General features: G+C 43.4%; 3 protein-coding genes across 10 annotated transcripts; 2 read left to right on the top strand and 1 right to left on the bottom strand.

The window, feature by feature from the left end:
- The first annotated feature begins 7,692 nt into the window (after window positions 1–7,692).
- Window positions 7,693–51,179, top strand: GPCPD1 (glycerophosphocholine phosphodiesterase 1). 6 transcript variants are annotated; one of them, XM_039568684.1, is made up of 22 exons: window positions 7,693–7,879; window positions 16,251–16,336; window positions 20,050–20,134; window positions 21,078–21,171; window positions 21,808–21,870; window positions 27,547–27,622; window positions 29,436–29,477; window positions 30,705–30,828; window positions 33,330–33,573; window positions 34,615–34,777; window positions 34,869–35,001; window positions 35,214–35,268; window positions 36,836–36,928; window positions 38,010–38,087; window positions 38,926–38,965; window positions 39,706–39,767; window positions 40,642–40,707; window positions 41,544–41,680; window positions 42,471–42,606; window positions 42,930–43,090; window positions 45,899–45,999; window positions 49,392–49,471. In XM_039568684.1, the coding sequence occupies exons 2-21, from the start codon at window positions 16,288–16,290 to the stop codon at window positions 45,951–45,953; spliced, it is 1,956 nt and encodes a 651-aa protein (XP_039424618.1). In that variant the 5' UTR covers window positions 7,693–7,879; window positions 16,251–16,287; the 3' UTR covers window positions 45,954–45,999; window positions 49,392–49,471. The 6 variants fall into 6 exon arrangements, with proteins under 6 accessions (XP_039424618.1, XP_039424614.1, XP_039424617.1 ...); XM_039568680.1 differs by lacking the exon at window positions 45,899–45,999 and having other exon boundaries at window positions 7,694–7,879; window positions 49,392–51,179; XM_039568681.1 differs by lacking the exons at window positions 7,693–7,879; window positions 45,899–45,999 and adding an exon at window positions 8,439–8,543 and having other exon boundaries at window positions 49,392–51,179.
- An 8,350-nt stretch (window positions 51,180–59,529) lies between these two features.
- Window positions 59,530–64,601, top strand: MAL (mal, T cell differentiation protein). Its single transcript, XM_010411030.4, has 4 exons — window positions 59,530–59,765; window positions 63,112–63,282; window positions 63,434–63,562; window positions 63,783–64,601. Exons 1-4 carry the CDS (start codon window positions 59,679–59,681, stop codon window positions 63,855–63,857), a joined length of 462 nt encoding a protein of 153 aa, XP_010409332.1. The 5' UTR covers window positions 59,530–59,678; the 3' UTR covers window positions 63,858–64,601.
- Window positions 64,602–67,699: 3,098 nt separating this feature from the next.
- MRPS5 (mitochondrial ribosomal protein S5) lies at window positions 67,700–96,104 on the bottom strand. Of its 3 annotated transcripts, none has more exons than XM_039569551.1 (11): window positions 96,030–96,104; window positions 94,162–94,299; window positions 83,940–84,065; window positions 83,334–83,567; window positions 80,891–80,925; window positions 73,291–73,381; window positions 72,546–72,592; window positions 71,845–71,902; window positions 70,965–71,027; window positions 69,697–69,833; window positions 67,700–68,280 (listed from the first exon to the last, which is right to left on the bottom strand). In XM_039569551.1, the coding sequence occupies exons 1-11, from the start codon at window positions 96,094–96,096 to the stop codon at window positions 68,056–68,058; spliced, it is 1,221 nt and encodes a 406-aa protein (XP_039425485.1). In that variant the 5' UTR covers window positions 96,097–96,104; the 3' UTR covers window positions 67,700–68,055. The 3 variants fall into 3 exon arrangements, with proteins under 3 accessions (XP_039425485.1, XP_010409333.1, XP_039425486.1); XM_010411031.4 differs by lacking the exon at window positions 96,030–96,104 and adding an exon at window positions 95,446–95,600; XM_039569552.1 differs by lacking the exons at window positions 72,546–72,592; window positions 73,291–73,381.
- Between the last annotated feature and the right edge of the window lie 47,345 nt (window positions 96,105–143,449).

The following is a 143,449-nucleotide window of genomic DNA, read 5'->3' on the forward strand; positions in this document are numbered from 1 at the left end:
TGCTTCACATTCATCTGTACTTCAGAAATATGAAAGTTTTGTAATACAGTGCCTAACTGGCCATAATTCAATACTATCAGAATTTGAAGGCAAATACTTTTTCACCTTGGGAGTAAGTGGGTGCTGTTTCTGGAACAGCCTCTCTGCAACACAGTCTGAGCCCAAGGCAATTGCTAACAAAATTGGTGGGTGCCTCAGATCACCTCCCGGCAAATCAGAGGGGTTTTTTTGCAGCCCAGAGAAATGCAAGGTGCAACAAAGAGATACTTTCTGCCGCCTCAAAACTGTGCCCCCTTTCCTGCCAGTAGCACCCACAAGGAACCTGATGCGTTCTCTGGTGTGCTGGTGTGGGTTTAGGATGACCAGTGTCAGCTGGGGACTGCAGCACTGCTCTTCCTCCCTGGGAGCCTTCCCCATGGATTCTTGTAATCGTTCTTTCACCCGACTCCTCAGCAGGGTCAGGTCCCTGGAGGAGGAGCTCCAATGCAGCACGGAGGTTTTGCCCTTCTGCGGTTTTTCCAGCAAAAAGCAGTTTCCCTGGATTGTGAGCAGCAGCTGAGCTCCGCAGCTGCAATCTCGCTGGCAGAGCTGCCAGCAGCACCAGGACAGAGGCTCACACATTTTAGTTAATCAGTCATTTATCTGTCTGGGGCCTGTCTGTGCTTTATCTGTGCTGCCCATGCACACAGGCTTGGGACCAGGCCAGTACTCCAGCACACTTGGATGTCTTTTGCTCCCGTAGCTGAGAGCAGCTGGGCAGGATTTTCAGTGCTTTTCTGTGAGGTTTTTTTCCTACATAAAAGAGTGTTCACATCAACCAACAGGCTGGCTTTGAGTTCTCACTGCTGCACACCAGTTACAGCCTAGACTTTGCAGCTCTTATTTTGCTGCCTTTAGTCCTAGTACTCTTTTTTTTTTTTTCTGGTGAGAATATCCATCCAATATTCCAATAGATTTTGTAGTGTTTCAAGGGTTTATTTGTACTTGTCTGGGGTGAACCAGATAAACCAGTTTTTTGCTGTCACACAAATGCTATGCATTGTTCAGCTGTACAATGTGTCTTTTATCACTGGTCTTGCATTTTCATAGTGGTTGCTCTTACTTTTTAAAGCTTTGGCTAAAATGTAAATGGCAAACTTGTAACAGCTTCACATAGAGAACTGTCAGACTCAGCAAAGGATGTTGTCATCTTTAAAGTTATGTATACCTGTATCTATCCTCAGAAGTTTGAAAATGAGAGCCCTTTCTTCTTCCCAGCAAGGAGAATAAGAGTCAGAATTGCTCCAAAAGCTTTCTTGGTTTGTATCTTATTAACCTTACTAAAAATTCTTACAAATAATTCTTTTTTTTTTCATACTTCCAATGCTGTGGGTAGAATAGGAATGTTTTGTTCACAAGATTACTGTCTGAGCATGACACAGCTAAGAATACAGAGTAAGTGTAAAGTAAGTGACATCTTCTCACATTTTTCCTCAGAAGTCCACTGTGAGGTGGCTCACCCTCTGTTCTAAACATTAAGTGATAAATCTGCCTTAGCTGCTCTTTCTACAGATCCTTTGTCACAACAAGCAGTTCCTTAAAACTTAAGGACAACTCAGCTTCTGCCTGCTGACGTCCCCACTTGAGCCAAGACAGCTCCAACATTCATCCAACCTGAATTCTGATTGTTTCAGCCCACTGACCCAACACAGAACTAACCTCATTAAAAACAAACCAACCAACCAGCAGCAAAACAAAACCCAAAGCAAAACCCCCACACTTTCTGACAGAGAACTGTTCTAGGTCAGTGAAAGGTTATAGAAGGGCCAGAGAGAGCACAAAGGGCAGCTAGGAGTGCAGGAGCAGGTGTAGCAGAGCCAAAATGCTGCAGCCAGATGTTAGGCTGGCTTAAGGCAGGGACAACCTCAACTTCTCCTCAGGCTGACCTTTGCTCCCTAGAAAGAAACTGTCTCTGGGGTATGGCTGCATTTCCAGGAACAGCACCACAGTAAACCTACGGTGACCACATGGGAATTGATACCTATTTAATAACCATAAATAGGAAGAAATATCAGTCACAGAGTCTGTACTTCTAAAGACTTTCATGTCAATAACTGAAACTTAAAGCACATTTCTCTCCCATTGGGAGTTTGTGTGGCAGATGGAGGAGAAATGCAAGTGATAGAGAACAGGAAAGGCTAACATTTTCCCCTGATTAGATTTGTCCCACTTACTTTCTCCATATCGGTACATTCAGGAGAGGCACACTTCAAGAAATGTTGAGTCTGGAAGTACAGAGATCCAATGGACAATAAATAGCAAATTTCTGCCCCTGTTGGGCCCTTTGGTGTTCACACAGTCACTGGGAACATAATTTTCCTTCTCCTCTGCAAAACACTGGGCACCACCACATTGTAGCTACTCCTCACCTGCAGAATTCAAAAGAAGGACTTACATCACTATTACTGTTATCTGGCAGAGCATAAAATTCAGCCTCACATTTGATTTAAAACACAAACACAACCTTTGAAATGGGATTTAAAACCACACCAGAGACAAACCTTCCTGCTGCCATAGGAAGCTCTGTTTTTCCTTATCTTCAGGTGTTCCTCCCTGTTCTTGAGATTAAAAAAAACCAAACTGAACAAACAACAACAAAAACATTTTCTGTGGCATATTCCACAACTGCTGTTCTTCATTTTCTGACCATTTTCCTTGTCTCTTACACACAGAAATGGGTGCTTCTGGGAAAAGTAGCATCAGAGTACGATTCTGGGGATAACAAGATGGAGATAGTAACACAAGAAGATTTTGTGCAGGAATACAGGAGAATGGCTTGTAGTTGGCATGTAGACAGAGCTAGGAGTTCACAGAATACCACATATACATTCACCTATACAAAAACAAAACAAAGTTATGTATATAACCTAAGTTTTGTATATATATATACAGAAAACCTGAGAACAGAACATATTCTAGTTACATTAAATCCTAAAAAGTTTCCCATTTGCAATTGGCTTTGGCCAGTTCAAATGTGGTGCTTTGATCGTGTGGTACTTGAGTCCTTTAAGTGTTTCACAAACAAACAAACCCACCACCACGAAAACCCACCAAATACCCACCAAAATGACACCAAAAAAAGTCACAAAACCAAAAATCCCAAATTATATGTTTCATTTCAGAAACTATAAACCAGCTCAGATCAAGAAGCAAATCATGCTGACACCCTCATAGTATCATAGTATGTCTCATTTCAAATCAAAATCTAATGCCTGCAATATTCTATTGGCACTTGGGGTTTTTTTTGAAAACTTTCTGTTGTAACATTGTCTTACACTGATGCCAAACTATACATAATAAACAGTGTTTGAAAGTGACTGAATTGTTGACAGAAGGAAGTGAAACTCTTCTTTTTCCCATCATAAGTTTGATTATTGTTAATAGTAGCCGTAAGAGGGTTTCATTTTGTCTTTATGATACTTTATACTTCTTACTTTGTTACTTTATATTTAGTGATGCTCTCATCACCCACCTTGCAAAGCTTTAGAGAACGTGACAAAAGTATTCTCACTGAAGAGTGCCTTAATTTTCCCTTCCACATAAAAATTGGGACTGGGAGGATGAGAAGGAGGGCAGAGAAGAAGAATCAAAATTGGGACACCCCCCCAAACAATCCATAAATCAAGTGTGCCAGTCATAGAATGGTTTTGGCCGTGAGCCCTTCCAGGGACAGGGCATCCACAACTTTCCACAGCATGCAGTGTCTTGCTAACCTCCAGCTGAAGAATTTCCTCCTAACATCTAGTCTAAATCTCCCCTCTTTCAATTTCAAACCATTCCCCCATCACAAAATGCCCTTGTAGAAAGTCCCTCTCCAGCTACCCTTGTAGCCTCTTTTGAGACTCTAAAGTCCCTAAAGGACTGAAAGAGACTCCAAAGTCTCCTTGGAATCTTCTTTTCTCCAGGCTGAGTAACTCCAGCTCTCTCATCATGTCTCCACAGCAGAGGTGCTACAGCCCTCTGAGCATTTTCGTAGCCTTCTCTGGACTTGTTCCAACAAGAACTTCTTCCTTCTCCTGTTGGGGACACAACACTGCAGGTGGGGTCTCACCAAAGCAGAGGGGCAGAATCACCTCCCTCGACCTGCTGGTCATCCTGCTCTTGATGACAAACTGCTGACATGTCCACAGAGAAAAACATGTTATTGTGTATTACAGTAAACATTACAGAAAAAAATGCCATTGCACAATGGGCAATTTTTCTAATAATCCTTTCTCATCATTCTCTGTGAGACTGAGAAGCCTTAGCCATGCTGACGGTGTGGTTCTTTCTTGGTATTTTTCAGGTTCCTTAGCATCGCTTTTCTTTAGTGCCCATAAACTGTCCAGATTTCACATCAGGTTGTGATACAGCGATGTTCTGAATGCCAGAGAAAAAGTCAGAAGTGTATTTTCAACTGTAAGTGATTCTAGAAAAAGGTTAAAGAACATTAATTTGACACCGTATGCCTAACACTGTGCCTTCATTTGTACAGTTTTACCTGCTATTTTTATTCACAATTACCCACCAGACCCAGAACAACAGCAGAAAAATCAAGTGCAGTAGAATAAGGAGTGAAATTCATCTGAATATTCAGCTATCATCAGCACTAGTGTCAGTAAAACCAGATCACTGGAACTCATAATGCATGCTGTGAAAGAGGAAGCACAGCTGTAATTCAATGTTCACAATCTTTGTAGCTACTTGTAGTATCAATGAAGCTTGATTATAGGTTGAATTTATAATTCTGGCAGCTGAAGAAAATATTACATTGGCTACGGAAATAGACATAAAACCTTGCAGGCATTTCCTAGTGCTTTTTTAGTATAGGTTTGCTAGTGTATTGTATACATCAGCCTCAACCACTTATTTCCTGCACTTGGGTAAGTATTTTTGTCACTAGTTATAAAAATCATTGCAGTCCCATTGGACTTCACATCTCAGCTAGTCCAGCCTCAATGCTGCTTTGATATTCCACCTGTGGCACACAACACCCTTCATTCCATACTGTCATGGCAGGGAGCAAGATACAGTTACAAGGCAGATTCCTTTCAGCATCTTCTTTTGGCTCTGTCACTCCTGCTCAGAGACCTCATCACTACAGTGTCACCGCCAGAACAAAGACAAAACATTCTGCCCTCTGGTTAAGTACTGGCAATTCTCATTCACCTTATTAATTATTACTGAATAAGAAAACATGTTTTCCAACAGGTGCACACATGGTTATTAAATAGAGTTTGTGCTTGCCCACTGGAAATAGATCTTGTAACCTTTTCTCTCTGGATCTCTTTGGGACTTTTGCAAACAGCACCTCAATTCAATGCAGGTCTTATGATATAAAGCCCCATTTTCTTTTTTTTTGTTTGTTTGTTTGCTTGGGCTTTTTCCGATATAAACAAGCATAGCAAATCATCAACCTTAACTTTTTGGACAGACATTTAAGAAGAGTTCTATAAATTGATCCACATGCTCTAGCTACTGTAGAGTTTTATATCCTCTTAAGGAGTAGCTGAGACTTGTCTGCTGCTTCATGGCCAAGGTATGACCTTATCTGACCCAACCATATTGAAGCAACTCCTTAAGGAGGGGAAAAAAGTGTGCTGGCAAGCTTAATTAAATGTAGACTTTTCTTCAGGTTAAGCAAGTCAACATAAACCAGTATTTTCCATCCCACCCTTTTCCTACTTGTTCCACACTGATGTATATCTTTAACAAAATGAACACATGAGTGTTTCTTGAATCCATTTAGGGCCTAAATTGTAATTTTTTTGCTACAGTGAATTATTGAAGGGAATGCAATAATAGTTTGACAAAATAAAGGCCTTTTTTTGAAATTAACACTAGGGCTGAATGAGACCAAGTGTTACACCTCTAGTTTTTAACAGAAAAATAATGTTATGATTTTATAATATCTCTGGCATGACATCAAATTTCTGAAAAGTTTAACACACCAAACCATGTTTGAAAGTGTTCAATTCTATCTCAGCTTTACATCAGATTCCTTGAACTAATAAATCTTAAAACAGGGAAGAGAAAACAAGTAGACAATTGCTTTTCTAAATACGGTTTTCTCTAATATTTCTTCCTTCTCTTTTTTCACTCAGTAGTGAATACACCTGGAGAGGTGATGGCTCCTAATGTTTTCCTAAATGCCAAGGGTTTGTAACTAGAGTAGCTCACATCCGAGTTTAACAAGGGAATCACTTTCCAACAAGCACTTTCCACCAACCCTCCCTCCTCCTTACCCAGAGGAATTCCTCTTACCTTTTTCACTTCAAAATGAGCTGCTTTCAGCTACAATTTCCTTTTATTGCATGCTTCCCCCACCTTTCTTTCCTTGAAGTTTGCAACACTAACATGGAGACCTCAGCAGTTTAGAAGCATTACACACTTTTCTGATATACAGCATCAGGTATTGACATTACTTTTCCCTACAGCACCCCATGGAATGTCACAAATTGCTTATAAACACAGCTAGATCTGCAGGGCATGAATGAATGGAAAATAGTCCTCTATTTAAGTGACAGATGGAAGGACAACATAGAGCAGCACTCCTGTAACAGCACTAACTTCCAACAGAAGACAGGATAAATGGTTTCTCCGCACAGAGTGAGGAACTGGTGAAATTATCACAACTTCATGGCTCAGCTACAAAACAGAGCACAACAAAAACGCAGAGAAAACCAGTTCCCTTTACCTGCTAATATGTTGTTGGGTGAATTCCAGTGGGCTACCTTTGTTGTCATAAAATCAGGTGTTAGGAAGGCCACCAGGCTGGGGGTCCCAAATGCAATAATAACTTTGAGTGGAGCAAGTCTCCCCAGGGTCATCACACAATGGTCTCATCTATCCTGAAACAAATGTATCACACACTCTGCCTGCAGCTTCAAAACTCCAGCATGGGCATTGCCACTATGGTTTGCCTTGGCACCAGTGCCATAAGTTGTGTTTTTAGCTGTATCACAAATTACAGTCCTTTGGCTCATGTGACTGGGCATGGGGATAACCAGACAAAAAAAGAGACAGACCCTGCACAAGTGCAGAGATGTTCCTGGGACGCCCAAGACAGATGTTTTGGGAGCAGGGCAGGCTGGCTCCTGCCATCCCACATTTCAGTGGCTGATAGAGGCTGAAGGCTGGGGTCAGGGCTGGGACACCTACACAGGCAGGGCCTCAGGAAAGCACACACAGGGACAGATGGCCACCATCAAAACAAGTGAGATCAGAGCCCTTGAAGAAAGGGATAGCTCCTGCCCCCTTATACCACCAAAAAAAAAAAAAAAAAAAAAAAAAAAAAATATATATATATATCTCCATCGTGTCCTTGGTACAATAAGCTCACAGTCAGCTTAAACCATCACAAAGGGCAGGGCAAAAAGAAGGGCTCCCTGTCCTTAGGGCAGCCCTTACACTCCCAGGCTGGGTATAGAGGACACAGACTACGGTAGAGTGATCTCTGAGAGTACGAGGACGCTAGCAGAAGCCTCGGCAAAGCTACGCTGCCCTCACAACCGCAGCACCCAGCACCTCCCATCCCTGTGGGACAGCATTCCCCCAGCGCCACGGCTTTTAAGGGACGGCGCGGGCCCCTCCCGCCCTCCCCGCGCGGTTCTGATTGGCTGCGGCGGGAGGGGCGGGGCCAGGGCCGCGGCGAGTGACGCGTCAGCGGGGCGGGTCACGTGGCCGCCCCATCCCGGTGCGCCCGGGGGCAGCTGGATCCGGGTGCCGGCCACGCCGTCCCATCTTCTCTTCTCTCTCCCCCGCGCTGTCAGCGGCCCCGGGCAGCGCGAAGGAGAACCCGCCCAGCGCTGTTCGCAGCCCCGCACGAAGGGGTGGGCAGCCGGGTGCAGCGCTCGGCCAGGTCAGTGCATGCCGCCGGCTTAGGGGGCGCAGGCCAGCAGGGGTGCGGTAGAGCGGTGTGGTGGCGGCGGGGGCAAGGGGCGGTCGGTGCGCGCTCCTGAGGAGGTCTTGGAGCCTGTAGGAGGTCGGGTCGCGCTGCGGCGTCGGGAGAGCGCTGGGGGAGCGGCGCCGCGCTCTCTGAGGAAGGTACCGGGGGGATGGCGCGGGGAAGCGCTGGTGCTTGGCTCTCGGGAGAGGGGGGTAGGGTAGAGCTCCCCCGCCCTGCGCAGGCGGCCACAAGCCGCCCCCCAACCCCCGTACTCCTCGCAGCCCCCCTGCGCCTGCCCCCGCTCCGTGCACTCCCCGCGCCCCCCTCAGCCCCGCCCCGGGCCCGCCCTCTCTCCCCGGGCCCGCCCTCTCTCCCCGTTGCTGTCGAGGAACGGGCCCGACCCCGACCCGTCCCGTGCCCGGCTCTCCCCGCGCTCCCATTGGCCGCGGCGGTTGTGGGCGGGGCCGCAGGCGAGGTCACGTGGCCGGCGGGGGGCGGCTGGAACCGGTTGGGGCCGCGCCGCCCCCTCCCCACCCCCGGCGGCGGCCCCGGCAGGAGGGGCGGGGAGCCCGGGCTGCGCCGTCCGCAGCCCCGCACAGAGCGAGCGGGGACGGGGAGCGCCGCTCCGCTCCCCAAGGTTGGTCAGTGCTATCGGCCGCGTGTCGCGGTGGGGCTGCGCGGTGGCGGAGGGGGGACGTTCGGTGCGGCTGAACGCTGTCTGTTCGAGCCCTGCACGGAGAGGGCGCTGAGGGAGCGGTGCCGCACTCCCCACGGGGCCGGTGTGTTGTCGGAGAGGACGTGGGGGAGGAGCGCGTCGTGCGGGGACCGGGACGTCCCCCTCAGGTTCCCTGAGAGGCGGGAAGAGCGAGGCTCTGTGTGCCTTTGTGCGGCCCGCGGCGGGGCTGCTGTGATGGGAGGGAGGCGGGCGCATCGCGCTCCCGGCGCTGCCTGGCCGGGCCTCGGCTGTCACCCGCTGAGGTGGCTTGGTGGGCTGCGGGCCGGGGAGCGTGGGGCCAGCGGCTCTGTTTGTTTTCGTCCCCGCCTAAAGCGCTGGCCCGGGGCGGTCCCGCGGCTGCGGCATTATGCAAGCGGCCGGGCCGGGGCGGGCCCGGGGACGTGGCACGCCGCCTCCCGGCCGGGCTCCCGCTGCGGGCGGTGCTGTGCGGGCGGCGGGGAGCCCTCGGTCCGTGTCCGGCCGGGCAGCGAGGGGCGGCGGGGAGCCCTCGGTCCGTGTCCCGCCGGGCAGCGAGGGGCGGCGGGCTGGACGCACTGCGGCGCCGCTGGGCTCTGCCGGGCGTGGGGGGTGTGCGCTGCGCTGCTCTTTGTCTCGGCTCTGGACTGAAGGAACACAGCGATGATGCTGCCAGCTCGTGGTTTGATGTTATTGATCGCATAGGCGCTAGTGAGGCAGCTCTAGATTAATCTGAACTTTAAAAGTTAATCTCTTACCTACACCCTGACCAGGCACAGGAGGCACAGATTCGTTCTTCCATTTTTCTCTTTTTCCTTTTAAGTCAATAGCTTGTATTGTTAGTATTAGTGTTTTAATTTATCAAAGCACGCGATGTTAGATGGAGGTTAGCCTTCAATATATTTTAAGTGTTAATGGTAGGGTGAAATAGTTGATAAGTAGAATAATTTTTTATCATATATATTTCTATTCTAGCACGGCTTCCTGTAAAATAACTGTATAAAATATTAAAAAAATAGAAGAATGCTGTTGGTCTTGAATAGACACTGGTAGGCTGAGCTGCCACATAATTAATCTTTCAGTAAAGCACGTTGCTCCTCAACAGAATGGATCCAGGCTTTGGAAACCTGTTACAAAAGTGGTTTGTTGAGAGCTGTGGGGAGCATTATACATGTTATTTGTCCAAGTCGTTACTAAGTGAGGAATGCTGGTGTGATCACAGAGAGCTAAATTGCTCCCTGCCTAAGATCTTGTCAGCCATACGTTAATAATAAACAACACTTCAGAAAAGAGGAATCAGACTGATGCTGTTCTGTTTCACTTACAAACGTGCCCCAGCTATTTCCTGTCTGTTCCAAGAACTTTGCAAAACTGCTGTGACATAGCTGAGGTGGAAGAGTCTGTCACATGGGCAGGTATTTACCAAATGCTGAAAAGAATTAACTTATTGTTACTTAAAACAAAGTGGATACATTGTAGGTGAACAGATCTTGTGTTTGTTTAGGGGTCTTGTGTTTGGTTACCAGGGCTGACTTGGCCCTGCACATGGGGAGCTAAATTGATACTGAAAATAGAATCTTAAAGATATTTTTCTCAATTGTTGTGTATTAACGTGATGTAATTTCAGAAGTATCACTTGGGCTTTGCTGCTTTCTAAATGTCAGCATAAGCCTGTTGGTAAAATTTCAGCCTTTGAATCAGACCAGCACGTCCAGATCTTCTTGCAAGTTTGTTTGTTGTCCAGTGTTAGCACTGCAATGCAGGAGAGACCTGCTGACTTTCTGGTCGTCCTTGCTCCTGCAGTCAAGGTGCAGCGGGGGGGAATGAGGGGACAGGAAGAATGTTCTCGTTGTTTGGTTAAATATGAAGGAGTTGATGCTGTAATGCTGTTTCTAAAAATTCTCTCCCAGTTGTTAGAGGGAATGCCCTGACAAATATATCCTCTGACGCTGTTCTAAAATCCAAGTGTTGTCAACTATTGTTACGTAATTTTCTTACATACCCAATTTGTTGCTTTAGATGTATTCTGTAATATCTCATACCTTATTAGGACCTACCACATGCAACAAAATCTGTTCATCATACTACAAGATTAATCCAATATGACTCACTGTCTTTGGAATGTTACAGTCTGCATCTTAGGCTCGCATCTTTTCTTTGTTCAGCACAGCAGCAGATCTGATGCATGGTGGATTTTCTATTGCTGTGTGTTGCACAGCTTTTAAGAAGTTAAAATCTGAGCACAGGACCTTCTCCAGCAGTGCTTGGCAGTGTTCATATTCATGGTTCATGAAGGAGGCTGCAAGGGGTGCTCTGTGTCAGCCCCGGTGCTGCCAGTGTGCCCTCCCAGCTGTCAAATGACTTGGCTGGGACTGTGGCACCTTTTCCCTGCTTCAGCCTGATGCCTTAAGGAGTCGGCTTCTCCTAGGTGTTGATACATCTCATAAGTCTCTTTTCTTAAGGTGGAGAATGTCATCTTAAAATGACAAAAGGAAAAGCCAAAATACTCTAGCCTTCTAGTCCTTCCCCTTTTTATCTTAATATGCAGAAGGCGGAGAGATGTTTTGAAAAAATTGAGCATGTTTACTTTTTGGGTTGTGCACTTTCAGGACTGTGCACCATGATCTGTGATGAAACGTGTGCTAACATTATGAAAGAGCCTGTTCGTGCATAGACGGTGCTGCTGGGTTGACCTTGGCTGGGTGCCAGTTGCCCACCAAGCAACTCTGTCACTCCTCAGGGGGTTGGGCAGGGGGAGAAAGGTGGAAAAAGCCTCCGGGGTCCAGGCAGAGGCAGTTTAATAAAGCAAAAATCATGTATGCAGAAGCAAGGGGAAACAGAAGATTTTATTCTCTACTTCCCCTTTAGGGAAGCAGGGCTTCAGTATGTGTAGTGGTTGCTCTGGAAGACAGATGTCTTAAATAACAAGTGCCCTCCTTTCTTTTAGCTTTTTTTTTTTTCCCTTCTTTTTTCTTCCTCTTCAATTTTCTTTTTTTTTTTTTTAAATCTGTCCATCTCTGAGCAGATGTCGTGTGATAAGGAATGTCCCTTTGGTCAGTTTGGGTCACCTGTCCTGGCTGTGTCTCCTCCCAGGATCTTGCCCACCCCCAGCCTCCTGGTGATAGTGAGGAATGTTGGAGAGACAGCACTGATGCTGTGTGAGCACTACGGAAACTCCGCTGTGTTATCGACACCTTTCTAGCTGCCAGTACAAAGCACAGCACTGTGAGGGCTGTTGTAGGGAAAATTAACTCCCTCTCAGCCAGACCCAATACGATGGACTTCATTTTTCTGCAGCTAACTAAGCAAATTCAGTAATAGAGCAGTTAAAAGCATCCTTACACTAAAAATCAGGTGTTTGAAAGTACTAAAATGCATTCCAGATACTTCGTGGCACCTGTGTTCTACATTGTCTCATTTTAGTTGTCTAATTACCTTTGAAAAATCCCATTAAGTACCTATAAAATTTACTAGCTTAAAAAAAATCACTCATTAAAAAGGTATTTTGTAAGCTGTATTTTTGATCTCGTTAGAACAATCTGTGTTGTGTATTATCCTGTCATTTTAAAATATAATGTTACCTAGGACAGTTTCGGGTTGATAGCTTTGCATCAGGAATTTTTACTATTAGTTTATTATAGAGATTGGTGGCTTTTTGTGGGGAGAGAAGGGGAGAAATGGGACACATTGGTGTGAGTCTGATGCTTTCTTACCAGCACAAGTATCAGCCAAATGCTGATTATCTTCAATGGATATGCTAAGTGTAACCAGCCATTCTTCAGCCCTTGCAGTCAACTTAGAGTTGATAAAATCAGCTTTTCATTCAGATCTGTCGAGGTAGTTGCTTGAAGCTTTCCCTTCCTAATTAAGAAAGCCCTCTGTCCATGCAACAAAGTTCAAGGCCTTCAGGCTTGTAAGTCTCCACAGTTTAAAAAAAAAAAAATCCCATTGTACTTCCAGCCTGCCCTTGGACCACTAGAATCAAAACTTGTTCAAGTTGCTATTTAAAATATCACTCGTATTGAGTAGAGAGCAGGTAATCTGGCGTGGCTGCTATGAATTTTTATGACTGAAATTTGTTCAGTGTTTGTCATCTAGGCTATTATATTCCAGGATTGCCCCAAATTACTTGGTGTGTATTTAGCTAAGCCTGAAAAAACATGTGAGATATGGTACAGCAAGCAGCCAGCACCTCTTAAATCATATTGGAAAGGTTAGGGAAATTGAGGGTGGGGTAGAATAATCCACTAAAGCTGAAAGCTTGTGAAGGGTTTTAATATTTCACCAGCCCTGTAATCCAGAAGGTTCAAATGAAATTCAAGCTTTGAATGAATAAATTAAGTCCATGTCCTGATATATTTTTGAGTACAACCAAAATATATTTTGGTTTTCCCCATCTATGATGACCTTTACTACCTCATTTTAGAGGAAAACTGTGATAATTTGTGATACTTTAATAGTTGATTGTGTTATGCCATCTTTTCTTCCTTACCTGTATTTTCTAGAAACTCTCTTTTAGAATCAGGGAGGGGAGAGTTTGGATTTTCTATTATTTCCTTCCTATTAATGTTTTATGGTTTTGGTCGTTTTGGGTTTTTTTTGTTGTTGGTTTTTTTGTTTGTTTTGTTGTTGTTTTTTTGTTGGGTTTTTTTTGTAGTGAAGTGCTGATGAGTCTCTGCCTGGGTGATGTGTGGGTGATGTGTCTTCCCCGTGAGGAAAACTGAGATACAAGTATTCACTGCTTGCTTGCATGTGGTTGAAGTCTGTAAAAGCTGACTAAAGAGAGGGAGGAAGTGGGACACAGGAAGAGGAGCAATTGTTTGCATGCAGGTTACCATTTGGATCCCTGTAGCTGCAGCAGATGTGAATTCAGCTTTATTACTTTTGGGCTTAGTGGTTGTTTAAAGAGGATTGTTGCACAAGGATTTCTAGTTTGTATATCTGCTCAATTGATTTTATTAATATTTGCTGATCAGGAAGTGTTTATAATTTGCTTCAGTTCCCCACGGCAGTTACAACATGACCCCTCTGAGGGGCCCTGAGGAGCTGAGGATTTTTTGCATTCTCCTAAAAATCCATCTTTACAGGTGTGGGAAGCAAGACCTGGTTTTTCCTTGCTGTGTGTTTGCGTTCAGTGCTCTGCTAGAAAAGATATTTCTTCAGAATGAGGGGTGGTACTTTGACCTTAAATATAAGTGCAACTGTACCTGCAGTTCTGCTAGAAAAAAACGTGCCCTTGCTTGGTAAAGTGGAATTTTTCTTTTCCTCATACATCCCTTGGGTAGGTTGAGTAGGTTTTTGAGATAAAATGCATTTTGGGTAGAATTTTGGCAATTTTACAAAGCCAGTTTATCGAAACCTCCTTACAACTGGCTACTGCTATATAAGAAAGTAAAACGGTTTTACTAGGCAGTTTAGAAAAAGTCCACACCTGTCTTGCAGGTGGGTACATAGAATTTTTACAAGATTGGCTAAAAGCTTTATAGACTTAGGAGGATTTTGGATGTTTCTCTAGGAACAGTTGGGTAGTTAGTTAATTTGCAGTCGGACAGACATGCTGGTTTTTGTGAAGTTTAATTTTGAGCCGTTGCATTGGCTTTGGAAACAGCTTTTTTTTTTTTTTTTTTTTTTTTTTAAACAAGCCAAAGGCATGTTCTTGCTTTGTGGAGCTGGGTGTAGGCTTCAGCTTTCGCTTTCCTGCTTTGTAGACTTTTGCAAGGCATTTTTGCCTACTTCATTTCCCCTTTGGCTCCTCTGTCCTTTCAGTTAAAGGCTGTTGAAGCAAGGGCGGTGAACACTGCCAAGCCCCTGACTACTCAGCACCATCATAAATGCTCACTAGTAAGTTATATTCTCTGCATTACACTGAGAATTTTTTATCATACTGGACCAGTTTCATGAGTCCAGTCTCAGTTTCAGCACTGAAACTTGGCTGTAGTTCTCTGTCTGTAAATAACTGCTAAAAATAAATGCTAAAATGTGTCACTTAACACAGACACCAACTAATGACACACATGTGAGAAAGTTCCTCAAGGGAGTGCCCTTCATGGAATTCCTGTTTATCAACTGTGCTTATTTCTACCTTCAGTAGTCTGGGATTTTATCCTTTGCAGAAATGTGACTTGTGAAAGACAAGACAAGTGCAGAATTGGAGTATGTGACCAGAAACATGTATATTTCTACTATTTTCTTGCTCTCATTTTACCACTGAAAAGTCATCTTCCTTGACATGGAGAGGGAAAATAAAGGAGGAGAAAAAGGAACGTAAAGTAAAGGCAACTGTAGATATAATAGGAATAGAGGAGAGTTATAATTGAGAGGAGGAGGAGGAGAGGAAGACCCAGAAGAAACAGTTCTGAAGGTTAAACACCTGCAATGACATTCTAAATGCCCACAAGGAATGAGGTTTGGTGATGATCCTACCCCCTGCCCCATCTGGTATCTGACTATCTTTTGTTTTCAAGGCATGTTTAACTGTCCTGTGCCCTTTGAAGGCAAGGGCTTCCCCTTGTAGTAGTAGAGTTAATGAAAAGCAGATTTTTCTTTAGCGTTGTTAGTTCTTCTTGATGCTGTTATTAAAGCTGCTATTAAAGGATTGCTGACCAAGATTGTACTGAAATAAAGTGCTTTTTGTCCTGTTCTAAAATAGCAATAGTAACATTCTACTTGCTTGGTTAAACAAACAAACAAACAAAACACACACAGAACAAAAAGCCCCCCACAGTGATGTAAAGAAATGGATTAATTGAAACCATTGCAAAGTTTATTCTGCATATAATTAGTATAATTATTTTCTAGCCCATGTCCAGATGGCTATACTTGGGTGATGACAGTCTAGCAACATCTGTGTGTGGACTTTGCTTTGACTACTGCTTTTGTAAATAATACAGGAGGATATGATACATCAATAGTGTTTCTGCTGTAGTGGTGAGAGTGGGGTTCTGCCAGGTTTTTTCTGTCAAGGTCGTGTATATTGGAGGAGAAAATTGAGGCAGAGTCAGTCCTCCAGCTGCTGTCCTGGCTACAGGCAGTCCCTCCCTGCTGTGCTGTTTTGAAGGCTGTATGGTGCTTCCAGTTGCTGCTCGTGCTTCCTGTGAAAGGCTGGAAATACAGGGGCAGAGTCTGCAGTGGTGAACAAATGACAGCAGAGAGCTCTCATCTGTTATGGGTTGTTCCCCCTGTTCCTTCAAGGTGGTTGTGCTGCTCTGTGATAACTTCCTTGTGCTTTGAAGAGGATGCTGAAGAATAGCACAGATGAGACAGAAGTTACTGTTTGCCAAGGGTCGTAATCTTAAATGTGTTAAAACCTTTCAGTGGCCTCCTTGGAAGCAAAATTAGTCAAAAAGAGAGTTTTGAAAAATCTCAGCTGAAGACTGATAAATGCTGCAGGATACTGATTCTTGCAGATGATATTTGATTTAGTAGTATTTTTCTCGTGCCAGTGTTGCAGTAGTGCCTTCTGCAGCTGGATGCTGTTTCCTGGGTCTGCACCTGCTTTTAAAGAGCTTTCTACTGCTACTGCTGACTCAAACAGTAGTTATCACAAGTGGCTTGCTTCCTTGTAAGTGGTGGGATTTATGTTTCCTCTTACTTAGAACAGCAACAAATGTAGTGATTGTTCCTCAAATTACTATCTTTTTCCTCCCACTATAGGAGATTTCAACTACCGTGAGACAAAAGTTTTGCAAAAATGACCTCTTGTCAAGTCACTTTTGAAGTAAGAGGATCATCAGCAGCAGGTACTCAAATCATGCTTTTTCCATTTTGTATGGTTTACCTAGGAGAAAACTTACTAGAAGAGTGTTCAAAGGCTGTCTTGTCTGTTTTTCTCAGAGATAAAAGTATGTGTTAGTTCAAATACCAAAATTACAAATCATTGTAAAATATATTAAGACATTTCATGTATGAATATGAAAATGAGAATTGGGAAATAATTTTTACCTCTTTCTCCAAACAATTTCATCATGTGCTAGAGATTTTGATGCTAACTGACATGGCTATGATTGGTTTAAAATCTTCTCTCTCTAGTATCTTTTTATTCCCTGGAAACGAGCATTTGTATTCTGAACCATGATATTTAGGCACACATTGACATGTTTGTTCTGTTTTTTATTCTCTCTGCATCCCTGTTGAAAGTTCTCACAAGATGTGACCTCTGGCAGAAGTTCAGGACAGAAAAAATATGCAGCTTAATTCAGTATTCTGTCTATGCAAAAAAAGAGTAAAATAACTTCTGTAGTCCAAATGAGGAACACAAGGTATCACATCAGGTAGAACATGAAGATTTGGTGATAACTTGGTGATAAATTGTGCATATTACACTGATCTTCATCTTCAGGGACTTGGAAGGAAGGTGGTATGGTTTAACCACAGCTGGTAGCTAAGGTCCACACAGCTGCTCCCAGCTGTGCTCCTTCCCAACTTCTTATGTACCCTCAGCCCCCTCTCTGGTGGGGTGAGAACAGAAAAGGCCTTGATGCTGTGAGCACTGCCCAGCAGTAACTGAAATATCCCTCTGTTATCAGCACTGCTTCCAGGACAAATTCAAAACACAGCCCCTACTCACTAGTGTGAAGAAAGTTAACTCCACCCCAGCCAAAACCTGCACAGAAGTTCACCAAAAAAGTAACTGATGGTTGCCTAAGAGAAGCAGATGAATGTGGGAGCAGATTGGCAAAATTCCTGTGACAGGCCAATACCAGATGGCAGAAGTGTCTCCTGTAGTTGGTGGGGAAGAAAATGATAAAAACATTTTACAGGTTTTGACATCTGCCCTGTGTTAGACCTCTCCTGTGTTTCTCCCTCGTGATTTGGCATTTGGGAACTGAAAACTGACACTCAGTGTGGACATAAAGCTGTTAGTAAGGAGTAGAGTTTCTTATAGCCTTCTGGAGAAAATTTTAGATTAGATTGCCCTTTGCTCAAATGAGACTGTACAGCACTGGTGTAGCTGTACCATGGAGTATTGCAAGCTATGCTCTCTTTGTCCTGCTTGCACTATTGCTTCCACAGGTGTGATGGCACTGTCACTAGCAAAGCTGGCTTTGGATGTATAACTTCTTGTACTAATAATATCTGCAATGAAAAGTAGGATTAGTGAGAACTAGATCCTCAGTGGCTGTTCACAAAGAATTATCTGGAAATACGACACGAAGAGGTGACACAAAAGGCTGCTTCTGCTTATGATAATATTGGTATTGTTGGGATTTTTGTTGTTATTGTTGGATCAGTGAGGCTGTTGCAGTCTTTGAGTTGGGGCAGAAGGCTTAGATTAACCTTCTTTGCTGTAGCTGAAGGAGCTCTGCCGGGAGCAGCCTTGAATTCCATGACAAGGAGAGGGGAGAAGCTGAGGACCCCTGAGCTCAGAACATAAACCCAAGATAAACCCAAGCCAAATCCCACTGGTTCAGAATTGCCTATGAGAAGGCAGTTTATTATGCATTTCCCTTTGGCTTTACTGGGATAATTAAGGGAGTGTTTTACAAATCCTAGTTCAGCCTCAGTGTGATTGTTGAAGGGAGCTTGGGAGTGGCTGCCTGTCTGTGCTAGTTTGGAAACAAACCAAGGGGACATCCCAACTCAGAACTACAATTTAACAGGAAGATTAACAGAAGGTATCTCCCAGAGGGAGTTACCAGGGATGTATCCTGGAAGAGATGAAGAACGCTGCTCCACCTGGTTTGAACAGCTTATGAAGGTGGTGATAGAATACATACCCCTGGTTGCATCCTATGTTGTAACCCAAGACCAACATCATATTCAAGTGTTGCCTTTTGTGTGTGGCTCCTTACTGAGTGACAGGTGGTCACTGGATGTTCACACGTTTGTTTAAAATGGGAGCCCACAGAACTATTCCAGCTGGCATCTATTAAGAGGAATATAATTAGATGGCACTTCAAAGTTTGGCTGTGTGTACACGAAGATGTGCTAAGTACTGCTGTTTTAGAGGGTCATTAAAAGAATTTTAGCTTCTTTTTAATATCTCCACTCAGAAATTCTACCTGTGTGGTGTTCAGGTGGTCTTCCCGCTTTATCTCCTCCCTGCAAAAACAAATCATCATGTGCTTCAGGATAGGGTGGAAAAGGGAAAGCACCTGACACAGGCAATTTTTTGCAGGGAATTGCATACTAAATATACTCAGAATGCAGATGTTTGTCTGTATTTGTATGCTTACAGTGAGCATCCAGAAAGCTTGGGCTTCTTTTTTTTAAGAATTACAACAGAAGTTTAAAAAAAAAAAAGACTGAAATTCAAGGTGTTATCTAAAATTATTTCAGTAAGCTGCTTTCAGAGAAAAATTATCTTACTTTCTATCTTCTGTAGACTTTCTCCAACCCCTGAGTCTGCAGAGGTTTCTTTCATAAACAGGCCTTGTAGTATCCCTTATTAGTTTAACTGGAGAAAATGGACATGATTTTAGAGGCATAAGGACATCCTCAAAACTGTAACTTTGTACTCTGAAGTGTCAGCTCTGCTAGTGGCTTAGGAAAAGGTAGTGTACACTTGTTGCATACAGCTTATCTTCTTTGTATCTTGGGATTATTGTGTCCCCCACACTATTCACTTGGAGAGCAGGAAATAAGAGTAGTAGGTGCTTGCATCGTTCTTTTCTAGTGCCTAACTATACTTTAAAACTCCATATTTTCTCATTCTGCAACAGCTTTTTATTTCTTATGTCTAAAAATCTTGGTGAAACCCTGTAAGAGCAAAACACAAATTTGTTCATTCCATCAGTATTTATAACTTGTTCTTACAGTCAGATACATATAGGTTTTATATTAAAAACAAGGGTAAGTTGCAGTGGTCACTTTCAGATATCCCAAAAGTAAGTATACTGTTGTGACCTTTTGGATTCTGTATCTATGTATGCATTAAGATAAGTATGACAATTTCGTGTGGGTTTTTTGTGTGACAGTATTACGTTTTGATGTTCGGTAAAAACTGAAAGCATAGCAGCAAAATTAACCTTATTTCTCTTGGAAATCAAATGAATTGGATATGTTGCCTTGGGAATAATGCTAGCAACCTCCCGTTTGTCTGTGCTTTCTAAATTGTTGGTGTGAATTTGAGGCAATGTGTACATATATTAAAAAATACAGAGTATCTAGGAAAAGAACTCTGTTATCTTGAGATTAATCATTTTACTGTGAAAATTTGCCTGCCACATTCCCAGAGATGTTTTGAACAGCATTACTTAGTATCAATTTGGAAGCCAACCCGTTTAAGGGCCAGGGTTGTCTGTAGTCCCTCTCTCAGATCCTTAGCATGGTGAAGAAAATGCTGTTGTAGTTTCGGGTGGGGTAACATTCCTTTCTGAACAGACAGGAGGGATTTTAGATGAGTGATTCTGGTGTATGTATTTGAAATACTTGAAAGTTTGACTGTGGGTGTACTTTTTAATGTCATCTAGCCTGGAGTAATAATGATTGTGGGGTTCTTTCTGTTTTTTAGGAGAGGTTTTTGCAATATGCGGGAGCTGCAGTGCTTTGGGAAATTGGAATCCCCAAGCCGCAGTGGTCCTCCAGCCTGGGGATATGTAAGTTGGTTGTGATTTTTGGTTTTGTTTTGGGGATTTTTTTTCTTCTTTTTTGTTTTTTTTTTTTTTTTTTTTAAACTTGTTCCATTTGAAGTAGCACCAGAGTTCTGGAGCAATGAATTTATTCTGACTTTGAGTTTGTAAACTCTTGAGCTGCATGTACTGTCAGTAGCACTCCCGAATTTCTTGTGTTGCCCTTGAGCATTTTAAATGCTTAGGAATATGTTTAAGACAACATTAAACTCGGGTGTGCTTTTCTAGTTACAGATGATGCTTCTGCAGTTGTGGCTGGCATTTCAGTAGTTTAGCTGTAGACACTTTGAATAGGAAATTGCTTTGGGACAATTCTCAGTCCCATGGCTATGCAGCAGGTTATAGGAGATGTATAGGCTAAAAAGAGGGTAAACACTATAAACAAGTTATTATTGTGCTACAAAGTGATGGGGAGAAGATTATTTAAGCTGAGAGTTGCATTAAAACTCTTAGGGGGAGGGATGTGTGTATAAACATGAGTGTACATAAAGGAAGTTTAAATGCAGTGGAAGAATTCAGTATTTTCTTAAAATGGTGCCAGCTTATGGCAGCTCCTGTGATGCAGGAAAATACGGCTTGCAGGCTGTGTTTGTAATTCTGTCGATGACTTGCTGTGTGATCTTGGATGAGTCTCTGAATTACTTCATCATGTTTTCTCCATCTGTTGAATGGGGATGAGAATTCTTGCTCTCTTAGAGCACTTCAGATATGTCAGTCAAGAAGTGCAGTTTCAATTCTAAGTACATCTCGTGTTTTGTGCATGTTTGACTAAGCTACTTCATAGTAACTTTCCTTGCAACAATACACTTGATTTTATTTTAGAATATTACTTAGACATATACCTGAGATGGCTGTTAGGCTGTATTTTGAAACATTTTTTTTTGGTTGGTTGTTTATTTTTTCTCCACAGCACACGTGACAAAACATGGAAAGCTACCGTAGAGCTTCCAAGAGGAGTTCCTGTTCAGTATCGGTATTTTAAAGGATACTTTCTAGAACCTGAGGTATGTACAACCTTTTCTACTTTGAGTTGTCTCATCCCTAGTGAAAATTCCCATACTTGAAATACAAAAGGATTTCCTGAGTTAAACATGAGATTTTTTTTAGAAATAAGTCTTGAATTGCAACATGTGAAACATTAAGACATTTGTGGAAATACTCACAGTTCACTTCTGGAAATACATGACCATATGCTATTAACTTTAATTATATTCTCTCCTTTCTTTTACCAGTGTTAGTGTTCTAAAAATTTCAGTGGTAAAGAAATCCCTGACATTTTTTATAAAGCTTAAATAATATGGTGAAGTTCTCAGTTAGAATTGAATATGGGCTTCAGCAGGGCATGGATCTCAAGTGATCCATGGAAGGAATGTGATAGTATGTGATATCTATAGCTTCCATCCTATATGATAGGATGGAAGCAAGTGATAGTAGGAGAAAAATGATTAGTGTAGGAGGTGTGTTAAAATTTGCCTGATTTACTACAGTTTTTGAAATCACTGCAGATTTTTTTTTTTGTGAAGCATGAGAAATATTTACCAGATTTTGTGCTGCATAATTTAACATAAGTTAATCTCTTGAAGTGAAAAGGTGAAACAAGGGATGAGGCATCCCATTGTTTTCTGTATGTTTGTATATAGGTATTTGCACGGCTTGGAGGGAAAAATAACACCCAAGAGACAGAGACAGATGTGTTTTTACAGGTATTGATGTTAAAGTTGCATATGACTTGAAATTATATAAATTAGAGTTTAATGTATGTGGCAGCGTACTGATCTGTAAACATTGCACTCAGGTAGGGGGAAGTTCTTCAGATGGAATGAGGCTGCATCCAGGAAAAAGCTGGGCTAAGTTGGGAAAATAAGCAGCACTCTTGAACTGTTTTTCTTAATAACAAGTAATAACCTTAAGAAATTTAATGCTGCCTTTGCTGTCTTTCTTATTCTATTAATATCCTGTAGCTATTCACCCTGGGCCTTAGTTCCTCATTGAAACTGGGATTATGGAGGCTGTAGCTAAATGTGAAAGGAGTTACAGAATCATCTCATCAATATCTTTTAAAAATTTCAAATTACTGTCAAGAGCATGTAAGTTTTTGTCAGCCTTTTTTTTCACTAAAAATCATTTCAGTGAAGGATACTAATTTCAAATGAAGCACAATTCTGGTTTTTTTCATTACAGCATGTGAAATAGTCTAATCAGAAACTGGTATTTTAATTGGTACTTTGAGGCAAAAGAAGGGAAGTCCAATAATAGTTTTATTTTGCTGAGGTCAAACTGAGGCCAGAAGTAGATTAATTCTTACAGCTTAGCATCTCTGATGGAATGCTTATATTTTTTTCTGCACATGTAAGCAATGTAAGTAATAGCACTCTCACAAAGCAGAGTTAGTGAGCAGGGATTGAGCCATAGACAGTACACAGTACAATTTCTGTTTTACCATTTGCAAAAGTTTACCCTCTGTATTGGTGAGTGTGTTTCTTTGAGTAGGTGCTCTGTATCGTGCACACTTTATGTACCGTGTGATGCAGAGTCTGCCAAGGTAAGTATGACTTTTATGCAATACCAGCATAAAGAGCTCCTAAATGTAAAGAGCAGGAAAAAAGGAAACCACCCTGCAAAACAAAGTATGTGAATTCCTGGGGTACAGGGTTATTATCCACTTAGTGGTGTCTGGCTTGTACCTGTTAAGTGCACAGGAGTTTATTTCTGGTAAAATAAAGTCTTTTGAAGAAAAGAAATCCAGGTAAAATGTTTTCTTCCTCTTTTTGTAAACCTTTTGAAGAACGATGCTAAAGTAACAGGAATATCATGTACAGTATAGTGCAAGTGAGACAGTATATGGAGAACTTTAGCATTAAGGAAACCCTGATAACAAAAAGATACTTTTAAGTTAAATTAGTCTGAATATTTTTATTTCAGTGGTTTTTTTCATTAGACATTGCATGTGATTATTCTCCTAAATTTGACAAGCTGGAAATACATGGTCTCTGATACTTAGTTTTTTATATCAGTGCAATTTTATGTGTAGTAGAATAACAGTGTAATCTTAACTATATGTTCAAGTCTGAGTGTATGAATTTGACATCACATAATTAGTAAATCATGCTGAAGACAGATCCACCTGAAGTTAGCATTCCCTTCTACAGCAACTGCATCTCTGAAGATGCTTGAGTTGGGCATGGTGTCAGAGATGGGGGTGACACGTTTACACAGAGAAATGGTAGTTCCCAGATTATCCATAGTAGTGCTACAGGCTAGATGTGAAAATAGAATAATTGAGATTTTAGGGGGGAAAAAAAAGAAGTCTTTTTCTCACCTCCCTTTAAAAAGATATGATTTGACCTTAAAATTTTTTTACTTGAATGATAGTATGAGGTAATGGGCAGTCTTGTTTGTAGTGAAGCACGTTGGTGTTAACATAACTGTGGTTATGTAAATAGAGCAGGTGGTTTTTTTTAAATACTCAATATTTGTAGAATTTTTGCATGAATACAAAAATAGGTATACAAAGAACCTTTTATTATAAAATTGGTGTCAGGTCTTGGCTCCTGCATATCAAGAGATTTTACTGTGTTGTAAACATTTTGATCTTAACCATTTAAAAAGAAAAATAGATACATACACTTGGATGAAATAAGATGGTTAACTTAAATTATTTTGCTCGAGGTTGTTCTTTCTTTGAACATAGTCTGGTACCACTGAGCTCCCTGTGAAGATCTTCCTGGGTTTTATTCTACACTCACTTTCTGTTGCAGTGGCAGAGGTGGTGGGTTATGAGGGGGTGAGTGTGAGGCACACCAAAACTCCCTTGGTTGGAATTTGTCTTCTGTATATCTTAGTTTTAGTAGAATAATTTTACATGCCATGTTTGTGTGATGCATATTTGAAAACCTTAGTAAGGAACACATTCTGTTCAGCTATGTTCTGTATTTGCTTTTAAAACAGTAAATAAGCATGCAAGTCCAGGGTTACTTCTTTCAAGGCAAGTGTGAAAGAACTAAGCTATCTGTGCATAGGACTTTTATAGCTATCTGTAGTAGGACTTTAAAAACTGGATTGGAGAACATTTTTCACACTTGCTTCTTAATTACAGAGGTTTCAAATGAGAGTTAAATTTACTTTTTTAAATGTAAGCAAATAAATCCATTTAGTGCCTGGACTATGGTAATAAAGGTGAAACTTAGACTGAGACTCAGTAATTATTGCCTTAGAAAAGCTTTTTCTAGATTAAGAACCCATGGTTATCGTGATAGTAACAAAAGCATTATTATCTGCTGAGATAGCAGATTGTGTGTGAAACTGTTCTTGGAAATACTAGAGCTATAAAATCCCTACTGAGCTCAGCATTTCCTGCCCAGGTGACTTTTGTGTGCTGCTGCCTTGCAAGTTAGATATGATGGCTGAATGGCTTTAATTATTTAGTTCAGTGCTTAATTATTGTCTTCTACATGGTACAGAAATCCAGAGGGATTTTGGTCAGAAATGCAGCTTTAGCAATTAAGTCTAATTTAGCTGTTTCATATTACTGAAGTTGATTATTATTCTTGAAACATAGTTTTAATTAGTAAAGTGCACTTGGATAAATGTGTTTGTGTGGCGCTTTTAAGATTTGGTTTGAGCTTTCCCCCCTCTCTAATGCCTGCTCTGTTGTGTTGCCTTGAATCAGGAACCTTGGAACTGATCTCCTAAATTACCATTTAAACATCCACAGAAGTGCTTTCATTCTTTAATTTTAAATTTTAATTGTAGTGAGTACCCAGGCACTTCATGCAGATGGTGCATCTGCTTTGAACCTTTGAACCATTATGCTAGATAGGCATTTTACCCTTAATTTCCAAAGTGTCTAATGACTGCTGGGGGAGGCCCCAGCTTCTCATAATGTGAGAGGACTTGATTTTTAAAGGAAGTTCTTGAATGGCCTTTAAAAGCTTTAAAATTGCATCAGATGTTCAGCTAGTCAAGATCAAGCAACATAATGTTTGTGTTAGCTTTTAAAAAATATAAGTGTCTGTATTAGCAGAAAAGGATCCTCAGTGCCACTTACCTCAGCGTACTGCCCATGAGATGCTTGATGTGACATTTGAATAGATGCCCTTTTAAGACTGTCCTCCAGAGACTCTCCTTTTAGGCAACATTACCATACTATTAATACTGATGATACATCATTTAGTTCTGCTGCTCAACTGGGCTGTTTTTCAAATGTGGTCAGTATATGCCATGGAAATGACATTACTATTTTCACCTCATTTTACCAGTAGTTTCTGTTACATGTAATTAAAACATTTTTAAAATGCCTATGAACTCAGAGATGGTCTGAGCAGGGATTGAGAGGGTTCTTAGTGATGTCTGTGCCTGTTCTCTAATCCATTGCCCTTTTTTTCCAGGTAGCTTTGCTTGGCTCTTCTAAGTATGGAAAGTGTTGAGGGTTCCTGGGATTAAATGCACAATCAGTCCACTGTTTCCTTTCAGGAGAGGAAATTGTGCTGAGTGTGTCCAGCATGGTGTCCTTATTGTTGGGATAATGTTATTCAAATTCATTCATCATTTTAGAACCTAAAATTAAAATGGACAATTACAGTAGAGTAAGAAATAAATTGGCATTTTCATACAACATGTTGGGGGGTTTTACAAGGAAAAACCTTTGCTTACCTTCTGAAGAAAGCAGCTTAATCCATGTTAGGAAGATTTGCACTGCCCAGGTTCAGAAACTAAAGTTGTGCACGTGTTCCTGGGAGCTGCTGTCAGAGATCTTGCATGCCTGCATGGTGGGAGTAAATGGCAGTCTCCCTGCTGACAAACATGGTTTGCAGCTTTAGAAACTGTGATTGTGACAGGCAAATGTCACTGCGCTGTGAAAGAAGGGGAAAGAAACTTCTCATTATTTACTGTTCTGGAAATCCCACCAGTGGGCATTGTGGCAGCAGTGAGACGTTCAGAACCAAAACTGCCCTACAACAGGAATAAACTGGATGCAATAATATAATTTTGTTTATATTTTACTTGTATTCTGTCTTCAAAACATAACTAAGTGTATGTGTTTTATTCTGACATGACCCTTAAGTGTAGATGCCTCTGAACTCGTTAGGAACACTGCTTTAGCTGAGACTCACAGAGCAAACCTGTCCTACTGAGCACTTGTTAAATATTTGGCATTTGCTGTTAACTCACCCAAAGGCATGGTAGATTAAATGTGGTCAATGTACGTCAGGAAATCCCATCTGCATGTAAAGAATTTATTGGGTGAGCTGTAATGGAACAAAGCATTGTGGTCCTGTGTGATTATACTGCTGAGTTTGAAGCTTGTCTGGATGTCCCTGTGGGTCTGAAATCTGTTTAAACAAGAACCTGAAGTACTGGGATGAGCTGGCGTTGAAGCTTCCATGTCTTTGGCAATAGTAGCAAATATTTTTGGAAAGAAGAGTTACTTAGGCCCAAACCACCAAAATGACAAACTGCAGCTTTGTGACAGTGTTTTTTTACATCTGGTAGTAACAACTGTGCCAGGCTAGGGGAAACTTCTTAGGGTGACTGAGTTGGGAATCAGGCACGTTCTTTCTGTTGTTAAGTTGTGGTTACCTAAAAGCTTTTACCTAGAAAGCTATTTCAAACTTAAATTGGTCTGAAAGAGGAGACTGTGTTACTGTTCTGGTTATCTGTCTGAGTCTTGGCTATGTTTGTCAACAAATGTATTCTTTTGGTGGACAATATTTTTTGTTAATGAAAGAATCTAATTTATCCTGCTCCAACTGGAATAGACTGCAGGGGCTTCATTGCTGACTGATTGGCTCAATTATTTATGTTCTAATTAGATGGTAAATAACTTGCTCTCTAGTACCACAACTAAAGTAACTGTGTTTTGTAGTCTTTGAATTTAGTAAGGCAAATTATGAAGGAGAATGCACCCCTGCAACTGCTATGTGCATGAGTAGATGCTGAGTGCTGTTTGGAATTAGAGATGTGGGGTATGTTTTTTCACAATCTGTTGCTGTAGCTTGAGAACAAAATGAGCACTCTAAATGAGGTCAGAGATTTTTTTTTTTTGTATCAGAAGGAAACTAAAGTAGTCTAGCAGAGTACCTGTAATCAGTAAAGGTTTTTAATGATTCCATGTAACTTCTCTGCCATGTCAGACTGTCACAAGTTTTGTCATATGTATTCACAACACATCAAATAGAGTCATCAGCAGTTGCAGGGGTAAGAAGCCTCATCTGTTTTCTTTCTTTCTCCTTCAATCTCTCTCTGTTTCCCTCTCTTCTCCTTCTTTTACTTCCTTAAGTCTCTTAAGTTTAGTTCACAACCATCCCAAACAGCTTCATGGGTACAAAGTCAGATCTAACAAAAGAAATTATTGCAGACATTTAACTTTTAAATTACAGACTATCGATGGTCCCTGCGAAGTCATAGTTCACACGTGGGAGACTCATCTACAACCACGATCAATTACCCCTTTAGGTATGGGCATCAACTGCATCTGTTTGAGGCATATGCATAAGATTGCTGATATGCTGCACACTGGTTTAGAGGGATTGATAGCTTTAGTTTTAAAATACTTAAATTTATTAATGTGTGGGAGGTATAGATTTTTTCTTTGCACAACATGGGCCTTACTCTCAAAATATATATGTGTATATATATATATATAAGTAGCTTCAAAATGGAGTGGATGTGAAATTCTTTGCTGTCATCCTTAAGATTATGTGGGTTGGTTTTTTAATTAATTTGGAATTGTAATAATTTTCTGTAAGTTTAATTCTTTGAGACTAAGGATCCATATTATCTTATTTAGAGAAAATGGGGGGGAGGGTGTGAAGTCACTGCTGTTTTTATTTAAGTACTATTTAATTAGTAAAATTTTAAACCAAAAATGTTTAATTAGGCTTCTTTAAGTAAATGGATGAACATGAATGGACTTATTTACCCGTCAATTTAGCAGAAATGTATTTTGCTGAAAGACAGAAAGGGTGGCATGCAGACTTACATGTAAGTTACTAATGCCTTTCTGAACAGGGAAAAAGTTTGGAGTTTAAGAGTGACTGAAATAACCTTTGAATGTAGCTTGTAGTTTAGATCTCTTATGCTGCTATGGCATGTTTTATGCACTGTCTTTTCTAGCACATGAAAAATACTATTTTCTCCACACTTAGAAGTTCACATTTGTTAAAAACTTCCTAATGACTTGACAAAATGTCTTTTAGAAAGAAGGTGGTATCAAAGAAACTGTTTGTTAGTCATGAGTAGTACCACGATCACGTTCCGTTCTCCCTTTGCCTTTTTTTTTTAAATTTCAGTTGAATTAGTAGCGTTTCTATTCCTGTAAGAAGACCATTTCTGTATTTGTCAGTAATTGATAAGGGAAGCAGCCTGTCCTCTGCTAGGGCCTAGACTTTATCTCTAAATTTAGACTACTTCATTCCAAAGAGTTGGGATTTTTTTTTTTTTCCCAAGTAATACTCAATTCTTCATAAGCAGTTTTTAAGAAAATGCAGCAAACACAGCTATGTTAGCACTGGGTCATTATGATCCTAAATTGTTGCCTGTGGTTATTAAAAAATTAGGTTAGAAGCCCTATGATTCTTAGGGGAAAAAAAGGTATTAGTCACTGTAGAGACAAAATTATGTGAAGATTAATGTTTTGAGAAATGTATGGTTTGTTTAGACTGTTGCAGTTCTGTTAATGCTGGTGAATTTACTTAGTGCCTTAAGATTTCAGTTATTAAAGCTTTGGAAAGAGTAAGGATAAAAGTAAGTGTGAAGTGAGTGGTTTCAATATTTCATGCTAGGTTGGTTTCTGTCATGTGGGCAGAATAAGCATTTTAATTGTGACTAACTCAATTTAAAAGCTGTAACTATAAATGTGCAGCAGGGTAACTTGTATGTTTGCAAGAAACTTTCATGTCTTTGACACTGCTTTGACAAGTAAAGCATCTTAGGTACTAGTGGGATGTAGATATCAGCAAAATAGTTCAGCAAGCCAGAAAATTGTGTAACCTTTTTACTCAGTTCCGATTACTTTAGGTGAAATGTGGCATTTTGTGTGTTGGTTGTTTTTTCGTGCAGAAACTGAGGAAAAGCATAAATTGGGATAAATCTTTATAGAAGGTTGCAAAAAACATGCTGCTTTGTCTGTTTCAGTTTTCCTACCTTTTTTTAGATACACTTTTTAGAAGTGAAGTGGAAAAGTAGAATTAATTTAACTTGGCAATGATTTTTAAATGTGAATACTAATTAATTTTTTTCCATTCTTTTCCATTCCTTTTAATTCTAGAAAATGAAATTACTGTCGACGATGGAGACTTTGGAATCTGTAGTAAGTGAGATACATTAACCTTTATCTATACCATGAATTTAAATTAAACAAGGTAAAGTCTTGTAATTAAAAATGTTTGAGATAGATTTTAAGAAGAATTGCTTGTGATAGTTTTCTCTGCTTTTACAGTTACATTTGTATCCAGCATTTGTGCATTCACACTCAGGCTGTTATCCCTTCTAATGGTAATAATAGGCTGCTAGGAAGACTTGAAGTGTTGTCACTCTGATGGTGTTAAAGGTTGAAATTTGGGAACTTTAAATCATGAGCATGTGTTTTTGAAAATACAGAATAGACTTAGCTTTCTCCTGATACCTAGCCTTAGAAAAACTCCTCATGCCTAGAAAAACGTGGTCACTCACACCGAATATACCCACTCTGCCTCTTCAGTTAGAGATGCAGCTGCCAAAAGGTTCTTGTAAGCCCACACTTCGTGTTCTTGTGTGTGCACAAATGTCTCACTTCTGTCAGTTCTGAGCCACCTCTCACCTAATGTTCAATCCTCTGACTCTGAAAGTAACTCCTTATCATACCTCACACGTCTTGTATTCAAGCTTTTCCATCCTTATCAAATGATAAGTTTGGCTCTTTAGGAACTCTTCAAAACTGTGGGGTTTGCTTCAGCACCTTGTTTGCAGCTTGTGTTTCTGGTCCTCCTGCTTGTAGGCTTTCCTTGTTTTGCTGTTCAGGTTGAGGTTTCTCCATGCTTTTCATTAAAACTGTTGCTGTACCCTGTCCTGCAGACTTACACTGCTTCACTGGCGCTGATTGTGATGAGCTAATTGGACACCTGTACCTCAACAGAAACAGGGAGCCTCTAATTGCTTATGAAACTTCAGAGTTCCTGTCAGTATTATTCCATAGACTGAGAGATCCCAAGACAAGGGAAGGTTACTCCTGCCTTTGGAGACTTAATTTAGCTCTTGATAGCATATATGTAAAATTAACACTGGAATACTCAGTGCTGTCCTGCAGACAGTTGGCACATGATCACTGTTCCTGCTTAATCCCTCTAAAAGCCAGCAAACAACTGCAGCATCTGTGGTCTGTTCTGGGTCCTTCAGAAAGACTGGGGAAAGGCTGCCCCCAAGACTTGCTCTTGCATTACTGTAGAACAATATTGGTGATAAGGAGGATTATCTGGAAGATGATGGCAAGAGGAACTGCCTAGATGTCCCTAAAATAAGTTACTAAAAGGTCTTCTCCTTTTTGTTTGGTTTTTGATAGATGGTATTGAAACTGTGGATGCTGGGTGGCTGACATGTCAGACAGAAATAAGGCTACGTCTGCATTATTCTGAGAAACCCCCTGTACTGATATCTAAGAAGAAATTTAAAACATCAAGGTTTAGGTAAGAGCCTGCTCACCTCAGTATGCAATTTATCTCGTGTTAATTGTCAATACTAGTGGTTTGTTGGTTTGTTTTTTTTTTTTTTTTTTTTTACTTAATTAATGTAGCCTTTAAATTCATTTTGGGTTGCTAATAGCCCAATTTCCAAGTGTTAGAGCACAAATACATACTCCATACGTGTTTTGGTGTTTCTTGCTTTCTGGCTGGAACTGTAGTGTTCTTAGGTTCTTACTTAAATCAGTTTGAAGCTTTTATCTGCAGAGGTGCCTCAAAAAGCAGTCATTGTGATAACTCCACAGTTAATTGTTAGAAATGCTATCTTAGCCCTGGTGTTAAGAGGACTGCATTGTTGCACACAGTGGATAAGGATTTGGCTGGGTGGTTGCTCTGGGTGTTGTGGTCAGCAGCCTGATGTCCAAGTGAAGACCAGGGATGAGTGGTGTTCCTCAGGGGCTGGTGGTGTTGGTGACATGGAAAGTAGGATTGAGTGTCCCTTCAGCAGTTTGACACCAACCTGGGGGGTGCAGTTGCACTGGAGGGAAGGGATGCCATCCAGAGGGAACTTCACAGGATTAAGAGGTGCAAATCTCACCAAGTTCAGCAAGGCCAAGTGCAAGGTCCTGCTGCACTTGAGTTGGAGCAATCCCAAGTACAGGCTGGGTGGAGAAGGGATTGAGAGCAGCCCTGAGGAGAAGGACTTGGAGGTGTTGGTGATGAGAAGCTCAGTGTGACCCATCGTTGCACACCTGCAGCCCAGAAGGCCAATTGCATCCTGAGCTGCATCAGAAGCAGTGTGGCCAGCAGGGTGAGGGAGGGGATTCTGCCCCTCTGCGCTGGTAAGGCCCCACCTGGAGTGCTTCATCCAGCTCTGGGGCCCCCAAGATAAGAAGTATGTGGAGCTGTTAAAGTGAGTCCAGAGGAGACCAGGAAGATGCCCAGAGGGCTGGAGTGCCTCTGCTGTGGACACAGGACAAAAAATTTGGTGTTCTTCAGCCTAGAGAAGAGAGGGCTCTGGGGAGACCTTTGCAGCAGTCCCTAAGGAGAGCTGAAGAGGGACTTTGGACAAGGGCCTGGAGTGATGGGGCAAGGGAGAATGGCTTTAAACTGAAAGAGGACAGGGTTAATTAGATATTAGGACTGGCACAGGTTGTCCTGAGTTGTTGGTGCTGAATCCTGGGAAGTGTTCAAGGCCAAGTTGGATAGGGCTTGGAGGAACCTGGTCGAGTGGGTGCCCCTGCCTGTGGTAGGGGGTTAGAACTGGATGATTTTTAAGATCCCTTCCAACCCAAACCATTCTGTGGTTCTGTGATACTTGATAGATTGCTTTTTTTCCAGTTTTGATTTGATTGCCTCTCCCAACCAATTCCAGATTTTCTGATGAGGGGAAGGTTTATTTAATATGACACTCTTCAGTAGATTTAATACTTACATTGTGTTCTCTACAGCTTTGCCTTTTTTCCTTGCATGTTATAGCAGGTAAAGAGGGCAATTTCTGAAGCCAGCTTCTTGTCTAAATTAAATGGTTGAAATAAAATTTGATAAGCTGGATGCATTCACTAAATACTCTGTCCTAAAACATTGGATCTGTCCAATAGTTTCTGCAACAGTCACTTGTTTATGCCAGTGACATTTTTCAAGTTTCTGGAGTACCTGTGTTGTGACTTGTTGGTTTTATTTTTTTATGAGGATTAATAATGTGGACTTGGTGTAATAGATTTCTATGATTGTAAGTTTTTCTTTGAGATATGACTTCAGTTTTCCTGGTGAATTGGCATCTATAAATGATAATCTTTTATCCTGTCTGCTGTGTCTATGGTGCAGGAAGGGCTTTGGGTTACTCATGTATGCTTACATCACTGATGTAACTCATTTTGTGTGGAGGGTAACTCATTTTGTGTGGAGGGTTTGCTCGGTATAATAAAGGATTCTGAGTCTTATAGAGAGGCTTATGCTTCTCAGTCCAGGATTTTTCAGAAATTGCATTCAGTTTAAATGCTCATTTAGGATTTTTCAAAAGACTAAATTAGTTCAGCCTCTATTACTTACATCTAACAGTATACTTACTGCCTTATCCCAGAGATACATCAGCAGCCACCAGTGTTCAAGTCTGGATCTTGATGTTTACTGCAGTTTTCAGTGCCTTTCATTAACCTGTCGGCATTATGGGTGTCAGTCTGTACAGGCAGGCTGTCTGTTTGGCAGCCCACATAGTCTGGTGGAGTGCCAATTCTCAGACCACTAGTAGAGTTTTCATATTTACCCAAGTTCAGCTTTTAGCAGTGACTTGGGCACTGAAATCTGACTAAAATATTATCTAGACAATGGCTGCGAACTCTTGCTCACGTGAGGGCCTGCTGGATACGGTGCTGTTCTGTGGATGGTGGTGGTGAGAAGAATTCTTGTGTTGTATGAGCTCCTGCTCAAGCTTCTTCCTAAATCCTTATCATTTGCAAAGACACTCCAGTGACGTAACCATTTGTTTTGTGTTTCTGGTTGAGTAGAGTAAAATTAACCCTAGAAGGCCTAGAGAAGGATGATGACGAAGAGGGCCAAGAGAAGACATCCCCTACTGTCCCTCAGAAAATGGCAAACACTGTGGAGTTCTCCTTAATCAGTGACGACGACTACAAATGTCGGCACTCTCAGCCAGACTGCGGCTATGCTTTGCAGCCGGACCGGTGGATAGAATACACAATACAAACCATGGAGCCTGATAACTTGGAATTAATATTTGATTTTTTTGAGGTATGTCTCTTTACATCTAAGAAGCAGCTGCAGTCTGCCTTTTGGAGCTCGAGTCAATTATTGTGAAGATTTCACTTTTGAAACAGGGCTACTGCCTGATATTCTTGATCTTTTGGATTTTTGTTTACACAAGTATGAGACTATTGACTCCCAGCCCATTTTGTAGAAAGGTTTTGTGAGTCTTCTTGATGTGCCACGGAAAGTTTTTCAGTTCTGCTTATTTAGAAGTCAGTACAAATTAGACTTGAATCTGTGTGTGTGCTGTATTGCATGCTGTTAGGTTGGTTTGATATTAATCCTTTACCAGAGCTAAGTTATGCTTCTCCTGCTTGAACCTGAACAATGTGTATATGAACTGGTTATATCACAATTACCGAATCTAAATGTTTGTTATAAGCAAAAGAGATTCCTCTGAACTAAGTAGTGCAAATTAAAACTGGATTCTCACCACTGTGTCTGTTATTTTGCACTATTTTTTGCCCTGAAAGATATTAATATTTGAAGTTCTTTTTAAAAGAAAGCAACTTACGCAGAACAAAGTGTCTTAAGCATTCTCTTTTTGGTCTGAAAATGGTTTCAAGATCACTTACAGTCTTAATTGTGAAGTGTCTGCATAGTTCCTGAACTTGACTATGGTCAAGTGCACATTCTGCATGTTAGTTCTTCCCTGCAAGTACATACAAAGTTTTTTAGAGTTTTAAGCATCTATATTATTCCAGTTAATTTTTGTTCTAAACGTGACGTGGGCATTTTAGAAGACAGACTATTCTGTGCATGTAATTTTGATCTGAAAAGCTTTTCAAACGTAAGGGATATCAAAGACAAGTGTGAGTTTTGTAGATTTCCATCAACATTTTCATATTCCTGATAGTAATTTGTAACTCACTGGTGCATCAAACAATTTTAGCCTGAAATTAGTGTTTTCTGTAACACACAAGAAACTTGTGTTGTGTCCTGAGGAGCAAGACAGAAGAGTTTGTTTAGAATTCTCACTTATATCTAACAGTAGGGGTTTTGGGTTTTTGTTTGTTTTGTTTTTAGGAAGATTTAGGTGAGAAAGTAGTACAAGATGATGTGCTCCCAGGTCATGTAGGCTCTGCCTGCCTCCTGTCATCCACAATTGCAGAACTCGGAAAGAGTGCTGGAATTCTTACACTTGCTATTATGAGCAGAAATCCAAGGAAGACAATTGGAAAAGTTAGAGGTACAGTTGATCCCAACACTGATGTAGATAACTTTTCCTCAAAGCCATCTGCTGTTTACTGACGTGTGAAGCATTGCTGTTTTTCTTGCAGTGGACTACATAATAATTAAACCAATCCAGGGATACACTTGTGATATGCAGGCTTCATATGCAAAATACTGGAAACCAAGGACAACTCTGGATGTTGGACACAGGGGAGCAGGGAATTCTACAACAACAGCTAAGTAAGTTTGTTTGCATTTTAGACTGGGGAGATTGTTTCATTTCACTGACATCTGTTGAGGAAGCAGAGAGTTTAAAACGCTGCAACTATTTAAGTCACTTCAATATCAAACATGGGTGTTCTCTACAACAAAAACTTCTGATTTGTATTTCTGTTGTTTCAATTCTGTGCTATAAGGCACCTAACAAACCCTTTTTCTTGGTTTTTTTTCAGGCTTGCTAAAGTTCAAGAGAATACCATTGCATCCTTGAAGAGTGCTGCCAGTCATGTATGTACACACATTTTCATACACACAGCACCTGTGTTGTGCAAACTAGGTTGGCTTGTATGATTAATTTGCATGATTCAATACAGTGAACGGTAATTGCGCTGATGTAAATGATATCAAACCACTGTGGAAATTGCCTGAGTAATGGGAAGTTAATAGTAGATTAGACTCTCACTCTCAAGTTCCTTAAAAAAATCAAAACTTCCATGTAGTACATTCTGGTTGTGTTCTAATACAAGGAGAATTTTAATCTCAACCCTGTACAGGCAGTTTGAATAAATGAATAAAATTTTGGCACTGCTAGAGTCTGTCCTAATCCTCTCAGGTGGCAAAGGTCGTGCTCAGGGACTGCTGTGTACTGAAACTTGCTCTCTGAAAATGTGACTTGGGAGCTGAGCTGGTAGAATAAACCAATCCTTGTTTTGGTGCTTGCTGCAGTGAAGACTTGGAATCCTAAGACAGAACTTCCAGTTTGGGAGATAATAGCTCCATGTGCCTAAATTCTGTGATGGAGGTGGTCACTTTTATTCCTTGCAGTAATCTTGATCACTGAAAAAACTGTAGCTACTAAATTACTGTTTTGAACAGTAGTTCTTAATCCCTGAGTGGACACTACATGTTTAGAGAAATAAAATGCTCACAAGAAATATGCATTGAGGCAGAAATTTGCTGTGAAGTCATCAGCAGCATCACCAGACAAGTGCTTTTATCTATTTGCAGATTGAAAAGGCTGAAAACCACCACTCTGAAAATATTTCTGCTGAGAAAATGGCTGAAAAAAACCCCATGTCCTATTTTCTTTTTGTGCTGATTGAAAAAGTGTGTGTCAGGGTGATAATTTGATGAATGGTATTCTTGGAGGCCTTCAAAGGAATTATTTGCAGACAGTCAGTATAAGTAAAAAAACCCAAACCTGTTACTGTGTGTTCCTCTTTCCTTCTGGCCCTCCCTCTTTTTCAAAAGACTGTGCTTAGAGCTTTTGGATCTTTCTTCCTTTTTAAAAGCCTAACAGAAAAGCACATACAGCTGAAAAGGGCAGGAGAATACTGGATGCAGCTATTTCTGTCCTTGCTCTTACTGTGTTAGTCACTAGTGACTCCAGAATTTTGTTCCTATATGGAATATCTCCCTAAAGCCTTGGCAGTATGGAGCCATCACTTGTCTCTTGGTGTGGTGGTGGGGAGGAGGGAGGAAGATGCCTCAAAGGCATCTATGTTTAAAACATCTGTATCTAAAAATATCATCTTAGTCTTTCTCTGTAATCAGGTTTATAAGACTTGAGTCTTACTAGAGGGTTTACAAGATGAAGCAAGATAGATAGACACACACACATATATATGAGCTGTATTACGGTAATTAAGATAATTTGCCATGTAATTCTTTCATCATTGATAATCAATCCATTGCTGACCATGATTTAACTGGTAACAGCCAGTTGTATTCAACTTCTGCTTGATGTCTAGGACCTGTGAATGCTTGACAATACTTGCATGCAGTTCTATAGTCCTTGTGCATAAGTAATTAACGGGCTTTTGTTTTGTTCTGTGTGTTTTTCGATTTCCTGCAGGGAGCAGCATATGTGGAATTTGATGTACATCTTTCTAAAGATCATGTGCCTATAGTATACCACGATCTCACGTGTTGCATGGCCATGAAAAAGGTAAGGAAGATGAGATCTGTATTTTATTTATAAATATGACCATTCTAGAAACTTAAAATGTCAAGCTCTCATAGAAATAATTCTGGGGACTCAAGGGATGGAATGGGAATAAATATGCAGCATTACTTTGTGCATAGAGCAGGGAAGCTGAGTTTTTCCTTTCGATGTTGTAGCAACAGCCTTTCAGATGTGTGATTTGGCACTCTTCAAGCCTACGTTGTGCTTATTATTTAGCTTCTGTTTGATTTAAGATTTGGAAGGAAAAACAAGACAACTCCACTATATTCAGTGGGGCCTATGGGACTGTCTTAGATTCAGGCCTGAATGTTTGCATTCTGTCCTGTTCTGGTTATCTTCTCTCCTAGTTCTGGCAGTGAATCCAGAGAGAGATTGCAGAGCACACTGCTCTGTCTTCTTGGCACTGAGTTTTGTGTCTTCAGACTCCCACACCCATTGCAGTATTGCACTTTATAAGAAGCTTGGTTTTGAACAGTTGTGGAAATGGAACTTTGACTGAGGGGAATGACTGTTCAGTGTGTCTTCACTCAGTATTGTCTTGCTCAGTAAAAATTTCTTAGTGAAGAGGGAAAGTGAGAAATGGACAGAATTTTTTTGACACCGGATCTTTATTTTGGGAGTGGGGAGTGTGTGTGTGCCTCAGTTTTACCCCAGGACACTTATCTTTTTTTTTTAGTTTGAAACATTGGATAAACAGCAGTAAACTGAACTGCCTTGGACTATTTTTTACTGCATTTCTTTACTTGCAAACATCTTTCCTGAATACATTACCCAATCAAGTTTTTACAGAATGATTTTGCTAACCTTTCGAGAAGAAAGAACTTTAAAGCCTCTGACTTGCATGAAAGACCAAACACTGTTTTTTTTCAAATTGACATCTGTTTTATGCTTTTAAGTGCCTGTGTTCTCTTGAAAATTGATCATCTTAATCATAAGATATCACTTGTATCTTTATCAATAAAATAGGAAACATTAGTTGCCTTTAATGCTACTATATAAAGAGTGTGTAAGGTTTTTTTATTGTTTTCCGTGATGTTTAATTATGTGTTGGTTCTCTTCAAAGAAACTGGACACAGAGCCTTTGGAACTGTTTGAGATTGCAGTCAAAGAACTCACATTTGATCAGCTGCAGTTATTAAAGGTATTGTTACCTTGGCTAGTACAATATACTGCGTGTAGAATTTCAAATTGTGTATGAAGCTTAGAGGTTTTGGGAGTAGGTATAGATAGTTTGGGAGAGTACAGTTTAAAAATTGTACAAACAGAACAGTTAGTTAATTCCAAGAAAAATACTTTTGCACCATTGTTACAACTTGGATAAATTTCATTACTTTTATCCTCTAGAAATATGGTATCTAATTTTCAAATGTTGAACTGCTCTACCTTCCAAACAGAAGTGCCCTGCCTACATTAAAAGAAAGTCAGGGGATGACTGGGCTACTGAAGACCCTGCTGAGATACCTGTTCTCAGTCAAGGAAGGCATCTGGCTGGTCCAAGAACCACACGATTCTTTTTATTTATAATTACTTGGTCCACTCCTTTTTGTAGAGAGAGAATTTGAACGGAGTAAGGGAGTTGGCCGTGTCTGGCCTGATTCTAGCTCAGTATGTGTGACTGTAATATAAAACAGGTCAGCCCTCTGCACTGGATTGAACCACAGAGGAGGGATTAGTGTTCAGACTTTTTCACATCTTGATGTTGAATTATAGTATGTGTGGGTTTACTCTTAACATGATTTCTGAATTTTCAGTAAGAATATTTTCAGTTTGCTTTTGAGCTTCCCTTGAAATCTTTAAAACAAAGTTTTAAAGAAAATTGTGACATGTACTAGATGTCCTTTATTCTTTAATAAGTGACTAAAACTTTGTCTATAATGGACTTTTAAACTTCAGAACTATTTACAAGCAAAATTAGTTACGTTTTACATGTAGGAAGATCTGTATGGGTAGAGTGTTAATGTTGCTCTTGTGCTCTTCAGCTGGCTCACGTGACGGCCCTGAAAGTAAAAGATCACAATGGTATGTACTAGTTTGGAAGAGTCTTGGCACTGGTGTGCTACCATGTAATTATATAAATTCTGTGGTTGCAGTTGCTTGTTCTAATCATGTTTGTCCCAAACATTTCTAAATGCTTATGTAGGTAATTTTTGTGCATGCTGTAGAGTTCTTTACTGGGAAGAACTTTACTTCCTGAACAGAAGTTACTCCCTTGGGAAGCGGGGACAGAAGGGTAGAAGGCAAATGTATAGAACAATATATATATCTGAATAATCATAACGAAATTGCCACTAATGTTTCCACCTTATGCTTCTCTGACTGTACCTTCAGCTCTTGAGAACTGCTGACAAAAACTTTGGTAACTGCTGTGTAGGGTGTCTCATCAGTGCTGTAAATTTTTGGCCCAAATTATTCCCTTTGTAGGGAAAGCAAATTACCTCACACATCCTACCTGTATAGGAAAAGATAAAATCTAAAAAAATAAAAGAAATAAGCCTTGATAGGCAAGGCTTCTTCTGGATGTGATTCAGTGAGTGAAGTGGTAAGGGATGGGAGAAGCCATTCTGATCTATATTGTGGCAAGTTTTTAAATTCCAAAACAGGCGTTGGAGTATGTCAGTATTAGAGGGAAAGGTGTAGGTAATCCAAAGGGAGACCTGGTTTCATTGTTCACTTATAATTTGGAGCCAGTCTTTTCTTGCTGGCGTTACTGGGATTATGCTTCTGTTTGTTTTAATTCAATATTTTATATTTCTTTCCAGCATCTTTTAAAGAGGAAGAGAACTCTGCTTGTGAGACACAGCCATTTCCTTCTCTGCAAAGAGTAAGTAGTGAGTATGAAGCAAGATGATTGTGGAACATGAACGCATGTGTTTTACTTTCAGCTTTGCACATGTAGCAAGGAATACTGATTTTTGGGTTTAGGCCTCTGGTGTCAGTGCTACAACTGAGAATAGAGGCTTTATTTTTGGACACTGAAGGCTTTTCAGTGCTTACAAGTAATAGTTTGTGTGTGTTTCAAGCTTCTGAATTCACGAGCCCAAGCTGTATAGCTCAGGGTGCACTCAGTTTTATAGCTGGTTAACATGTGGGCATTGCCTGTTAATGCATTGACAATTGTTTCTAATTTTGAAAGAAACCACACCTGGCCTTTGGCAGCTCCTCACAGAGTCTTGTCCATCTCTCAGAGCCAGACACTGAGAAATGCTGAGTAGATTTCCAGTGTGTTCCTACTGAGCACTGCTTGTGTTAGCTCCACCTTTTGAAACCACCTTGCAAATAATTCTTGTAAAGAATTTCACATGAAAGAACTTCTGTATCATTGTAATGGCAAGCTCCTGGATTTAAAACTTAAGATGCTTTTTGCATTCAAAAGAACTTTCTCGAAAGAGGAGGAGGACCATTTTTTCTGTAGGAGTACAAATGGGGCATTTCTTACATGTCTTTATGTGAATTGATTCTCATTTGTACCTTGCCAAGATCTTGTCCTTAAGATTTTATCCATTTTTATGTATTCATCAAGTTTAGATTGGAGTAGAAAAGGGGGTGTGTGTTGTATAAAATGTTAAAAACCTAGGGTTTTAAATTCTACTGTTAGACACCATTAGCATTAAATTCCAATTCTCCCAATAATTACCTTCATAGTGCTTTGTTGTCCTCCTTTGCTGTGGGGTCTCTTCATAATGAATTTTTTTCAGGTGCTGGAGTCTGTTTCTAAAGATGTTGGGTTCAACATAGAAATAAAATGGATCTCCCAGCAAAGGGTAAGTAAACATACATGTGATTTACATTCCTACGGCTAAAGCTTGTGATTTGATGTGACAATTTATGAGCTGCAAAGGCATCATTTTTGAAGGTTTATGTGCCTTTTTTTTTATAATGCATTATTTTTGAAACTGGGGGTATAATGGCACCACTCCAACGAATGAACAAACTTATTCTTAAAATGATAGAAAGTATTTATAGGACTGAGTTCATAATGCAGCTCAGACTGCTTTTGGTAGAGACCTTAAAAAGTCAACAGATCACAACAGGGCAGGCAGGAAAGTGCCAAGAAATTCAGCTTCTCCTGGCCCAGTGCAGGAGCAGCTACAACAAGGTGCAGTAATGCAAGCTGCTGTTTGCTTCTAGTCAGCAGGATTGCAGACTCAGCTGGACTGTGTAGCACTCAGTCCAGAGGGAAATGGTTGTAAAGGCTGGGATTGGAAGCCTGGAGTGGGGGAAGGAAGCTAAGGAGAGTGGTAGGCAGAAGTCCGTGTGCTAGAAATAACAACAGAGAGTAGCTGCTATAATTGTTGGTCTTTGGGGAATTTCTTTGTGTTTTTGAGATTAGAATAGGCTTCCTAGAGTGCCTAGAGTGATGGGGAGACAGGGAATTTTTCAGTGAATCTTACTGCTGTGAGAATTCAGCTGCACCTCACAGGCTGTCAGTCCTGGAGAGCTGTAACCAGCACTCAACAGACTGAAGGACTGACTTCTGCATTCACGCTGGCCAGTTGAATTCTCACTTTGCTCAGGTTGAATGAGAGACCATTGCTAGTTAAAATAATTTTAGTAAGAATTAATTTAAGTGACTCCAACTTGTGCTTTCTTTTTCTAGGATGGACAATGGGATGGCAACTTGTCAACTTACTTTGACATGAACCTTTTTCTAGATATTATTCTGAAAACTGTTTTGATGAATGCTGGAGGAAGAAGAATTGTGTTTTCTTCTTTTCATGCAGATATTTGTACAATGTAAGTTAAGAAGAGAGAAATAATGTCCTTTGTTTTTAACATTTATTTTTATTTGGTAAAATTTACTTTGTACGTAAGAATACACACAGGAAATAAATAACAGCTGTTTTGCTTAGAACATGTACTTAAGGTGCCAGAATAGTTGGGAACTGAAATGAGACCACTTTGCCATCTGAAATGAGCCAAAAATAAAATTGGAGAATAAAGTCATAGTGGATATTTTTGTCAAGTGTCTTCCTGGATGCTTCACTCTTTCTTAGCACAACAAAAAAGGTCATGGTTTCTTCTGGTATCCCAAAGTCTTTTTCAGTCATACTTGAGGGGTGTGCAAGCCTAACTTAGGAACCAAATCATCTTGTTAGAGTATCCAACTTGAAAAATACATCAGTAAGGTTAGGGGCTGTATATTAACCATGTTTAGAAATTCTTATCATGGATCTTGGTGATTATCATGAATCTAATGTCCATTTAAAAAGAAAATTACAGAATTAAATGGCCTTCAGGGATTTTGCATAAACTTTTTGAGGATGTGGGGCTGAGTTCAACATGAAGTCTAGCTTCCCTTGACCTGTGTGTTAATCTCCAGTAGTGGCAAAAGGAATCAGTTGAGCAGTTTGTCACACAGTTTGATGCTAAACTGTGGGACCATCTCCTTGCAGCAGCTAGGAACTAGAAGAACATGCAGGAAAGAGAGGAGTTCCCCTCGAAACAGTGAGATCAAAGTTCCCTGCTTTTTGTTTTTTCACTTTTATTTTTTTCATTTGCTACTTGTGGGCTTTTTTCCTGGCAGGATCCGGCATAAGCAAAACAAGTATCCTGTGTTGTTTCTCACTCAAGGGGAATCTAAACTCTATCCAGAGCTTATGGATCTCAGATCTCGCACAACTCCGATTGCCATTAACTTTGCACAGTTTGAAAACTTGCTGGTAAGCTGACACGTTAAAATCAGACTAAATTATTACTGCTTGTTTTAAATCTATCATTTTGACACTAATACATTAAATTACAGCTAACCTCATAAAATAAATACACTAATATTGGGTAACTGCCAAAATAATGTCCATAGTTTCACATGTTTTTTTAATACAGTGTTTAAAAAATAGCACTATAAATAAACTCTCTAATTGTATTAAATAAATTTTTATTACTGTGGATGAAATGGTAAGGAGCTGCCAGTGTCAAAAGATTAAACAAGCTGATGTAAGTGTTTCAGAAATGTGGGTTTTAATTGAAGTCTGTTGTATTTCAGGGAATTAACGTGCACTCTGAAGATCTGCTGAGGAATCCAGCGTTTATCAAACGGGCCATATCCAAAGGCCTGGTTATTTTTTCATGGGGTGATGATGCAAATGACCCGGATAACAGGAAGAAGTTGAGAGAATATGGTGTTCATGGGCTAATATATGACAGGTACTTAGTTGTGGCTTTTTAAAATAATAATCATAATCACTACCATCATCAAGCTTAGAAAACTGTTGTATCTTGATTCTGGTGAAATTTCACGTTGCTTCTTGGTTGACTGGGTACAGAAAGTACAAGAAGCCCAAAGACCCAGATCAAGAGCAAGTCTAACACCAATTCCCACTCTTTCAGCTGTATATATGAAGCAAAGTAACTTTTGTTTTTCCTGAGATTGACATAAATGTAATTTGATCCTTTAAAGAACTAGTGCATGGCATACACGTTTAAGGTGCTACTAATACTCATGATAGTAATTTTTAAGTTATATATGTGGTACAGTGAGGAAAATGTTATTTGTTTGACTGAAAGTTTCAGCATTCTACGTTAAGTTGTGGAAATAGCTAACACAACTTAAACGAATGATTTTAACTATTGCCAACATTCTGCTGTGTTTCAAAGCTGTGAATTCAGCATTTTTCCTATTAAAATTAGTTTGGAGTGACTCGAGGGCAAACTGCCACATCAGTCACTTCAGAAAGTAGCTGTTACATACAAAAATTCAGGTACAGACATCAGAATACTGTGTTAAATATTTGAACAGAAGTAGTGTTGTGTTATTTGGTTGTTTACAAAACCCCGAAGTTTTAGCTCTTTTATCTTTGAAGATGTGAAATTCATCATTATGAAATGAAATTTAATTTGAGAAGCTGAATTTAAATCAATTTCTGATAGATAAGAAAGAATTTGTAACTGGGAAAGCATTAAGTGTAACTGAAGTTTCAAATTATAGAAAGCTTTCAAACCTTCTGCTTTAGCAAGAGTATTGCTTTGTATAGTGTTTTACCTGAAAAAAAAACCCCAAACCAAAAAAACAAAGGAAGGGGGATCAATAATTGTCAAAGGCTCTGTTTTGTAAAGTGAAAACTGAGAGTCAGTTTAACCATATCTAGGGGCAGGAGATCAAATATGTTTACTCTGAGCTCTAGGCTCTCGGTGTGAAAAAATAGTTAACTTTCTTCAATCTGTTGTTGACTGCTGAGAATCCTTTCAGAGTGGTGGGCCCATTGCTTCCCTGGTTTTCCAGAGGTCTCACTTCTTGTGCTGTACAGAATGTCTCCTATTCACTGGCAGTACAAAAAGAATAACTAGATTTTTACAGTGGGGATCAGCTTCAGACTGAGGACATTGGCACATAAGTCCTCTTTCCTGCTACAGCAGAGCTGTGTGCTGTACCTCTGCTACAGCTCAGGATTGGGGCTGCCTTTAGTTGATGAGAAATGCCTCTGGACTAGAATGCAGGTGAAACAATCCTCTAACTATGTAGTATGCAATCACAGGGTAATGGAATTTTATTCTATGGTATGCATAAGTTACAGTGATACATTATTGGTGGGGTGTTTTAATCAAATACTGCTGCATAAAGTGTTCTTAAAATGTCTGTTCATCTCATGGCTACTAATCCAGCCTTCCAGAGTTGTTAATTACTCCTTGTACAACAGATACTCACTACTATGGTAAAACAGCAAAGCAGCCTAATTTCTGACTTCATGTTGCTTTTATTGCTTTAGATACTCAACACTTCTTAGATGTTGTGGCGTTTATGTCAAGGCTGCAAGTCAGCTACATGTCACCTCATGTGTCCTTTTGTACTGTTTGGTGTGATTTTAGTTGTGGTGGGATAGTAGAACACCTTTTATCTCACCTTTTGATAACCAGCCAATTGGTTATCAAAAGCCAAGGGAAGGCTGAATTCCCATGTGGATTTAACTGAACAAAAAATGCTTAACCTTCCTGCACTGTTGAGATCATCTGGATTCTTCATAGTGTTCATCTCTCCTCTCGCTGCCTGCCTCCTCTATCACTTCCATTTCAACATCTTCCCATTTTTTGGAGAGGAACCCCAAAATTAGTATTAACTCCAAAGCTGTTACTTCAGGCTTGTTAAGTGTAATTTCTAAATGTCATTTCCTTTGTGTTTTTTCTGTAGGCCAAAACAAATAATGGGATGTCCCTTTGCAATTCTTAATTATTTCTCGGGATTTCCTAATTGTCTGAATAAAATTAAATTCAGTCTTAGTACAGGTCTTGGAAGGAATATGAAGGTGGCACCTTCTGAAGGTGGCATTGTATGTCTCAAGGTGGACATTTTGAAATGCAGGTGGTACCTGCAAGTCCAGAATGTGGGAATGTAAAACCTGGCAGCAACTGTTCTCACTCACAGTTGGAGCTGCTGGGTAAAGAGGCAGCTTTTCAGATTATTTGAGACTTGAAGAGTTTAAATATTATTAAGAGTTTAAATAGATATGGTGTCAGCATCCATATTCTGTGCTATTTGAAGTTTAGAAATAAATAAATTTAAAATTAAATTTAAAGAGCAGCATGAGAGAGAGAGAGAGAGAGATGTACATGACTGTTCCAAGGCCTAGAAATAAGTAGGACTGCAGTAATCTGTTTTAGTGTAAAGCCAGTTCATGCTATCATTGTGTCTTCAAATTCCAGAATATTTCCAGGGTGGATTTAAGATGGTGCCTCTTCCATGGTTTCTGCAGAATTTTTGTTTTCTGGATTTGTTGCCAAGTCCAGATATTTATCTAATATGGTGGTTTTTGTTGCTGTTTACTAGACCTTTGCTTACACCATCTCAAGTGCTAATTATCTGAATAATTTAGGAAGTGAATAGAGGAATTCTGTTGAATTTTAGGTTGCTTGTATGTGGCCCTGAGTTACTGTGTGCAGTAGTTATTTCTGAGATTATGAACTGTGTGCATAGAGATTATTTCTGTAAGCTGTTTTCTCCAAACTTAATCATCCATGTAGAATTGACCAAAACACTGTAGCCAGTTGTGAAGATGGCAGAAAAACTGTGTCCTGAGTACCAAAAGTTGGGGATACCAAGCACTGGGCAAAAAAAAATGCAGGTAGGGGGTCTGGCTTTGCTTTGCATGGAGAAAAACTGCAAGACTAAATCTGGGAAGCTTACAAATGCCAACAATATTAAAAGGCTGATCCCACTGGGGCAGAGGAAAGAACACAAATGCGTTCCCTGCCCCCCATCCAGGCCTTTCTCCACTTGGGCTGCAGATTATTACACACACCCAAAGTCATTAATCTGAACAGATGTTCTGGTGCAGTTGCTGGGATGATACTCTACTGTTAACTACCATTCATCTCAGTGTTTAACCAAATTACTTGTATTAAAAGGGCAACCTCTACAGAAAGGTGCCATGTCTGCCTTCAGGCTTTTATTTGGGCCCTTACACAGAAAATTACTTTATGTGCATGACTGGGTATCTTCTGTCTGCACAGAAATCTCATCCTTAAAATGCTTTATTAGTCTGATGTTTAGATTTTAATTAGAGCAGAAACTTCAACCTATTGTAGTGAAATCCTGGCTTGGTGAAAATGCTGAATTTTAAAGTGGGATTTCTGAGGTGATTTATCTGGTATTTTTATCCTGGATAGGCTTTGTAAACAGTCCAGGAAATGTTTCTGTATTTGAATATCCTTAACTCAGTAAGAACAATGCAGCTTTGTGTTTTTACACCTGCTGGCTGTATATTAAATACCAATGTGGAGAGGGATTGGGTGCTAGCTTACACTTGCATCATCTTTTCTCATTCACTTTACATGATCTGAATATTGTTTGTTGAATAATCCACAGAACTGCATAAAAATACTAAGTCAGTATTTCTAAAATATGGATGCTGAGAGCTTTTCCATGAGAGCTTTGTCCAAACACTACAGTTCCGTAGGCTGCATGTTGCATTTGCAGGCCAAAGCTGTGCTTGACTGGTATTAGTAACTTCCCAACATTTACACAAATTTAGCTGGCAGTCAAGGCAAAAGCATTTTAAACACTTCTCAAAAGCAGAAGACTGCTGAAATCTGGGCTGCCCTGTTTGCCTGAAGCTGCATGTTACTTAAATAACAGCATGGATATGTGTAGGAAGTGTAGTATTAGTTGATTTGTAATCTACTCAGTGATTGAATTAAGATGTTGTGTAATGACAGTCTAAGGCTGCCCTGCTTTGTGAATTCAAGTTTTCCTTGAGATCTAAAGAAAAGTGAAAAGCTTTAATCAAAAGCTTGAGAAAATCTTTTGAGCATGAAAACAGTATTTTAGTGCTGCTGCCTCTTGTCTTATATGTGTTTTCAAAGGTTGCAGAACACCTGACAGGAGCCAAACACATCAGTGTTACACCCCCTGCATAGCCCTGCAAAGTCCTGCAAGCCTTTTGTAGAAGGTGCTTACTTAAAAAAGTAGTGTTTGAAGGACTTCAGTCTTCTGCAGGGCTTGCTTAATAGGAGGTTAGATGGAAAAACTTTGCATAGTTACTTAAAAATAATTGTCCTGTTGAAAAATGAAAGATAGGGAAATGAGAGTTTATAGTGATGTTGGAAATAATTAGAGAAGTCCTGGAGCCTCTGTTTCTGCAAACTGGTGGTGTATTTTTGTGGACCCAAACAAAACATAGGGTCAAGAAATTTTGAAGTACAAGTGTGGCTGTGCTTTGAGTTGTCTTCTCTGCCTTTGGTTTGAAAGAAGCTCTATACACGCATTGGAGTGAACTGGCTCTAGTGGACAGTTTGCAAGGAGCTTGGAGGGTTGAATTCATCCAGAATCTCAATTGAAAAGAATTTAGAATGAAGCAGGAGCTACAGAATTTATACTTGTTGTAGTAAAGAACTAATAAAATATTTGCCAGAAGCTGCTTAGCAACGTGCTTAGACATGTTCTAGGAACAAGGGGCTTAGAAGAACCATGCCTTTGCTATTCAAGTGTCTAACTGATGGGAAGGACTTCATGTTCTTAGTTCCTAAAGTGTTTTTTATATAGAAAACTACCTTCAACTGTCAGTGTTTTGTCTGGAATTCACAAGGGAATTCATAATGTCTCAGCTGAAGAAAGCACAGGGAGGAAGGAAGGCAGGTAGAGCTTTAATTTTGCAGAAAGCTTTTATTAGGCAAATCTGGGTCATATCTTAGGCCTGTATTGGATTATAAGAGCTGTGCAAGTAATTTAAATTTCATCAGACTGGATAGCATCTATCTCACTTCTAGGAGTTTCTTCACAGAAACTGTCCTCAGTCTTACTGTGATCCATATCAGTATTTCCTGTGGAAGTGTTTCCTTTCTTGAATCCTATTATTGTACCAGTCTTTGAGCTGCATGTTGTTTTTTGGTGTCTTGGAGTTGCCAGCAGTTCACAAGTTGGCTTGTCAGGGTGAAAGGGCACCTTGCACTCTCACATCAGCACTGCATTGTTTTGGTTGCGGTGTTGGTTCCTTTTGGGCATATTTTGAAAATGTGTGAGAGGCAAAGGATGATGAAATAAAACCAGACTACTTTCTTGACAGAATCATAAATGAAGCATGAACATTCTTAAAAGACTAAGGTGGAAGCAATGGTACTTTTTTGCAGAAGTTTTCATTTGAAGGAGATAAACCTGCAACAGCTAAAAGTGAGAGCAGCTGGATACCAAGATTAAAATTTTGGATATAAACATGCTGATATTAGAAATGAATCTTGGGAAGTCAGGACATATCCTTGTCACAACAGGTGGTGTACCAAAGTTAGGTTACAGGAGCACCAATGCTTTTGCTTTATAATGAATTACACCAGAATAGTGTTTGAGTTGTGCTCAGTGCTTACACTGTCAAAATGTGGTTTGGATTTGGACAATCTGCTATGACGCTGACATTTCAAATCCTGCAGCTTCGTTTGCGTGTGTGAAAATAAGAAAGAGGATAGACTGTTTAAAATAGCGTGGGTGGTTAATTGGCATTAGGTGCGGAGAGAGGTCAGGTTTTCTATTTTTAACTCTTTACTTAATATTGTGGTAATTATGGTAATTTAAAAAAGAAAAGGTTCTGAACTGGGGGGAGGTGAAATACTTCTTGAAACAGTAAGTATACACTCCATGCAGTATTATGTACAAGCAGCATACCACAGTCTGTTCAAATAACCTCAGGGCTCTGAAATTTCTTATGCTTTGAGCTTTGAAGCCTGGAACACTCTTATTTCACTGCTTTGTGCCACCTGCAAAATCACATTTGTCAGGAGACCAAGTGAGTATATGCCAGTAGGTTTTTAGTATATCCAATGAAATACTAACTAGTCTGTGTAAAGGGAATACCATTTTATGTTGCAAGATGAGCACCAAAACTTAAGGTACTTACCTCAAACAAACTGTCTTTGGGACCTAATTTTACTCTGTTACAGAAAACAACCCAGGTGCTTCATCTGGTGTACATTTCTGTGAACTGCTAGTTTATACTGATCAGTGTTTTTTCTTTTCTCATTTATTCAGGATATACGACTCAAATCCTGAACAACCAAATATATTCCAGGTGGAGCAGCTGGAACGTCTCAAGAAAGAACTGCCAGAGTTGAAAAGCTGTGTGTGTCCTTCAGTTAGCCACTTCAAATCCATAGCTCCATGTAAATGCCATCATAGTTACCTGGAAGAGAAAGCTGTAGATAACTTGAAGAGTGTTCAGATGCAAAAGGACTAATTTTAGGCAGAATGCTGTTTTGTATCTATGGAATTTTCACCATTGGAATAGTTCTGTCTATGCTTTCAGGTTGGTTTGTTTTAATTTTAAGTCTTCAAATAGCAATAACTGTGTTCCTCCTTCCTAGCAGTACTTAGTAAAATTTCAAACAATGTTAAAATATTCAGCCGGTTACAGTTATTGTTCCAATTTACATATACAGTTTTAACTTTTCCCTCAAATCATCTCAAATCTTGAAAAAGAAAAGTATCACTAGTGCTTTTAAAAGACAAAAATTAATTAAGCAGTCTCAGTAGTGAAAGCTCAGAAACTAAACTGTAGAGAAATTACAATAATCTGATATTGAATATGCTGAAAATTTGTTTTAACTTAGATTTTACTTACAGGCTGACAAGCGGTAGCGTTTGTCTGACAGCAGGAAATTAAAAGAGTGATTTTTAAGATACTTATAAATAGATCTGGCCTATAAAAACATCTGAACGAATTGGTACCTCATGTATATGTATTTGCACTGGTAGATCCACCTGTATACAAAGCTTTGTGCCATTTTAAAGTATTTATTTATTTTTTAGTAAACTGCAGCTCATTTTTCCCCATTTCATTGAACATTCAGGCTGCTGCCTTTGTTTCCTTAGCTCTCAGTTCAGTGGTACAGTGCCTGTGTACAGCAGTCAAGGGGGAACCACGAGTACAGGTTTTTCATTAATTGCACACAGGCCTGTTTAAACTTTAAAAATGTTGCTAATAATCTTCACAGAATTACAGGAGTATCTTCAGTGGTCGAGAATCTTTTTTGCACAGTAACCTTAACGAACAGAGTATGTACCCTGCACAAACTCTACAAAATGCATGCTTTATCTATTAAGCATGAAATTTAGGTGTTTGCTGAGGTCCTTGCATCTTTATGGTGCTAGTTATGTGTGAAGGGTGCAAGGACCAATTCAACAACTTAATCTCCTTTGCCTGAGAAACCACAAGCCTGTTATCACAAACATTTGGAGAAGAGGCTACACCATATGTGGTTTGTCTTACTTACATAATGCAAGCTACTGGCTTTTGTATTTTGCAAGATTTTTGGCTTTTACCATAGAGCAAGAATCACAAATGTACTGAATTCAGATAATCAGTATTCTGTTGGCTGGTATCTATCCTCTGTAATTTATTACAAAGTCATAGTTTAGAGTTCTTAATAGATAAGTATGCATGTCCTTTCTCCTCCTGACGTTGCAGGTCATGCCAAACACAACAGCTGTAACTTTCTACTGAAGTGTTAATGTATAATAAGAATGGAAAATATTTATTTTTTTTCTCTTGTAAATTGACAATGAAAACAATAGTATGTACTATATTCTTTATATACAGTAATTGCTACATATAGATCTGATTGTACAAAGAGTAAAGCCATTGCAAATAAGTGCTTGAGTCTGCACTGCTGAGCAGTTTGAAACCGCTTGTTTTGACTTGTGCATTTTAGTATTTAAAGTTTGTTTGTCCTGCACAAACAGCACAGTAGTGATTAGGTATCTGGAAGCCTTCTTTTATTAAAAAAACAAACAAAAATGCAAAACAACCCTAAACCAAAATTGGAAGTGTGTGAGCTGTGTTTTTGAGAAGGGGAGGGGGCATTGAACCAGAATCTTGGCGTCAGGAACCTGTGACTGTTACTTGATACATTCCTTACCTCTGTGGTTAATTCTTAGTTTTTTTTCTTAATTTTTTTCCCTCATTTTTGTACCCTGTGGGATCCTCTTGACAGGTCTTGAGGGCTTTGCCAACTGATAGTCAACTCCTAGCAGAGTTGTTGTCACTGCTTGTGAAAGCTGGGCAGCACATCCACAGAGATGTTGAGAGTGACACATGGTCTGTGTGAAGGTGGTGCAGAAGTTGTGCTGTGTGAAGCACCCTCTCAGACTAATCCCAGTGAGATACTCAGTGGGGCTTAGGCATCCTTAAAATCTTATTTCCCAGCCTTCAGTGCTCAGGGATTGGCCTGTTCCGTTTGAGGGGAGTGGAAATAAATACACCCACTGTGATGATTTACAAGACAGTTTTGAGCAGTGTTAGTTGTTGGTGTTTTCTTGCTGACTCCCTTATTTCTGAGTAAGTTGTGTCAGCAACTTCCTCCAGACCTGAGGAGCTTCAACAGCTCTCCTGCTGTGCCAGTTGTTGGAGCTGAGCTCACAGCTCAGCCACACTGAGCAGCTGTTCTGCCACAGCCATTGGCATTGCAGGCGGGGTAGAGGGAACCAAAGAGCAGGAATTTGGGATCTGGCAGGGGAGCCTGCCACCTCCTGCTTTGGAGTGCTTGTTGGAGACCAGCATGGTCTGGGGCAGAGATGGCTTTGCTCCAGCCAAGGGACCGCTACAGAATTTTAATGCAGAGTTGTGTGAGTTGTAGTAGGGGAGACAGAATTTCACTCTTGATTTTGGAACATTTCCCTTTGGCGCCCCCAAAGACTGGGCTCTACATCTCTGATGACAATCCCACTGTATGCCGTAATGACTGTGGACAGTGAGTAAGGACTGCTCCAGCTACACCAGTCGTGATCTCCTGCTGCAGCAATCAGCCAACAGCACAGCAGCTCTGCTGCGCTGGAAGATGTCTGGGATGGGTAGGACGCAGTCATGGACTAAATGAACTCTACAGCCACCTCAGAGGGACAGCCACTGACTGTGGAAATGATGCCTGTACTCGTGTGTATTTATATACGTGTGTATGTAGTTGGGAGGTGTGGGAGGTGGGCATGCCAGAGCTGGTGGAGAATAAGGGATGGAGAATGTCCTGGTTTCGGCCAAGGACAGGGGTCATTTTTGGTGACAGTAGGTGCCAGCTGAGAAAGCTCTAGCTGGCTCCACATGGCTGAGGGGGCATGGCCAAGACTGAGATGTCACTCAGTACCACCTCACTTCGTTGCTGGGGACAGGGAGAGGGGATTCTTTGGTTTTTGAGAAGAAGGGAGTGGCTTCTAGTCAGAAACACGTGTGGGGGCTGGGCAGGTCGGTGTGGGGTGCTGTGGTCACATCACGTCAGGCTCTGCAATGAGCATTTTGCATGTGAATCACCTTCCCTTTTGTACACTTTTGTTATTAATATTGTTGCTGTTACTGTTTCCTTATCTCACTGCTGTTTCCACTAAATGGGTCTTATTTCAACCCTGATCTTGGCCGTTTGTGCCTCCAGTTCTCCCTGGCCACCCTTGGGGGGAGAGGAGGAGCCAAGGGAGTAGGAGTGTGATTTGGAGTCTCAGGGAAAGAACTAAATTGGGGAGCACCATTCCTAAATGGAGTGGAGCACCACTGCCCAAAGAAGTGAAGGCAAGTCCTTGGCACCATCAGGGAACCTGCTCCCCTGCCTTGAGGACTCTGCTGTCCATGGTCCCTGCAGGGTGCCGAGGCCATGGGGAGGGACAAGGGAGAGTTAAGGTAATCCCAGCCTTGTGGCCATATCCAGGTTGTGGTAAATCTTACAGGCACCCCGGTCCCAGTAGGGAGCACAGGGACCTGCTCCTTCCTGAATCCTGTGCTAGCCTGGCACAAGGATGAAGACAATCCCCCAGTGTTGTGGTTGAGGAATGGTATTCTCCAATGGAATATTCCCCTTCCACAAGGCGCTCACACACTCTTGCCTCCCCTGCAGGGGGATGAAGAGGAAAGTTGAAGACACAAAGGGTAAAAGATCATGAATTAAGAACATTTCACTGGAAACAGCACTGGAATAGGAAAAATGAACAGTAGGGAACAGACATTACCCAACTGCTCCCTCTGCCACACTCAACGGGAGCTGTCCCTGGAAAAAATGACATGAGGTGGTACAGAACATGGTCCTGGCCATGTCTTCTTCTGGCTACTGCAAAAATTAACCCTGTCCTTGCCAGAACCAGGACATTCTCCACCCCTTACTCCATACCATCTATGTCATGCCTAGCTCCTACACCTTCCAGCTATATACAGATATATATTTATAAATATTTATAAACACACAAACATAGGTATCATTTCCACAGTCAGTGGCCATCCCTCCAAGGTATCTGTTGAGTTCATTCAGTCCATGACTGAGTTTTCTCTGTCTTAAATGTCTTCTAGGTCAGGAGAGCTGGTGTGTTGCGATATGCAGTGGCAGTTTCCATGTAGGAAATTATTTCTCCAAATAACTGGGGCTTCACATACTTCATAATCATATAGATCTTGTATCTTAACTAAAAACATGCAGCAAAAGTCTTGGTCACAACAAGTGGCAGCTGAGAAAACTCTTGCTGGCTCCACATTTGTCTCACACCCCTGGGTTTACACCCCATGTCCTGGAGTTTCGTGCTTTCCTTCTCAGCTGCATCCATCATATCAGTCTCCCAGAGCCCAGCTTCAAGGCTTTAAACAGCCAGCAACTTCTTCCTTACAGATCTTAGAAGCAAAAGCCAGCACTGGCTTTCCCCTGCCCCTTGCAGCCTCTAAACTGCACTACATGCAGGTCTTTGCTCTTTCCTTTCACTGTGTGTACCCTCAGATTCTCTCACAGAATCTATGTTCAAAATTAAAAAAAAACCAAAACAGTAGCTGCTCCCCCAGAAAAGGTCCTGGAAGAAAGAGCCAGTGCTGGACTACACCTTTAGTAAGCTATAAATGGCACTGAGATGATTAGCTTTCCCTTTTTCCCTCTTGCAGAGCCAGGATCCAAACCTGAAGCCCTTCCCTAATTGCTCCCGCAGTAAAGGTGCCAGGAAAAAAAAGACATTGGCTTTTATCTTCCCGCTGTCACCATTCAGAGCTCCACCCAGTATCCCTGTGTACTTCCTAGACAATTAAATGTACCTGACACTGCCTCAGAAACCCAAAGGGCAGACCTGAAGAAATGGCTAGAGACTACTGGCAAACAAAATGTGCCAGGACAAAAAGAAATGCATTTATTTTGGAAGGCAAGCAGCTCTCCCCAGTGTTCCTGCTGCAGATAAGAGGCTGCCCAGGGGAGGTAAAGGCCAGCAACAGCTTTCTTTCATGGCACTTCTGTGTGGGAGCAATCCACTCCTGGGAACCCTGCACCAAAATTTGGATACTGCCTCCAGTGTTGAATACATCCACCAGGGTCTGCTCTAACACAGAAATTCTCAGGAAAGAGCTGTTGCTGGTTTGTACCTGCCCGGAGCAGCATCTTCTGCACCACCACCGATGGGGTGAGGTGCTTTCCTTAGCAAATAAAGGCATCCTCATCCTCTTTCTGGAGCTCACCTCCAAAACTGGGGGGATTTGGATACCATCTCCAAAATTGTGTATGTCCAGGGATCTCTTTCAGAGAAAACCTTCCAGAATAGAAAGCTCTTACTGGTTTACACCTCCCTAGGGGACCCTGTCATGTTCTCCTTTTCTTTCAGGTGGCCAGCACCTGACAAGGACAAGGATGAATAAATGACTGCTTTATTTAAGTTGATGATGACACCAGTAAGATGAAAATGTAAAAAGACAAAACTGCAAAATGGCAAAATGACAGTCTGATCAGAACTACTTACTACACAATGAAGCTGCTGATGCAGTGCTCTATTTATTGCACCAGTAACATAGCTAGCTTAGCAGCTATCAAATAGGGATTGATGTTACTCACCCATGTCACTGACCATGGGCAAGTCTCCCACTCAGCCTCCAGAGGTGTCCCTGAGGGGTGTTCCCACCCAAGGGAAGGATCTTCATGCATCTAAAGGAGATATGCTGGGAAAACTGGGACTGACCTTTTATAGAATGAAGAGGTTGATTGTCCTGTAACCTTTAGATTCTGTGTTGTCCTGCCTGCTCAGCAGAACATGTTTATTTTTGAGTCAGATGTTACCTTGCTTCCTTCTGCTTAAAACTTCAGTCTCTCACTTCCCTACTCTTCCACATCCCTGTTGATGCCCACCTCAGTTGAGAAGAGCACCCTCATGAAGGGTCTAATTTACAAGTTTGGTCAAGCTGGTCTCAGCATTCTTCACCACTGAACCCAGTGTTCTACTAAACCCCCTGTTTCTTAATCCATCACCAAAAATTTGTAAATAAGACAAGGAAGGGGTTCTTCAAAGCTGTCCCAGCCATTCCAAATGGAACAGCACCAGTGCCCCTGCCCCTCATAACGCAGTTGCTCGTTCCTCACACACCCCCCTGCCAAGTCCCATGGTCCCAGGAACAGGAGAGCTTCATCTCTGTCCCCTACAGAGACAGTGAGACCCCTCTGGACCTGTGTCTGTGCAGCTCTGTGCCTGCATTCCCACTGCTGACTGGTTTCTAGGTCTGCCTCATATCCAAGTTTTTATACATTATGTGTAGCTGTGCCACCTTGGGGCACATGGAATCTCACTAGAGAAATGGGAAATCACATACATGCAGCAAAACCACTTCCCCTTTGAAGAAGTCATGAGGGTCAGCACAGACTCTGCATTTAAGTGAGAAAAGCCTCCAGAAGAAAAGAAACATGGCATTATCCACTGAAATGTTCTTGCTTTCTTGCTTCAGTGGACTGAAAATGATAGAGCTCAAGGTCTGGATGAGAGGCATCCATCCCACCCCTTCACTGCTGTTACAGTGGGGGTACTGCAACACGTGTATCAGACAACAAGGCCCTGGAAAAGGGAATATCTATGGACCGATTCTTGGTAGATGTTTCAGAGATGTTTATTTCTCCAGCTGCATGGCCGGGCTCTGCCGAGGACCTGCTCAACCATGGGACCCGAGGGTCCTTCCCATGCAGGGGAACACAGAACAACCAATGGGAACGAGGCTGACCAGGGGCAGGGAAACCCCGTGCCTCCCCCCAGGGCCCCTCTCCCAGGGCTACACGGCGGGCGAGGAGACCCCAACATCTCACCCGTTTTATTTTTAACAAAGAGAGATTTAAAAATTAACATTGAAAACAACTGGATAAACATAACAAGAACAGTTTCAAAACAAAACAAGCCACCCTCCTGAGTCTTTAAATGTCCAAACAGATTCTGTGGAACATCTTAGGGCTGACAGAAGGGAGACAGGACTCTCCAAGCATGCTTTGTGGGGAAACTGAGGCAGGAGAGGGTTTAATTTCTTCCCTCCCCCTTTTCATCCCCCACTCAGCATTGGAAAGGGATTTTTGGGGGAACAATTGGCAAAGGCATGGTTTTGTGAGTGTAGAGGGATTCCTTGTGGAACAGGGGCATATGATAGCCCAGGAGAGTTTGGGCAACCCAGGGCTGCTGCAGAAGACCCCCTGAAGGAGCCTCAGGCTGCAGATAGGCCAGAAAGATACCTGGCTGCAGGCAGCCTTGAACAGCCTTGGGAAAAGTTATACACTGGTCGGCTCCCCCACTGCTTAGAGGCTGTCCCGTGGGAATAGGGTGTGAATCTTGGTAAAGTAGATATAAGTGAGTGTAAGTAAACAATAAGGGAAGCACGATGCTCAAATCGTATCGGTGTTCATATTGTGACTTCGGCCGGCTCCCCTGCGCTTGGAACCCCCCCTGCTAAATGTGAGGGAAACCATGGGTGAAAAAACGGATTGGGAATACACTGGGGGTAATAGGACATAGGGTAAAAGGGAAAGGTGGGATTAGGAAAGGGAGACTGTAGGGGGGGTGCTTATAATGGAGATACTGTCTAGTATGACTATGATTTTTAGCATATATACTGCCTTTCACAGAAATACCATCAGGTCTGGTGACTTCTGCTGCTTGTACCCCTTTTCTACCTTGCACAATTTTGAACTCTACTACTTCTCCATCTCCTAAGCTTGGGATGCATTTTTCAGGGTTATTCTTTTTAATAGCAGTTCTATGAGTGAATATGTCTTCTTGGTTGTCACATCTCGTTATAAAACCATAATTTTGTTTAACATTATACCATTTTGCTATTCCTAAAACCTAAGCTACGGTGATTTTTTCCTTTTTCCAAGTGGCTGCTGTTTTCTGTCACGCTCAGTTTTTGCTTTCTTTTTCGCTTTCACTCGCTCCCATGTTGGAATTGCCAGGGCTGCTGGGGCTGTGGGGGCTGCTTGTGCCTGCGCGCTCTTCCCAGGGTTGCATTCGGGGCCACATGGGCTGGGCTGGGGGCAGGCCTCACCGCTCAGCTCCCCGCGTGCTGCGTCCTCTGCTCTCAGCTGCGCTGCTGCTGCCTGGGGCTGCGCCCATATCTCGGCCGGGCCCTGCTCCAGCGCACGTCTCGGCCGGGCGCGGCTCCGTTCTACCACCATTGCCGCCCGCCGCCGCCCGCGCGCCGCCCCTCTCGGTCGGGCATTCACGGGGCTCGCTCCACCACGCGCTGCGCTGGGCCATGTGGGGCACGCCGGGTCCCGCCGCTCCCGCCACTCCTCGCTCCGCCACCGACACTGCGGCTCGCGTGGCTCCGCCCGCGCGCGGGAACTGCCTCGCTGCTGCTCGCAGAGCGCTCGGTGCACGTGGCCTGGGCCGGTCCCTGCGCCAGGCTTCCCTTCGCCAGGACACAGCTGACATTGCTCAACAGTCTCGGTAACTAAATAATGTTCACAAAAATATTCTTCCATCGGCATATATTTCGACTCAGAAATTAACTGTGTCCAAACGGTATTCCAAAAGAATCAAATCCCAAGAAACATAGAAAAAGCTCTTAAACAACCATGCCAGGAAGTGTTTCAGTCCCTTTTGAGCTTGAATTAAGCTAAAATTTACAAATTGTTGTTCAAGAATCTTTTCAAGTTTAAGATAAATGTCCATATGCGGCTCGGAGAGCCAAGAGTCTTTCCACGGTTCCACCATAGTTTAGCGGTGGAACAGCAAAAAAAAAACAAGAAGAGAAATCCAGAATTTACTCACAAATCAGTGTCCTTAGGGATCGGGGATCGTTCTGCTCACATTATCCACCATTTGTTACAGTGCGGATCCTGCAACACGCGTATCAGACAACAAGGCCCATGGAAAAGAAATGTCTATGGACCGATTCTTGGTAGATGTTTCAGAGAGATGTTTATTTCTCCAGCCACATGGCCAGGGCTCTGCCGAGGAACTGCTCAATCCCGGGACCCGCGGGTCCTTGCCCACGCAGGGGAACACAAAACAACCAATGGGGAACGAGGCTGACCAGGGGCAGGGAAGCCCCGTGCCTCCCCCCCAGGCCCCTCTCCCAGGACCATATGGCAGGGGGGAGGGACCCCAACACACTGCCCCACCAGCACTGGGGTTCTGTGCTTGCTGTGCCACGTAACCCTGCCCCTCCCTTGATCTGCTTATTAAAAGCATTTGCCCAGTTTTTCTGATGTTGCAGCCTCCTCCACTCATCTGCCCCAGTGCTTTCTCCAGGGGACAGTTTTTACACTGTCTTCCTTTCTTGCACTTTCTTGCACCTTTTGGCCTCAGCTTCTGGAGTTACGTGGTTTTTGCTGGGTACCCAAGTGAGTGTGTTACGAAGAAGTAAATATTCCATATTAAGGAGAAGGGGAATGACTTGCTCCCATGGACTACAGACAAAAAAGAAAAATAAAAAAAAGTCAAGTGGCTTGGGAAGTCTCATCATTTTAGGTCATTTGTGTTACCTTGGCATTTCCAATCTTCTTCTGAGATGATGGAGTTGGTTTGCCCTGCAGTTTGATTGCCCTCATCCCTGCATGTCTGTGGGACATTTCTAGGCCCCACTGTTTTCCCCACGTCCTGGCCTGCCTTGGCCACCAGCCACCCTCGTGTCCTCTGCTGTGACCACCTCAGGTGTGCGGGGCCACTCTGGCTCACTGTGCATGTAAAAGGGGACACGAGGCTGTCCAGGTGGATGGGCACAGGTGTCCCCTGCTGCCCTCAGCTGTGACTGCAGTGCCACTCGCCCCTGCCCAGGGACCTGCCTGGCACGCTCAGCCTGTGCAGGGACAGCCCAGGGGCTGCTCCTGCATCTCCCGAACACCTCCCATGTGACTCCAGGTCACAGGGTTTGGCCACACCTGTGCCACTCATAGCTGTCTTCATCTGTCAGCAGGAAGCAGGGGGGAAAAGCACCAGAGCAGGAAGGGGAGAAAAGGAGGGAGAAACAAGAGCAGGAAGGGGAGGAAAAGAGGAACAGAGAGAGGGAGGAGTAAGGAGGCTGCATTTAGCAGTGAGGCGCAGAGTGGCTGATCATCACCGTGCCAGAGGCTTCCAATGTCCTCCTCAACCACCACCAGCTCTTTGCCCAGCGGCCTGGCGGTCCTGAGGACCTTCCCAGATGTGCTCTTCATCCCTGAAATCGTGAGTGCTGACTTTTCCCTGGGGGAGGGCCGCGGCTGCTGGTCCCACCAGCACCCAGCACAGCTCACGCTGCAAGTGTCTGAGGGGTGATACTTGTCCCCAAACACGTGGATCAGAACCCATGCCAGGTCCCTGAGCCACAAGGGGCAGGGGGCAACTCCTCATTGGAGAAAACCACAGGGCCTGAGGCTCTGAACCTCCCCTTTAGTCTGCAATGGGATTTTTCTGGTGCCTTTGAAAAACTATTGTAATTTCCTGCCTAAAAAAAATGGGAGGGATTGCTGGTGGGTTTAAAGTCGGCTGCCAAATTGAGCTGGTTAATTAACTGGAAGATGATTTTAGCTGATAGAACAGGCAGAGGATGAGCTGCCTGCTTAGAGCAGGGGATTGGGGCGAGCTGTGGGAATTGTCTGCAGCAGCAGAGCCCGGTCGGCCGCGGCTGTGCCGCTCGAGCGCAGCATTCCCGAGCCGCCCGTGCGGAGAGAGCGCTGGACCTGGGCGTGGGGGTGAGGAAACGGTGAGCAAAGGGTGAGCAAACACCTTGTAACTTCTTTCCACATTGTAACTTCATTGAGCAGGAGGAGATCAGACTCTTAATGGATTTGGTGCGTGGTCAGAAGCGGTTGCGGTGAGCAAGGGCTAAAAGATACAAAGTCTCAACTTGAACCTTTTCCCGGGGTCCTCTGCCCCACTCATGAAACCTGCTCTTCCCACAAGAGCTTGGGAGGATTTTTTCCAAATTCTGAGCACTTTGGTCCAGCATTGAAAGCTCTGGCTGAACACTGTAGGATGACATTCAGATTATTCCATGCTAAAAACTTCAGCTTTGTCATCTGGCACCAAATCCTTTCCTGTCACCCAGCTTGGTCCACACTCCTGGGATTTATGGCATTTCCTTCACTCTCCTGGTAGTAACAACACAGCAAAGAGGATGTAGAGAAAGGCTTTGCTTCAGCCCCTCCAGTTGTGCTCATGCCAATTGGACTCTGCCTGAAAGCAAGGTTGAGGTTTCCTGCAGCTACAGGAAGGAGGATATTTAAGTCTCTGTGGAGGTTTTGGCTGGGCAGACACTTGCCAGTCACCCCTGCCATAAGTCGTGTTAGTCCTGGTGCTGAGCCCGCTGTTGGCCTCAGTGTGCTTATTCCTCTTGAACTGTTTGTTTGCAATCCCTGTCTCCAGGGGATTTGGCAGGGCAGCTTGCTGAAATGAGCACCCTATCCTTTGGTTTGGCTAAGATCTGGAAATGTGCATCCCGAAGGAATGAAGGAAGGAGGAATGCTGCATGGCTGGATTTCTCCATCTCCAAGAAGACTCTGGGCTGTGCCGTTGTATGACCTCTGCTGTGTACAAAGGAGGTGGCTGCCTTGAATCACAGCATTCAGAGGGACAAAGAGTTTCTCATTCCTTAGTGAAATCTCAGGTTGCCTACCATGGGCCAGGATGGTAGCAACGAAACTAAACAAAACAAAACAAAATTGGCATTTTAAATAGTAAGAGAGTTGTGAAATTTTCAGAAGATTCTACCTGCAGCTCAGATGATTGCCACATCTGCATGGGATGATTGAGAACTACCATTTTTAATCTGTGAGGCTCAGTTTAGTTCTTGTAATCTTTTTAATTTGAAGCACTTTCTGCACATATGGATACCCAGACCCATGTGGAAAAGCTGAAACAAGCTGAAAGCAGATATGTTTGCTTTGTAAAAGGCGATTTAAAAGATAACTTTTTTTCTTCGACTGCTGTCCGCATCCTGCTGTGAGTTATTGAAAGCCTCTCAATCCTTCCTTCCTTTTTATGTGTATGCAGCATAAAACCGAAGTCAATAATCAAACCATGTCAAGCAGACTTTTCTGAGTGAGTAACCTGCAGGAAGGAGAGATGGTGAGTGGTAGGAAGAGAGCTGTGGTAATTCTTCCCCCAACCTCGTATCTCACCATAATTTGTGCTTGATTTTAATGGAGCAGCCATAAGGCTTTTCCCTGGGATTTTTAGCTGCAACACACTCATTGTGTCAGCACATGAGTGAATAAAAGGACTGGATTAGTGTTCAGGTGTCAGTCTGTGGTTGTTACAAGAGGCACCAGAACAGCAGCACTGTGGAAGACCTATTTTCACTCAGGCATTTGCCACATCTCAACCACATAATTGATGTAGCGTGTCAATTTACATAATGACACCAATGAACTTTCCTGCAGCTGTGGGGTGACACAAATGATGTAACATTTTCGGAGTTATCATAAATCAGAAACTTTCTTTCCACTTGCAAAATGCCTGGAAGGAAGTGGAAATGCCACAATGAGTATGAGCTGGCACTTGGATGCTGACTGGGATACACTGGCCGTACAAGGATCAGAATGACCTTAGAGTCAGCAAGGCTCTCCTACCTCTGGACCTGTGTCTGAATCCCAGACTGGCTGGTGGTCAGGGAGAGGCCCCCACAGCAGCACTGGTCCACACAGCGTGGGTTCAGCTGAGGAGCTCCTCACCACAGGATGCTGCACGGACTAAACTTTGCACTGCTCCAAGAAACAACTGGGCTGATTTGTGGCACAGAAAAGCTACTGAGCGCAGTTGCACTCCAGACATTCCACAGCACTGAACACCATGCTCCCATCCTCTTGTGCAGGAGTCTGCTGGTGAAGGGTTGCAGCCTAGACATAGCTGTCCCTGTGTCCCACCAGGAAATTCATGGGAAACTCCCAAGCCTGGCTGAGAAGGTCCCACCTTCTCCCACACCAGCAGCTGGGACCAGGCACAGCTCTGGTGTAGCCAGTGAAGGATGGCACAAAGAGCTGGAGCAGCAACACAAGACACAAAGCTGCTGGAGCAGCTCCCCTTCCCAAGAAGGAGCTGGGAGCCCCAGGCTTATTTTCCCTACCCAGACAGTCAAACCTCTCCTCAGCCTGGTCTCTCAGGGTGGTATTTGCATGTGGCCTCTGCAAGGGCAGGTGTCTGTGCTGTTTGTGCAGGCGAGCTGGGTTTGACACTGCTCCTGGCAGGGATCTGACACGCTGGGTGTGAAGCAAACACACCTGTCCTAAATCAGCCTCCCTGTTCATTAAAAGCAGCCCTCAGAAGGGTCTGACTCAGCCTCCTGAGCACACTGATGCAGGGAGGGTGAGAGTGGCAGTGGCACCAGGAGGCAGGGCTACAGTGAGGAGTTTTTTGGGTCAGGATCAGTGGCAGATGGTCCCAGCTAAATGTCTAGTTCCAAGTGGAGGCTGGAAAGAACTCAAGGGCTTTTGCCACGTGCAATGCCAGTGCCAGACGTGTGCCTGGCTTTTGTCTCTGCTCTGAATAAGTCATTTTATCCCATGCTCACCCTGCCCCCCACTTTGACTTGCAGATCTTTGGGGGTCTTGTGTGGATCCTGGTGGCATCCTCGAAGGTCCCACACCCCATGCTGCAGGGCTGGGTGATGTTTGTCTCCGTGTTCTGCTTCGTCATGTCCATCTCCCTCCTGTGCCTCTACTTCTGCGGGGTTCACGGCGGCGGCAGCAGCTGTTGGGTCACCTTGGTACGTGCCTGTGACAAACCCCAGGGCCTCCCCTGCCTGGTCGTGCCCTGCAGAGCCGGGTGCTGCTGCTGCACTCCAAACTGCAGGCTGGGGACGGCTGTACGGGCAGTGTGACCCCCCCGGAGGTGACTGTGTGATCCCTGTTCCTTAGGATGTCATCTGCCAGGAGACAGCAGCGCTGTTCTACCTCAGCGCCGCGGTGCTGGAAGCCTTCCAGACCTACGCTCTTGGCCAGAGCCCCTCGTCAGACAAGGAGTACAGGGAGAACATTGCTGCTGTGGTGAGTGCCTGGCAGGAGGGCAAGGAACGCCAGGAGGTGGCTCTGGAGTGGCCTCAAGTGCAAATCCTTATTTGCATCAACAACTTGGGGAGGGGGGAGAGAAACCAGTCGCAGTCCCCCAAATGTGTGAGAAATAGGACACGTCAGGAGGGGTGTGCTCAGTGCTGGAATGGCACCGTGCAACAGAAAACTGACTGCCTGGTGTGTTTTTCCATCACAGGTATTTGCATTCGTGGCCACCCTGGTTTATGTGATCCACAAGGTGTTCTCACTCCTGAGATGGAAATCATCCTGAGAGCCTGAACAACCCCAGGAACAATGACTGCCATCTCCAGGCTGGGTGTGGGTTTTGTTTTTTAAAGTATATCCTATAAACAAGCAGCTTTTTATGTGGGATCTTGGTGACAAAGACAAGGAGCCTGCCAGAGAAAGAAATATCCTGGCACAATCTGTTTCCCTTCAGTCTCTTACAGGCTGGGTACAGTTTGATGCTGGGGCCCAAATGAAAAAAAACCATCCAGCTTTAAAAACATAGTATAGTGGGGTTCAAAGGGCTAAAATCTCCCTGGACTGTACCTTTATGTGTCCAGAGTTGTTACTGGTATCAGGGGAAACGTGAACAACCAGCACTACGGAGCACGAGTGTGGAACTGTGTCATTTGCCCATTTCAGGCTGTTTCCCTCCCTAGACCCACTGTACAAATTAATATTCTCATGCAGTTTCTGAAAATGCCTTCTCTGACTTGTGATGGGCAGTGGGGACAATATTTAACTCGGCTCAGGAGCAATGTGGATCATCGCAGCTCCTGAAGGGCACTGCTCAATTCTGAGGCACAACCACAATGCCAGGAATTACCACTTCCTTTGGTCCCCCCCAAAACATGGCCTGGAAGGGGTGCAGGCTGCAGGAGAATTCTATGGGTGATCAGAATCGAATCCTCAATGAGCAGAGGCAATCAGCTCCTGCTTTTGGTGAATGGCTACTCTCTCATACACTTCCATGGTGTCACTAATAAAGATGGGTTTGCTGTGACTTTGAGAATGGGTGAGTTCTTGCTGCTCTTTTTCCCTCTGCTGCACCTGGACACAGCACCAGGAGCACTGCACCCTGACAGGGCTGAGTGAGTGGCTCTGTGGAGATCAGTTGCCAGCTGGGGTTAAACCATGACAAGGAATTAATTTAAATGGGGTTTAGACCCAGGAAGGGATGTTTCCACATGCTACAGGTGCCTAATAAACAGTGGTACTAAATTATCCCTTCCAGCTTGTGGGGTAAAAAATGCTTCCATGTTAAGTCTGAAGTTCCTGGATAACAACAAGAACTAGAAAACAAGAGGTAAAGAAAGTTGACTTGGAGGGCCCTTGGTTGCTTCATATACGAGGGAACTTTTGACCTGTGACCATGGGTTTGGCTTGGAGCTTTTTAATTGCAAACTAAAGAACACATTTATGGCTTTTTTTTCCTCACTGAAAACCAGCCCGACTTGTTTTGCTTGTGTTACTGTGACAACAGCAAACTGGTTGCAACAGAGGTGGAAAGAGAAACCCCTTTTCAGAGCAGGGAGGGAACTGAGAGCCACTTTGGACAATGGCACAGGGCTCTGAAGTTCAACATCCACCTGTTTAAACTGGTTTCATCATCCCATCATCGTGGGGTGTGTGTGGGGGTGTTGGTGCCCAGGTTCTATTAACGCCCCTGAATGTGACAGTGGAACACAAAGCTGCCTTTCTGCTTGGGTGTGTTAACAGAGGCAGGGATCTGCAGTCCTAACCCTGGGATGAGCTGTCTCTGTTCCTCCTGCACCCAGGTGCACCACCCAGCAGTGCTGCCTGTCCCCTCACATCCCTGTCCCTGTGCCTTGTGGCCATCACATTTACGGCCCATGTTTGGCATGGCTCCAATCTCATTCCTTCTGCCTTGCTTTGCCCGCCGCACACCAGTTCACACCAGTCTGCACCAGTCCCCCTCCGGGTCCTTCTGTCCCCACCCTGTTTGCTGAGAGCCTCCTGCACAGCATCAGCCCAGCCTTGCTGGAAGCCAGCACTGGGGAAAAACAGCCAGGTGCTGCTGGCATGGGAGTGTCCATGGGCTCAGGACTGCCCGGGAGGGGCACTGAGGGAGGCTCTGTGGCCCCAGTGTCACCTGGGCTGAGCCTTTGCCTGGGGAGGGCTGGGCAGATGGGAGGGGCCCCCCCACCAGAGGGTCAGGAATGAACTGACAGGAAGTGCTGGAACTTTGATACCCTCCTGGTGTGATCCCAAGTTCAACCCCACGCAGCTGAGCAGGGTGAGGGGTGTCCCTGCCTGGCACAGGGCTGCAGGGCCCCAGCACGGGACAGTGACACAGTGAGGGGTGGCTGCTGCATTGCACCAAGGTGCACCTTCCCTGCATGGTGGAAAGAAAAGGACACAAAGAGAGCTTCATCATGCCCAGCTTTCCTGTCCTGTCAACACAGCCCTGGAGACGGACATGCCCTGGAAGCTGGGCAGCCCAAGGGAGCTGTCTGGAAAATGGCACACCCCCAAACGCTTCCGGAAAGGAAAGATGCTGCCCAGAGCTCAGAGAATCTCCCAGGACCTGGGAGATTTCTTCCCCACAGAGAGCCCTGAGGGCAGCACTGGCCTGAGAATTTGCTGTCACTGCTGGAAACATTGGGCGTGATGGACACTGCAGGCTAGCAAGCCTCTCCCTTGGGGACACTTCCATGGCACCAAGGGAATGGCTCCCCAGCATGTGGGAAGGCTGGCCCTTGCAGTGTGTTGACCACAAGCACTGCAGTCCCTGCCCGCAGAGCTGTTCCCAGCCTGCCCAAGATACAGGGCTGCTCCACCCCAGGTCCTGCACTTGGCTCAGGAATTCCCAGATCCCCTCAGACTGGTACCTCCCCATCCCAGGGACTCCCTTGCAGATGTAACTGGATGGAGCAGACCATTTAAAAAGCCACAAATCAGGCTTTTTAAAAGCCACAAATCAGAGCATTTACAAGTCCCATTCACACTGCTGAAAACACTGGGCCTCTTGTGCCCCTGCAGCCACCACCAGATTTCATCTGGTTGTGTAACTGGAGTTCCCATCTCTGCTCTTCTCCAGCTTTCTCAGCAGGACAAGGAGGGCTGCAGGCATCTGCTCTAGAGAGCAGGCAATTACATGCTAGTTAAACCAATCTATGCACTTGAAGGCAGGCAAAGCCTCAGTTCCTATTAAAAACAAGTTTGCAGGCATATTCATTAACTATGCCCAGATTGTAATCTTGGTTGCTCTTGCCTGACTCAGTGGTTTAACCACCATGTTAACTGTTCCCCAAATATTTGCATATTGGATACCTTGCCTCCAGCAGTGCAGTGAGTTGGGAGAACTTCCATCTTCTCCTGAACTGCAGGAGAAGAATTTGATTTTTAACAGAAAACTGTGGCCAGATCCATGGAAAATGCAGGAGTTTCTCATTTTACAGTCAGCTGTCTGTGAGCGATGAGCAGTCTGTGTGCTGGGTAAAACATCTACACAAGCACCTTGGTTAATAGAAACAAACTTGCGGGAACGGTAAAGCCACAAAAGATTATTTTATGTAGGGACCTAAGCCCAACAGCAGGGATGCAAGCTGAATGTGAGCACACATTCCCCAACAGCAGCTTGATGTGCTGCTGACAAGGAAGTTTGCAACCTGAACACTTGGCCATCCAATTGAAGGTATATTCAGACTGGTGAAGAGGAAAAAAGCCTTCATTCCACTGCTCAGCAGGCATGGCCTTGGAGTTAGAATTTTCATTGCAAGAGTGAGATAAAACTCAGTTAAATTCACCCTGCCTGTCTGTATATACACAACTGCTGTCTTTAGAAAACTGTGTTGAAATAAATGTAAAACATTGCTCCTACATGTCTTTAACATCAGAACTTCAAATGCAAATTCCCAGGCTGGTCTTGAAGGATTTCTAAGGTATTTTCTCCCATAAAGAGGTGGCCCAAGCACCTTTTGGCATTTGGGGAAACGCCATGACAGACACTCACAGATTGGGAGGCACAGAATTTAACCCCTGAGCCTTGGGAGTGCACATGAACTCTCACTGCTGCTGCTTGCTTCAGGATATCCCAGACACCAGCACTTGGCAAAAAAAAAATGGACCCAAACAAACCCAAACTAAACCCACTCTGATGATTCTTTATTGCTTTCCCAATCTTGTATTTTCAACAGTTACCCCAGAACTTGTGAAAGAAACATGGGAGCTCTTGATTAAAAGCCATCTTCTGGAATGGAGTAAATGCATGCGTGAAGCCAAAGACATGTTCACTGACTGTTTCCATCTGAACATTTCCACTTGGACAGTGGTCAGGAGAATTGTGGGAAACCAAACAGTGTTCCTGGATGGCAGCAGTGACATGGATGGCACGAGAGAGCTCCTGCTGCTCTCCCCTGAAAACCAAGCCTAGACACCCTGTCTGTGCTGGGCTTTGCCAGCTGCACCTCTGAGCTGGAGACACAGAGGGACCAAAGCTGTTAACATGCTGCCCGTCTGACACTTGCCCAGGGAGATTTCAGCATTCCCTGGGCTTCTTTCACCTCCCTCCACTCCAGCTTCGTGTTTGGAACCTCATCCTCAGGCTCAGGATCCTCCCGGACAGCCCCCTCGGGCAGGGCCACCACGATGGGCAGAGGGCCCTGCTCCTCCCGGAACTCCACCACGTAGAGGCTCTTCTGGTTTGCCAGCTGCTGGTGAGTCTCCTGGGAGCAGGGCAGGGAAAAGACAATCAAAACAATGATGCACACTGTGGCTTTACTTCAGGCCAAAATCTACATGGTGTATGGGGTAGGGACTAAAACACCCAAAAAAGCATTTTCCTAATAAACAGTTCAAGCACTGTGCCAATGAAATGATTTGTCAGGCTCATCTTCATGGGCAAAAACTCATACAGCCAGACCTCAGATATACTAATCAGCACTACGATGTCATCCCAGAGGAACTTGCTTCTGGAAAGACATAGCCTGCTCATAAACATGCCTGTTGGCATGTTGGTGCCGTGCAGGAACACTTTTATGTCTTTATGTGGATATAAATTCTGCTTTGACAACAGACAAGTGCCTGCTACTGCCCTGCCAGGTGGTATTAGCTAATATAAAGATATGAATGTAACATTATTTTCAACTACATCTCTTCCTTGCCTACAAGGTGTTTTGATAACACTCAGATTTTACAGAATAGATGTTTACAGCTGACAGGAAATTTTTCCCATTCAGAGCAGTCAAGAAAACATATCAAGTGCATAACTCTCAAAGCAATGATTTATACAGCAGGCTCTTCTGTTCTTTCTGTGGAAGGTGCTCAGAGAAAATGCACAGAAAACATAATGCCAGACTTCTTCAAGTCTGATTGCCCTCAGGTATTGCAAAGCTGTGAGATCTGTGACTCTCATCAGGCAAAGAGGATCACAACTCCCTCACCTCCTGAGGCTGAACTGATAAAGCTGGCCAGGACAGAGTGACAGATTTGACAGCTACAGCTCTGCAGGGCTGTATTGGGAATGGAAGCAGCTAAATCTTGGCAGTCACCAAAACTGCAAACAAATGAGAAAACCAGGAATTTCCAGAGAGCTGACTCATCCTGAGGCTGGTGTTCAAAGGAAGCAGGATGAAATGCTGCATGTTGGAGCTTTTCCATCAACTGCAGGCAGCTGGCTCAGACAGAGACATCTCCACTGTGAGCACTCAGAGGTGGAGGAAACACCACCACCTCCCTGACTGACCTTAGAGATCTCAATTACAGCAGCAACAGAAGCAGCTGGGGCTTCAGTCCTTGGACAATGAGAACTTAGAACACAAACAAGCAGCAGCAACTGAAGCCAGCCCACAATTCCCTCTGCCCAGGATTTTTCAGTGGTCACCAAAACCACACCAAAGGAAAGCCCAGGAATTCAGATATCCCCTGCAGACACCTGGCTGTGGAAGAGGCAGAGTTACACACAGCTGTTCCTGACTGGACAGCTCCATAAAACCACTGAGGAATTATCCCCTTGCTGATTGTGTTTGCTCTTTGTAAGATTAGTTCATTTTAAGCCTGCAATATAAACTGTTTGCCCACAAACTATTACAACATCCACCCCTTCTGTCCCCACACCTAATGGACACTGGGAGTGCACCCACCTGTAGGGTCAAGCCTCTAAAGAGAGCTCTGGTGATGTTAATCAAGTTTTTGGATCCAGTGACCTTGGCATACATGTCCTTAATGCCAATTAGCCTGCAGATGGTGATAATGGCTCGGTGGCAATGGAGACCATACCCTGGGGAAAAAAAACCCCATAAATCAGCATTGTGTGGTCATTTGTAAGCCCACGACTTACTCAGAAGAGAGCACTGAGATGTCTTCTTTGCTATTTTTTGTTACCCAGCAGGTTAGAACACATTAGATGTTAAAAATGGCTCCAGGAGCTGTGCAGAGGCATCACTTCCCTTTTCCTGGCCCAGCAACTGGAATGAATTACACTTGTCATAATTTTAGTGGCACAGAGTGAAGGAGAGACAAACATATTTTAAAATCCACAAACACAACAAAAGTTTGTGTGTCATCTGCATCCATCTCCATCACAGAGATGGAGATTGTATCAGCTCCAATGTGTAACTGTAGTACATTGGCATTAATTGCAAATGGTTTCTTAACACTTGCCAGGTTTTAATGGAGGAGTTATTTTTTTGAGGAGTCTAATTTTGCTCCAGTGAGGTTTGTTTCACATGGCTTAGCTCTGGTGATCTTTAAAAACTGCAGGACAGTCTTGCTGCTGCCAAGTAAAGGAGACAAAAAAAAAAATACATTCTGGGGGCCAAATGGCTGGAAAGCAGCAGAAAAGGGCCAGAATGTTTATTCTAGTGAGGTTATCTGATTGGAGACCTTGTCAGTTAGGAAACTGAGGGGGAAATGGGAAAACAGAAACAAAATATACAGAGACAGAGATCTGAAAAAAACCCCAAGAGACACGGAAAAGAAAGAAACACCCCCACTAACTGATGAGCTATCAGGAAACTACAGGTGCCACTTGCAGGAAGATGAAACTGACTTCACAACCAGCACGGCTGTAGAGAATCGGAGAGCTGGACTGGGAGGCGTGTGAGAATTTATAGCTCTGCACAAACCCAGCAGGGGCTGGAGCAGGACCAGGGTCCACAGCTGGGTAATTCAGAACTGATGGAACTACACTTAGGAAGAGTGAGAGAGCTCCCACCAGTGTAAAAGGGACAAATCCCAATTTGCAAGAGCAAAGCCATGTCAGCAACAGTAGGCATTTCTAAAGAAAAATGACTGATCATTTTCAACACTTAGAACATGGCAGACTAGACACTACAGAGGTTTAACTTCATCAAATAAATACCAGTCAGTAATTATTAAAAATTCAACATTTCCAGGCACCTTTAATTACCTTTGTTCTGCTTCTCCATGCGGATTTTTGTCCTTTTAAATTTCACAGAAATGTCGTGGTAAACTGGAGAGGGGGGAAAAAAGGCATTACAGGTCAATTCCTCCTTCTAGAAAAGCTTTAGCCAGTATCTTTCTTTTTCTGAACTGTGAAGCTGATTTTACTCCCTCCTGACTTCTTTAAAGAAGATGAATCTAGGTACATTTCTAGAATAGATTATGAGTGTTGAAATATCTGTGAATACCATGTTACTATTGAAAAATAGGTAGATGTGCCTCCAATGAGCCTCATTTAGTTTTGAACTGAGCTCACAGGATATAATTTAACTCATATTTCTTAATAATTCGGCTTTTAACCTGAGATTTCCCCATAGGCATCAGCATTCTTGGATTTTCCATACAGAGTACTAACAAAAAACTACCAGGAAACATCAGACTGACCCTCCAGCCCAGCTTCTCCCTGGCTGCTGGGTCAGCATACATGGATTGAGTCAACAGGGAATCCTCTCCTCTGACACAGAAGGGGGAAAAACACAGGAGTTCACTGTAAAGAAAACTGCCCTGACAGTATTTGACTCCCTTAACTCAAACTGTGCCAGGAAAGACCTAATCTTGCTATTAAGAGCCTGAAATACTATGAAGTATCCAAATTTTAAGCACAGAACCATGGAATTGTTTGGGTTGGAAGGGACCTTTTTAAGGCCAGCTGGTCCAACCCCTCCAAAATGAGCAGGGACACCTTCAACTAGACCAGGTTGGCCAGAATTGTAATACAATGCATCAGATCAGACAAATTTTATTAAACTTTTTTTTATGCTTTGCAAGTAGTTGCAACCAGTTCTTGCTGGTATATTCAGTGCTTCCACTGAAAGAAAAATACTTACTTGTGTGGTTCTGATACATCTCTATAAAGTGTAAGGAGCTTATTGCTTTATTCTTTGCCTAGGGAATAAGAGCAGAGAACATTTTTCTCCTTGAATTTTTCTGCTAAGCATCTGCAATTGATCATTATTCAGTTAATTAGATATAAAAAAAGAAAGGAAAAAACAACTCAGGAAAACAGATTTGCCACATCTAAACTCCATGGAAATGAAAATGTTTAGTCTGGAGAAGAGGAAGCTCAGGGGAGAGCTTTACTTTACTGCTCCCTATGGACACCTGAAAGGAGATTTTAGTGAGGTGGGGGTTGGTCTCTTTTCCCAAATATCAAGTGGTAGGATGAGAGGAAATTGCCTCAAACCATGCCAGTGGAGGTTTAGGTGGGAAAAATTTCTCCCCTGAAAGGGTTATCAAGCACTGGAACAGGTGCCAGTGAAGTGGCTCAGTCACCATGGCTGGAGGGGTCTGAAAGATGTGCAGGCAGGGCACTGAGGGACACGGGCTGCTGGTGCTTGGCAGTGTTGGATCACCAGCTGGGCTGGACTATCCTAAAGGGCTTTTCTAACCTAAATAGTTCTATGATTATCTGTATCAAGACAGACAAAGCAAACACATGGGCTCACTTCTTTGCAAGGACTACAAATTACACTGATTATCAGGTACGAATTGTCATTGTCATCAAGCAAAAAATATTCAGTGCACATACTTTCCTTAAAGCATTCATCCTGTCACCTGCCTTCCCTACTGCAAAACCTGCAAGACAAAGAGAGGCATTTTATTGCTGAGAAACAGATAATGCAGATGATCTTCAGAAAGAAAAGGGGAAAAAACCAGAGAAATTCACAGCCACGTTTAGCATTTAAATTTCCACTCCACTGCACAGATCACACCCAGAAAGTGGTTCAGCAAAAATCACAGAGACAAACAGTTCAGGAGTTATGAACAGCCAACATCTGGATGCCAACTGCTTGTTGTCAAAGGAAAAAAAAAGGCTTAAGTTGTTTTTGTGTGTTTGACCAAACTTTGTTTCAAACAGGTGAATAGTGGTGACTGCTTCAGACAAAAAAAATAGTTCACTCTGTTTAAAAATAAAGGAGGAAATGAAGAAAAAAAGCCTGGGACATCTTCAGGTCAATCATTTAGGACATACGGATTACAGTGAGAACATGTTTCATGAAGAAACTTTCCAAAGAAGAGGTAGGAAGAGGTTGTTTTCAGAGTAACACATCTTTCTGCAAGAGAACCACACCTTCCTCTCTGTACAAATTCTCCTCCACACCAAAGTGCAAGCAAAATTCAGCTGGAGGAACACACAAGGCCTTGAATCTTTCACATAAGCCAAGTTCTGCAAAACTCTGGTTGACCATGAATGCAGCTGTCTTATTCAAGCTCCCACAAAATATCCCATCATCAATCAGATGTTACCTTGCACATGCAATAAATGCACATACCTGCAGCCCCTTTACCATTTCCAACAACCACTAAGGCACGTATTGATTTTTTTCTGCCTTCCTTTGCCTTCATACAAAACACATTTCTCACCTGAAGGAAAAAAACAGCACAAAGCTTCTTGTTATTGCACAGTCCAAACGGTTTGGGCTTTGTTAGTTTTTCTTCCTTTTTCTTTTTTTTTTAAGACAGTCAAATTTGCCAAAAAAGGTATTAGAGGTCTGTAGTATACACTTAAAATATCTATACTGTCTTTGTCAATGGGTATCATCTGCAGTGGGACACTGGCTTCAAGGCATTAAATACATAAAGGTTGTTAAAAATCCCCACTCAGAGAAAAAGTTACCTCAGTGCACTTCCATGGAAGTAACCCCTCTGCTGTGTTCAGCTGCACAACAGATAATGCTCTAATGCTGCCAGCTCTGTGTGTGATTTCAAGCATGATGAAAAAGCATGGGGAAAAAACTGGAAAGTGATACTAATATTGAAGTGCCCTCCTCATATTTTAACATATTTTAGTATCACTCCCAGGAATTGCTCAAGGTCTGTTGTTGCTTTACATGAATTAAAATTTAGGATTGAAATCTACTTGCACACTGCAAAAGGCAGTCTTGTTACAGGGATGACAGCTGCTGAAAAGAGGATCTCATTTAAGAGAGGGAAGAAGAAGGAAATGGCCTGAAGCTGTGTCACAGGAGGTTGAGGTTGGATATCAGGAAAAGGTTTTTCACCCAGAGGGTGGCTGGGCACTGGAACAGGCTCCCCAGGGCACTGGTCACAGCACCAAGCCTGGCAGAGCTCAAGCAGTGTTTGGACAATGCTCTCAGGAACAGGGTGTGAGCCTTGGGGTGCCCTGTGCATGGCCAGGCATTGGACTTGATGATCCTCGTGGGCCCTTTCCAGCTCAGAATATTATGATATTATAATATAATAATATTATGTATGATTCCATGATTCTATAAGCAAGTCACTGCTCTACAGTCCCCACCTTATATGGTCTAATATATCCTGATGTGGACAAGAGACAGGTGTACAGGTGGGAGGGAGAGCATGTTCTGGGAAAAGGGAGAATAACTTGACCTGAAGAATGCAGAATGTGGTAAAAAGTCACTAAAATGATGAGATAAAGGGAAGAGACTGGTTACATGTCAGCCCAAACCAGCTTTGGACTGCTGGGCTTTAGAAATACTTCAGATTGTGTCCTTTGGTGACCTTGGCTCATTTTGATGTGAAAACCACACCCCTGAAGCTGAGGCTACCTGACTCTGAGTGGAGACCCCTAACACTGAACATGAATTTAGAATGTGCTGTACCCTTAAATCCAGGTGAGAGACAGCTAAGCAAGGAGCAGCTCAGCCAAGCAGTGATGTAGATTCATTATGTAGAACTGCAAATAATCAAACTATAAATATGCTTGTATTTTTGGCTTTCAGTATGCTAGCTTTACCCACAGCACCCCTTTTGGAGCAGAACTATAAATAAATCAAATAGCCTGACTCTGTGTGGATTGGCTTCTTGCACACTGAGTGAGAGAACCTGATTTTGGGACAACAATCTGAGATCCATCTGCTCTAGTTCCCTTGTCTATGTTTATATATTGAGCTATATGTTATTTAAACATAGACGTATAGTTTATATGCTGCATGAAATATATATTAAGTATAAAATGAAATATATATTAAGTATAAAAAGATAATATATAGCATATATAAAAGTCCTTTTCCCTACATGTAATTCTTCAGTAAGCTACTCTGGCTGTAGCGTTATGCATCTGAAAGTAGATTATTAGAAAATACTTGGTCATGGTTTAAACATTCTTACTAAAATTCACCATAAGAAATCCAAAAAACCAACAAAAAAAATACAGCCCCCAAACCCAACACCCCCTCCCCAAATTCCAGTGCCTTCACTAGGTACAGATTATGGTTAGGGTTTGAAAAATTTCACCTTGCTTTCATTAAAACAAAGATGCTGTTTAATTCAAGGTGCACACACATTCTAGAGAGCACTTTGAAGAAATATCAGCCTTGCCAATTGCTTATTCCAAGTTATTTTTCTTTCTTCAAACTCATTGCTTACAAGAACAAGCGAAAAAGCCACGGCCCATAAGATGAAAGTGCCTGTGGAAATGGGCTATTTACAGAAAATGCAAAATGATAATGGAAGAAAAGAGAGTGAAGCAGAGTCATCTCTCCAGGAGCATCAAGAGAATACTATTTTTGCTCTGCACAAACTTTTATCTTCTGTTGCCAATCTCAGCAGGTACCTGTACGAAAATAGAGTCAGCACGTCAAAAATAAAGGACGTGATGTTTGTAGAAACCTCGTCGTGGATTATTCCACTCCCTTTCCAGAATGTGGCAATAAGGACACATGCAAGGAGCTTCTCCAGAAGCCTTCCTCAAACTGCACTGGTTGGTTCTTTCTGAGCAGCTCTGTAGGAAAATGTGTTCAGCCCCCATCACAGTCAAGGCTATTGCATCTCCTGAAATGCTGTGAGGGCCTTTCAAGCTTGTTAATGTACCCAGGCAGTCACAGCTGCAGAATACCATCCTTAGATCCTCCATAACACAGCCCCATGCCTCCTTAGATCCAAGGAAGCAGTACTCTTCTGGAGTGTGCTCAGCAATGCTTCCCTCCCACCCTGGGAAACAGAGCAGGATGCTCAAATCCATCATCCAACTGCACTGGAATTAACTAACACAAAATGAACAATGTGCCATTCTTAAGACAGCCCAGTCTCTGAAAAGTGACTGAAACCAAGACACAACTACCCCTAGGTATCAGATTGCCACTCAAGTTAGATTGAAAGCCAATTTTTAAATTTTGAAGGCAGATGCAACACATGCTCAACCTAAATCACAATGTACCTCAAATTAACCATCTCCTTGCTTCCATCGTCCAGTGGTGATACTGCAAACTCACCTTGCTTTCTAGAACTGAGGGAAGAGTTCTGAGCACCTCAAAACCAAAATGAAACCACCTCAAACATTTAAGAGGAGAAATGACAATGTGGAAGTAAGTCACTTGGTTAGAAAAAGGGTCAAAATCCAACACTTCCTTGGAGGTTTTGTTTTTGTAAAAGCAGAATGAATGACTGGCCAACTGGATTGCTCTTGGAAATCCCTCCTTTCTAGAAATCCTATTCTAGTCATGATTTCTGGGAACCTGCCACCTCTAGGCCACACTCTTGACACTGCTACTCTTTTGCTGCTGTTATGCAGAGAAGAGTGTCTGCACAGGCTGATCCCCTCATGCTGTAAGGACCTCTGGTCCCAGTACTTCTCCGAGGTACAAGAGGAAACAAGATAAAATGAGAGCAGGCTGCAGTGCTGGAAGAAAATCACTTCCACGCAAGTGAGCCTAGAGAGGCTCAGGGGCACAGCTAAAAGGTTTGGGAATCCAGTTACCTGGAAGAACTGAGTAATAAACTTGTAAACAAACCCCAAGCCCGTGTTAGCTACATCATGTCCCTGTCAGCCTTCTGTGCACCAAGGGCAGAGCAGATTTGTACCACAACTGCAGAACATCTCCCAGCTGCAACGTTTACACTGAAATGGTCCTTAACCTTGCACCCTCAAAGGAGGAGATGCTCTCCCCATCCATGTACCCTTACAGAAGGATGGGAATGCAATCCCACACTGAGCCCTGCAAGTCCACACAAACAGAAATGAACAGCGCTCACACGAACACAAGCAGCACTAATAACCGCGCCCTGTTCCTCTCTCTCCTCTCTCATACTACAGCTCCCACCTGAGTACAGATCCTTTGGATTGACCCCCCAATAGTGTATCTCAAAGTCACTCTGTATCTGAAATGGCTTTGTTTCCTTTTCAAAGGATGATGGGTAATTATGCCCAATTAAAAATCACTTAAAAGCTTCTGGGTGTTCCAAATGCCAGTTATTTCTTCCATACAGGCTGACAGGTAAGAGATAAAAATCATTAACTATTCATTAAATGGAACCAGTTGAAGGTAGCATTCCTATACTCTACTTTTAGGGCAGGCCAAAATCTTTGAGAACTCCAAGAGTATCAGAAACAGTGCACAGCTCTGACCTCTCATTTTTTCCTTTGAGAGGTGACTTCAGGTGCCATCTTAAAAACTATCCGAAATTTTCATTGTCAGTCTAAAGACACCGTCAGTATCATCCAGGGAACAGAAAACTTCCCTGTAGTTCTAAAAGCAAAATCTAGAGCCTACAAGTACCCTTAAAGTACTTTTGAGGCAACATCTCATTAGAAGTAAATTGTTACTCAGAGAGTATCCTTTATACCACATAATTTTTCAGTCAAGGCTGTCGAACAATGAATCTCAGACACTGTCATTTCATGCAGCATTTCTTTTTCACAAGCCTTTTTTATTGCACCCTTTGCAGAAACAATAGCTAGGAAACAATTTCCAAGGACTTATAAAAAGAAACGAAGGGTTTAGGCTGTGCATTAAAGAATATTCTTTTTGTCACAAGTAGCAAGTCTACCAAGATGAGTCAAGAAGAAGAGGCTGGGAGCAGCTTCCTCATGTCAAAGTGAGAGCAACAGGGCAAACAAAATGTCCAGGAAGGAATAAAAGCCATTATGCAGCCACTGCCACCCAGAGCTTTCTGTCCCCTGCAGCCACCATCCTTTTATATTGTGTTTCTGGCAGTTCTTCAGAGTCCCCTAACTCATGGCAGTGGCACAGACCACACTTCCAAGCTGGATGACATAAATGACAGAGGTGTTTCCCAGTACCACACCTGCACCACGACAGAGGAGGAAGGATGAACACTCTGTTGGTTCAGCACCTATTTTCCTCACAGGTGTGAGAGTTACACGTTATGAACTAGAGAACTTTTGAGTTAGAAACCTCATTAATTAAATGATGAACTAGTGAATTTCTGTGCTAGATAGTACAAAAGGACTGAGTACAAAAAAGTACATAAAAGGACTGAGTGCTTGTTTTCCTGCTTAGCAAGCTCACAAAATGAACTTTAATTTACAGGTTATGTTGATCTGCAAATCTGAGTGATCCAAATGGACTGAGAGAAACACACCTAGTGCTATTTTGCATTCTGTAGTTTAACACTCAGACACAAATCACTGAGTTTTTCTGTTTCTTTGTTTTTTAAAAAATGATAGCACCTTACTTTCACTATCTGGCTTAAAAAGAGAGCTATTCTGACACTGGAAAGGTTGCATTGACCCTCCTAAAATGGAGCTGTGCTTGCACAAAATTCTTCAAGTTGCCTTCAGCAGAAACAGGCAATGGAAACAAAAAAGCATGAACAAACCAGTAAGTGATCACCAAGCCCAGTTTTCACAGCTGGTAGCAGGCAATTTCAGTGTTGGACAAAACCCCTTGGAGATCTGTTTTTTGAAAAGGGCATTATTTATAACTTTATCTTCTCCCTTGGAAAGCTCCCCTACATTAGAGGCTCAAAGGGCCACTGACCTCATGTTCTGTGCCTTCAGGCCTTACTGAGCACTAGGTCTCACTTCCTAATTGTAATTGCACTACAAGGCAATTACTATCACAGCACAGGATGTCATGTAGGCTACTTTTTTTTTGCTGTTACCATGTTCATTTTGGAGAAACATGACAGAAAAATTCATCTCGGGGTGGATGACACATGAAAGAAAGCCTTCCAGTGAAAATAATAATGGCACACGTCAGCTACACCTGTAAATGTTAATTACCACTGTGATTATATTATGTTAGACACCAGTTAAGCATTACCACCAGCTCTATTTAAAGAGATCGTTCTTATGTGCAAGATATGAGCAGAACAGGAAATGCGCCTTAGGCTGGCAGGGAAAATAAGAAACAGGTAACCCAAGTTCTCTATGACAACTTTAGGTCTAGTTTACATGAAAATCTGAGTTTGCCTATACTCTATTTTACAGTCAGGAGAAATCAAATTCCAGCTTTTCTGTTTTTCCATTATAAGAAAACACTTTAATAAGCCCTTTTTTTTAGCAAGAGAGTGCAGCCTTTTCAGTAGCATAATCACACCAGAAAGGACCTATTGTACCTTTGTTCATAAGGCAGTCCTTTAAAAATGGCTCGGAGTTTCTTGCTGTGAAGCACAACTTCCCAGCAAACATTATTTTAATCTCCTGTACTGTGGTGAAGCTAAAGATAATGGAAAGCACACACAGAAATAGCAGCATGTCTCTCACCTATTTAAGCCAGAAATGCTAAAATGATCTATTTACTTCAAAACTCGTACTTGTTATCAGAAAATTTTAAGACTCAATTATCTTGAGCTCACTGCTGACTTTGAATATAGAATGTTTTGCTGCTGCTGCTGCTGCTATTTTTCTGTAAAAGCATTCCACTTTCTCTGTTCACATGTGTGGCAATCTCACATACCAGCAGGGCCCCAGCCTGCTTCTAAAAGCTTTTTTATTGATCAAATGTAGTAAATCATTGAGACAGATTTCTACAGTACACAGAACCGCTGCAGAGCAACTCAACTTTGCTGTTTGTAAATAATTCTGCCAGCACAGAAGGACAAGCTCCCCTGCTGTAGCATCCAAAGTGACAGTCAGCTCTGACACGGCACAGCAGCAGACCAACATTCACTGCTCTGCAATGTGCCCCTTCAGGTGACAGAAGGCACTGCCATCTGCAGGGCTGGGCAACAAAAATCACTTCTTTTAGGAGCAGTTCCCGTGCAATTCAATCGTTGCAAATGGCCTTCAGACACAGACTCAGCTAAAGGCCAAGTGCTCCAAAGGGTCTTTGCTGTATCAGTCAAAGCCCAGAGTGTGGCCCAGTTCACTCCAAAAACCCACTGAGATAAGAAAATGGGTTAACAGGTCACAGATTTTGTCTCCCCATCCCTTCTGACAGATTATCTAACTTGTTTTTAAAAAGCTCCAATGACAGACATCCCATATACTCCCAATCCATTCCAGTATTCAAATTTCCATTTGCAAGTCATTTTTTATGTCTAAATTTACCTTGCTTTTTATTTATATCCATTGCTTTTTATCCTTTTTACAGCAGACATCTAAAACAGTTTATATCTTTCCACTCTGCACGATTTAAAAAAAAATATAGAAACCAACTCATGACTTTTAATTACCCAGACTGAGATTACAATACAGCATCATTTTCCATGTCTCAGAAGATACTAAAACCCACTGCCATGAGCAAAGATCTGGATTAACCTAGAAAACATTCAAGCCACTGGATAGAATTCCAGCTGATGGTCATCTCAGCAAAATCCAGAAAGATAATCAAGGGCAAAGGAACTCGTTTGCACATTTATCAGGACAGGAGAGAAGCCTCAGATGCTTTTCTGGAGTAGAGCTGTCAGGTAGCTCAGCCTCTGACTTGCCTGATTATTCTTTTAACCTTCAGACAAGGAGCTGTTGTGAATCAGGCTATTTTGTTAAGAAAAATGTTTCTTATAACCCTCCTCTCTCGATTAAATAGACAAAGTAATTCACTTTCTCACAGGTTATGCTTGTACAAGTCATGCAGCTGAAATAGAAAACCAGACTCATTCCTGCTGCTGTAATACTGACTTAGTAAAGACTTGCTAAATAATTGCATGGTCAATATAAAGTAGTGATAATTTTTTTAAGTCCCTGAGAAGGTTTGCAATGCTTACCTCGATGACTCTTGCTTCAAAATCTTCATAAGTTTCTGTTGGGAGAAGAACAGGATGTTACATTTCCTTGTGTTACTTCTTTACCAGCACATCCTCCTGTAGTGGGTGCCACTTAAGAAGGACACAACCTCTATGGAACTGTAATTTATAGAGCAGTCTCAGCAACACATAGAAAAGGTAAGACAAGAACAACTTGAATCAGCAATGTGAACTGTGTTTTTCCCTAAACACTGCTCTAAAATTGCAAATAAACCTCAAATTTCATACATACAAAGCAAAAGCTGTAAATCATTAAAATCACCAGATGGGTCAACTTCCATTATGACTAAAGTATTATCCAATATTCTTCAGAATATTGTACAACCAACAGGGATTCCAAGAAATTTGGGGTTTGGACTAGATGACCTGTAAAAAGTCCCTTCCGACTCAACCTGTTCTTTGATTCTATGATACTGCAAGTACTTCTTGATCCACACTTTTGTGAAATTCCAGAAAGGGGAGGGGGAGCATGAAACAAAACAATACACAGCCACTTCAAATAACCATGCATCATTTAGCCCTTACAAACTCTTGCTTTTCCAACGTATTCCATGAACACAAGCATTTCAGTGTAACACAGAAGACCATTATTTGGTGTAGTTACAGTGAGATTCTGGAGAAAAGCTTAAAACCATGGAATGGTGTAGAACTGGGGCCTCAGTCCTTCACCAAGCATTGCTTTATCATTTACACACAACCTCCAAGATGGTTATAAACACAATCATCTTGGCACAGTTTAGAGATCTGTCAGTCTACACAAAGCAGATTTCTAGCTCACAGTAAGGATACAAATCCCAACAGGCACCCTCTGCTCCCTCTGAAGCTCTTCAGTTGCTAAAGAAACACTGTAAACTCGGGAGAAAAGGAATTCTATAAGTGGAAAATACTGCTCTTTCTCTACTCCTAGCTAGCACAGTAAGTGACACCAGGGAATCCAGTCATGCCACAGTCTCAGGTCAAAAGGATTCATTGGGTTTGGCAGTTTCAGGTCTGTTCTTCCTATCACCTTGACTTTGCATACAGTGAATGTCCCCATTCCCCTGCAAAATCATTAATCCTCTGAATAAAAAGATGCTGGAAGAACTACGGGGGCCTGAAAATCCCCAACATTTTTAACAGATTAAAAGGAAATCAGTGCATGCTAATCAGAAGCTGCTTTTTCTCAAACACATTCATAATACAAGCTGACAGCTTCATTTTCCTATTTTGATTGCAGTGCCCTTTCCTCTTTTTGGCAGAACTTGACCTTACTAGAACAGCCTCCACACAGCCAACTTTAATGCCAGTAATCTACATCAACAGCACCAGCCAAAAGCATAATCAAGGAAAACACCAGAAGGTAAAGTTAACAAATGCATAAACATTGTTTACAACAGCTGTCACTTCTTTTAGTGGTATAAACTCAACACAGTCTTGTGTCCACAGCATGGAACTAGAACCATGGCATTTTCTTGACCTGCTCCACGTTCCACCACTGACTTATGGGGAATTTGGAACAATTAATCTCTCAAATCTCCTGGTTTTACCTTGACAGATTCAATGATAGCTGGCCAAGTCCACTGTCGCATCACTGCCTTCCATGGAATATTTGCTCTTAAGGTAATAAAATGAAATGCAAGCAGTGCTAGAAAATACCACCTGTCTTTCATAGCCCCTCTTACTACAGAAGTGTACTGAAAGATGCCAATAAGCAGAGTTTCACAATAAAAACTCAGCCCAACAGGAGTTGACATGTCTTTTTCATGTTTAACTAGTTGAAAAAGATTAGGCTTCTAAATATAAAAGCTACTATAGAATTTCTAGTGGTCTGAATAACAGCATTGTAAAAGAAGTCACCTCTCTGCTCTACATATAGGACCTCTGGTTTCACTATACTGAACTACTTAGGAAATAAATAAATAATTTTATAGTTATTATCATTACTATGGTATTTATTGCAGCTTCTAAAATCTACATTCAAACTACATAATCTTTAACCCTATTTCATTATTTGAACTAGAATTAAAAACAAGACTGATTTATCCCACAGAATCCTTTAAGAAACTATAAAAAAGCCATGACTATATTTCATACTCAAGACAATTGATGCTGGACACAGAAAAACATTTCCATCCTTCAAGACTCCTGGAACAGTCTGTGACATAACACAGTACTCTGTAATATCACATAAAATCATACAGTCTACAACAGAACAGTCTAACAGCTACAGGAAATTAAGCAATGTTTTAACAAATTTCACTGTTGTTAGCAGTACCTGCTCTTTGATTTAGCTGGCTTGTGTGTGGGCATGGAACAGAGAAGTATAAAACCAATTTTCAGTCACAGAAAAAGTCTGGATCTCGCTTTCTCCAAGCCCGCCCTCAGAAAAGCTAAGGGAGAGGAAGAAGATAACTGGTTTTCTTACCTCCATTAGGACCAGGGTCAGGAGGATCCAGAAGGATACCTCCCCAACACTTTCCACTCCATCCTCCCTCCCTCTTAATTTTTATTTTCCTTTTCTTCTCCCATGTATCTCTCTGATGAATAATTTCAGACTGAATTCTCTCTCGTTCTTCTTTTTTTCGCTGGGCAACTTCCTGGACTTTCCCAGTTTGCAACACAGGAGCATTAAGACCAGGCCAGAGGAAACCAGAAGGTCCTTAAAAATAACAGAGAAAAATTATGCTTTGTTCCAAATTAGGATGCAAAATGCAACAAAATGGAAAATTCTCTTATATTTCAAATGCACTGTATGATGCAGAATTTATATCTGAAAAAGCAAAACCAACATTAAATAATCATATTAAGATTTTTTGTTTGAAGACAAAAATATTTCAAATGCATTGTATGATGCAGAATTTATATCTAAAAATGCAAAGCCAACATTAAATAATCATGTCAAGATTTTTTTGTTTAAAGACAAAAATATCACAAGCAGTTCTGACATCACAGAAAGGAAAAAAAAATTGTCCACTTATGAAATCAAGAAACACTATACACAAAACCATCAGCTTTCTATATGTGAATCTACCTTCACCAATCTCCTGGCCTCTATTGAGATTCTTCCTTAGCTTTTTCTTCCTTTTCTTTCCTCTTCCTTTCTTTACTCCCACGCCAGTCTCTGCCAAAGCTCCTTTCCACAGCTGATCAGCTGTCACTGAAATAAAAAAAAACCCAACTCCCATAAGTAATGTTCAAGTACAGATTACACTGGAAACTGAAGCTGAACAAAAAATAACCCCAAACTTGAAACTTGCTTGATCTTTGCTTTGCTGGAATTTAAACTGTAGGATTACTGCCTTGCCAAGAAAGTAATTTCCTACTCTGTGCATATGTATTTGGTGCAAAGATGTGCCTCTACTCCTCATTACTGCACTGAGAGAGGCACACAGCCAAGTGCCTGTTTTTAACACGGTTTTTCAAAATCGATTTAAAGATAAATATTCCTAACAAGTAAGGCATTAATTTCGTAACTCAGAGCAGCAATACCTTGAAGCACTTATCCAAGGACACTGATCAGTGGCAGTCAACTTGAATCACCCCTAAAAAGGCCTGCTTTAAAAGGCCACAAAACACAAAATGTTAACCAAAACATAAACCTGATGCTGTTCACATGTTCTGAAAATACGTCCCCCTTACTGCTTGTGTAAGTGGGAAGGAATGTAAGGAGGAAGGAATGCAAAACACTTTTAACAGCATCATCAGAGCTCTGGCTCTGTCAGGCCTCCTCAGGCAGTGGCTGTGGTGCTTCAAGCATTGCCTTGGCGCTTCACCCAGCACAGGAGAGCAAGACATAGGAAACACCTATTCAATAGTTAACTGCAAACCACCATTCATTGCAAACCACTGATGGCAATAGAGGACACCACGGCAGCTTAGACAAAAAAAACCTACACCAAAAAGAAAGCGATTATGTGAAAAGACACCATAGACAGTATTTCCCAGAATCCCAGGGTGGGTCAGGTTGGAAGAGACCACCGTGGGTCACCTGGTCCAACCTCCCTGCTCAAGCAGAGTCATCGCAGAGCACATGGCACAGGATGGTGTCCAAATGGCTCTTGAATACCCCCAGTGAGGGAGGCTCCACAGCCTCTCTGGGCAATCTGTCCCAGTGCTCGGGCACTGCTCAGTGAGGAACCTCTTCCTCATGGTCAGGTGGAACTTCCCATGCCTCAGTTCCTGCCCGCTGCCTCTTGTCCCATTGCCCGGCACCGCCGAGCAGAGCCTGGTCCATCCTCTGAGCCCTCCCTGCAGACACTGACACACACGGATGAGGTTCCCTCTCAGTGTCTCTTCTCCAGCCTGAACAGGCCCAGCTCCCTCAGCCTTTCCTCAGAAGGGAGGGGCTCCAGTCCCTTCATCATTTGCCACCCTCTGCTGGACCCTCTCCAGGAGCTCCTTGTCTCTCTTGTCCTGAGGAGCCCAGAACTGGACACAGCACTCCAGATGTGCCTCACCAGGGCTGGGTAGAGGGGCAGGATCACCTCCCTGACCAGCTGGCAATGCTCTTCCTAATGCAGCCCAGGATGCCATTGGGACTGGGCCACAAGGGCACTGCTGGCCCATGGACAGCTTGTTGTGCACCAGCACCCCCAGGTCCTCCTTCCCAGAGCTGCTTCCCAGCAGGTCACCCCCAGCCTGTGCTGGTGCCTGGGGCTGTTCCTCCCCACGTGCAGGACCCTGCACTTGCCCTTGCTGAACTTCAGGAGGTTCTTCCCTGCCCATCTCTCTGGCCAGAATACAGAAGCATCACCATTGTTCTGCTTGCAGATTAATGTTATTATGTGCTTGACCCAGGGGCAATGTTACTATGGCAGTGTAAATCTTGTGTTCTCTGACTAGAAACTGAAAATTTTGTTTATTTAAAATAGACAAAAAAAGTCAGTAAACACTTTTAACCAAGGGAATTAAAATAACCATAGAATCACTACCACTTCCCATCAGCAATCCATTCTTTTCAGATTAATGCACGTGAGAGATCCTGCCCCACAGACTGGCAAATGCTTTGGAACTGGGGCAGCTCTGCCATGCTGACAACACAGCGAGGGACAGAAACTATCCAGGATGCCCAGCGGTACCACTTAGTGCCCAGGTTTATTTTTGTATTCTTTGTTTAAGGCGCCAAGGTGGTTCTTCCAAGAGTTTGACACATACACCTATTCACACAAATATCTTTCCCAAAGCGGGAAGCTTAACTGATTCCTTTTTGAGAATCCTGAATCCAGCAATCAAAGCTCAGCACACTGGAAAGCAAGGACACACAACTCTGCAAGTCCAGGGAGTACAAAATAGTATTACCTTAAGACAGCCAAGAGCAGAGTGGCCTCCAAAGTCACTACATACCCAAAAAACAAGGTGTATGAACACTACAACAAAGCAAAACATGTAACAGGAATTTTGGCTCTTTTGCAGACAAGTGGAAATCTGTGTACTATAGACAAGTAGAAATCCCCATGGATAACAGCAAAGTTTATCACACTTCTTATATGCTGTGAGGCAAGAACTGAAGTTGCTCCTGGGTAGGCTTTAGTCCCTGTAAAAAGAAATTTTTGTCTGAAATTACATGCTCTTTTCTAGACATTAAAGTGAACCCCAATGTCCAGAGATTTAGGAGTTTAAAAAAAAAAAATCCCACAAACAGCAGCTGTATCAAATGGCTTGAAACCAGTGTCTGAACTGTCAGCCACTAAAATACCTTCCAGCTGATTACAACACACTGATGCATGTAGCTGTGAGCTAAATGTGGGGGTGGGGAAAAAACCAACAAAAAACCCCACCAAAACCAATAAAAACTTACATAAAAATGCATTACCTCCTTACCAAATTTTTTTTCAGGGGAAAAAAAAAATTAAAGTAAGTAGGTAATGCATGATTCAGTAAATTCATGCTCTTAAGTGAACTATGTGGCTGCTCCATTAGGTGCAAGGCTGATCATCAATCCTGTTAAGCTTCTTAGCTTATTCAGAAAACACTGTGTAACTAGCAATTCCTTTTTACAGATTATAATCCTGCTAGCCTGGAAACATGGAATTACAATAAAGGTACTTACATTTTTTTCTGCAAGGCTATTTTTTAGCTGGAACAGTCCCTGAATCTGCAGTTTGGGTGACCTCACAAAGGGTCCTAACAGCTACAAAGGAGGCTGTAGAGGGGCAGCAACAAGCAGTTAAGAGCAGATCTGGAGCTTGTAATACACTCCAAAAAAATCCTGCACTTTGAGCTGCACTCCAAATATATCTACAATCAGATCACTTTAATTCCAATAGAGGAAAGTAGCAAAGGTCACAGAGTAAGGACATTGTCTTGCACCAAAGGAGACCATTCAATGCCAACAGATCCATGAAGAAGAGGTCAGGCAGATGTCAAGCTTTGGCCTCAAGCACTACACAAATTCTGACAAAATTAGAACCAGATGAAAACATCACATATGGTCCCAAAGTGCAGTTCATCTAATCAGCCTATAATAATAGCATCATGTGTTTGGAAAGCAGCTGCATTTAATGAAACACATCAGAAGCCTGCAAGCTGCAGAGCTGAGTTCTTTATAAGATGGAGGTATCACGCTGATTTTAAGATGAAGTGACAAGAATGGAATATGAAAGGGATAGGCTGTCATCGGGAAGATTACAGTGGTGGGGACATTGCTTATGACAGACAGACAACACACCACTGGAGAAAATAAAAATCTGCATGTAAGAAAGGTCAATCTGACTTGGCAGCAAAGCACCAAAGTGATTAATGAGCACATACACAGGCAGGAGAAACATCTTGAATTGGAGGAAGTAACTCCAAACAGAAAGGAGGATCACTGTACTGCTTTTCACACTTGTAGAGATATTATGGAATGAAGGCACTACAGCAGATATGTAGTCTCTTCGTGATTTATGGGCTTATTTTACTTTGCCTTTGTAAAATGGGGTGTTGCATGCATTCCTCAAGAGCTAAAATAGAACCACTTAAAATAAAGCCACTACACATTTTTAGTAAGTTACCAAAAAGCACATAGCTACTGAGTGGGGGGGAAAGTGTCATCTATAAGATTTTATTTTATAGACTAGGAAAAGATCCACTACTGAATTGAGCTGAAAACATGCTTTATGCAAGCTGATCACTAACAACCACCAGAGGTACATCTGTGTGACATCACTCCATTTTGCTGAATCTACACAAAAGATATTTTTTAATATTCTGGAAAGGATTTGGGATTGTGTCTTTTTATATTATCCCTGAGTATCAGAAATGAGACAGGTATTTATAAGACGAATATTAGGCCACACCTCAGTAAACCACAAGTATTAAAAGACTTCCTGTAACCCCCATCAGAAAACAGTACCCTAGATACTCATTAACTGAGATTAAAATCAGATTTCTCTGTCTCCTGCAAGATGAGTTCACAGCTTGCTGAGCACACAAAGAAAGACAAAGAGCAGTAAGTTGGAAAACTGAAGGGAGTAAAAGGAGAAGAAAGAATCAATTTTGTAAAACAGCTTAAGCAGGCTCACTTCTTTCAAATACAAGGAATCTTTTCCTAAGGTTTTTGGTGACAAACAGCCTGTGGCAGCACAGCAGCAGAGATACAAAGACATTACTATTGACACAATAAAAACACTAAAGAACTTGTTATAATAAACATGCTTCTTTCAGTGCTCTGTCGTCCACTAATACCATCACATTTGTGCAGCTGTATTACCTTAAGGTAAGGTCTTTTCAATCACTAACATTCTCTTCCAGGTTTCAGCTTGGAATACACACTTTTATTAAGAGATGAAATCTTACAAGGTATATTTCAACCCCATTCCTTCTCCCGACACCAATGGACTCACCACCATCTCCAAACAAAAACAGCATTTAGAAAAAAATGCTTCATGCATATGAAATATGAAAGAGCAGAGAATGTGCTGCTTACATATTCTATTACAAATTTAATGATAAATTACACAGACCCTACACAGCTGCTTAATGACCACAATGAGACATTTCTTCTTGGATGCAGGTCTTTAACTTAAATAACTTAATCCAGAAGTTTAACACACTCATCTGGAAACTGGAGACCCATACACTTCCTGATTTGAAGGATTTCAACCTTGGTCTCCCATTTTCTGCATGAATATACATCTCTCTGTTTTTTCACAAAAACCATTCCAAAAAAACAACATTCTGCTTCTAGCTCCTTTTGCATCCATACTTAAAAGATTCCTAGGACAGAGGCTGGCACAGAACAGGCTACATGAACCACTCCAACCAGGATTTGGCAAAGAACTGCTATTTAAGTAGCTTAGGTCAGGAAAAGGAGTGCTCAGCTGTATTTTTAAATCTAGGCCTTATGACGTCTTATATTCTCTCTCCACCATGTTACAAAATGTGCCTAATAACCGTATCCTTAACTACAAGGCATTTAGGGTAAAGGTCCTAGGAAAAACCACACACAGAGCAGCTGCCTTAAGAGCAAAACCCACAACCCATTGCAGTGGCTGAACATGACTCAAATCATTTAGATGTCACTTCCAATTGCATGCATTAACATTCAACTTCAAGCTCAGTTCTTTTGAGTGGCTGGAGTAATTCTCACAATTATATTAAAAACCTACTTCCAAAACAACAGCAGTGAACCATCCAAAACAAAGATGGAGTTTGACTTTATACACCTTCGTCATCTTCAGCTGAACTCATATAATGTTCAAAAACTGTCAACTCAGTTCATACCATCTGTTATCCTTGACAAGTTATGTTTCTAATATATTTTCCCCTTAGTTTTAAAAGCGGAAGTCTTTAATTCCAAGACCTACTCAGGCTTTTTAAAGTTACTTATGGAAAATGTTTAACTCCTCTAGGTTGAATCCTCTCCTCCACGATTCAAAAGGGAATATTCTGCAGATGATAATACAAAGAGATTTATTACTGAGAGAAAAATGGAATAATGGCATGCTAATACCAGAGGGATTACTTATAACACGTGAGATTCTACAGCAGCCTCATCAAAATCAGTGTGTTCATCCCAAATGAGAACTGCTCTTGCCACTTCACCTCTGAAATTCAACTGTCTGCCACCATGTGACATCAGTGTCTTGACTCCCCATCTAACCCTGGTCCACAAGCAGAAAAGCATGGATCTATAGGATCCATAAGAAATGACATATAGTGCCAGATTATTCTCAAGTGTCTTAAGTCACCACACTGAAAACATTGTTTTCTTCGAAGAAAGAGACCCTTTCTCAAAAGAGCCCTCTCAGCCTTTTTAAATAGACGTGTATGATGCATATCTGATACTGAGCTCTGCTGAAAGATAACAAGAAGACAAAAACCTCCACCTCCCCAGTGAGGCCTTAAAAAAAAGGGGCTGCTTAAGCAAAATGCATGCTCCTGTTTGCAATTCTGCCTTCACCCTCTTCAGATGCCATCTTCCAAGGGTATTTATTATCTGTGAGCTCTGCAGGGCCTTTATAGAAACCTGGGAAGTACTGAAGACTGTGAAGCATTCAGTCTAGACAGCCACTACTGAGTCACACAGCATTAACTGGGGTATCCAGCAGCAGAACTGCAAGAATCTGGACACTAAAAATGTCTCACTAAGACAAGGACTACTGCAACACCATAAAAATGAACATGAGGCCATTTAAGAGATTAGTACCTCAGGACAGATATAAAACAGTTTTAGGTAAAAGTTCACAGACTGAAAGTTAAAACTGCACATATCTGAAATGTTTCCACTGAAAATTTAAGCTCAGTTCTACTTCTCACTGCTAGATGGGTTTCCACAGGAGTGAAACAGGAGAAAACCCTCATCAACTGCCAAATTTTCTGCCCTCCGGTTATGTTAATACAAGTCTGAAGCTCTTGGAGCTACTACCTATTCATAGCAATTTAATAACATTGTTAAAAAATGCAAAAGCTCCCATTATGTGGATAGCATAAAAATTTTGTTTAGGTGTGTCTGCAAATTTGTTGGCAGAAAAAGACATCTATAGTCTAATTATTTTTTCCCACAAGATAGCAGCATGGGGAAGTTTTGGGTATTTTCCTCAAAATCCAGAAACAAATCTGTTGCATCTTGATAGTACAACAAAACCTCAGACCTGGAAAATATTCCAAAAGATGCATTCATACTGCTATACACACACAGGGAATAACTCTACTTAACTGCAAACCCTGAGCACACTTTCACAGTGCACTTAGATTAGAATTTCACATTTTCTAAAACTGGCAATTTGTCACAGTGTCAGCAGAAGCTGAGGACGTGGGATTGTCAGGTTGATTGTCAGTCCCAATTTAAACCCTGAATAAATCCAGCTACAAGCCCAGCATCTGAGAAACTGTATTTTGTTTTCTTTATAATGTTTTATTAAAAACCAAGGACCTTAAATGTAGCTAATATATGTTGTTGTAAATGCTACTATCTTTTGAAGGTTGCTTTGATTATTAAAGCTTTAATTTTTAATAACTATCATGCCTCAGTGTCACCAGATGGATATGGAGAAGGGAGATTCCAGTGAGGTCTGCAAACTAAACACCTTTGGCTCGGTTCAGTTCCTCAAAACAAAATGAAAATCAGGGGCTGAATGCCTTTGAAAAGTAATACTGCATCATAACAAATCAAAACCCAACAGAATGCCCCTCTAAGTACAATTAACTATATGACATTTTATATTCACTCCCCTTTTTCCTGACTAAACACAATTAACCAACTATTCTTCAATACACAGACAACTCTCTTGGAAAAGGAAAAAAAATTTAAAACAGCAGTTGAACAGTTTTGACTCTTTACATCCTTAATGCTGAAACATCAAAACTCTTCTTGTGATACCACTGGTAATGACAAGAGACAACTCTGTGATTATTTATCTGGAGCGTTCATACTTCAAGAAAAATTCTTTGTAAATTGAAACAAGTGTTTTTTAATTCTGATCATCGAGTTAGACATGGCTGTCAAAATGAACAGTTTAACCCAAAGAAAACACACATAATTCTACAAAACCATGATATAAAATGTAATTAAAGAGCAGCCTCAAGGAGCAGTGGAAGGTGTCCCTGGCCACAGAAGTGGCTTTGGAACGAGATGCTCTTTAAGGTCCCTTCCTAGCCAAGCCATTCCATGATTCCATGACTGGCTCCTAAGGGTAGCTAATGGAATTCACAGTGTGAGTAGGACAGTGTAATTTTTATATAGTCCCAGTATCAAATAAAAACTCTTCATTCTCACGTGCACTTGGATACATAACAGATGTTGAGAAAACCATGCTGATTTGGACGCCTTTGGGGTCAAAGACAACTCCTAAGGCTGGGAGACAGCCAAACCAGTAAATGAAACCTGAACTGCTTCCCATGGTCAGGAGGGTGGAAAGGGGAAAGAATTAGCCTGGAATGAGAAGATAATTTTACATTACTTCATTAAAAACTCACTGAAATATGTCATAGGACAAGAATAAATCCCTGTGTATGCTTTTGTGTCAGAGTTGCAGGAGACAACTATCTGGGTAAGGATCAGAGACTGCCTAGGATAATTGCAATTCCTCTGATTTAAATTAATTCCTTCTATTTAAACCAGTTAAACGATTAAAAATATGTTGAAGGTATAGATGACCCTACTAACAAGGGCATAGTAATATTATCCAAGGTATGATGGAAGATAATTAAGCATTCACAAACGAGCTAGAAAAATCCAGTCACCTTTCTCAGTCACAAACCCCGTCACTTGGCTGACATCTCACTTGACAACTATTTCACATTAAATGGTCATATCTGCATTTTAAATGTTACCACTTCTCAAGCAACTGTCCTGCTAAGGATTTGAGTGATTTATACTGTTTGTATCCACTTCATCTGAATTCTGAAGATTTTACTTTTTATTTCTGTAAGAGAAACTGTTCTTAGAATAATTGTACTTTGATACACAAAACCCTGAGTCTTCTGAATCTCATGGCTACTGTCTCTGCTGAAGACATAAAGGAGGTACACTTTATTTTTTCCAGGTTGTTACATCTTATTAAATAAGCCCATAGTTTTAGGTAGTTTGCCTAAATATATAAAATTTTACTAAACAACACAGATGCCATCCCAGCAAATATTTTTAATTCAGTCATTTAATCAGACATCTGGGAAAGTTCCTGGTAAAACAGAGCTCATCTAGAGCTTGAGAATATGAATACAAACCTAATTAATGAAACAATCTAACCTACAAATTGCAATCACATTGCAATCACTTGTGGTGCTACACGTTAAATTTAAGATAAACAAAATAACAACAGTGCGTGGCTTCTTACATATTCTGATCCTGTTGCTGCTTCCCTAAATGAGTTTTTCCTGCAGGTGGCGTCCTTAGAAAGCCTTTTCCATGCAGAGCCTGCAGTTCACACTGCAGCCTTTGCCAAGTCTTTGGAGACCGCTCTACCCTCAATTACTTGGAATCAGTCAATGGTCAAAATTTACTGGATAAGATGAGCAGCAAGCGCAGCCTGACTGTTTAACCCCGTCTTTAGCAGATGTAGAGAAAACAAACACATTCTGTCACCCAGATGTTGAGAATAGGAACAGACCACCAGTTCTGAAAACCTGATTTTGCAGAGCTCTTAAATTCTATGGATTATAAACAATCAAACTTTGACTCTCCCATTGCTGCAGTTATCCCTGCCAGAGATTATGTCCTTACCATGTCTTCTCTTCCCCTGTGGGATAGGATAAGGAACCACAAAGCAGGTGAAAAAGCCCCTCAGTTACCTCAGCTCACAGTCCTGAGTGTGCATTTAAGCAGCCATCATTCCTCAGTTATGTTAAGCACGGGTATAATTCCTTTGAGGACTGGAGGAAAACACTGCACCCGACCAGACAATCTGCAGGATGCCACCAGCAGCTTCTGTGTAACACGTTCTTGCATTTCAGTAATTTCATTTCTGAGGCAGCACAGCTTGAACAGCACGCCTTGCCTGTGGCTCAGAAATAATTCAGATGATAAACACACAATTTATACTCTCAATAAAGGAGAAAGGAAACAGAGGGGGAAGATGCTTCCCCCTCCCATCCAGTGACATATATTAGATGGATTCACTGTGACAAAAAGCAAACCCTTGTTTGCTATTACAAGATAATAAACTGGTTTTGTGCATGCACTTCTGTCAACACCTATAGCTGCAACTGAAATCTCAGGAGATACAAAAAAGTCAGGATACACTGATTTTCAAGACTGTATCTCTCCAAAGCAGTATTTTCCTTTCCTCTTCTGTTTACTACAGTTAATAATTTTTATCCAACTCAAGACTTACATGTATTGAAGAAACTGCTTTTCCTGCACTGCTCGACTGTCCCAGTCCAGGGGGCAGAGAGGGAACACCGTGTCTGGAAAGCCCATGCCAGGCTAGAGTAGGAACTGCAACCCCCTTTCACTGGCACAGAAGCAAACCCTGGGAACAAAGACAGACAGGTGTTTATATACTGCACAAATCCTTCTTAACACGGTATTCCCTGCAAATATACACACCAGGAGAAAAACCAGTGATTTTCAAAGGGAATCAGAACCTTTTGTCTTGAAGTGCAAAGCAGAACGTGGGAGGGAAAACACTGCAACAGAAAATGCCACAAAGAGAAGAAGGCTAGAAGGCTTCGAGCATATTGCTGATAGAGTGATTTTAATTATGAATTATTAAGAAGCTGTTGCAGCCTTTGATTTTTCCTGGTTTACCTGCAAGAAATGGTTGGGGTTTTTTAGGGATATATTTGTGACTAGAGTGTGAAAATGCTTCCCTCCACTAAGGAAACTCCACTGGCCTGTTTTCAAGCCCCTCTTAATGTTCAGGCTTTAATCACAGTTTGGCATCACTTCATTATAGATTGCCCTGAGGATGAGAAGAGACCCAAAATTCATTAACTACTTAGATTTTGTTTAAGAAAGAAAGGCAAGAAAGCTTTTAGAGGACTGTAGAAGACAAAAATGTTTTCCCTTCCTTATAAGTATACTTTGACCTCTGCTGGGAAAAAAATAATACAGCTGAGTTTTGAAAAGTGACTGAAGAGGATTAATAACCAGAAAATTTTAATTTAAGAAAAATTACAGAAAAATTAGAGAAAACAAACTTGGATTCCTATTGACTAAAAAATGTCCACAACGAGGAGAAAGAATGGGAAGAAAACTATAATTTGAGTAACGATGTCACTTCATCATCTCAAGGCAGATGTTACTTAAGTTACTCTGATGGGATAAGGGCGACTGATCCAAAGGCACAGCTGCCTTGCCCACCACCCTGTAAGAATGAGTAAGATCTGCACACCTAAACTCCACTTATGATCTGAAGCACATGTTTATTTTATCCAGTATTTATCACATTTCCTGTCCTGGAGAAGAATAACACATGCAAGAGCAACTAGGGTGACACTACTTGGCAAAATGCAAGCTTTCAAAAAACCTGACACTTGTTTAGAAAGTCCCGTTGGCATTGCTGAGATACAACACTGAATTGTTATGCAGCTCTTGTAGGAGCCAGAGTGATAGAACTGCTACGGGAATGTGTGCAGCTGTGGAATGTTCTGATCCACGCACAAGCAGCCCCCACCTGGCTGTGTGCTGGTCTGGAGTTCACCACTGGCCATTTAATGCTGTGCCACAGCAGCCACTGCAAAGTGTCACAGGTGCAGCTGAGTTCAACACACCCCAAAGCACTTTTCCTACGCTGGAATTAACAAAATGGAGGGAAAATCACTGCAAGGGCTCATAAAACTCAAATTCACGGATGTACAGACCCCCACTCTGCCAAGGACCAGCCGCCTGGGGATCACGGCAATGCTCCTCATTTCCCTGATCCCGCAGCAACCCTACGGTGAAACCCCGGAGCAAGGGAGCACCAGGGGCTGCTCTCACCAGGCCACACCTCAGATCCATAGGAAGGCAGCAGAGACACTGCAAACCCCTCGCCCGTGCTGCCGTGCACGCACACGCGGACGTATGGATGCGCACATGGATGTATGGATGCGCACATGGATGTATGGATGCGCACATGGATGGATGTCCGGGTGTGCACACTCAGCGCGCTCCCCTCGCCCTGCGGGGAAACCCCCCACCTCCCGCGGCTCCTGCCCGGGCCGGTGACCGCCGCCCTCCCCGCGGAGGCTCCCCCGGCCCCCCGCGCTGCCCCATCACCTCGCCAGGCCGCTCGGAGCGCACCGCGGGCACACGCCCGGCCGGCCGCCACCACCGCCGCCGCCATGACGGGCCCGCGCCCCCTCCCGGCCACCGTACTGAGGCGCCCCGCGCGCTGCCTGATGCCAAAGCGCACTTAGCGAGGGAATGGCTCGGGATAAACTAAGGCCGAGAGGCAAAAGCTGCGGCTGGCACGCAGCTGAAGCCTTTGCTGACACTCCCTGCCCCGGCTGCTTCCTGCACCATTAACAATCCCACAGGCAGGCAGGAGGCGAACAGCCGCAAGGGGAAAGCCCTTGGCAGGTCCCCAGCGCCCTGCAGGGCCGGGCTCGGTCCGGGGCTGTGTTCTGGGGACGCTGAAGTCTCTCTTCTAGGAGAGACTCTTTTTAGGTACTTCTTTTCCAGCACCATTGGTGTCTCATGGTTTGAATTACACTATTAAAGTTGTTAGTGCTTCGTCTTGCGATGCTTGGAATAAATATTGGCATTAGGGAAGTGTTTAGGGTTTTGCTCTGATTACAGTGCTACTTTTATCCACAAAAGTAGGTGAACAAGCCAGTAAGTACACACCCGAGAGAGACATTGATTATTTATTTCAGAGTTGCACAAGCCTGGGTCCTCTGTGGTATTCCACCAATCAAGAACACCAACTACCAAAACTTTTTACTATTTATACATTTCAGCAAACAAAGCAATTCATGCTCATTGGCTACAAGTTACGTAGTTCTCTTACTAATTAGTATTCTACTATTGCCTAATGGTTCTCTCTCTTCTCACTCTGTTAGTCTGCATGCTCAGGCTTTCTCTTGGTCTGAGGTGGGTTCTCAGCTGGAGGTTGTGATCTGCCCCTGCCAGAATTACCTTTTACCCAGGCAGAGCTGACTCAGCACAGTCACTGGGTGGTCTTTATTAGCCTCTGCCTTATCTTGGGACTTCTGCTGAATGTCCTTGGGGCCCATAAATTCTGCATTCTCTGTGTTCACCATCAGTGGTACATCCTTCTTCCCAAGCCTGGTTAACCTCCCCCTGGGTCAGATCTTTGAAACATGCCCAGCCCTAAACCTTAAGGAGACAATTTACCCACCAGTAACCAGCACTGGGGGAAGAGCCTGACCCGCACCTGGACACACCCTGCTGTCAGGGAGTTGTAGAGAGTGATAAGGTCTCCCCTGAGCCTCCTTTCTCCAGGTTAAACACCCCCAGCTCCCTGAGCTGCTCCTCACAGGACTTGTGCTCCAGACCCTTCACCAGCTCCATTGCCTTTCTCTGGACCCATTCCAGCACCTCGGTGTCCTGCCTGAACTGAGGGGCCCAGAACTGGACACAGCACTCGAGGTGAGGCCTCAGCAGTGCCGAGTACAGAGAAAGAATCACTGCCCTGGTCCTGCTGGCCACACTACTGGTGATACAGGCCAGGTGCCATTGGCCTTCTTGGCCCCCTGGGCACAGCTGGCTCATGTTCAGCTGCTGTCAACCAACACCCCCAGCTCCTTTTCTGCTGGGCCACCTTCCAGCCATTCTGTCTCCAGCCTGCAGCACTGCCTGGGGTTGTTGTGGCCAAAGTGCAGGACCCAGCACTTCCCCTTCTTGAACCTCATAGAGATGGCCTTGGTCCATGGACCCAGCCTGTCCAGGTCCCTCTGCAGAGCCTTCCTGCCCTGCAGCAGATCAACACTCCCACCTGACGTGGTATCATCCATGAGTTTACTGAGGGTGCACTCGATCCCTTCATCCAGATCATCAGCAAAGACATTAAACAGGACTGGGGCCAGCACTGATCCTGGGGGACACCACAGGTGATCTGCTGGATGCAGCACCATTGTGCACCACTCTCTGGGCCCAGCCATCCAGCCAGGTCTTAACCCAGCAAAGAGTGAACCTGTCCAAGCCGTGGGCTGCAGCTTTTCCCAGAGAATTCTGTGGGAGATGGTGCCAAAGGCTTTGCTGAAATCCAGGTGGACACATCCAAGTCTTTTCCTCATCCACTAGGTGGGTCACCTGGTCATAAAAGGAGACCAGGTTGGTCAGGCAGGACCTGCCTTTCCCAAACCCATCCTGGCTGGGTCTGATCCCCTGGCTGTCCTGTATGGGTGCTGTGATCACACTCAAGCTCTACTGCATAACCTTTCTGGGCACTGAGGTCAGGCTGACAGGCCTGCAGTTCCCCACATCCTGCTTCCAACCTTTCCTGTGGATGGGTGACACATTGTCCAACCTCCAGCCTCCTCCAGCCCGTGGTCAGCCAGGACTGATGGTAAATGATGGAGAGTGAGCCCTTCCACCAGCTCCCTCATCATCCTAGGATGGATCTCATCCAGTCCCCTAGACCTGTGAGAGTCTAAACGTGCTTTAGAAGCTGCTCAGGACCCTAAAGTCACTCCCAGCAGGGGAAGGAAGGCGGCCTGGCAGTTCAGCCTGCTGCACACACCTTGTCCCCTTGGGTGCAGTCCCTTGGGCTGGGAGCTGTCTCTGCACAGCGCCTGCCACTGTGGCTGTGAGCCGTTACCCTTACCAAGGATGAGAAGGCAGAATGCTAGGGAATGAAGTCTTGCTCTTTCAGAACAGTGTCTAGGACAGGGAAAATTTTCCTGGAGAGGCTTCACAGCAACTTTTTTCCTTCTTATTTTCCTCCTTTCTGTGCAGCAAAGGCAGTGGAGTTGTTGGTCTAAATACTGTCTTGTACAACACAGGCGTGTTTGTGTCCTGCATTACCAATCTCCTTCCTGATGCACTGGTTTCAGTATTAAAGCCTACAGCAATAACAAATTGCCTCATTTGCATTAGTGAGCAGAAGCACACAACCTACAACGTCTTCAGTATTTGTCATACATTCAGCATGCAACACAATGATTGCTTTGTACCTTATGGAACAAAAATACACCCAGAAGCTGTAAAGAAGAATTTCCTGTAGTGTTCTGGCAGACCAGCTGCTGGCAGAAAATTGATGCAAGACATAATCTTTTAAACAGGGTTTTTATCTTATCCTCTGGCACTTTAAATATGCCCATTCTCACAGCGTTTAGGTATCGCATGTGTCAGGACGTGACCCTGACAGTGTCACCGAGGAGAAAACCAATTAGTCTCTCATAAATTCCTGCAGATTTGTTCGCTGAGGTATTTATTTCCAGCTCTTCCTTTTGGAAGTAATTGTGTCATGTAGAGAATTAAACCCTCTCTTATATTTATGCACTGGGTGATGTAATGGAAATGCTGCTTTCTGCGCACCATTTACCGAAGAGAAGGAATTTGCCTTGTACAATTTTGTCACCCAGGCAGTGAAGTGACTGTTTAGTGACTGTACCTTGTTACACCGGGACAGCTGCTCAGTGCCAGCAGTGCGAGCAGGGCTGAGTTTTCTTGCCTTGTGCCAATGGGAATTGCTTTGTGTGCTAACCAGCCTCTCAGAATGCTGCACAGATTAAATATACAGTCCTGAAAGCCGGTTCCTGAAGTTCAGCTTAAAGATTCAACTCAAAGAGGAAGAATTTCCTCCTTCTTTAGAGTTATTACACTTATTTTCCTCCCACCCCCTCTAAACAAATGGAGCTACGTTTTAAGAAAAGACTTTCCAAAAGGCTAAATCATCCTGGAGCAAAACCTGCTTTTTGTATCCCACTGCACTCCTGTGAGACATCTATCAGGTTTGTCCTGCACTGGAATACTTTCAGCAAAGTGATGTTAACAGCTATTTCTTTGCTGTCTCAGGGCAGAGAAAAAAATCCATCATATCTTATAACTGATTTAGATCAGGATTAGTCATAGATTTGTGCACAGTGCTGCTACAGGGAGGGACACAATGCAGGCTGATAAAGGACCATACAAGGGCAGGCTTCCTGCTCCAATAAAGGAAGAATTGTGCACCCTAATGCCAGCAGACAAAAATTTCAGAGGAGATGTGATTTTGATCAGGGTTTTCCCATCTCTGAATAATAGCAAAGTCTCAATCTAGTTAATTTGTTTCTGCAAGACTGATAATTTTTAACAACTGATAACATAAAACACTGGGGGTTTTTTGCCTGGCTCATTGCCTGTAAATCTCGAATGTTTTAAAGTCACTCCCCGGTGTACGTTTTCCCATTGCAAAAGCAATATCAAACAAATGCATTGCACTGCTTTGGCTCCTCCTTGGTAGCAACTTCAGCTATGCAGGGAAAGAGCATAATAGGTTCTCCATGGAAACCTGCACTTTAACAGTTTGCTTTTGTACATCTTGGGCACTGATGAGCACCATCAAGAATCCTGTTTCAACAAGGTGTCATGAAAGATGCCAGACCAAGGCCATCAACAGTATCCATGAGGCCATGCATCACACTTGCCAGAGTGCAGATGCCTTTACTACCAGTGTTTTTAGGGTTTCTGCCAAAAACCTGCTTCTCCTCAGCCAGGCAGCAGTGACTGACACACCGTCTCTCAGGTGGTCACTCCTTTGTTTTGTGGCAGCAAAATGAAAATTCCCTTTGCAAATGCTACCCTTGCTGTTCCTGCCTGTGTTTGTGTCATGGTTTAACCCCAGCCAATAAGAGTTGCTATGGAGTGTATCTCTGGGACCAAAGATCAGATGCCACGGCGAGTGGGAAAGACAATACAAATCTTTGCTAATCTAGAGGTGCTGTGCAACTGCTGAAACCAGGCAGCTTTCAGGAATTTGAAATCTTCAAGGTGTTTAATAATACACCTGCTCATTGATTTGAGGTCAGAAAGATTCCTGCCCTGGTCAGTATGGTTTCTCCTCCTCTCTGTCTCTTCTCCTCTATTTTCAGTCCATTTGTCTCACATTTGTCTGATCACTTGTTTTCTTCAGGAGTTCTGGGTACCTGATTTTTCTTATTATTTGGGCATAAGCATCAATTTCATGGAGGTGGCAGTGACACGTGAATCCCAGGTGTCTCCATTATCAGAGTTGTAGCTGCTGTAGTGATGCTGCACTTAACAACACTGTGTGATGTGGCACCAGGTGAAACCCTTGCTGCTTCTTCCCAATAAAAATGATACCAACATTCACATGTAAAGCACGTGCTGGGTGCTCTGCCTGGTCACTCCTCCACTTTTGATACACAGCTGGTCAGCTTGGGCCTTGCAACTGCTGCTTGTGCTGAGAGTCACACAGGAAAATAAGTCATTCGTAACAGTTAACCTGGTTTGAAGGCTGTGCAATCAGGAAAAGTCAATCAGTTATACAGAGCAATAAACAAAGCAAGATCTGTCAGGCCCAGCCAGGATAACATTCATCTGACTCCTGCTCTGCTGCACATTTCCTCTGAGATCTAAATATTATTGTTACCTGGCACCAAATGCATCATAGTTGGTTTCTGTATGGCAGCAGCCAGAGACACAGGAGTAGTTAAAAAAGGAACTGATCTGCTCTGCACATTATTCATGTTGTTCTCCTTCGCATTGCTGGCAGGAACCAACCATACTCCACCTGTCTCACACACATCATTTGCTAAGCAGAAGGCTGCTGTCCCCAAAAAGCAGCTGCTGGCACTTAGGTGGACACTGGCTCCAAAAGCTCCTGCTGAGCTCCACACTGGCAGCATGGCTGGGAGACACAGACACTTGCTGTGGCAGTGATAGCACAACAGACCAATCCAGGGTGTCAGTACAGGTCCTATTATCGCTATTGTGCTGGCATGAGCACATTCCAAGAGCAGGAAATCAGAGGGGGTCTGTCACACCAGGCTTCACTACAGGTATTCTACACTGGACTTCCCCAAATCTGATGTGAAATAGAGGGTGCAGGGAGGAATCCTACAGGAGCAGCTGCTGCAGTTAAGCTGGACACTTATATCTGCAAACCTCCTCTTCCAAAGGCTTCTTGCCGGGGCCACCGTCACATGGCAGCAGGAAATAAAGCTGCAAGCTGTTGCTGGTGGGCTCAGATCCCTGCCTCTGTCTGAAGCATGAGTGTAGAAAACAAAGAACAGAACAGGCAATTTTGATACTGGTCACCCTGAAAGATACCAGTTACCCCAGAGGAAGGCAGAAACTCTGTACAGGACCAAGGCACTCACTACCACCACTAAACCTATAGGGTCTAAATTGGAATTTCTCCTTTGACTGCTTGGGGTCTTTGTCTTCCTTCTCTAGAAGCACTGTACTGGGAGAAGTAAGAGCAGTGTTTGTCACGGAGTCACCCCATAAGGATCTTTTATGTGGTTTAATGCTGCCAGATCAACAGGTTATTTATTGACCTGCAGTATCTCAGTTTTTGCAATGACTACAGGACCCTCAGGACACCTCTCTCTTGCACATTCTTAGGTTGTTAAACAAGCTCCAGCAGTCAGTGCTGGGAACTCAGGTGAGTCAGAGCTAGCAGGAAAAGATCGTTTAAAGAGTTCTGCACTTACTTGGGTTTGCCCCTTTCCTGTGCTGGTGGCAAGGATGATCCTGCCACAAAGTTCACCATCTTTTGGACTGCTGTCCAGGACTGTCCTGGCAGCCCAGCACCTTACATTCACTTGCTTCCTATCTGTATGATGTCTGAGCAACACCCAGCTCCATTTATGGACCAAAGGCTTATCAATGAGATAGCAAATGTAGTGAAGAACCAAGCAAAAAGTCAAGTCTTGTGTTGGCTGCCCACAGTAGTAGCACAAAATTAAGAGGCTGGAGTGCTGGGGGACTGCTTCTCTCCCAGCAACAGTAAGAACCAGCCTGCCTTGTCTTCCTGAGGAGGAACCCAGTGTTTTCCCAGACGTCACTCAAGGTCCGTAGAAATCAGTCCTAATAAGGGTGACGTGTTACCAGGGACTGGGACATCTCTAGAGAATGTCAAGAAGTCAAAGGGTACATTGTGAATAACAGAGATTAGAAGTTATGGCTCAGAAAACAGATGCTTTCAGGCACACAATGAATGTCCATTTTGCTTGAGAGGACTTTAAAAAAATTAAAGCATACTGTCATCTCTTTAAACTACATCTCTAGAAAAGAGGTGATGAGATTTTCTTTTTTTCCTCCCTAACAAATCAGAGATTAAAGAAATTTAAAATTAATGCAACACTCAAAAAAACTTAAAAAAAAAAGAGAAATTCCCTGTCTGCCAATCCTGTGAGCTGGTGGAGGTGACCTGGGCCAGGGCAGCTGAGCTGTTTTATGTCAGGGTTTGAAATACAGAACAAACAAAGGCAGGGTAGCTGTCAGACAGGTCTGAACTCTCTGCCTCAGATATCCCAGCATACTGAGGGGGAATCTCAGCCCTTTCTCTCTTCGGTGTGGTAGGTAAGCATGAGCACACTGCCAAAGAGGATGTGAAAAGCTACTCTGTCTGTGAGGAAAGGCTGGGAGAGCTGGGGTTGTTCAGCCCGGAGCAGGGAATGGGCTCCAAGGAGACTTTATTGTGGCCTTTCAACACTTAAAGGAGTCTTAGAAGAAAGACAGGGGCAAACTTTTTAGTGGAGCCTCTTGAAATAGAGCGGGGGATAATGGTTTAAAACTAAAAGACGGTAGATTTAGGCCAGATATAAGATACAATTTTTTTAAATGAGAATGATAAAATGCTGTAACAGGTTGCCCAGAGAGGTGCCCCGTCCCTGGAAACATTCAAGGTCAGGTTGGATGGGACTCTCAGCAACCTGATCTAGTTGAAGATGTCCCTGATTATTGCAGACTAGGTGGCCTTTAAATGTCACTTCCAACTCAAACTATTCTGTGATTCTGTAATTCAGTGATCTCTGTAATCATAATCACTCAGTGTGTTGTATTAGGTGCTTCATCAAACTTCCTAAGACATGTGGTTTACTGAGGAAGCTGTGATTATTGTCCTCATGAAACACTCGTGTAAAATCTGCTGTTTGCAGTCCTATTGAAAGCCCAGCTTGCTCTGTACAGAATTCAAAGTTAGATGATGACCTGTGCCCACAATACAGCGGTGGGCACCAGTTCAGTGGTAACTTCTACATGAAACTGAGCATCCCCTGCTGCAGGTTCAGGGCAACTTGCAGCTCCTGAGTCACTCTGCTTCTGCCAGGTATCACAGTTAGTTGTGTTAAGGTAGCGCAAGGTCTAAGTACAGCTCTGTGTTATGAACTGACCACAACCCCCATTTCCATCCCCTGGCATTATTTGCAGGAAAGAAGGTAAAAAAATGGGAATGAAATTCAGCCCATGGAAGAAGGAAGAGGTGTGGGGCAAGGTGTTTATTAACTTTGTCTTTGTTCCTCATTGTCCTACTCTGTTATTAATTGGCAGTGAACTGAACTCATGTCCCCAGGGATTTTAGTCACAGCCCAGGGGTGCACAAGGCGCACTTACATCTCCACAATCAAATGCAACCATGGATGATGGCTCCAAGCTGAAGAAAGGTCGATTTGAATTAGATATAAAGGAGAAGTATTTTACAATGATGGTGGTCAAACACTGGAACAGCTTGCCCAGAGAGGTGGTAGATGCCCTGCCCCTGGAAACATTCAAGGCCAGGTTGGATGGGGCTCTCAGCAAACTGGTCTATTTGAAGAGGTCCCTGCTGATTGCAGGGGGATTGGACTAGGTGACCTTTAAAAGGTGCTTATCAACTCAAATGATTCTATGAGGGCTGTCAAAAAGCCTGGCAGCAGGCTCTGGGAGGGAAGGCTGGTGAGAGCAGGCTTTCATGAGGCACCTGAAAGGGGCTGGGGAGGATTCACAGCAGGGACAGAAAGCTGCATCATTTCTAACACAGTCTGCTGATACGTTCCTCCTTCTTTTTATTGCTCCCTACTTATCTGTGTTTTCCACTTTTTATCTCCAATACTGGTTTACCCACACCACGAGGCTACCCCTGGAGGGACCCTGGCTGATGCTGTGATGTGTTTTCACAGGCTGAGATCTCCAGGCAATTACAGGTTGACTGGAAATCAGTGGAACAACTTCACAGCCACATCCTGTCAAGATTTGATCTAAGCAATTGTACAAAAATTGAGAACTAGTATCTTCACATACATAATGCATGCTTTGATTTTCTGCTTGCTTGGCATCCTTCTAAAGAAGCTGTTGAAATATTTCATCAGCAAATGAAGATCTCAGCAGAAGCCTGAGGTAACATGCTGAAGGAAAGGAAACCAAAGCAAACTGAGACACTAGATTTTCCTGAAGTCAAGTCCTCTTCTGCTCCTTAGCATTCATGTGACAGATCCTGACCTATGAACAGTCCAACCCACTGTTGAGGGCCCAAAGTTCAGGCTGATGTCCAGCCCTGTAGTGGACAATGATGTCCAGGCAGCTGCATGAACAACAGTAGCAACTCCCAAGGGCACATCTGGAAGCATGCCCATAGGAGCACATCATTACTGAGGCCAATGTTCTCTTGCCCATAAAAGAAGCAAAGAACAAGGCAGAAACCTTTCATTTTTACTGGGCTTTGGGAAAAAATTAAAACAAGAATTTTTGGAAGCCCAAAGAAAGATGGTCTCCTAAAAAAGGAGATTTAATTTCTATGCTGAGAAATTTCACTGGAACTCCAACTTCAGTTACTGGGTTTTGCCAGTGTTTATAGCCAGTAATAAAATAACTACTTACAGTATCTTCTCCCTGTCCCCCCTCCCCCCCCCAGTGAAGCAATGAAACTTAAATTGCGTGCAGTGAATAGTTTTTAAAATACTGCATAGAAAGTTGCTTGAGCACTTGTAAGCAATTGAAAGAGATTATTTTTAGCACGGTGTTTGGGGTGTTCTGCTCCAGAACACACCCTATGGAATGTTACTGGCACTGGTGAGAAATGGCATAGCCTCATTAACCCCACAGGTTACACTGACCACACTGCTTCCCCTTCCTCCTCCTGCCTTGGGAAAAACCTGGTTTGCCAACAAAGGATACTTCAGCCTCAGAGAGAAGAACTCAGTTACTAATAACTGAATCGAGTGCAATATATCCAGTCTGTGCAGGCCTTCGAAACCACTCAGGGTGTGCAAACCCCTCCATTTCACAAGGAAAGAATCCCTGAGTGCCATGGAGTAGTTCAAGACCATTAACTGAAGCTAACATTTTGGGAGCTTCAGGGCGTGAAGGGCAGCACAAACCCTGACAAGAAAGTTTGGTCTTTAGGCCAGATGACCCATGGGGTAACAATGTCATTTAGCAAAGAACAGAGGTCTTTCTTGGTGAAGGCACATTGTGTCCTCAAAGATCCCATTTCCAAGCAATAGCAAATCCATGCAGAGCAATCTGTTGAGTCTTTATCTTCAGGCCATTTGAAAAGACCCCCAGAAGAAACCACCTCCATGCAAAAAAAGTTCTTGTCATTACAGGGTCATGCTACAAAAGCAAACTGGGGTTCTGTTCTTTCCCTCTGGATGGCCATTGCAAAAATACTGGTTTTTGTACATATCCTTGCAAGGGCATGAAGCTAAACACCTGACTTCAGAAAACAGCAATTCTGTGTCAAGGGAAATGAGCTGAGGGTCTTTTGCTTTTTAGAAGCCAAGAGCAACGTGGGGTTTTTTTTCTTCTCTTTTTTTCTTTGTCTGATACGTTGTCTTCAGCATGTGAATGAAAGGCACACAGAGAAATATCTGTTCCCTATCAGGGTGGGAGAGGATAAACCCTTAGACTGAGCTTTTCCCTGGCAAATATTACCAGAAGGTGAAGATCAGGATTGATTATGGAGGTTTCAAAGGTCTTATAAGGAACCAGGTGTCCCAACCCTATTGGTCATCAATAAAAAATGTATATTGAAAATTGCTTCAAGAATCTTCTTTTTCTTCCTCTGAATGAGGCAGTCATAGACATCCATTGCTCCACAGAAAGTAACACACAAAAATATGTTAATGCTGGAGACTTAGAAACTTAAAGACTCCAAGGGTTACTTAGATGTATTGCTAGCTTCAAACCTAGTGGACTTTCTGCTGTATCATCAGAGTGAAATAAAAAAACCCCAAACGCTGCTGATAAAGCAAACCATTGCTCTGTTTAAATCCTGAAAAGAATGCATTTTAAAGACTGGTTTAGTCATCAGGCCAGCCAGGAACAATGAGGAGTAGAAAACTGAGTTATCCAATCTACTAGCAAAAACCTGCTGCAGGCATTGTGAGAAAGGCAAGTGTTGACCTGTAACAGGTTCACAAGAAGTTCCTGAACTGTAGCCCTCTCATGCAGAACTGCAGAGCATTTGTAATGCTGATGAAAGCCCAGAAAAACACAAGGAAACACATGAACTGGAAGGGATGGGCAGTGCAAGCATCGTAAGGAAAACAGACCATCCTGTTCCACTCCCGAAATCCTTTGAACTAGCCGGTGAAATGGAGGCTATTGCCACAGGAAGAAACTGCAGCCAAAGCCAGCAAAAGGTAAGGGCATCTCTGTGGTTTTGTGAGGATTTCAGATACCGCATCTCATTATGATGTTTTGAAATCAACATAGAATCATAGAATTCTGAACAAGTCCAATGGTAACATCAGCCCCTTCGCTGGAGTTTAATCCCTCCTTACTAGAAGATCTCCAGGGCAGAGATGGGGCATCCATCTGCCTAGACCTGTCCTCATAGAGCTCGGGAAGCTCCTGGAGTGATCCCTGCCTTAACAAATGGGAACAGGTTCCTGCCCCAAACCATCAAATACTCAGTGTAAGATCCTTGTCAGCCTCCAGAGGTTCCCCATTTTGCTTCAGGGGTTTTTTTTAAGCTGTGGATGTCTCAGCAGCTACGTGAGACTGACTTGGACCAGCTGCTGAGGGATGTAAATGCTTCAGGGTAAGCAGGGAGTAACACCCTCACTGAGCCTGCCTTGGGGCTTTTTTGTGTCACTTCGCCCACTCAGGGTGTGCAGCTGAGCTGACTCACGTCTGGCACAAGGGCTGTACAGGCCTTCCCTGTGCTCCCAGAGAGCCTGCACTTGCCATGCAAGCCTCTCACCCCTCAGCAAAAGAAAACCTCAATTATTAATCTCATCCACGTTCCCTCATCTCCTCTGTGTGGCTCCATTATTTTTGCTACATCTGATGACACTCACCAGGGTGTGAAGTGTTAATGTCCTGCACTCTGGGGTACTCTCAGGATGCTTTACTTCTGGTCTCACCAACACCTGCAGCATTTGACTCCTGAACCAAAGGAGGCTTTTCTCCATGCACCACTGGTAAGTCCTTCAGGGGCAAACTCCCCCTGCCCTCACCTTCTCCCACCACCCCCTTTGCCCCAGGAGCAGGCAGGGACTGCACAGTCCCCACTATTGGCACTCTCCCAGGGCGGGGCAAGACCAAAAGCTCTAACCTTGGGATGAAGACAGGAATGTGCAAAGGGATGCACTGGCTAAGAGGATGAGCAGGAAACTGATTCCTGTTTCTCTGCGTTGAGTCTACCTGTGAGGCTGTAGGAGCCTCTACAATTCTCCATGGCTTTCCTGATTCTCTTCCCTCTGTTTCCTTCCTGCCTGGATGGTGAGTTAGGAAGCATCCAGGCAATTGAACCCGGAGTTTAGCCAGATAAGTGGAAAAATCCAGGACATAAAGACCGAGATGGAAAATTTCTCTCTGTTCAAATTATCATTAGATTTCACAGAACAAGAGCAATACCTTCCCCTAAAAGAACCAGTGTCTTGTTTTTGTGGGGTCTAGGAGCTGTAAGAAATCTGCCAAAGAAATATCTCTTCTTCATTTTCTCTGCCCCTGCTTTCCCCTGCCCCCTGCAAACTTGAATGAAGAGAGTTTGGAGGTTTCCATAGTTACACAGCACCATTAAGCAAGAGGGAAAAACAATACCTTGGGGACCATGCAAGAAAAAGAAAAAATATGTTTATTAATATGTCCAGTTTAACTGCTCCCAGCTGACATCATCAAAATTAAATAAGCTGTGTCACAGAAGAAGGCTGCTAGTGAGAATCCTGTGAATGCCCTGTTCACTTGTGGGTGTCAGACTTCGACTCAGAGTGTGATGTCTCTGGTACTTCTCTGCCAGCCTGGTGCTGTGAGTGCCTGAACAGAAAATGACCAGGATTTTCCCAGGTTCCTGCTCAGCAGCACGTTAAGTAGTGACAATGGGGACCTCTTGTGGGGTCCCATTACAGCTCATCACCAACACGAAAAACTATTCTGTAACCCGGGGAGGGAAGCCTGGCAGGGAATTTACAGTAAATGCTCAGAAGATAAGGCAAGTTCCTCATCTTGCTCTGTTTTCTGTCTAACACTGAGCTTTGCAGGTTGTGTCGTACTAACAAGGCAAAGAGGTTCCAGTCTCTGGCAAACTATTTGTAAGGAAAAGTGGATTGATCCAGGAGTTTTCCATCTCCCTTACAAACATCATGCACTGGTGGAAGTGAACAAAACAAAACTTTCTGAGTGGCTCTGGGACAAGGCCAAAGTATTCCAAAATAAGATTTATGCCAATTAACTTCCATTCTCTGGTTACAAAGCAATGTGTCTTGAGGTTGGGGTGTGAGTCCATTTTAAATTTAGGGAGTGTCCCATATATCTTTAGGAATGTTGGACATTGTGGTGTAACAAAGTACCTCATTTTTTCAGTGGATGCCCTATGGTAAATTAATTGTTACGGAAAACAAAATCATATCACCATTTATGAATAACAGAAGTGAAATTATGGCTTTAGTGCTCTGCAGATAATGCTGGATCCTATTTTTTTTTCCTCGTCTAGGACAAGGATTCAAACTCTGTGTATACATCCTGTTCCTGAATTTACCCCGTATTTTCCCATGTACTGAGCAGAGGGATCACCTGAGGTCTGGCTGCACAACAAAAACCTAGCTGCAGAAATGGCCTTGCTTATCCCACAGTCCATGGCTTCACATCCTTGTGGACCACCTGCCAGCTGCTGGACTGGTCAGAGACCATCCCAGAGCTACCTCCTTGCAGCAGACCTGCTGCTCCCCACTGCTGAAGCTCAGGAGAACAACAGGTCCCAGGGTGGCCAGTATGTAGAAGCCTTGGCAAAACAAAACTGCCCTGAACCTGAGGCCATTGTGCAGCTGAGAGCAGCTCTGGCTCTGCCATCCAACAGCCCCAGGGAATAAAGGTACCTGGAAGAGCCACTGTGGAACAAGGGTCAACCCACAGGGCTGCAAACGGCCCTTGATGAGGAGAGAAGCAGCATCAGCACAAAGTGAGAAACTGTGTGGTACCTATGGACACAGGAGGAGAAACACAGAAGTCCAAAAGGGGAGAGCAAAAAAGTGGAGAAATCCCAAGATTGCTGTTTGGGAGGAGTAGGATGGAGACAGGAGGGAGAAGGCTGGCAAGTCCAGAGCAGATGGTTGCTTTGGAGAAGGACCTGACATGCTCAGATGGAGAAGTCTGCCAGGGCCATGCAGAGGCTTCACAGGCAACATGCCCCCACCTTGTCTGGAAGTCAATCCCCCCCAATCCCCCCCTGCCATGCTATCAGCTGGGAGGGGACTGGATTGAGATGAATGAAAACCACTCGCATGAGGAAAGCAATATTAGTTAAAATGTCTTATCATACATTTAGTTAATTACTAAGTGAATTGCTTTAATGCTACATAGAATACACAGCTGTGTTTAATGAGCTGCTGAAAGGCTTTCTGGGCAAACTTTAATAATATCACAATTCTCACTGAGGAAAATTGCTGCAGGGGAAAATGCAGCTGTTCACACCTAAAATGTTCCGAGTGACAGCTCGCCAACTATTATCTTTAGAGCACACGGGAGTCTGTTTCATTAATATGAAATGTTAAATATTTATGCTTATCACCAGTGTGCAGCCGCCTGGGCAGGCTGCAAGCCCAGTTCTTCTGGTGACAGAGAAGGCAATTTCCAGGACAGGTTAAATAAATCCAACCTCTTCTTTTCACTTCCTGTCACAGCTTACACTTCCCAGGTCTCAGACCTGGAACCACCTCACACTTTCCCTGGGACTCTCTCCAGCAGGCCTACATCCCTTCCATGAGGAATGCCCCAGTTAAGACACAGCTCCCCAGCCCCCAGCTGACCTACTGCAATTAGCAAACAACCAGTTGATTACTCAGGTCCAAGGAAGACAGCAGCCTGTGGTACATCCCAGTGCGAGGCACGCCTTCCCTGAGACAGCACAGGTGTCTCCTGTCTGTGCCTCGGGTCACTTCAGCAGCTCTCCAAGCCAAGAGTTGTAACTCCTACCCAAGTACAACCTGCAGTGAGCTGCATCTCATTTGTGGGTCTGGCTGTCAGGTGGAAAAGGGCAGCATGCTGGCAGTACTTTTCTGAGAACTTGCCCCAGGAGTCTCCTGCTGCCTCAAAGTGACTTTTGGTATCGTGATGAGTTGAGACAGACTGAAGCACTTAGAGATCTGAGAGCACTGCAAGGAGCATTTGTTTATCTTTGCTTGGAAGAAGCACAGTCACTTGGGAAAGATAAATTTCAGCGATGTTTTTGACATCTATAAACAAAGTCAAATATTTTGACTGTAGCGATGTAGTGACTGCCATGCATTACAAATACAGTCAGAAGCACTTTCTGCTAAGCACTTGATCAGGCTGGTGGGTACTTGGTCTGCCTTCTATTTGTTGCCTCATTCAGAATAAAGTACCAATGTTCTGAATATAATTTGTGAATAAATTATTCTATTTTGAGCTCAGGAAACGCTTCAGTCTTTTCCGATTTTCAGAGTACTTCAAGGACCGAGTGCAAACATTCTTGCCAGTATCATTTTTTGAGGAAAGAAACCATTAGCTGCAGCAAGAGCAATATCTTAGCTGTGCAATTACGCTTATGGCTTGTCATCTGCCACTAATGCCTAGGGGAAAGAGAGCTTTTATTGCAGAATTATGCTGGAAAAGAAATAAGCACCTGTGTGCCGGGGAGACCTTGCCTTAACTTGCTCAGCAATAGTGGCCAGGCCCATTGGCTCCTTCTCTTGATGAACATTCTTGTTATGGGGTCATTCTGCTTAATGACTCTCTGCTCAGGTTTCTACAGCTCTCGTGTGGGTAAATGCTGTGGATGCTCCCAGCCTACTTCGTTGTTTCCCTGGATGCTTCTGTCCCTGCCTTGCAAGAGCCCTCAGAATTACAACCCGCTCAGGGCATAAACATATTTGTGAATATACATGGGGCCATAAAATCACACTTTACACTCTGCAGTTTTTAGAGTACTGCTTTGAAGGAGGCTCACAAGATATTTAACTGGCTGAGTTGCTGGATGGGAAGTGGCTTGTGGATGGAGCTAAGAGCTTTCTGGGCATTTTTTCCAAACCAGGCAATTCTTCTCTGAGCCTCTTTGATCTTCAGTAACAAGAACCCCCAGGAGACTTGCAGCTCTTCCTGGCTACTGCCAGGCTAAAGAGAACAGTATTTTTCTCTCCCTTTTTTCTCTTATTGAAGCATTTTGCCTTCTGGGAACAGTTTCCCTCCATAACAACCTGATTTTACTTGTCTTTTTTTTTCAAAAAAGGAGAGATGGATTGGAGAAAGAAACAAACTGGCAAAAACTGAGGCCAGCCGAATCTTTGTCAGGGCAGAACTAACCTTATGACCTGAAAGAAGATTAAGAATGAGAATGTGTCCCTGATCAGTCCTATGGAGAGCAGAAGAGCCAGGGACAGGCAGAGTGGCTGTGCATCCCTTAGTGCAGTGTGAACCAGCAGCTACCTGCACAGTGCAGGGCTCCAAAGTTCACAACAGACACCTTTGAAATGGTGCTGGGAGAGCTTCATCTCATCTGGGAGTTCTTCATCTTCTGCTTTCTTCCAGCACTGTTACTACAGCAGGCAAGAGCACAGAGAAAAACCAAGAGAAGTCTGGATTTCCCCCTGACCACCAACCGGTACAAGTCCAGGACTTGGATTTCCATGGCACTCCTGAAGTGACAAAGAGCACAGCAGCTCCAGAAAGGAACAGCAAGTTGTTCTCACCTCTCATGCCCAGTGCAGAAGTCTTGTTTCCTTTGCTCTGCCTGTGACTCATAGAAATTTTCCTCCAGGTATGCAACAGACACCAACAAGTGTCACAGCAGAGAGGAGCTGGCTAGTGACAGTGTGTAGGAACATCATTCATGTAGATTTCTGCAGGCCAGTTGGATTCATGAGCTAATTTAACTGTCTCTGACTCTCCTGGGTTTGTTTTTTTTATTTTTTAGTAAGAGAAGAGCTGTCTTGTCCAAGTAAGTAAAATGTTCCAGGCCTGAAGAGGTTTGCAAAGGGAACTCGACAGTTTCTTGTAAGAGAGAACATATGTGGAAGTGCCAGAAGAAGCAGCAGAGCACAAGTCAAGGAATGGCAGATATGCAGCAAGTCAAGAGAGCAGCTGTGCCATCCAGAATGGAACACAGATCATTCCTGGGAACTGGCAGCAGGTGGAACTGTGAGGACTGCTGGGTGCACGCTGGTGCTGGAACACCAGTGGTGTGACTTCTCCCTCGGTTGCTGAAGCCGACTGAGGTCTGGGTTGGGTTGTAAAAGTAACAGTCACACAGTATCATGGGTGCTCTCAGGAGACTTGGAATCTGTTGTTTCAAGTCTTCTGTGGCACCACAAGGAATGCTGGACAGCCATGTCTAGATGCTTGCGAGTGTTGAGGAATGGGAGAGCAACAGAAATGTGTCTGGTTTAAAATCAACTTTGTCCTCCCCTTTTGCACAGCCTCACCCTGAGTTTTGCCACAGTCCTGTGTGCTCTCCAGTGTCTCTGCCCACTTAGGTGCTGGGGAGAAATACCTCTTCTGACACCAGAAGCTGACCAAAGTGCCAGCTCTTACATTTGGGATGATTAGTTTGGCACCTTCCTGGGAGGGTGGCGTAGCCAAGCCCCAGATCTCCACAGAGATGGGGACTGCCAGCCATGGAGGCTGCCAGCACACAGGCAAAGCCATGATCTAGTGTTGGCATCAGCCCAGCTGTGGGTCAGAGGCTGGATGCTCCATGGAGCCATTCTCATGTTGAGGAAACTTCCCTGTCTGACCATCCAGGAGCCACTCTGGAGTCACTCTCACACCACCTGAGCTGGGACTGAAGCCCCTTCTCAGCTGCACCCCCCACACTCACAGTCAGACCAGGTTTCTTTACCAGCTCAACCTCAGGTGTAAATTGTATGAATAATATAGGATAGCTATGGCATGACCTTTATTCCTAGAGATACTCGGGAGAGTAAAGATAGGGTAAAGAGTAAAGATCCTTTATATCCTAGAGATACTTCTGCTACTTTGTACTCTTCTCATTTGTGTAGCCACATAAATGTTTACAGGAAGTGACCTGCAGCTTCCGTGGTTACCAACCGCATGAACGGCTGAGTCTGGCACTTGTGAGCTCTTTCTCTCCAGGGACTTGTGTCTAACAAATGCTGAAAGCAGTTAAAGACCAACTCACCTGAAGAGATCACCTATTTTTCATATATTAGAAAAAAACACTAACAACTGCAAAGGCCAATAATAAATGGTGAAGCCATTGAGTGATGCATTTGTTTTATTGTTGGTAGAAAAATCCATGTGGGTAAAAGGTGTGCATCATATTTCTACTACACTTGTGCACAGGAATGGCCTAGGATGCTGTGTCCTGACCAAATGCCAATGCCATGAAGGAGAAAAGATGGGAAAATTTGATCTGTTTGCTCTTGTGGCTCTATCTGCACTATCTAGGGTCTGATAGCCCTCAGCATGGCTATTTCCCAGCTAGAGGAATGCTGGTATCATATTGTTCATTCAAGTCAGAGCAAGAGCACACCAGGAGGCAGAGCTGAGTGGCAGAAAAATGCCCTGGAAGGCAACTTGGGAAAAGTAGGTTTATTCTCAGCTCCAGGACAAAACTTGTGGTCGAGCCAGCTCCTTCATCTATAAAGCAGACATCTGTGCTCAGAAAGTCAGGTGCTGGAATTGTACAGGAGCTGCTCTGGGGAAACAGACCAGCTTTAAAAATGGACAGTTGTTCTTGGAAATAAGTCATATATATATATGTGTGTGTGTGTATGTGTGTATTTTCATTTTTATTTATACCTACCTATATTTATTTGTCTATATAAATATGTATTTATGTACTTATATTTATGTACAAATGTACAATATGTCCGTATTTGTTTATATATGTGCATGTATACATACAGGCATGTACACATATTCACATGCAGAAATAAACTGATTCTGTGCAGGACCAGAATCTCAGCTTGTGCTATTCTCTTTCTCACTTCTCCTTCTCCTTCACTTTCTCCTTCTCCTCCTTTTCCTTCTTCTTTAATGAAATGGAGTGAAAAGGCTTGAAACTGTGAAATGAGTGCCAGGAGGCAGAACAGAAGGACTCTCTATCCGTGTGAGGATTTAAATAACCCAGCTTTCAGGGGCAAGGCTCAGGAGTTTTGAATGCAGAGGGCTGGTAGATTGCCCTGCCTCTAGAAGCAGTTCTCAGGCTGCCCTTCCTGTGGGTTCCTCCAGCTGACACCTTGCTGTATTGAAGGTTGCCAAATTAGGGGAAGATAAATGGTGAGATATAGAATTTATATGGTTGTATTCATATGGTATTTATACTTCTGCCCTGCATAAGAGAACCTTTGGGCAGGCTCACATCAGTGACCCAAGGAAGGTCAAAGTCCTTGACATCAAGTGGTTTGCTCTTCATGTAATCAAAAAACCATTCCCATAGAGGAACAACCTGCAAAATGCCTGGGTGAGGCGTCTTCCTCCCCCTCAGCCTCTGAGGAGTTCTCTGCACAATTGGGCTCAGATGTACCACAGCGGTTTCACCACAGGACTCCCCAGTGCTGACAGGAGATGAATGCTTAAAACCTGTGCTTAGGTCCTTAAGAAGCCTTTGAAGTAGTTTACCCATCTTTTAATCAATACCAAGACCTTTTGAAAGACCTGGAAACAATGAAAGCAAACCAGAAAACTTCATTCCAGTCACTAAAATCAAAGTGTGTAACAATGAAAGAAGAGAGCAGTGCCAGACGGACATATCGAGCTGCAAACAGCAGCACTGCACATTAAAGTGTGCCTGCCAAAACAAAGAAAACCAGAGTTCATGGAGCAGTCTCCCAGACCTGGCATTCCCAGAGCAATGTGTTTGGGTTAGAGACTTTTCAATGGCAGAGAAGCCACTACAGGGGTTAAAGAATCAAACATGTCATCAGCTCTTATTCCAGAGCCCAAGTGAGGAGGATGGCTCTGGGCTGTATGCCAGGACCCCATCACACAGCAACATTATCCAGAATTCTAGTTAGAGCAGTATGGAAAGATTTAGACCAGGCAACAACCCCCAAGAACACGCCTTTCTGTCAAAGCTGGAAAAACCTTGTGAGAACTGTGTGGTTCTGACAAAAAGCACACAATGAAAATGTTTTACACTTCATTTTGGAATATTTTATTGCATCTGCTATTATTTCCCGATTTTGTTTTTAATATTCTGACATCATGGGAGAAAATATGGATTCAATATTTTAATGGGAAAATGCCATGGTTGAAAATCTTTATTTCTGTGACTCTCTATTTAATAGGGCAATGGATTTTTCACGATACATGCTGGAACAGGGACCAGGCTGACTGTGGGATTGCCATCCCTGCAGATACTCAAACCTCAGCTGAGCATGGCCCTGAGCAAACCCATGTGATTGGGCCTGCTCAGAGCAGGGAGTCAGACTTGAGCTTCTCCAAGCCAGCCTATGTTATTCTGTATTCTGGGATGTAAAGGATGGGAAGAGGCCTGCTACGACACAGGGGAATGAAAGCCTAAGGAAGATTTCTTTCCCCATTTCACTCTCTTCTCCACAGAAAATCATGAAGTGCAAACCATTAAATTTCAAAAACCTAAAAATATTCCACAGTGCTGCCTCCTCTGTCAGAAGAGTGGTGGGGTCATTTGATCTTCCTTTTAACACAGTTTTTTTTCTTTTCAGTTTAACATCAAACAGCTCCAGTTTGAAGTGGGACCTGAAGGATTTGCCCTCCTTGGACCTGGCCTACTCTTGCAGCGGTGTGACGATGCAATCCATCCTGGAACTTCACAGTGCTGGGTGGAAGGCACACAGCAGGGACTGACAACAGCACCAGCTTCCCTTCCTCTGCGTTTTCAGCTGCTTTCTCCACAGAGCCAAACAGGATTCTTTGCCTTTGCAAACGGATCATCCCAAGTTCCCGTTCTTTCATGTCAGAGGCAATTAGTGGATATTTATAGTGCACCCCACGTAGAGGGACTGCTTTGGATCTAAGTGCTTTGGCCCAGTCCAAAGAGAGATTCGTGACTGTGGCTGCCCCTGCTGCCATTCTTTAACTTCAGATTTAGTAACCCTCAAGCAGTTTCTATTTCCTCTTTACTCAGTGCTTCAGTACACTGACCTTGACATCCCACACCTCTCTGAGACCCCAGTGCTGGTGGCTTGGGTGCACAGGTGCCCCAGGGCTTGGAGCAGGAGATGGAAGCAGCTGCCTGCACTGGCACTGCCCCTCTGGCAGCTGCCCGACCCTCCTCTCTCGTGGGCACCCATCCTGCGGTGGGCTCTGCATGAAATGTGCATGGATATCCTGATGCAGTGCCACATTTTGGCTACCCTTTGCAGATTCCCTTGCTGAAGGCACTGATTTCAACGGACCCCAGTCTAGAATTAGTCCTCTCTCTCTCTCTCTCTCTCAATCACACTCCTCTATACTGCAAATACTTATTACTGTGTTCTGCTACATGCAAAGAAAATTAGGCAGCACACAAACCTTTGCAGTTCAAGTGTCCCAAATAACGCTACACAGCCACTCTCAAATTCTCAGCGTTTGCCATCCAGGCTGCTTAGAAGGAATTCACATTAACAACATATTCTAGTTAAATATGATGCAGTTAGAAAATCGAATTTCCTCCATAAGAGAGACATAAGCACTGTAGAGAAAAGCAGTTTATGACATTGCAATCAACCACTCCTGTGGGGTGGGGGAGAGTACAATAAAGTTCACACAGGCAGCATTAAATCTGTTACCTGCTAAATCATGGGTACTTGATTTTTACAGTGGCAAACATTTTCTTTTAATGCTTTTTCCTGTTATGCATTTTATTGAGCCACAATTCATCCCGGGCAAAAATCCCTACAGATGCCACCTCCTGTGGTTATTTCCCCTAGGACAGGTTGGAAATGGCTGGAAATCCTGTCTGAACTATGATTTAAAACTTCCACTTTAATTGTAGCAGGGCACAAACCTGATGGGCAGTTTGAATCAGATGTGGATATAGACTTCACACGGAGAATTACAAATGCTGAGGAGCCAAATGCTGGACCTCAAATCCTGCAAGGGAACCTGTGAGGCTCTTGGGACACCCACTAACTCACCAGTCTCACCTGCACCCCAGTTCTTACTGCACCTCTCACTTGCTAAGGCCAAGCAACAGCTTTCTCCTGCAAACCTCTGTGCTAATCTGCTTAGCTGAATTAAAAAACCCCTTCAGATTCAATTAGCAGCGCCAGTTAAGACTTCTGCAGATGTTAAAGCAAATGACCTCCTGATTTTAATGTGTGCCTGACACCAGGCGCCTCTGAGAGGATGGTGGGATCTGTTCCCTTGCTCATTTGCCTGACCCTGGTGCAGGCTTGTACTTAATTTAAATTCAGCAGAGCCATCATGAGGAGGAGGCCCAGGAAACAGCTGCCACCACCAGGCATCTCTTTGCAAGTCACCAAGTTTCCATGGCCCTGCCCTCTTATCTCTGTTTAAAAGTATCACAGTGGCTTCCCACAGGGAAAAGGGTATCTCAGTGACATTTAGGAGGAAAGCCTAATTCTCGACATTCTCTACTCTCAACTTCTCCAGCAATCACAGAGCCTTTCTCTTTTTCCTTTTCATTCACTTTGACCCAGCTCCAAAACTACTTCCACCTCTTGATGTGGATTTCAGTGCTTCCACTTCTGCCTTCTTTCCAATATCTGCCCAAACATGCACCAGCCCACATGCACAACCACAGGAGCTCCCTTGCAAGAGAACTTTGGTCCCTGAGAAAAATGAAAACCCCAGTTGCTTACTCAGCCTGCCCAATACAGGGAGACTGTTCCCTGCCTCACTTTTACTTGGTGCAATTCCAGTTTGACATCTGCCTGGTCATCTTGCTGCTGTGTTCACAAGTGCTCTTGGCTGCAAAACCTAGTTTGCATTTGTGAAATCTGCGTGGACTGGATGCTTCTTAACAGCTGATAATATTTCTAAATCCCATGAGAGCTTGAGGATGCACCCTGACCTCCTCCTTCCTTTAGCTTAGCCCTCCACTTCTTATTTCCATATCAGTTGCTTATGTTGGGCACTTCTGACATTTGAGAGAACACAGTGATACCTTTTGGAACCTTCCTTTTCCTAAAGCTGTTGGGAGCAGATACTTTGCAGACAAAATCTCAGCTATTTCTTGAACGAGCCCTGTGCTGGCAGCACAAAATGATGGCTGTGTTTTACCAGTAGCTGTAAGCAGTGTTTTACAGAGCATTTTCCCCACTTTGCCATGTATGTAGATGTGAAGCAGATCTGATCCCTGCTGTTAACAGGCTGGGCAACTAAACCACCACTGGAGGTTATTCTAATGGCCACCATCAGAATTGCTGTTCTAGAAAGAAGGAAGCAAGCCTGAGAGGAATGATGCTTATCTCAGCAGGATGCCTCTTGGTTTTCTTTGGTTTTCTTTCCTTTCATGCTTTTTTCTTTTCTGTCTCAGGAAGTGATATGTTATTAAGTGCCCTTTGTGTGAGAGTTCAGGGAATGATGGCAGTGATTTGAGTCTCTCTTTTGCTAGTTGCTAATGTAAACATCATTTCAGATTTGGTTAATTAAAGGGAATTACTCTAAAATCAGCATTTACCTTAAAAGTACTAAAAACTTCCTTCTGAATAAATGATAGCAATAGATACTGAAAAAGCCCAACATATATTTTTCTAAGGAACACACAGTGTTGGCCTCTGAGCACTTATGATGAACTTCACCTTACAAATTGCTTCAAGAAATGCTTTCCACTCAGCTGCAGGACTCATGTCTCTTTATTCTCCCATTGCTTCTGTGCAGAGTGGTGCAACTAATTGATGTTTATTTCCCTGGCTGTTAAGAAAATGAAACAATTTCCATTGCTATTTTTGTTTTTAACTGAGGTCTCTATAAGTTAAAAATACATTTCACATTGGCCAATGAAGTTTAGCTGAAAAATGACTAAAAGATGGATGTTGACAAGAATATAAATTTGCATTAACAGTCCAACATAGTGCATTAAAAAAGGCAAGAGTAAGATTTTCTGAGCTGCCGTGAGCAATCTGGTGAAACAGCATAGACTCTGTAGGACATTTTGGTGTCAGCTAAATCTGCTTTGCTGCTTTCCCATTTTTGTGAATCAATTGCACTTTCTTCACCCCACAGATTGTGGACTGCTGCTCTGGCCACAGACCCCATGTTGCGTTGAGCAGAATGCAGGTGTCTTGTCCTGAAGGGATTTATTGACTGCACTGAGCACAGACCTTGTAACTGGGGATCTGATTCAAAAAGCAGACAGGTGTTGGTCTAGCTTTGCCTTCAGCAAAATCCTGCTGGCTGCAATGCAATTGAAAATCCTTTTCAGTGTTAACGCTTGTGAGCGATATCTGACTGCTTTGAGGAATGCTTAGTCATACTCAAATCTCACATTTGGATTCTGCTTGCACTGGTCTGGGGTGTTGCTCTGTTCCTCAGACACAGAGTGGACAATATGTCCCAGGTTTTAAAGGGATCTGCTCCCTGCAGACACACACAGGATGAATAGACACAGGTTTCTGTTAAAATCATGAGCAACCAGGCCCTTACAGTACAGTAGGGCTGGCAGGGCCTAGTGTTTACATCCCAAAAGGGTTTTATAACATGAAGTTAATTGTATCTGATGTATCAACTCCTCTGTTCTGTAGAGCTCATAATGAGAGTCTGGCAAACAATTTCTTCTGAATAATTTGTTGCATGAATTCAACCCCCTTCCCAGCTGACAGAAGCCATGAATAAAGTGCAATCCCTTCAATATATTCAGTGCTGCCAGAATTAATGGAAATATGTTGTTCCCAACTTGCCCTTCTTGGTTGGGAGGTCAGGTATAAAAACAGCACTGCCACTTCCTGGCTACTTCAGCGACCTTTCCCTTTCTTTGGTGGGGAAGGGCAGCCTGTGTGAGCTGGCCACACTTAGCCCAGTTCAAGCTGCTCTCCCAGGCAAAGGGGACCAGGATTCCTGTGGGAGCTGCTGTGTGCTGCCTGCCTTTGGGGCAACATGAAGCACAAGCAAGGAGCAGTTTCAGTATCTGGGAAGAAAGGATCCCAACAGAGCAAGGATGTTCCAGCTGCACTGCCCCCAAGTTCAGCTGCATCCATACTCTCTTAAAATCAGACTAAAATCACAGCCTCAACCCTCGTGTCATCTGATTCAGCATCTGAACTTTACTTTCCTCTTAGGGTAGAAAAGGACCCGGAATTTAGTCTGAAGTTGGCTGCAAGTAAAACTTGCCAGAACTGCAAAGTCAACCCCAGAATGGCAGACACAGGGTGGTCTTTTATTTTTTGGACTGTGAAAGCTAAGATCTAAACTATCTTAAGAGCAAGTCCTGCTGGAACAGAACAGGTGGGTAATTTCTCCTCTCTCAGTCCACTTAACTAAGATCAGTCTTGGATTATAGTTAAGAATTGGATAGTCCTTTGCCCTGATTTTTTTTTTTTTTGGGATGGTGGTGGTGTGTGGAGTAGAGTTGTGGCTGGTTTTTTTTTGTTTTTTTTTTTTTTAACTGATCATCCTCCAAATAAAGCACTACTGGAGAAGAGATGTGACTGTGAAACACTTGACAGAAATATTACCTGACCCCATCAAACCTGACAAAGAGGGCCAGGAGAAATTAACTGTTTAACAGAATTGATTTTAGTAGTAGAGAAAACACTGCTATTGAAAGCAATTGCTAAATAAAGGGGCAGCTTCTTGTAGAAGAGCCTGGCACTGTGTCTGGTTTGAACAATTATATGGTGTTGCTGTGTAAACAGCTCAGTGCCATAGCTGGTCATGTTCTGGTACCTTCCAAACCACTGCATAAAGCCATTCTAACTAACCCTAGTGATCTACCAGTATTCAAACAGCAATCTTTTTTCTTTTTTTTCCTCCTAGAGATTTCCTAGTTCTGTTTTTACCCCATGGCTGTGTGGTTAAGGGCAAAGTTTGGGAAGATGCACTCAGCTCCTTTCAACAGGAAGAGAGGCCACATTCTTTCAGGGCAAACGGAGCATTAAGGATCCTCGCAGGCCAGTGGAAACAGAATTTCAATTGTTTTGAAACAGGTGGTTTCAAAAGCAAAGACAGAAAAAGAATCAAGATGATTTTTCACCTGCTGCCCCCAGGAGTGATAATTCAGTTTGTCACTGTGACTTTGGGTGGAGAACAAAAAACCATTAATTCTTTCCACCTGAGTGAGCTTTACAAAATGTGCCCATTGAAGGTGTGAGAATGCCTGAAGGGATGAGATGTTCTTTGCTGTGCAGTACTCATGACTGGTGATTTTATTTCTTCTTTCTGCACCGAGTTCATTCCAGCTGGTGCGCGAATCTCTCAGCAACATTCATCTTCCTCACCTCCTCATCTTCCGTCAGCTCACCCAGCTCCCTGTGATGCACAGCTGGTAATCTGGTTTCTAAAAAAGCATCAAAGTCCCCAATGATACTTTAAAACAGCTAAGAGGGGTGAATCATCTCTTTCATTTAGGCCATCATGCTACCTGAACCAATAACTCCTTTAGCTCAGAGAGAATCCAGGGCTGCCTATTCCCTCTTCCTTCTCTTCTGTGTTTCAGACTGCAGGAAGAGACTCACTTGGTTGACTCCTACACTGCTCAATTCAGACCTGACCACGCTGCTAACATTTCTCATCACAATTATTTATTGCTCACTTTTTCCTCATAAAAGGTCATATTAACCTGATTTCGTCACAAAAGAAAAATGATCATCCTTGCAGACCCATGAAGTGCTAACTAGGAGCCATGGCTGGGTGTTTGCAGCAGACATACATCTCCTGTCTGAAAAGTCTTATCACTGTTAAGAGAGAAGAGGAGAGGAGAGGAGAGGAGAGGAGAGGAGAGGAGAGGAGAGGAGAGGAGAGGAGAGGAGAGGAGAGGAGAGGAGAGGAGAGGAGAGGAGAGGAGAGGAGAGGAGAGGAGAGGAGAAGAGAGAAGCAGAAGTTTCAGCTGAAAGGGATCTACAATGATCATTTAGTCCAGCTGCCTCAGTACTTCAGGGCTGATGAAAAGTGAAGTTACAACTGGAAATGAGAAAAAATTGTTCCCCATAGAAGCAGTGCCATTCTGAAATGCCCTTTCAAAAAAAGAATTCTGTAGAGAAGTCCTTGTGTCTGTGTGCCATTTCCAAGAAGTTTAGCTGGCTGATCAAAAGAGGTTCTTTCCCGTCACAGAACGTTCCTGTGCAATCACTCTCCATGATAAAGAAGGCTGAAAACACCATTTCATCGTGGTAAAGACCCATCAGCCTCTTTCATATCGGTGGAAAAGAGCGTCCCACTGCAAAAATTTCAGGGCCCCTCCCCAGCACTGCTCCTGTGAGATCCCTGACAGAGGAATAGAGATGCAGCAGTTGTCACAAGCAGGAGCAGGGGAGAAGTAGGAAAACATTGGCATCCTATTTATGGATTCTGTGCCTGAGTCCTTCAGCCCCCAGAACATGATTGCCCTCTAGAAAACCCTGAACGTTTTGTTTTAACATTAGTTACAACCCTTCTGAACATGTTCTACTTGGGCAGCATCCTGCTGCAAAAGTACCTAAAATGACTCTTTTGAGTCATTTCTGCTGTATCTGGATGGCACCAAGCACAAAGTGGGTTTCAGCCCCCAACTCTGCATCTTGTGCACTGTTGTAATAATATTCAAGAAAGGATATTATTCAGGGATATATTCAGGGGGAGAAATAATATCAGTGTTGAGATCCATAGACTTCTCTCCAGGCTTTCTAAATCTGCAGTGATTGCTGAGAGCCCCTTAGCTACAGCCATGTACCTGCCTGATGCAGGATGACTGTAAAAAAAGTCCAATTTATTGGAGCTTGCCAATTGAAAGTTCATCTCCACCTCCCTGCTCTTGGCTGAGCAGAAGGGGAACAGTTTTCCTGCGCAAGACTTCATTAAGTTTGAAGAATTGTTGCTCTGTGCAGAGATAATTTATGTAGCAGGGCTTGGCTATGACGATGCTTTGTATTAAAACTGATTCGTGCTCACAGCAGAACAGATGTGGAGGTTCAGAGCAGAACTCTGACTCCTCCCCCTGTGTTAGTGCTGCACTTTTCACTGTGATCCCAAACAACTTTTTCCATCTCTAGAGAGAAGGTCCGCGGAACTGCCTATCCCAGCAGCACAAGGACACCACGCCGTGGGCAGTGGGAGAGGGGTGGCAAGTGTGGGGCAAACTCTGTCCTCAGGGTGCCTTGGGCTGGCCCAGGCCACACAGCACATGCCAGGACAGGACACTGTGCTGCAGAAGGGCCCTGCCATGGGCAGGGCTGCCCTGCAAGGTGGGAGGCAGAAGAGGAGAACAGGGCTGAAATGCAGTGCTGACTTCAAAAGAGGATCGCAAGGAAGAGCTGAAATTTAAGCCCAGTATGAGCCCATTTCCCAAGGCTGCTCCACTTCCTGAGGCTCACCATATCAGATGTAACTATTTCCCTTGGTTCTCAGCAAATTAATTTCTGAAAAAAATTAAGTGAAAGAAAACCGTTTCTCGGTGTGATTTCAAGCATGGTGACATTGCAGGGCAAAGCTGGAGCCTTTCCTGCAGCAAGCTCCTGGGGACACTCCTGCCAGGACCCTCACTGCAACACCAAGCTGAAGACATTCTTGCTCATTGCAGGGGTTGGACTGAATGGTGTTTAAAAGATCCCTTCTAACTCAAACTCTTCTGAGATTCTGTGATCCCAGGGTCACAAGCCCCATTCTGTTAGGAAAGCCAAGAAGGAAGGAAGCAAAGTGAGCTCCATCTCCACCTGTGAATGGAGAGATTCCTCCAGGAAAGTTCATTATCACCCGAGAAACCTCTACTCTCATCCAAAGTTTTATTAATACCACAAAATTATTTTATTACTATGGCAAAAGCCACAGCCAGCACTCAGTCTTTGCACTCAGCTGTGTCAGTTTGGAGAGGCACTTTCACCTGACAAACAAGGCTCATGGCTTTTTTTATTATTCAGGCAGGTTTTTTCAACTCTGCTTAAGCTTCTGGAAGGCACTTGGCCCCTGAATCCCAAAATTCTGATGGGCTGGGTGTCTGCTGGCTCAGCTGGGGGTGATGCTGCAGCCTGTAAGGCTTCGGTGTTGAGAGTGGGTTTAGGACAAAGCACAAAGACCATGTGCTAAAAGAATTACAGCCTGGCTATGTGATGGATATAACCCACTGCTAGTCCGTGGTGTTATCAATGCTGATAACAACTTCAGAGGACCAGGAACCTAGAGGAACTACATACAATTAGATACACCTATGTATAATAAATGTGTAATAGAGTACATAATGAAAATGATGGGCCACTTGGTGAGCTTACACAGTAAGTACATCCCATTTAAAGAAGTGCATTTTAATTAGGGATGGACAGACAATATCCGCCATGCAGGAAATGTTAATGCTGCATTGCTTAATTTAATTATGAAGTGGAAAGAAAAAACACTGTTTCAGCATCATTTCTGGAGGATCAATTCCCCCTCCTGCACAAATTCTTTCAACTGCCTAGAAGGCATGGAAGGGCAAAAGTCATGCTGTGGTTTTACCAACTAAACAATGTAAAGGGCTGTGGATTATGGAATCCATCACTCTTGGTGAAGAATATAATTTATTGCAGCAGTTATATTAAACTCAGATTAATCAAAAGGCCACATACAACTTTATTCACGTGAAAGGTGGAGGAATTGGGGTGAGGGGCAGCTGCTTCCTGCTTAAAATCTCAGTTGCATGGAAGTGTTCTGTTTTCTATGGTTTCATTCTTAGTCTGTGGGTTTTGATCAACAAGCATTTTCAGAAGGTGAAAAAAATCGCCTTTTCTCCAGGTCTCTGTGATAGTGAGGGACACAGGACCAGGAGGGGCAAAGGGGGATTGATGGGATGCAGTGATGAAGAGGGGCACTGCCACCTTTGGCTGTGCTAGGGAGCAGTAGTAGAGCACCAGCTGTGCCAAGGGGCCTGGCCATGAGAAGTTTGTGTGCCAGGCCCAAACCTGTGCTTCTTTGAAGGCTGCTGAAAAGCTGGATAAAATCCAGAAGAGGACAATAAAACTTGGCCAGCAGCTGGAGACGATACTTTGCGAGGAAAGAGAGCTTGTTCTGCTCCAGTTATTGAGGAGCAAGAGGTGAGTGGTGCATGAGCTTTCAGGAGATGCAAATGTTGAAAGGATTTTTCACTGAATGGGGAAAGAAAACCCTAATCTTTCTGTTCAGGATGGGACCTAGGGGCTTGCTTTACCAGAGAGCAGATTCCTGAGACCAGTGCAAAGGAAATGAGCAGATGTATATGGCTGGCCAAGTGCTGTGGGGAGAGCAAGTCCCACTCTGTGGTACCCCATGCCATCCCCTTGCCCCAGCCAGGAGGAGAAACAGAACTGAAGAGCCACTTGGAGTATGAACAGAGGATAAAGAAATTCCCTGTGGTGCTCCCATGAGAACACATCCCAGTTCATGTGTAGCTCTTCCTTGCACTGCTCCATGAGGGCCAGACCTACTCTACTGAGTTAGAGGTTTGTGGGGTGATCACTGCATGCACCAAGCCAACCTGGCTTTGGCAAACCAGGGGCAGCATCTGGCTGTGAATGGCTCAAAAGTGGCTCCTTGATTTTTTAATGCCACTTCTAAATCTCTGTGCACTGCCCTGCTTCATCTCCCCCGAAGCGGGACAGGGTAAGGCTGAGCCTTCAAAACCTAAGTAGCTTTAAATGACAGTCCCAGGCCACTGCTCTTGTTTGAACCCATTATGTAATGCTTAGATACCTTGACAGAAAGCACATTATAAATTTGGATAAATACACCAACACCATGTTCCTCTGCTATGCGAGGTATCCTTGAAAAGCTTATGTTCTTTAGCCTTTCTCTCTGAAGAAGACTGCCACCTTCTCCTTTTTTGCACCTCAACAATGTTTTGCTGCCTGTAAACACCAGGCAGCTCTGAAGGATCTGCTAAAAAGAGCAAGTCCATTCCCAGGAAGCTTCAATGTACCTGCACAGGAAAATATCTAAGGGTCCATAAAATAAGAAAACTAGATTTCAGCTTAGTTGGCAGCTATGAATATACAAAGAAGGAAGATCTATTGTAGTCTTTGCAATGGTGTTCAATATTTTAAGTTAAATGTCCATCAATTAACTGAAGAAGAAAGGTCTCAGAACATTTCCCTGAAGCGACTATAAATATAATTTGCTGTAATTATGAAGCCCTTTCTGTTGCCATAGTGACTTAAAATGGCTTTAGTCTACCTGAGAATTTGGTTAATAGGTTTTGACTTTAGCTCACTGTCGTGGTTTAACCCCAGCCAACAGCCAAGGCGCACACAGCCACTCACTCCCTCCCCCAGCAGTAGGACTGGGAAAGAATCAGAGGAGTAAAAGCTGGAAAACTCACGGGTTGAGACAAAGACAGTTTAATAGGGAAAGCTGTGCACACAAGGAAAGCAAAACAAGGAATGGGCAGGCAGAGGTTCTGCCACCTCCAGGAGGGCAGGGCCCCATCACACAGAACAGTGACTTGGGAAGACAAGCACCATCACTCCAAATGTCCCCCCACTTCATACAGGGATGTCATATGGAATGTCCCTTTGGTCAGTTGGGGTCACCTGTCCTGGCTGTGTCTCCTCCCAACCTCCCATGCACCTCCAGCTCTCTCACCAGCAAGGCCAGAATGAAAAGCAGAAAAGGCCTCGGCTCTGTGCAAGCCCCACTCAGCAGTAACAAAAACATCTCTGTATTATCAACCCTGTGTTCAGCACAAATCCCAAACACAGCCCCACACCAGCCACTGAGAAGAAAGTTAACTCCACCCCAGTCAATACCAGCACATTCACATAACAATTTTCAAGGAGCTGAAAGATTATCATGGTTATTTTTTTGGTTATTCAAAGGTAGATAAGGACCCCATCTGCGTTTGGTGCTCTGCGTGAGCACAGAAGCACCCCAGGGCAAAAGACAATGCCAAACAGAGAGCCTGGCATCTTGTTGTACTGTTTGCCCTGCTATGAAACTAATCCCTCTTTCTTTGAAACGTGGCTAGGCTTAGGCAAGGAAGCTGGGAAGGCATTAATGTTTTTACTGAGAATGCAGGGAGAATATCCATAGCCACTGTACACACTGTTGTGTAACGATGACCTAGATGCCAACTTGTGGGCTAAGCTTTGTCAATGCACTGTTTTGATTTAATAGGGCACAATCTGTTTAGCTGAAGCATTTGGCTCCTAGGTATATGAGCTTGGGAAATATCTGAATGTTAACTTCCACGCTCCTGTCTGCTTTCTAAACGTGTCTGAATGCTCAAATACATGCTTGAAGTCGCCTTTATTCCAGATGGCATCTCATTGGAAACAGTCATGCCCAATGTGTGCAAATAGGCTGTGATGTGCAGGAATGTTTACGAGGCAGCCATAGGTCATCCGGCTCCTCCGGCTGCTGCAGAGGGTCCAGCACTTTCTCCCAACCAAAGGGAGAAGCTCAGCTTCTCACTGCCCAGCTCCAGTGAGGCTGTGGACGCCACAGCCACCATCAGTGGTGCACGTGGCCGGTGGTGGCCTGACGCAGTCACAGCCAGGTCACCGGGTGTCGCAGGGGACTGCACGTCACGGTGAGGGGCAGGGAGCTGCCTCCTGGGCAGTGCGTCTGAAGCCTATCTCAGCAGATTTCCACTGCCAGGGTGCATTTTATCCATGATAGGAACAAGTCATATGGAGGCAGGTGAGCACAAAAAAGCCCACCTCGTGCTGCATGTGCACCCAGACTGTGCCTCGTGCGTGTGACCGTGAGGCTGACAGACTGGAGCCACCTTGCTTGGAGAATATGACATAGACTATAAAGTTCCACACTGCTGAAGTTTAGGGCAGCTCCTGGGGGACCAAAAGATGTGGGAAGCAAACGTAATTGACTTTCCATAGAACATACATTACCACAGAATATGCATTCCCAGTCGCTCCAGGAGCATTTGAAAAAAATCTGCTCTGAAAGCCCCTGAGCCCTGAGCATAGCCTACCCTGTTCATGGATGCCCCCTGTGCATTGTAATTATTCCTTTGACAGGAGTAATACATCAGGCCATTTAAGAAGGCAGTTACAGATTCCCCTGCATGCTTTGAAATACAGTGTCAGGTAACCTAGGTTCACACACTTTTGCCATTCTTAGGAAGAACTACAGGAAAGGTATAATAAGAATGATTAGCCCCAGGTATAATACCTGATATTTCCATGTCTTATCCAGGGTCAGATTTCATCAGATCATTACAGTCTGACCTTGGCACATTCCAAGATTTTTTCCCCTATTATTGTTATCACCTTCTCTGCTCTTTAAAGAAATTCTCCATCCACATTAGCAAACTGTTCCACTAGTTAGAAAAGTCAGACATATTTTAAGAGCTGTGTGGCCAGGGGGTTTTTTCCAAAGTGCCCAGGTATCTGCTAGAAGTGTTCCAGAAATATAGCTGTCAACATGGAAAAATGCTAACAGCAAAATGCTCAGATGAAAATTTAAGATGTACAGAGGGGAAGGTATTAAATTTCTGATGCCCTGACAGAGGTCAGGGAATTACAAAAGTCAGTCTCTCAGCCTGCTCAGTCTCTCTGTCCTGGAAATGCTATTGAGAGAGAAATATTACCAGCTCATCTCATCTTGGGTCTGCTTTATTCCCCTCCTCCTGGCTCCCAGCATTTTCACTCTGTCTTGCAGGCTCACTATTGGTTGGAACTATTTTTCTGTGCATCAGGATGAAGGTACTGATTTTTTAGTTTTCCCAGTGGACTATCTCCAGGAAGGGCAAGGAGCTGAAACTGTAATTTAACTGAATTCCATCTCTGATTTGGAAAATCCAACAGCCTTTATTGCTACATCCATTCTCCTTTATGTTTCAAGCCTGGATATTGCAATGGTAAATATGGGTCCCAGTTCCTTTGTTTTTGGCACAGGAAATAATCTACCAGTAACAAGTTAATGTCATCACCTAGATATTGCTATTTTTATATATGTATATAATTCTGATATCAATTAGTAATTTGGGCTCTTGCAGCATTAAGGACCAAGCAAGACCTAACAGTCTTGCAAATCACACCTAAATTTTGTACTCAGTCACCAATCACATATTTGACCGAGGGAAAAGCTCATATGAAGTGGTATGGGACTCAAAATTCGTTTACATAACATTCTTCCAGTGCAGGATCTTGCTTTCCCCTCACCCCCTCATTTCCTAGTGCCCTGTAGGAGATGTACAGTCCCCACACACACGGGGCCCAGCTCTGTGCCATCATCCCTCTCAACTCAGAGGAGATGTTGGAGTAGCAAATCCACATTGGCACAAGGCACATCCCATCTGCTTGTAGCCAGTGTGGCCCACGTGGTGGCACACGGACACCCAGCCTTGCCCCTGTCACTCCAGTGTCACTGAGCACAGGGGCAGTGATGTCCTCTACTAATGCAGGCCATGGCCTGCTGTTTTCTGCTGCAACTTTGTCAGAGACAAGCAAGTGGCCTCCAGGGCCACCTGCAGGTGCACAACAGGAGCTCATCAGTGGTCTTGCCCCCAGCAACAACACTCAAGCCAACAGAAGATACTGGCTGTCCCTCGTTCTGCTCACATATCAAGCCACAACAGCTGTTCCCACACAGCCATGACACTTCTTTTTGTGCTTGCAGGTGTAGAAGAGCCTGGTGCCCTCTGGGCTGCTGGCCATGAACATCATTTTTCTGGCACAAAGTGGATTTGTTGCAGTCACTGACAGTCCTGGTGTGGATAGGTTGTGTTTCCCCATGGAAGCTCAGAGGGAGCAGCACAGCTCCCTGCTTTCTTACTCTCTCCAGGCGTCCTCTTGCAGGCTCTGCTGGTGATAGACACAGGTGGATACACTGCCAGGTGGTTGCTCTGCTCTTCCTGAGCTGGAGGTCATGGGAGCTGCAGCTCTAGGCTACTCTGATCTCTCAGGTGTAGCTGTCTGCCAGGGCTGGGGCAGCACAACCTTGTGCATCCCTCAAGGTGGTACCCATGCATGGAAGCACTGGCTTCAGGAGGCTGAGACAATTAACAATTAAAGTGAATCAATTAGAGCAATGCCTCTGATTTCAAACCAGCTTCAAACTTGATTGTCATTGATTTTAGTTTTTCCAGTTGATGACAGAGAGGCAGTGGGATAGAAGCACTGGTGGTGAGATGAAATCAGTGTCCGTCAAATAGACAGAGCCATAATAAATGGTCAATTGAGATCAGCAAGCTAAAAATGGATGTGATTAACCAGAGGGAGTGCAAATGGGAGCTGTGAAATTGGAGTCAAAATAGCAGGGCAACGAGTTATTAATGAGATGTGGCAGCAATCAGAATGGCCTTACTGCATTAAAGTACTCTGTCTCTCATGGGTTGTATTGGCTGACCTGTCAGTGGCATATTAAGAAAAGAAAAGCAAAACAAACAATCAAGCTTCATTTTAGAGGCTGGGGATTATAACAGACATGGTGTAAACACAGTTGCTTCAGATGTGACCCTAGTTCAAGATGCTGTTGTGACGTGTAAGTCTGTATCAGCCTGTGGAGGGCTGTCACCAAAGCCACTGTCTCCTTATAAAGGCTCAAATTTCACTGCACCAGTGAGATTATTTTCCAAGGCGAACTGTGTTCAGCCTCTTTTATGGCTTGCTCTGGTATCTTGTTCATTTTGACAGAAACTACCATGAGTGCTGCTTCTCTGTGTTAAGAGCATCAAAAAAGGGGGCAAAAGCAGTGCCAGTGGGAGAGCTTTCCTGATGGAGACACCAGCCCCCTCCCCCTGGTTTCCTGCCCTGGAGCCATTGCTTGATAACCCCTGCACATTTCCCACATCCAGCTGCCCCTCCATTGCAAACCCATGGAACATAGCAATGAATGGCAGCCAGGCATCCTTTTCCAGCTGCACTCAGAAACATCCCTGTTAAGCTCTTCTTGGTAGATGGGGAGAGGCAGTGAATTCAACATGGCATTTTTCAGCTTTTTAACACAAGGACTTTCTCTACTATTTTAAGACCTCTGCAGACAAAGACAGGTCTGCTCTGCTGGGGACAGCCAAGCATGGCTACTAATTAGCCCTGTGAGGAAGAGCATTTTTCTTTTATGCCCTGATTGGGATAATGCACTCTATTACAAGCAAAAAAGAGGGTACATTTAATAATCAAGGTAAGAAATTGCTGTAGAAGGTCTCACACAAGCAGAGGAGGAGTTGCACCAAGTCCGGATCTGACTGATGAGAAACTGTTTAAGCAACTAAAAAACAGCTATGCGGTTTCGGCTTTTTCTTTCTTTCTTTTTTTTTAAATAGCAGATAATGGACTGAATGCCTTACCATCATAAAGAACATCCAGGAGCTGTGCATTAAAGGGATTTCCTTGCTGTGGAAAGGAAGTAGAGACATTTTTAATCTCGTCAGCCGTGGGATTACTGGGCTGTGCATCTCCCATCAGTCTTACTCATGCTGATGGGCAAGTGCAGCAGCAGGAGTAATCCAGCCTGACTCCCACCAGCAGCTGTGCCAGCCAGCTCCCTGAGCCACATTTTCAGGCAAGGAGAAATCATAGTGCTCAGCCAGGAAAAGGGCTCTTGAGAGGAAGGAGGAAAGGAAGCATCAGGTGGAGGAGCAGAAATCCTTCTGAAAGGCTGGTTTGTAGGGAGACAAGGAGAGAGACAAATCACAGGGAAGGATAGGCCAGTGGGGGTGCAAACTCTGTCATGAGAAAAATGACTCAAATTGTAACCCAGACCTCAGCTTCCTGTAGATTGGCAGTGACTTTACAGATAGACTTTCAGGTGAACAAGATGTCAAACACCCACCCCTCTCAGTAATTGCCAAGACTAGTGCTTGGCTAGGGTAATGGTACCCGGTCTTGAATTTTTGATGTCAGATTTCAGGAGGATTCAATATTACCAGCTTGGTTGTCAGATAAAGCTAAATCCTAAAAGAAAATCTTCCTGCTGTCTTAAACTCTAGAAATGTGCAGTGTGTATTTTTCTGGGTAATTTTCATTACCTGAAGAAGTTACTCTGCCTCCCTGTAAAAGCAGGTGATAGGGATTTGTTGTGTTTTGTGATTATTAATAGGCATACCACGTTATCACACAGAGCACCATGAACAGCCACAGAACATAAGAAGTGGAAAACCAATGTAAATGGTGACATTTCAAATGAAAAAGCAGTTACAATCTAACTATAATCTAGTTTCAGTAGCAGAGAGCAGGCCAGCTCAGAGGGGTCTTTTATAATTTCCTTCCTTTCTTTGATGCGATAAGGTTTACAACTTAAGGAGTTCACATTGTGTTCCTAGTCCCTTTCATAAGAAGGTTTTTAAAAACAAGGCCAACTGAAGTTACTTTAACCAGTTTCTTTGTGCAATGGCTTTGCAAAGTGCTTCAAACTGGCTCAGTGCTGGAGGTTATCAGCTTGGGGGTCTGGTTCCCTGGACAGAAGAGAGAGGAGAGAAATTCCAGAAAATTTTCATATTTCCTGCCTGTTACATGAAGATGGAGAAAGGCAAATGAGCCAATTTCCTAGAAAAACTGCAGTGCACAGAGAGATCTTGCAGGCTCACTGTTACTAAATTTACCACGTCAATAGATGCCAAAGTCATTATGACATGACTTATTGCTGCAAATCTTACAGATGGAAAGCACAGATAAGGTTCCTTGAGACAACATCACAAAGTTCAGAAGTTTTCCCTGTTTAGTAAGATTATTTAGTGTTATTTTGACAGAAATGCATTGTGGGGTGAAGTGTGGTACTCAGGAACACTGTGTTTCCCTAAGAAAGGAAATGTTACAATTAAAATTAAACCTACTACAAAATTGCTTTTTCAAAACTCTCTTTTTTAATGAATACCCTAGGAATTGCATTTTCATGCTGTTTCAGTCAGGAATATAAAGCAAGACAAAGATTGGTCACAAGAAATGGGTTTGGACTGTCTTGCTGTGGATGCTGAAGGACAGAAGTCTGATACCCCTTTGAAATCTCCAGCTACCTGAACACTAAATCTTGATGTATTTATAAACCCTCCTCCCTCTTGGGAACTGCCAGTATCTGCCTCATGACTTCTGCCCAAAAATGAGTCTCACTGCTCTTGGGGTTCTTCATGGGCAGGTCATGTTTTGTCCTTTCACCTCATCCCTGGGTTAAAACCACATTTTCTCAGCCACTTTCCAGATCAGCTTTTCTAATAATTGGCTGATTTTCTCAGCTTCCTGGGTGGTTTGGGGCTTTTTTGGGGTGTGGTTTGGTTTTTTTTTCCCCTTTTTTTTTTTCTAGAAAAGAATCTCTGTATGTGTGTAATGTTGGCTTGACCACTGGGGGAGCATTACTCTCACCAACGTGGATTTCCATTTCAGCCTGCCTTATTCTTGTGACAGAAGTATTCAGCCATGTTCCAGAGATTCTCTGACAGCATTTTGCAATCAATGGTGCACTCCAAGGATGTCCTTCAGCTGGTGCACAGGGACTCTGCTGGGCTGAAGGTAACTCTGCTGAATATGCAGAAAGTATGAGGGGGGTTTCAGCTTTTTGGCTTGTTTCAGCAACTTGGGGGAGCACAATGCAAACATGACTGCAAGAACTCTTGTCTAAAGATGACTTCTTTCAGTGCACATGCTGCTAAGATGCTGAGAAGTAAACTGATGTTTGATGCTCCTTTCCCTTCTCAGACACAGAGACTGTTCTGGAGGGGAGATCATGTTGCTGTGATGGGCTTGATTGAGGTATGTCTCCTTTACTCCTCCCATTGACTGGATCATCATCTGCAGGCCACAAATTCTGTCCTTGGTACAAAATACTACAAAATGGGTGAGTGCCTTCAGGACAGAGTGGGTGTACCAGGAGTCTTCTTGCAGAATTCTTGGCATGTGTTCAAAACTCTGGCCTCCTGGTGAGGGCTGTCCAACCCCTCCCTGCCCTGCCAAAGAAATCACAGTCCTGTGAGAGGATGGGAGAGCTGCACTTTGGAAGGAGGGTCTTGGTGCTCTCTCTAAGCTCACAGCAGCTTTGCTTTGAACTCTGAGTGTGTACCTAGTGCTGCATGGAAGTTGATGAGAAAGTGTCTCACTCCAAACACCTTCAATCCTGCCCTCATCCCAGGGGGAATCACAAGTGCTGGTCTGTGAGCTTGACTCCTGCATGAGTTGCATCTGCTGGGAAATGCTGCACACTCAGAACAGATACCCACCATGCCTGAATGGGTTTCACTGGGGCTTGCAGGGACAGAGCAAGGAACACAATTCCATGTAGTACCAGCTGAAGGAAAAGCTCTCCTGGCAAAGCAGACCAGGGGAAAGAAGAGAAGCTGAAAGGGCCTGGGGCTGTGGTGAAGCCACAGTTAGCTCCAGTGAACCACAACTGAAGAGGGACAAGAGGACTAAACAGAGGCTATGGGCACAAATCCTCTCCAGCACACCCCATGGACATTTTCATCCTACACAACACATCAGCCCTTGCTGTGATCTCCTTTTGGTTTTGAACTGCACTGCTTGGCCCAGGGTCCCTTGAAAACCTTTCCTCCTCCCACTTTGCACCTCCTCACCCCATGAGACAGACATCTCTCCACCCCAGGCCTTGTCATACATCCCAGATTTTCTCCTCCCTTTCCCAGCAGCTGCCTTTCCTTTTTTTCTTAGACCTCCCCCACAGCTGTCTTTGAAGACCAGCCTCAGGGTCTGGTGTCAGCACCCTTTACTGTCACCATTGCTGCCAATGACATTTGCCTCTGTCTGTGATTCAGGACTTTTTCTCATCTTGCATGGGGACAATTCAGTCTCTCAGAGGACCCTGTACTACTTTAATAACACAACCTGTTATTCATGAGGCACAAAAACTGTGGGATTTGTGCCATTGTGTTAGAATAGAAGACTCAGAGGGGGTCTTATAAATTTGACACTCCCTCAGAAGAGCTGAAGATTTGCAAGTAGGTCAAAAACTGGGTTTTGACTTTGCTGTGACCAGAGACAAAAAAAAGTTAAAAGAGTTAATTTCCACCAGCACTTTTCTATGGCAAGCAGTTTTCACTGTTGGTCTTTATAATTAGAGAACATGCAGATGGCACCGCCACGTCCCTGTGTACACAGCGGTGAAGGACTCTGTCAGGACATAAAGCTGGGCTCCTGTTTGACACTCGCTTCCAAGCACTGTGGGACTGTAAAAGAACCACTACTTCGAAGGTGGTGATGCCTGAAGTGGCCACCTAAAACCAGAGACTAGACAAGAATAAGGGAATAAAAGTAGGTATTTATTTGAAAGGCCTTCAAAGGTACACCCTGGGGAGTCCAGAGGCTACTGCCAAGATGGACCCCGAGTCACGAGTTCTTCACACTTTTATAAGTTTAGTTCATTTGCATATCAGGGTTAATTCTCCAATTAAAGCTTCAGTTAATGATGTAGTTTCCCCAAGCTTGCCTCCCCGTCCCCCCTTTAGAGGCTTTGGTTTACACGTTTTGGGCCTAGGACGGTCTGCGTGTCCTTGGAGAGCAGGCCCGGAGAGGCTTTGTTATGTCTACCTCGCATGAGAGAGCAGAAGTTAACAGGCTACAAGAAACTTCAGTTACACACTAGGCAGTACAGGATTTGAAAAATATGAAAGCTAAAACCTAGGGCATCATTCACAGACACCACATCAGGATCATGAGCAGACAGGGGCAAACATGGAGTCAATGCCTTCACTGCAACCTCTTTGCAAGGTACCAGGCACAGAGCTCCCCAGAGCTGGGATGTGTCCCTACATCCACCTTCTCCTCTATTCCCCATCAGATGGAGGCTGCATCTGTATGGCAAAACACCAGCAATGCTGTCAGCCAAGAGAAGAGTTGCTAGGCAAATCTGAGCAGTGGGAGGATTTCATATCCCGCAGCCACCCGAACTGCTGCCTGCAACTCTCCTCCAGCTCTCCCCCCTCAGGGTTCTCAACTCCTCCTCTCCACCCTTGTGATACCCCTTTCCATGCCTTTTCAATTTTAAGGGCAGGCCCATCTCTAACTCCCTCTTAAGCTTGTTCCTTACCCTTCCCCATGGGACAATCCACATGTGCAACCATTGAGGAGCAGCAACTTTCAGTGCTCCAAGAAAACACCCACTTTGCCTGGCTCAGCCCAGGCAACCACAGATCTCTGTGACACTGAGGTGATGAAAAGTGGGGGTAAGCTTCCTGAAAGAGACCCAAACGTGAGACACAAAGCCCATGAGTGGAGGCCTTCCCTGGTCTGGTGGTGCCCTATGTGCTCAGCAGGCTGAGCACACAAAAAAGGCACTGGCATCTGGAGGTGCTGGCAGAGGAATAAAGCCCCTCTGCCAGGAGGTCACCAAATATTGCAGAAGAAAAGCACCCTATGTTAAAACTGCTGTGAGATCTGGCCTGGGGATAGAAAGCAAAAGGTGACCCAGAGGGATTAAAACCCAGCCACTGCAGAACAGCTGAGCAAGGATCACGCCCTGTCAATCCCTGCTTGTTTTTCAGTTTATTAGCAAAAACTTAACTGGAGAGAGAGCTGGGAGATGGTGAAAGAGCAGCAGTAGGAGCTTATTTGTAGGATGCCAGCCAAAAAAGAAGAAAATTTGTGGGAGGAGTTCAAAGGATGGAAATGGACTTGTTTTTTCAGGCATAGTCTGAAAAAGAGTTCCAGGGCTCAGGGTTATGAGAGGGGTCTGAAGAGCAGAACAACCTTCTTGGCTCTGAGTGGACAGGTTTGAAAAAAGGACACCCCCCAAAAAGAAGATTGAAAGAATAATGTGCGTTTGCTTTGTGTTACACTAAAATATTCCTTTTTCCCCTCCATTTTTGTGTTAAGAAGATTTTTTCCCCCCCCACAACATCCAAAAGGCTCTTTGGAAACCACAGTTTCAAAAGTTTTTGAAGAACTTTCTACCTTTTACCAGACTCACCTGGATGAGGCCTCAGACTGATGGTGCTGATACCAGAGCTGAGAGCAATGAGATGTTTGACTGGCTGGAACAACTGCCTTACTACATCATTCTGCAAACTGGAAACAGAAATAGGAGAGAGAGAAGGGGGGAGATACCTACACTCCTTTAGACCAGCCATGCGAGCAGAAATTGTTTGCCCAGCAACCATCCTACTTTGTGAGTGAAGACACTGGCTACAGTCCCTATATCCAGAAAGTTTCCAATGTCAGAAAAGAGAATAATAGAGCCATCCACAGTAATTTGTGTTTTGCTAGATCTGAGATTGTGTTGTTTAGCACTCTGGCTGGGGGGGTGGGGAAGAAAAAAAAAGAAAGAAAAAAGCCCAAATAGCTTTAATAATAGATTTTGCGGGACTTTAAATTGTCAGAGCCATTTTCCAGTGACAGTTTGTCTGAATCATACTTGGCACTGGTAATATACCACATCTCCTGTCATTCTTTTAATTACTTTACAGCCTTTTAAAATAGCATTTTAAAAAATTAATTAAGAACACCTCTGATTTCAGACCAAGCTTAAAAAAATAAAATATCCCCTCTGTTTCATTTAAGTGGCAGGTTGTGCTGGTGCTGCAGATAAGCTCTCTGAAAAACCTGACAAGCCAACACCAGAACAACCCTGAAAGATAACTTAATTTTTTATCCATTTAAGGGCTTGGGAAATGCAGCATTTTTGAATTTGAGGAGACAAAGGACCTCGGTTAACTAATTATGTCACCAGAAGTCTGTGCTAAATGGATTGGTTCCACTCTTCACTGATTGAAGCTTGAAAAGAAACTAAGGTTAGTCTAGAGCTGGTTGTAGCCTGTGGTAGAAATCACTTGCAGATTTCTTTTGTGCAAAACCGAGGATATGAACTGTTTGAAATACAGTAGAAATATCAGCATTTTAGGAGTCATATTAGAGTTGAACAAGATGTTTTGCTTTAACAACTTATTTGATGGATTTTGATCTCTGCCCAACAGAGATGTGTCTAACAGCCATATTCATGGGGTTAATTCAGGTGCAGATTTTGGGGTCAGTGGGACAGTGCTGCCTGTTCTACAGCACAGCTGTGTTGCTTGGTTAGAAGTGGCCAGCTCCATCCTCTGGGGTGGGTATGAGAGGGAATCTGGAAAATGCACTGAAAATCTCTGTGGATATATGGACAAGTAAACATGGTTATTTGCTGCAAATGCATTTTGTACACCCAAAAATGTGTGTGTGCCATGTGTGTGATGGGAGGTGTCAAAGGGCATCATTAGGATCTCAAATAGCAACATCTGAACCGTTGGCCCTGCCTTACTCCATCCCACACACGGATCCAGCAACAGGACCAATTGCACCAAAGGGGAAGAGGAGAAACCCAGAGGGGAATCTCACAGGTTCACTGGAATAATGAGCCACCTTCAATACTCTTTGCAGCAGGTTTACCCAACACCAGTGAGGCAGGAATGTCTCTGCTGTCCTTGTGACATCTCAGGGGGAAGAGACAGCCTGGTCTGGAGCAGTGGGCACTACCCAGGCTCTGGGAGGCCTGTGTCTGCTCCTGGTTCTGCTGCCCTCTCCAGCCCAGGAGGCTTTAATTTACCCATGCCCTAGCTTCTAAGCTAAGCCAACAGTGACCCTTTGGTCTGTAACCACACAGCTGTCAGGCTGTTACTTTTCTTCAGGAAAAGACTGCCTGGTGTTAAGTTGCAGTAGGTGAGTCAAGGGACTGTTTTCCAGCTGCTCAGAGCAGACTAAAAATACCTAGGTGGCAGGTTTGCAGCACCTACCAGCCAGGCCCCATGTCCTGGAAAGGTACACTGGCCATCTCCATGGCTCCTTCCTCCTCCCACCCCCGAGCACACAGAAGCAGAGCAGAGTTGTCCTCTTCTACAGCTCCTTCAGCTCTGACAACCTCATTGCCATTGCTCAGGGACACAGTGTGATAAAAGGGTGGCAGGGGAGGCTGCTCTGAGCTGCAAGACATTTTCAGAATGAAAAATCTGAATGTCTCCTAGGCTACCTCCAACATCCGGTGAGAATCACCTGCCCACCAAGAACACTCCTTGGTCAAAGGCTCTTGTGCATCAGCTCTTTAGGCTGAACGAATCAAACCAGGCTACACAAACCTGTTTCAAACTACATGGGATTCATGCAGATGCTAAAAGTGCACCCCTGCAGAGCAGCCTCTGATGCCCAGCTGCAATGCTGAGTTTGCCAGCACAGCACTGGTGACTCTGAGCAGCTGCTGCCTCCTCACAGCTCTTGGGAGCCCACCCACAGGCACAGGAGAGAGGAAGCGAGCAGAAGGACTCCTCCAGTCTTGGCATCCTTGCTGAGAGCACAGTAGGTCAGAGCTGCACGATGGCAGGGAGACCGTGTGGGAATTGTATCCCTCTCCTTTCTGTAAAAAATAAAAATAATAATAATAGCAATCACAATGAGTAAAGACCTAGAGCTCAGGCTCACCAGTGCTGTCCACTAAGCACAGGGTTGGGACACATCACCCAGTGCATGTAGCACATAATCTGTCATCTTTCCCACAAGGGTGACAGCTCTGCCTGAAGGGTCTTTTTTTGCTTTACTCACCACAGCATTGATTAAAATCCTGGCCTGTGATATCAGGAATGCTTTTCTCCCAAAGGAGAAAGCCAAAGGGCTGGGTTAAATTTAGGTCTGCCCTCAATCATTCTGAGCACCAAACAGGGCTTTGTGCATCTTCTATCACTGATGATAACTTAAAGGAAAACGACTGCAGATCAAATCAAAGGCAACTGGTTTTCAAACAGCCTTTTTACAGAGGTAACAGATTAGCTGCCTGAAAAGGAACAGCTCTCTCCGCTCCTCCCTCATCTCATGTGTGAAACACACTAAGGCTCTCAACAGCCAAAATATGTTCAATTCCTGACCAAGAACTGCTCAGCAGATGGGGAGAAGAAAAAAGAGAAAGAAGGGTATCACTTTCCCCTTTTCTGAAGACGAGAATCCGCTTGTCTTCTCCACCCGGCCTGTTCCCTGTCATTTGCACTGCAAAGACCCAGAAAGCAGCCAGGCAGCTCTATCCTGACATCAGGTAGCCAGTCTCCTGCTTAAATTAGTGGGAATAGTTGCCCGTGCTATATGAGAACATGTTTGATGGGAATATGGACAGGTTTCAGATAAAAGGCTGCCCTCCACTCAGAGCAGCATATTCTTGACCTGGTTGTGCTGGGATACAAATGCCTTTCTTTCCTGAGTTACTTTTGAAGCTGACTCTGCTTTGCGTGAGGGGTTGGACACAAATCCTGTCCTGTACAAACTCAAGAATAAAAGTGTTTATGTTTTCATCACTAGATTTTCAATGCTGCAGGACCTTTTACTTCAAAATTTCTCCAAATTGCAGGTAGAAATTAAAAGCATTTAAGTTATCTTGCTCAACCCACAATCTTTTCTTCTTTCCCAACTCCCTTCCCACCCCAGTGCCATTGTCTCATCTTAGCAGAAGCTGGTGACATCCACTGACAACAACCTCGTTTAGGGGTTTCAGAATCATCTGTAAAAAATAAATCCATGGTTTTGGTCAGCTTGAACAGACACAAGTGAGTCAGGATGATTCACTGTCCTACTGAGGCACTGTTTCAGCCACAGGTTAACTCCTGCAGATGTAGTCCTCTTTGCCCTGAATAACTGCTCTGGGGGAACAATTAATGAGTCTTAATTGTCTTCAGATGCCCCAAACTGCAGTTAAACCTGCTCTGCTTAAAGTCTGCTCCTTTAGGCACAGATCCTTCAAAGGTGCAATTGAAGAAATTTCCTGTCCAGCCACTCCTCTATTTAAACCTGGAAGTTGTTCCTCCAGCACTGATGGAAAAAGGAAAGCAAATCCCATCAGTGCTGGTACTGAGGGTCCCTGGTTAGGCTTGGTTATGCACTATAGCCATGGCCACATGGAGCAGGATTTCCTAGGCCCTTGTCAGGCTCAGCTCTTCACAGCTTACGAGTAATAAACCTACAGGTCTCTTCATTTCTTAGTTTGTGGTAGCACAGCTCACACAGCCCTCATGTATGGTCTCCCTTTGCAGTCTGTCATCAAAGGTTCATCACAAGTATCACCCATAGCCACCATCACGTAGCAATGATTTATTAATCTCTAGTTGACAGGAAATAGCAAGGAAGATAAACAGAATGACTTCAGCTATTTTCCTGGTTTATTCAGCAGATGTTTGAGGAGACCCACAGATGATTCTAGCCTTGCTACGGAGCCAAAACCCAGTCATGGTGTCATTTGAGACCTCTACCTGTTCTGCTGTTGGCTATGCAGTGTTTGTGAAATAAATGTGCATAGGTTTAGCCAATATCACTGCAGCAACACTCTCAGCCAGCTGGGAGGAAATGGGGCAGTAATTTACAGAAAGAGATGAGTATTTCTGTTCAAAAGCATCCATGCCATGCTTGTGGCTGCTCCACTCTTACCTGAAGGCTTGATTGTCTGATGCAGTTTGGAGTCACGTCAGTTAACTATAAAGTTTAACTAATTGCTATTTATAGAGAGCGCTTGAAGGTCTGTCACTGGAAATGTTAATAAAAAGCTCAAGATACAGTCATCTAGTCATCCTGCATGTCTTTTATGCTGGGGTTTTTTTGGGTGTTTTTGGGTTGATTTTTATTGGGTGGGCTGTTGCTCTGTGCAAACCTTCCCCTGCATGACCTTGGCTCTCTTAATAAACAAAATTAAAGCAAACAAATGAGAGGGTCTTCAAAATTTACCGGGAGGATTGTTCTCAGAAGCTGTTGGAGATCTCCTGGTTGTTCCAGAAACATATTTATTTTTCACCTCCCTCTTCTATGATTGGATCTGAGCCCTGCTGTCTTTCTGCATGCCCAGCTTTCCATCAGAGCTGCAGTGACAGGTGTCTGCCTCCTTTGTCTTCACCACAATGACTGATGTACACAACCCTGACTTTAGTCAAGCTGCCCTTTAGTCGAGTCACTGTGCCCTGCCAAAGAACATTGAGCCAAGCATTGAGCTGCAGGTGGAAATGTCTTCTGCAAGGAGCAAAGTAACCTGGGCTGGGAGCAACATCCGTCTGGGAGCCTGTAGGACCTGGGCCCAGGGTAAACCCCTCGGGAATGGGGGTCCAAGCTGCCAGCAAGGCACGGGAGAGCTGGGAGCCAGCCACACGCTCTAGGGAATGATGTCCATAGAAATTAGAGGGAAAGCAGAAAATAACTGGCTGTTATACCCGTTGTCATACATGTCCCTGGGCTAGGCCCCCCACTGAGGACTTCTGGGACAAGTGGGATGGGATGGGGTTTTCCAGTGGTGGAGTTTCACCCTATCTCTACTGTTTCAAGGCCAAGGGCAAAACCACACACTGAGTGTGGATCCCTTTTCCATCACAGCCTGTTCTGCCCTGGCAAACATTGTTTACAAGGTTTAGGTGTCCTCTGAAGACTGTTCCCATAATAGCACATCTATACATCATTGCAGGCTCTGGGATTTCACGCAAATCCTTTTTGGATTGAAAC

The sequence above is a fragment of the Corvus cornix genome, chromosome 3 (genome assembly GCF_000738735.6).
Source record: "Corvus cornix cornix isolate S_Up_H32 chromosome 3, ASM73873v5, whole genome shotgun sequence".
NCBI lineage: Eukaryota > Metazoa > Chordata > Aves > Passeriformes > Corvidae > Corvus > Corvus cornix.

Coding starts and splice junctions, on each gene's coding strand:
- GPCPD1 (XM_039568680.1), top strand. CDS start 16,288: ATGACCTCTTGTCAAGTCACTTTTGAAGTAAGAGGATCATCAGCAGCA. Junction 39,768..40,641: donor CATTTCCTTCTCTGCAAAGA/GTAAGTAGTGAG, acceptor AATTTTTTTCAG/GTGCTGGAGTCTGTTTCTAA. Junction 40,708..41,543: donor AATGGATCTCCCAGCAAAGG/GTAAGTAAACAT, acceptor TTCTTTTTCTAG/GATGGACAATGGGATGGCAA.
- MAL (XM_010411030.4), top strand. CDS start 59,679: ATGTCCTCCTCAACCACCACCAGCTCTTTGCCCAGCGGCCTGGCGGTC. Junction 63,283..63,433: donor GCAGCTGTTGGGTCACCTTG/GTACGTGCCTGT, acceptor CCTGTTCCTTAG/GATGTCATCTGCCAGGAGAC. Junction 63,563..63,782: donor GGGAGAACATTGCTGCTGTG/GTGAGTGCCTGG, acceptor TTTCCATCACAG/GTATTTGCATTCGTGGCCAC.
- MRPS5 (XM_039569551.1), bottom strand. CDS start 96,096: ATGGCGGCGGCGGTGGTGGCGGCCGGCCGGGCGTGTGCCCGCGGTGCG. Junction 71,903..72,545: donor GGATGAATGCTTTAAGGAAA/GTATGTGCACTG, acceptor CTTATTCCCTAG/GCAAAGAATAAAGCAATAAG. Junction 69,834..70,964: donor CATGGAGAAGCAGAACAAAG/GTAATTAAAGGT, acceptor TTTTTTCCCCAG/GGTATGGTCTCCATTGCCAC.